The 144,179-nt window shown below is 43.7% G+C and overlaps 1 protein-coding gene across 1 annotated transcript; it reads left to right on the top strand.

Moving 5' to 3' along the window:
• Positions 1-7,712: 7,712 nt before the first annotated feature.
• Positions 7,713-116,799, top strand: KLF12 (KLF transcription factor 12). The gene is made up of 7 exons (XM_063304349.1): positions 7,713-7,908; positions 9,522-9,652; positions 35,553-36,090; positions 54,391-54,529; positions 63,810-63,869; positions 95,790-95,947; positions 115,895-116,799. The coding sequence occupies exons 1-7, from the start codon at positions 7,713-7,715 to the stop codon at positions 116,074-116,076; spliced, it is 1,404 nt and encodes a 467-aa protein (XP_063160419.1). The 3' UTR covers positions 116,077-116,799.
• Positions 116,800-144,179: the final 27,380 nt, after the last annotated feature.

The raw sequence follows: 144,179 nt of genomic DNA on the forward strand, positions 1-144,179 counted from the left end.
AACAGATCAATGTGCAATTCCCAAACTAACGTGGTGATCAGAACGCAAATATTCTTTGGATTATTCACTTTTCCTAATGCTTTGATGTAGCTCTTGGCTCAAATATTGCATACAAAATTAGTAAGTTGAGGAAAGAGAAATGCGAAAATCAGCATATACTAGGAAGTTGTATGTATACACCAGGGAAAGATAAGTAGAAATTGCGTGCATTAGGGAAAATTGTGCAAATAAAATAAAATCTTTTCTTTTTCACATTTTTTAAACTGAGAAAATTGGATAGAAAGGACTTAGAATTTAAAGCATGCAAAACAACTCTGATGTAAGCTGATTCTTCTGCCCTTACAGCAAATTTCAGTAACTGGGGACTCTTCATTGCCTCAGAAAATGGGTAGGGACGTAGGGAGTAGCAGTCCCTACTGTGGAGAGTCCAATGCTGGTGTGGCATGACTGTAGCCACCTGATTCCACTCGATATCCCATGCACCATACATTGAACAAGCTGAGTTTTTCAGAAACTTTTTAAAAATAGCCTCAGTTATAACACACTGGCAGTTCTCTAAATCAGAAGATTGCTGAGACCTACAGTACTTACTACCACCAAGAAAGATGTGTAGCTGGTTTAGCAGTCCAAAGTCATGTGACCTGCCCTGGATGCCTTGAGTGACATGGAACCAGAAGATCCTCTGGAGGAAATGCATCCCTTTGCAGAACAAAGGAGGTTCACCGAGGTGACTCACAGACTGAGAGAAGAAGTCAAAGGAGGAAAATGAAAGCATAAAACTGAAGGAAGAAGCAGGTGGGGAATCTTAAAATGAGGCATAACAAGAACCAAAGATGCTCTTGAATCAAGCGCGACTCCTATAAGCTACAGTTCCTGGTGCTGTTTTCTCCACAGCATACTGAAAGTGATTTGCTGTTGCCTTCTTCCAGGATATTTTGGACATCCCAGTCTAACCATCATCTTGGATTCCCAGGTGGCTGAGTCTACCAATTAACTGTGTGACGTCTGAATCTGTCCTGATTCTGAATCATTTAGTTGAGGTTGATGCACCTCTCTTGAGCATCCCACCCTTCTGCTTCATCAGAAAGTTCTACATTTTGGTATTGTAAGGATGGGAGGAAACTCTGCCTCTTTGTGTATATTCTGTATCCTGACCTTTTATATGGATTAAAGAAGTTAGGTAGATGCCATCACATTGGGTTTGACTTCTGGCGGACAAATATGGACAAATTTGAGAACAAGCACTCACCATTTTGATTTGCCTCCGGTAATAATTCCTTGCTCTCCAAGGCCGTTCCTGTCCCCCCATGGTTCCTGTGTTTCTACTTTATCTGTGTCTTCCCTTCTTCTCAGCCTGGCCAGCCTGGGCATTTCTTCTCATCTGCTTTCGTCAGATGCCCCCCTCCCTCCCCTGTAAAAATAGGTGAGTTTTGTTTGCTGGCTATTTTCCCAAGAGAGCAACTGGTTGTTATTTCATCCAAGGCTGAATGATGGGTTCTTCTCACCATTCATGGTGCTCATGGTCATGCCAACTTCAGTCCACACTTTGTAGGATTCTGTCTTCTTTATCTTCTTTTGGTCTTAATGTTTGGAAAGATTGTGACCATTCTTGTTTGCCTCATCCTGCAGGATGCGTCTGACTCACAAACTTGAATACCTAATCATTTATGTATTAAAAAGTTAAAAACAACAGTAACTTGGTGGAATCTTAGTTCTTACATCTCTTCATTCTGCATATATTCCAATTATTCCTGTCCTTCCGCATTAATGCCCAGCTCTCTTTTGGGGGTTTGCAAAGGGGAACAAAGATCTGATTCCTGCTGGGCTCCATGTGAAGAAACAAGTGGGTTAAACATCGGAAAATTCCTCGCCCCTCACTTGGCCTGTCTGAACCTCGCAGAAAAAAGGCAGCATAATTGAACATTAAATATGCTTAAGGAAGTTCAGGGAAAAACAGTTTCCTCTTGTGTCAAATACATTTGGTTCAGGGCTAGAAGAATCCATCGAAGTTGCACCCAAGCTCCATATCCTTCAAATTAAAAAATTGAAAGCCTCATTTTGTTTCCCTGAAGTGAAAATTAACTTAGATGAGCGGCTAATCTTATTGACTGCATTAAGTTCACTGCCGCTTAGCTGCTCTTTTGAGATTTGCATTGTGGATGAAAGATAAATGTTCCAGCCTCCACAACAGCCATCGTTTATTCCAGTTCAGTGTGAGTAGCATGTACATTGTTTTAATAACACGCTTGCTACAAATAGCAAAGAGATCAGGACAATGCGCAGGTAACGCTGGGAATCCAAGCGTGAGATGTCATAGCAGCCTTGTACAAGAGACCAACATTTTGATTTAATTAATGTATATGAAGCAAGCGAGCTGGAGATCTGTAAAGGAGCGATGGATACTTCTTCAAGATGAGCTTGTCTCCTGGTGACTGTAGACATAACTGTACAATTTTCTTGCCAGCAAAAAGGTGGCCACAGCCCATCCCAGGATGTTTTTTTGACTTTCCAGTCTGGCCTACTCTCTTGGGATTCCTTAGTGGTCTCCCATCCAAGGACTAAGCAGGCTTGACCCTGCTTGGCTTCCAAGCTCAGGCAAAACCCTGCAACTGCTGCCTTCTGCGGCCCCTTCTTCGCATCCCGCAAATTCACTGTTGGAGGGTTCTGCTAATGTGAGAAGTCATGGTGTTTGCAAGCTCAGTTGAGGATCCCCAGGATACTTTGCTGTTGACTACCAGAAACATCTGGATGGCTGTGATTGGAGACAAATGCTGGACTAGCTAAAAGTTGGGTCTGATGCAACAAATGTTCTATGCAATGCAGAACTTAACAGGAGTTTTGGAATCTAGACCTACATTGGCACATGGAACTGCAATGTAGCCACACACAATCTTTGGATTTTGTTCAGATGTGACCTCTCCCTCCCCTCATTTGTTCCCAGAAGTGCTATATGGTTGTGGTCAAAATTGGTACAATCAAAGCATAATGTATGTCGGTGTGAGTACGTACATGAATCCACCATAGTTTTAGGACATATAGCTGAGGAGTGACCTGACTTCTGATTGTGAGGCCAATTCTCCTTCTCTAGTAGAAGAATGGGAACCTTACTTGCATTTATTTAAAGCAAGACATATGTTGGCTGTGAAATAAGTAACTGCATTTATTCAGCCTTTTGAAATGAGGAGCTGAAAAGACAAATGGTGGGAGTCCAAGTTGCAAAATCTTTTCTTAATAGCTGGTGATTTATTGGTCCTGTCACGGAACGGCAGGCACGATGGTGGTTCTTTGCCATCGCATCCAACTTGAAGCTGGATTTATGGGAGTCGGTGCTATATTTGAACTACTCTTTCTGGGAACCAAACATGGCCTGCGACTCTCTGAAGCTGTGTGAGGAGAACGGGGGAAGATTGCTGGAGGATCCAAAGCTTGACAGCCTTCCTTGCGGGCAGGAACATCTCCAGTGAAAGAGCATCGCCAGCCAGAAGGAGCCCAGGAGGAGTGAGGCTGGAGGTTCCCTGTCCTTGTGATCCGTGTCCTCTCCCTGGGCGTCAGGCCAGGCCATCCTTGGTCAGACTGGTCTCCAACAGTGCTGGAAGCAGATTCCCTGAATTTCCCTCCAGCCCAGTCGATGGTCCTGCTGGCTGAATGGTTGGGAATTGCAACGCCAACCCAACTGAGATTTCTGGTCAGTGGCAGAGCAGGCACAAAATACTTATCTCCCCTACGGCGGCAGCATGGAACCAAAATGCTCCCTGCGACCCGGGTTCGATCCCAGCGGAAGCTGGATTCTCTCTCGGGTAGCCGGCTCAGGTTGACTCAGCCTTCCATCCTTCCGAGGTCAGTAAAAGCTGAAAGCCCAAGGAAGAGGTGGCATCTGGCCAGCTGTTCTCAGGGTTTGACTTGAGAGAAGATGATTTTTCCCCCCTTTCCTTCTCCCTTCTCCTCCTTGACATGAATATGAGTAGGGGATGGATCAGCCAATATCATTTCAAGCCCATGAAATCAGTCAAGTCACATGTGTTTGTGAAGAAGCTGTCCTTCGCAGGATGGTGCTGTGTCAGATTATCACACGTTGTAGGCATGGCCAGGTATCCTTGCTAAAATACACTAAGGTTTGCAAACAATTCGTTAGTAACGATTTCAGAAACAGTCTGTCTCTCGCAGAAAATCTTAATGCTCTTGAGGGCATTTTTTGTTTGCATAAATAGCCTGCCAGGTTCCTGTCAAGTACTTTTTAAATCATACCTTCTTAAAAAAATTGAGCCCCCCCCCCATACTGAATAAATATGAATCCAAATGATATTAGGTCCATCCTGTGTATGATGAGAGTTTTTCGCTTGGGCATTCTGTCTAGGATGCTGCTTTTGTATCTGGCCACATCACCCAGTTTCCACTTTTTCATTATTAGTGTTTGGGGTAGGATGGATAATGGCTGCATTTGGATGTCACAATAAACCATGATGCAAACCTTGTGCTTATCCTTCACCCGTCCCTGTCTTAATGCAGCTACAGGAAGAACTGAAACTTTTGTTTCCACTTTTAAAAATTATTATTATTATTAGGTATGAACTTGACGCTGTGCTCATTTTAACTGTACCCCAAAAGGATAATAATGGTTTGTTGAAATAAGCAGCACCGTAGCCAGGGGTGTCTTGGTACGTCATGGCTTCCTGTGGACAAGGAGAGGCCTTAATGGCTGCTGGTTGGATCTTCCAAATAGTGGAAGTGGGATAAATAAACCATGGAAATGTCTCGCATAGCTTTTTTTTTTAGTCCCCTGTGACAAGGAGAACCAGGAAGATTCTGGAGCAGGCCAAGGCAGTGATTAAGTTGTTAGCCTAGGACTGAGAGACCCAGGTTCAGATCCACCCTTCCTCAGCCATGAAACCCACTGGGTGACTGTGGACTGGACTGCCCCCCCCCCCCAGTAGAATCCTCTCCTGGGTTGTTGTTGTGGAATACAACGAAGGAAAATCATCCCCATTTAAGCTGCCTGGAGTTCTTGGAGAAAAGACAAGATATAAATCTAACCGATAATCAGAATCACCGTGGCAGTGATCAGAACCAGCATTTCCTCAGTCCTAGTAAGCCAGAATTCCAAAGAATGTAGCTTGTCATGACAACTAAATGGTTTGAAGTTGACTTGTTTCAAATGTAGGAGAACTGAGATTAACTGCACATTGATGGATTTGAAGCTGTGGTTAATCTAAACCGAAAGACCAATTTTTGAGGTCCTTAAGGAGAAAAGAGAGGGCAAGCAAAACTGTAGAGGGTGGCCTCCTCCCCCAATCATTAGGGCATTTTTCCACGCCAACTGCCCTTTTGTTTCTCTCCCCTCCTAAGATCTTCCGTCTGTGACCCTGAATTGACAGGGAAGCATCTCCCCAAAGCATTCATCCTGCTTTCTTCCCTCCCCTCATCCTGGGTTCTGTTTCCACTCATTTCGTGCTCGCCCCTGCGATGTTTCCAACAGCTTTTCTAGCAAAGGGGAGACTGGACTCATCCCAGACAATGGCTGGTCAACCTGACTCAATAGCAGGGCGGCACAGAGCCACAGCAGGGAGCTGGAGCTGAACCGTTGAAGGACACAGCCCTTGCCTTAACTTTACACAGCAGAATCCTAACGCTTCTGCAACCCAGATTCAAAGGAATTAGATGGAGACTTTTTCCTGTGGATGGTTATGTTGACTTTTCAGAAGTCAGAACCTTCAGAGATCTCTGAAGAGAGAGAGAGCAGCGATGGTGGAATTTATATTGTCTTTTTTTAACATAATTACCAACTTGTTGATTCTGTCATCTAAAATCAATGAACCTCGAATAAGCAAAGGTCTGTCCTGCACAGTCTGCCCACCACCCCCGGGTCATGTTGATTTTGGATGATAGAAAAGCATTCCCGCTGAATTGTAGTGGTGAATGAGGCAGAAGGGCACAATTATAAGATAGATGGGCAGCATTCATAGCGGTTGTATATGATGGCTGGATTTAATTTGAGTTTTTGTCCTGCCTTGAACAGGAAAAGGTTGACTGGCCCTGCAGTAAAGATAAAGTCTTCTTTTGAGTTGAGCTGCGTCCCAGTCGACTTAACGGAAAACACTCGTTGTGTATGAGTTGGGCAGTCGAGAAGTTTAATAAATAAATAAATAAATAAATATCCATGTAGGTTTTTTTTTCTTAAACAGTGGCACAGAAGAGAGTTGCTGTTGTTCTTTCAGGTGCTTCTTGGCTACCCAAGTCTAGTCTACATCCCTGGAATTTCCTAGTGGTCTCCAGTCCAAGGAATAACCAGGTCTGATCCCTCTTAGTTGTTGAGATTAGGCATGTGGGCTACATTGCTGCCCAATCCTCTACCTTGGAACCAGCCTGGGAGACTTTAGGCAGATTTTATTCCCATCCAAACAACTTGCTACCCACAAAGCACATTGCACCAAGTTCCCTATCAGTTGGGATTGGCTGTAGCCCATGGCAAATCTTGGTCATTCATCTCCGGGCGAATTACCTGCTTGTCCCATGACTAAATATATCTAAGTTGTGCTCTAATCTCTTATGGATGCATGTTGCCTCTGCTTCAAATGATGGTGCTGAACATTTGAAAGCAGCAGGATGCTTCAGAAAGTGTATTGGCACAAATGAAATTCCCCTTCTTGACTCATGAAAGCAGCTACCTCTGGAAGGCACACCCGCTGTCTGAAGCCTGCATGTGCCCCCAGAGACGGCATTCCTGGTGGGACCAGCTGCAGATTCAAGTGGCTGAGCAAGCAGGCCCAGGTGGAGACGGCCAAGGACAGCCTTTGAAGCAACTGGGAAATCCTCTCAAAAGACGCAGCTGCTTTATTTTCTGGTGAGAGGTGAACACCCCTGTTGAATTCATTGCACCGTCCCTTCAGTTCCACAAGCAAACAAGATGAGAAACCTTGAGGACGTTTCAGTCCAAATCCAGAGCCTTCCTCCTCGCTGCCTCCTGCTCTTTTGTTCTGGAGGCGAGAGAAAGAGGGAGTCCTCTCCTGGGGAAATCAGCTTTGGGACACTCAAGGAAGGGGGAGGGGCAGGGACAGAATTGACCCAAATAGCAAGAAGGTGTAAGTGTGCTAAATAGTGCGTGACCTGGCGGGGCTCTGCTGATTTGTGGCTCTGGAAATCATCAGAGTCTCTGATTTGCCTGCGTGGCTTCTCCTTCTTTTCAATCACGAGTTCAGCGGAGGGGGGGACGGGGCGGGGGGAGACGGTTAACGTGTATCAGCTGTAAATTGGTTCAAGGCGCTGAAAGGGACATTAGCCTCTAATCAGGTTCCAACAGTTCATTAAGCCTGCCGGTCCGAGGGCCGTCCTTTGTCTGCTCGCAGGCAGGCCCTGCTTGGGCAAGGTCCAGCAGCGTCGCCTCGTCCTTCTTCCCGCCAGGCGAGCAGAGCGTCCGAGGGGCCGGCACAGCGGGAGACCCTCCAGGCGGAGTAGCCCCCCCCCCCCATCCGTCCGTCCGTCCGTCTCTCCCCGCCTGCAACTGCCGAGGGCGCTGAACCCCGGGCAGCCCAGAATGGTCGGCTGCTCGGACTCCCCCAGGCGAGGTCACCGGCCAGGCAGCGTCGCCTCGGGGAGATTTATGGCCCCGTTGGCTGTGACAGCCTCGCGGCAGATCCAGGCTGGGCGTCCCGAGGAAAAGGAGGCGTCGCTCTGCGAAGCCGAGAGAAGGCAAGGCTGGAAGGAGAGCCGTGCTGGCCATGCTTTCTGCCCCACCCGCGGCGAACAGCCAGACCGCTGGGGCTGGGGCTGGCGGCACCCCTGGATGTGAGAGGCGGCCTGGCCGGCCAACACCCTCCGAGAAAGCGCCTGGCATCATTTCCCCCGCCTACTGCTTTGGCGGCTCGGCTGGGCACGCCTGGTTGCTGGAGGGTTGCTGTGGCTCTGAAGGGGAAGGTGGGTTCGGGGGAGAGAGGGAGCCGCCCCGGTTTCCATGACCTCCCTTGTGAGCCTTTCTTGTAAGGCGGTTTCAGCTCCTCCCAAGAAACAGCAGTTTTTTTTTTTAATTCATTGGATTGCACCTTATCCCCGAGACTGTGTGTTATTCCAATTTTTCACTCAAGCAGCCCAAATCCTGCAGCAGGAAAAGCTGAATTTTGCACCCAGGATATATTAGAAGCCGGATTTGCGTAATTTATGCCATGGAGCTCTGTTTTGGAAGCTCTGCCTTCAACCAACTGGAAAATGATTTCTGGGTCTTTTCTGGCTCAGCAAGCAGAGCAGCACATTTGGTGGTCCTATTTTGTTGGCTACACGAGGGCTAGAACCTTTGTTTTTTCTAACACATAAAATTTAAGCCGTAATAAAAATTAAACCCAAATTCTGTGCCTGAAGAGCTTTCTCCGTCCTGTCATTTGCATAGATCTGAATGGCATAATTCTGAAATAATAATGAACACACTTCGGCTCTCAGAAGGCACTAACGTCGACACTCCAGGAACACACTTCAGGTGTCCATCTTGCAGTTCCTCACAATGCAGTGTGAAACAGAGCCCTAATTGTGGTAACTGCTGAACCCACAGCCTGGAGAAGATGGGGAGGAGACCAGGAGCCACTTAAGCTCCTGATGACCAAGGGAAGAGGGCAGAGCCTGACATCCAGTCAGGGTCTGCTCACTGAGGTGCCACTGTTGGTTGTGGCACAGAGATCTCAAATCGCCGTTTTTCAATACGTGTGGCTTTTGTGAAAGAAAGCAGACAAAGACCAGCCCCGAATCTTGACCCTGAAAGAGCCAGGTGACCATGGCGGGAAGTTATGCAAGGTAGAGCCGGTGGCAAAAAATGGCTCCCTACGGCTTCCCTGCCTGTCTGGGTTGCGAAGGGACAGCTGTGCTTGGCTGTGGTTGCCAGGAGCTGTGGTCCCTGGACTTGCAGAGGGGAGGGAGGGCTTCGGGAAAAGGACTCTGAACCTCTTCTTCGGGAGTAGGGCTGGGAATGGGACAAGCGGTCCTGCCAGAGGGAAAATGGGTGCAGAGGGAAAAGGCGTGGTGGTGTGGTGGTGAAGACACCAGGCTAGAAACTGGGAGACTGTGAGTTCTAGTCCTGACTTAGGCACAAAGCCAGCTGAGTGACCTTGGGCCAGTCACACTTTCTTGGCCCTAGGAAGGAGGCAATGGTAAGCCACTTCTGAAAAACCTTGCCAAGAAAACTGCAGGGACTGGTCCAGGAAGTTGCCAGGAGTCAAGACTGACTTGAAGGAACCCCCCCCCCCAAAAAAGGCTGCAGAGCTACTGCCATGTTTACAGAGTCCTGCTGTTTTGTAAGTCAAGGGGCAATACTAACTTTGTTCCTGTTTCCAATAACGGAGAGGGTCAGAAATAAACGGAAGCTATTCTTCAAAACCAGCCACATTCTGAGATCAGTTGGGCCCAGAGCCGGTGGCAAAACGGTGGAAAATGCTTGCCCGGAAGTGCCCGCGGGCAGCCCTGATCCACAGATGAATCGGTCCGCCTTTCCTTTACAAACCAGCCCCAAACTAAAGGGTCTAAGAGCCTTTGATGGGCCCGTTTCCTTTCTCCTAGGCTCAGCGTTGCTTTTCTTGTTCTCTTTAAGGCTATTAACGTGCTGGAAAACAGAATGTTAATGCTTGATGGGATGCCTGCAGTCAGAGTCAAAACGGAGCTGCTGGAATCAGAACAAGGGGTGAGTGCCAGCCTTCTGTCTTTTCCATCCCCCTGCGATATTTCTGTTGGCTCCGTCCCCAGGAAACTTCCTGTGGGCTTCCCCTCCTGGTGTAGATGCTCTTGATACAAACGGTATGACGTTCTCCACCCAGTGTCTGGTCACCCCCAGGGTCATCCGGTACAGTGGATGTCCTCTTGACTTTTACTCTGAAAATTGTCATCGGCAAGCTTCTGGGCAGCAGTGGAGGTTGCCCAGAGAAGCTTTCATGAACTGTTTTGAGAGGAGAGAAGGACTAAGTCCTAGCCACAGTTTCATGAGGAGATGCATTCACTCCAGCAACGACTTCTTAGTTCTTGTTGATGAAGAAAATGAAAGGTGGGGAGAGTTTTTTTTCTCTTTAATAATTACTATAGTACTACTGGTACATGTTTCCTTGCAATGGTGTAAGTGAAGGGACCTAACTGGTTAAAAATTCAGAGGAAGAGGCATTCTTTGAGCAATCTTGGAGCTAGTAGACCCTTCCCAGGAGCTCTAACCTTGTCTGGAGAGATTACGAAGATGAAGTAAGAGCTGAGCCCAACCCTTCAAGGGGGGATGTAACGTATCCAGCAGCCAGAAGCAGAATCCAGATTTCCTGATCCCTTCCTCACCCTGAAAGGGCAGACCCTTCAAAATCTTTGCTGCACTGTTCAGAGATGGCTTCCTGCCTTTCCTTATTGTCTCTCACGGGGAATTCTGAAGCCAGCACCTTGTCCCATCGTCTATTCTGCCTCCCTTATCTGCCATTATTGTTCCCTTATATCAAAGGAAAGTTAACCAGAGTGAATGCAAGACTGCAGGAGGGAACTGGGCTCCTGGAAAGGTGTTTCTGGAGGAGGAGAGCACCAAGTTGTGAGAAGTCTAAAGAACAACAGACCATGAATGAATTGGTCTATGAATGTGGCGAAAGCAAAGATGGTTTGCGAGAATAGAAAGTGATGGAGGGGTGCCGTGAAGGGTGTTGGTGTAAACTAAATTTAGACATGTCTCCTTTCCTTTCCTCTTAACCCTGGCCTTCGTTTCTTTTGGACAATTCTTTTCAGTCCCTTTCTGCAATTTGACTAATATTTCTTGTCCCCAAAGGTAATAACATCTTGGGCATAAATGTGGGTTTTATGTTCATGCTTCCTCTCGTCTATGCTGCATGAAAGGGGGCTTCAGAGACGGAGCCCGCACGCTCCCTGCAACTGGGCCAGTTGTTTTACCAGAGGCTGAGCTGCTCACCCCAGCATTGCCGACTTGGAGTCTGAAGGCATGCCGCCCCCCTGCCCCCCCGCCCAGATCCCCCAAGGCTGCACAGTTGGCTGCAAGAAACGAAGGCAAACCTCAGAACTGCTGGTGGCGAAAAGAAAACTTGGCATGTTTCATACTAAAAACATGCCTTGCATGCCATGTGTACATTTCTACCATTGTGGGATTATCCAGAAGTGACCATGTGCCCCTTCTCTTTTATAAAAGCACACCCACAACCAGTGATAGAGTTGTGGTCTTCTGGCGTTTGGATTTGGCTACAGCAGCTGACTGTGCTGAGCCTCGAGGCATCACATGCCCCCGAAAGCCAGAATAGCTGGATTTGCTTTCCGCTCTGAAGCTCCTGGGGATGATGTGGGGCAAGGCAGCCATGAAATACCTCCGTTCGCCTTTAAGAACCTACTTTTCCTGCACACCTCGTAAAGCTTTCCACAATTCTGCAGCAGCAGCACCCAGAGAAGGGGCACATGGGTGGTTGGGTCTTGTTCCTTTGTGCTCCACAGAAAGCCAGTCAAGGGTAGATGGGAAGATACCTCCTGGGGCAGATAAAAATGCTAAATCATCTTGTTTGTATTGTTCATTTTTATTCTGGGTTCTTTTCGTTAGGCTTTAAGCGCCACTATTTCGCCTTACTTTTCTTTTGAGGTCCGTATATAAACGATGCTTCCCTCCCATTCCTGCTAGGGGAAGGGAAAGACGGATCTCCCTTCTATGCATTATTGACATTTCTTGTTACCAGCTCACATGTGCCATCCTCCAGGCCTCTGCCTTTATTTCATGCTTGGAGCGGGAAGTAAGGAGCTGTTTTTTTTTTTTTTTTTTTGAGGGGGGGCATTACCTTTGGTGCCTTGTTACAGCCATAAATTGTTCTTTGCTCCAAACCTTGGAGCAGAACTGGGACAAGAAATGTGTGGATAAATTGACATTTTGGGTCTGGTTAGCACAAAGCAGCCTCTTGGGTTGGTTCTGAAGTTTTCTCTCAGGCATACGTGAGGCTTCGGGGCCCGTGAAACATCTCACATCGTTAGAGATGGCCTCCCCCTTGTTCCATGTCCCAGGGCTCCTGGGAAGGAGATTGTAAGAGAGCCTGGGCGGGTATCGGTCCAGAGCTGGGCAGCCCTAGCTGACTCTGGCTGATTTCAGCAAAGCTAAGCTGGGTCGGAGCTGTTTCGTACGTGGATGAGGGATTACCAACAAATGCTAGCAGTGTAGATTAGACTAGGAATTTTAAGAAATCCTGGAAATAAAAGGCAGTGGCACACGGTTTCATACTGCAGGCAAGGAGAATCTTCTCTGGTCATCAAGGCTGGAGGTGGCTTGGGAGGGTCTTGGCCTTTAAGCCAACATGCAGGTTGTGCTAGACTTTGCTTCTGGCACGGTTTCTGGCACAGATCTAGAACCCAGCAGAAATGGGCTTTCAGCAGGGCTCAGTCTGGGAATCCCTTGGTCCAGAAGAGAAACCAGGAATTCAGGTGAGAATTCAGTGCCATCTCTAAAGTCTCAACACTTAGAAGTCTCACTGTTAGTTTTTTTTTTTAAGCTTACTGAAAGGTAGCTTGTTTAGCAGATAATATAAATCTGTTGTATCTGTCTGTGACCCGTATGGGCACTAATAAGTAGGGGATGCTCTATATGAAAACTGTTTTCACTGGTGGGTCTGAAATGATTTCTTTGGGCTGTAATTCCACCCCCACTCCCTTCTCCTTCCCCCTCCCTCTCCTCCCTCTTCCTCTTCCTCTTCCTCGTCTGTTCTCTGTCCAAAACTCCAACCATCGGTAAGGTGGTGAAAGACGCTGCTGAAAGTTGAATAACGATTCAGGACAACGAAGTCCAAACACACTTTGCAGAGCTGTATAAATAACCCTCCATCACGATTGACTGATGGGGTGATGATAGCGTTGCTTCCAAGGCAGCTCTCGTGCCTCGATGCTAGGTGTGACTACTTACGATATGAGCCCTTTCAGGCTGAACTGAAAGGTGATACGAACAAAAGTTCCCAGCTGAAGGGCTTCCGCGCGGTCCCGTTAGCTACGGTCCGGAGTGCAGGGCAGTGGTCTGTCGGAACGTGGCGTGCTCCAGGCCACTGTAACGTCTGTGGTCCAGCCACTACCCTGTGGCCCAGAAGAAGGATTTTCCATCTCTGTCTCCGAGGCATTTTACAGTGTCACCTACTGGCTGGAGTTTTTCCTGGGACTGAGGGGGATGTCCAAAGAAAGAGAGCTTGGCTGCTGCCCAGGGGGCTTGATGCAGTAAGTTCGCAGGACACGTTGAACGTAAAGGCGGTTCGTGCTAGTGGTGACGGGGGGTGCAGGTATGCTCCGCAGGCCGCTGGGATCCTGGCGCTTCCCACCTTGAGGCCGTATCAGGGGGAGGATTTCTGGTGAGGCCCAGGAGGTTATCAGTGGCTTTTTGAGGGAGCATTGCCACATTTTTGACGGGGGCAAGATCGGACTGCCGGTGAAGAAACCTAATCTGGGCCTCGAAGTTGAAATCAAAACCAGGCTTGTGGCCAGCATCACATTCAAGGGCAACGGGCATTCTGGACCTATTTATAGCCGGTCTTGGTGACCCTGCTGGAGCATGGCAGGGTGAACACTGTTGCTTCTCTTGGGCCTTTCTGCAACTTCGGATAAAAACAGTGCAGTACTATAAAAGGGAGAAAGATAAAACTAGTCCACCCGTTGATTCGTGTATGTCTCGAAGGACACCAGTTATATGAGGGCAGGGCTGAAACACACAGTGTTTTAACATTATGGCAACTGATCCCCAAAAGCAAAGCAAGGACAGAGCTGATTAGCAGGTGATCGCCAGCGACTTCCAGGTCTGTAGCTTAGACTGAAAAGTCACAAAAACAACTCGGTGTCTCCAATCCAAGTACTCACCATATCCAACCCTGCTTAGGTTTTCAGGACGAACCACAATTGGCCAATTGCTCTTCCTTATAACCATATATGGGAGTTAATCGTATCTCACATGTATGCGATGATGAAAGCAATGCTTGTCCATATAACCAGAATCTCCCAAGCAGCAGTAATAATAGTAATAGTAATAGTAATAAGAAGAAGATTGAGAATAGAAACTAGACCTACTTCTGCTTGCAAGTGATCCTGAGCATAAATAATAAGTTGTTTTTCTCCGTGACCGATTATGTCTCACTGGAACGCTCTGACTGGCCTTTCACACACCTTGCACCAACAACATGCCTTCCAAAACCCACTAGCACAGGATGGAATGAGCCAGCCCTGGCTAATCTCAGAAGCTAATCAAGGTAGGGCCTGGGCAGGACAAGGCTGGGTGACCTCCTGACAAATCCAGGGTTACAGGAGACATGGGACAGGCAGAGGGCAATGGCAGACCACTTCTGTAACATTTGCCAAGTGAACCATATGGATGCTACCACCAGGAGCCAGGTTTGATTTGAGGGGGTCTTTACTTTGATTTGCTGGCAGTCTCTCCAGACCACAATGCTGAGCTCCCTTGGAACAACCACGAAACAAGGACTGATTTAATCCATATGTCATGCTGACCAGAAGACATGGCTAGGAAAAGTAACTGATCTTGGGATTCCAGTTCCAAGGCAGATCAGTATTCCCCTTCTCCGTATTTAATAAACACACACTTCACGTTTCCATTTGTGAATGCCCAGATTGGCTAACAAGTTAGCTCTCAGCCATTCAAGGTAGTCCAGACTAGGAAACCAGTGCCATGTGGGTCAGGACTACTTTCAGTGTAAGGCTATAGGAACAGAACCTTGCAAGTCTGAATGCGCTTCCCCCCTCCCTTCCTTTATCTTCATGTGAACTAAGGAAGGTCTTGTCTGAGATGTTTACCCATGCTAATTTCTGGGTCTGGGCTGAGGCCCCTCTTACCTGGCTTTTGCCCTTCCTCCTATCTTTACCTGGCTTTTGCCCTTCCTCCTATCCTTCAAGGCCATTCCCTCTTCCCTCTACAGTAGCATCGAAGAACAAAGTAGAAATATCTTCAGCTATCTCAGTTGAAATACACTACAAATGCCCAAACAGCAAACACGTTGATCAATCAAATCAGTCAAATCAATTTTTAAAAATGCCAATACAGCCAGATATTTAAGTGGCGGTAAAATATATTTTAAAGAGAATGGTAGACAGGGGATAGAAGTTCATCACATTGGTGCCACGGAAGGGAAGACCATCTCCATTCCAGGTGAATATACCTTGGATGCAGGTGAGACACATGGGAGAAATTTTGCCCCTAATTTTCAAGCTTATGGGTTCAAGCATCTCTGAAGCAGAAGCACAAAAGCATCCATTGAATGCCACGAAGTTCCCATAGACAAGCCAATGTCCCCTGGAGCTGTTGGAAAGGAAGAGAGAGAAGAAGCTGAGAAGGTGGCAAGTGGGACAGGATCAACGGATGAGGAGCAGCTCAGAACCCGTGGGACTCCTGGGCAGTGGGCCCAGTGGTGCGGAAGTCCTTTTGTTATTTCGTATCGGCCAGAGCAGGTAGGCCGAGGACGTTCGGTGAATGTGCGTTTTGCAGAGCTACAAAACATACCTCTTGAGGTGTTTTCTTGCTAGTTTACACTAAGCATACAGAAAACCCGTCAGAGAACTTTGCTCGTCTTCCAAAAACTTACAAGACTGTCTCTGAGATTTCTCACATTTCCCTAGACATACTTGAAACCATTTTTCCCTTCAGCCCACACAATAGTATTTAAATTTGACTTTCTGATTCTTCTATTTCTTTATCATATTTCTGAGCTGTGTGAGCGTTGACCTGCAGTGCTTTTTACCAAAGCTGTTTTGTCTTTCCTCTGAAATTCTTCAGATGTCTCTACTCAGGAGGAAGTCCTGCTCTGTGTTGACCTCATATTCTTGTTTGAGGAAGATTTTGTGATTCTGACTATTTAGTTATTGCAACTAATCTAAAATGGAAGCATTTTTCTAGAAATTAACCGGCTGATTTTAATTTCTAATTCTTAATTTTTATTGCTTTAATATAAAAAAGAAGAGAAGTAAAAGAAGAACACAAATGGAAGAAAGAAACAGGAAAAAAAAAACCCAACAGCAGCAAAACAGCATTACAAATAAAAATCATTCAGCCCAATTTTTAAATGCATCATTAAACCTTGACTGCCAGAATAATATTGATGTATCGTTTCATTGCCTCAGTGGAGATCTGGTTCATATCTGAAAGAGAACCCATATGGATGATAGAAGATGGGAAATCTGGGACTACCTTCCTTTTAAACACTGAAGAATGTTCTTTTGCACTTCCCACAACCTGCATTGTTTAGGTTAAACAATGCATTTCTTACAGTATGCTTGGTCCAATGGAAAACATAGGGTCTCCTTCACAAGAAACCCCCATTCGATTAGGGTAGTTGGGGATATAAATAATTAATAAACACGCTTCCTCTGAAGTAGTTTTAATAGTGGTGGGAGTTTTGGTTTTTATCCCAACTAGACCCTGCTGTGGAAACAGATTAATTGACTGTGGTCTGGTATGCTTATGTTGTGATATCTGGCCTGCAAAAATCTTACCAAGAGCCAAATGGCAGCAGAAAGATTAAGAAAACTCTTAATTCTTTTCCACCATCTTGTGCAAATCCAGATTTTTGCAGCCCAGGTCTGGAAGCCCTACCTTCTATGTGCCTCCTAAATGGCTTTGGGGGATTGGAGAGTCCTCCAGAATAGACTGGAGAGGTAGTAGAAGGCAACAGGCAGGAGGGAAGGGTATGGTGTATAACGCCAGTCATTGTCTTTATTTGCCAGGATGCGTCTTGTCACGCTAAGACGTCTGGGGAGAATTAAAGATGGAAACTGGGTGGGTTGGTGTGTGGAAGGAGTGCCCTGGAAAGGATCCTCGCTAGCTTGTTCTTGGGCAAATAGGTATTGGGGGCCCATTGACCGTGGCAGTCATTCCACAAGAGTGCTTGCAACGTGCTCTCAACATCCCCAGCGTCCCATTTCAGAAGTGACTGGGTGGTGTTGTAAAACAGTTTCCCAAAAGGGCTGTAGAATAATAAAGAAAAGGGACAAAATATGGCTAGAGTTTGCTTTGAATTGGTGTGTTGGAAAAAGGTGGCCCCCTCAATACCTGCTTTTGGAATGCTTTGTGTAGTGAGAATAGCTGCCGAAGAAGGAACAGAGAGGTCAAAACCTGCCTTCTCCTACCAAGCCGTTGAATTGGGAAATGTCTGGCATGGAGGGTAACTCCCACGTTCCAGCAGAGTTAGCAATGAACTTCAGTGGAGTTTCACAGGACTCCAGGTACTTGTGCACTGAGTCGGAAGGCTGCACGAATGAATACCAGTCATGGCCCAGAAAAGGTTTTATGGGTGTGCTTTGCAAATGTTTTATTGAACACAAGAGTTTTCAAGCAAATGAGCACAAGCTTCTTCGTCTTTCCTTTTCTTTTTTCACCTGATAAGTTTATAGATAAAAGGGTTTGGCTGTGATTACAGGTGGAGCTGATTTAAAGGGGTTATCCTGAGGTGCATTTCTACTTTAAATGGCAGTGCTTTTACTGAGGCCCAGTCCTGAAAGATCAACGGGATCAGCAGCCGAAGCCTGAAGTCATTTTGCCAATATAGATGCAACACCCCCCCCCCCCCACACACACACACTTGTAGAGTGCAACTGCTTCCTTTAGGTAAAATTAGATTCCACCAGACCTCAATAAAGACATCATTTTAAGAGATGAAATGTATCTGAGGAAGACTCCACCTTAATGCAAATCACATTACATTTCAATAATGAATACTATTCTCTTACAGATATTGACTTGGTCTTGGTGATGACCTGTTGTTGTTACTATTTATGTTCTCCCCCTGGATAGAAGTACTGAATAACTAACCTCATCTAAATTCAGCAGCTTCATAAGCAGATGTATCTCTTGGAGTGATAAATGAGTTGAGGTCATTTCCGCCAGTTCTTTGGAGGTGAAATATAATTTTTCAGTATTTCCTTTAATTAAGGGGTGCATCACCAACACGATTCCTTGAGTGAAACTGTCAAAACAAATTTTAATTTGCGGTATGCAAAATGCCACATGATGATTCATCATTGTAAGGAAATAAAACGGAATATGAAATGAGCAGGCTAGGAGGAGACTGTCAGTTACTCTTTGGAGAGTCAGCTTTAGCCCTATGGATGGGGTAGGGGGGTTTGCAGCTGGGCCTGTGGCAAGACCCTCATCGCGTGGTTCCCTCGGTTGTGCTGGGAACAGGCAAGAAGTGGACCTTGGCTGTCATCTGGTTGCTGCTGACACAGGTGATTTCTTGTCGTTCAGCAAGTTGCAACATAACTCCAAACTGCGTTGCATGATTTCCTCAAGAGCGATTAAGATAGACTGCGAGTTGTGATCCAGATGTAACTTAACTGAACTAAGAGAAGTGGAGGATAGTCATTTGAAGGGGTAGGGAGACTGGGAACAGCTCTTTGTTTGGATCTCGTAAAGCGTGGACTAGGGAGGGGCCTGTTGCTCTGGCAGAAAAGTGGTTTTCCTAAGCGGGCACTGCTGCAATTGGGACTTCAGGACCAGGCAGTTAGACAAAGAGGTGGTGGGCTGGGGGTAGCCAGCTATCCCATCCCTGCTCTTTTGCCTTCTTTGGACATGCTTTGCGCCATGAAGAGGGTCTGCCGGAGCTCATCATTCTCATCCACATTCGGGTGGTGGAGCTTTAGTTTGCCCATGGCAGCTTTCTGAATCCCCTTTGATTCTGGAGCATGAACCCAGCCCAGCCTTCCATAGGCAAGGAATTTGGGGAGCTGCTCCGGTATGACTGGAATGTGCCATTATTCTAAGAAGACTGCTGCAAATTTGTCAGTAAGGTGCAAACACCCATGTTTTATCATGTACCAGTTTTCTAGAGCTTCCTGTTCCATCTGCCTATGCTTCCATAGAAACCAATTCACTGTGCCCCCATCCCAAAATTGCAGAATTGCAGTCATGGCCATAGGACAAGGGGGACAGGACGGAAGTTGGGTACTCGTTTCTGGCTTTCTGTCTTGCTGGTAAGCTTCTGAGGGTTCTGCTGGAACTTCTAAAACTAAGCTGACCTTTGGCCTGATCCAAAGAGAACTGCTCCCACTTCTTTGCACAATGCACGTTATAATATCAGCTGATTCTCTCCGGAGAGCCTCCTTAAATTTAACTGACCCCTCCCTCCACGGAAAGGAGTGTTAGACACAACACTTCTCCTCTGTCGTGGTATGGACAACCCTCCATTCTGAAAAGAACATTATTTGGAGTTGGGGAAGAGTCTTCTTTTCAAATTAGGGTAGTAGTCTCTGCTTTGGGTGTGTCCTCTGCAGCAGTTTTAATTTCTTGATTTCTATGGAGACTGTCTGAAGGGACGGTGAAGAATCACAAGATCGCCAGCCATCATTTTACCTGGCCTGTTTAAGAGAGTATCTGGAAATGCTGTCTTCAGGCTCTTAATTATTGTCTAAAAATGGGCTTGTTTACGCTTCTCTTCTAGGGTCAGTCTTAAGTTGGTCTACAAAGTGAATGTACAGAGAATTGGGATGTGTAAATGTTTCAAATTCAAGGCTTCTGGTTCAAAACACACTGCTGTTTAGAGTGTAAAATTGACTGTTTTAAGTATTTTGACCTTTAAAGGGTGGGGGGAGTGTTCCACACTGAAAATGTTTCAAGCTCAAAGCTCTTCTAAAATGGTTGAAATGGCTTGTTTGGTGCTTCAATTGGTCTGTTTTTCATTCAAACTGAGATACTTCGAAATCAAATCAAATTCAAGACATTTTATGCATGCCTAAAAGGGAACATAAAAGTAGGTTTCTGTAGCTGAAGCAGAATATAAAGAACCTTGAATGGGGAGATGTAATGTGTGACCTTCAGTGAAACCATAATCTATTCCTTTGAAAATCATGGAAAAACTTGGAGAGGCAAGTGAATGTAATACTCATGTTGACATCTTTTAAACTGCAAAGCACTTTACATGAAAAGATCTCCAAATTAGGGTTGGATTAGGTCACCTGTTTCTGGAACAGTCTATTTCTGAATTGATCGTCCAGACTTCCCTTTTCTGCAATTCTAGCTTTTTAAAGAATGGTGTTCTTTTAATAGTGCAAGTATCAAAGCACTATCATAATAGTGCTTGAAAAAGATCTGAAATATTTCCTCGCCATTTCTGAGTGGCCATGGTGACAGGAATCCAGTTTCTGTTGCCTTCTGAGCAATCTGTCCTTTTTCAGGTGCCTTTGATCCTTGTAAGACACTTAACTGGACTTACTTTGAAATCACATCACTCAGACATTGCACTGAGTTACAAGGGCTACGCAGCTTGGGGATCTGGGTCCTTACCGTGAGTTCCTCCAGCTGTGGAGCTGTTCAGGGCAAGACGTTGCTGAGGGAAGTTACCTGCTGCCCCTGACATTTCTGGATTTTTCTAACCGCTTACCTGCTGGGTTGGCTGCAGTCCCAGAACCCTGGAAAGATGCCTTATCCCTTCCTAGGTCCTCCCCACTTCAACTTTACCTCTCTTTCCCCTTGTCCACCAGCCCAGGTCCCTTCTAGCCTGCCGCCTCTGCCCTTGGCCCAACTTCCCTCTCCTCCCCTTTTTCTCCTGCCATTTTGCTTCCTCTTCAGCCTGCATACACCCACCTCCCTCCCTCCTCTTCTTCAGGGGGACGGAAATGCCCAGAAGTGTGCCCCGTTCCAAGGCAGAAACTTCAGATGTCAAAACAGCCCACCTGAGCATCAGTATAGGCCTTTCAGGGTTGGAATAGCCAGTCCAGGGCCTCCCAACAGCTGCCACGCTGAAGCTGGCAAGGTGACAGGAACAAAGTCTCTCTAATGCACCATCTGTTATGAGCAAGGACAACAGGCAAGGTCGGGGAAGTCCTGGAACTCACCCAACCAAGTAGGGTGAAAGGAAAGTCATTTTCTGCCATGACTGAGAAACTATGCCTTCTGACTTCTTCCCAAGCCCCCAAGCTGCTAGTCATCCCACCCTCTATCGCTGGGAAAGTCTTTTCCTCTCTTCCTTCTCCTTTGGCTCTGCTTCTTCCTGGGCTCCAGCTGCTCCTGCCTGGCTTCTGCCTACCTGCCCTCTGAAGGCCTTTGGACTCCTTTATGTTCCAGCTTTCTTGATTATCTTGAGAGCAATCGTTTTAAAACATACTCTTTTGTTCTCTATCATAATACCTTTCATGTATTCTATACCACCTAGAAAACTCTAGAAATACAACCAATCAATAAAATTAAAAACTTAATTCCTGTACTTTAATGGAAAGCAATTTATTTCAGAGTAGGTAGAGAAGCAGAGTGTTCAGATCAGTGTGGACCTTCCTTTTTATTGATGGAAAAACAAGGGAAGTAATTTGGAAGTATTTACAGTGCATGTAAAGACCTGCATGAAATTGCATTAATTAATTGCCAACCCCCACATTTTCAGTCTGACTCCCAACTACTCCTGGGCATGCCACTGTGTGTTACGGGACACAGAAGGTACCCTCCATGGACTTGTTCTCCTTATATGCTGCAACACTAAACTCTAAGCCCTTATTTGAATTTAGCCTCAGTGCCATACTTTTCTTCAGATACACCTGTCTAGACCATTGATTTAAGTATCTGTATAGTTCTGTTATACAGTACATCTGCTTGTAGATGAAAAAAATTGAATCTAAAATATCAGATTTTAAAAATCCAATGTCCAACCAAATAAAAATGTTGTGTGCACGTCTTGTAGGTGTGTTTTATATAGCCCTTTCAATGTATAGGCACATTTTCAGTTAGAGCTCTGGAAACAGACTCCTTGTCATATAGGAAGGCTGTGTATGGGGGACTCTCAGAAGAATAGGAGATGTGGCACTGCTCACATTTTTCTTTCTAAAGAAAAGTGCATGTGCTAAACTAAAGGGTTTTGCAAATGGGAAGAGGTCCAGATCCTGAGCCCTTTCTGGATGTATTTCTACACTGGCATTTTCTTCTCCACTGTATGTCATTATCAGCTAAGTAAGCATGAACCTGTCCTTGAACCTTATAGGGCTTGGGTTAATGTCCTCATGAGCTTTCAGATCCTCCTAGGACTCATGTGTCACGATAGGACTTCCTTATGGCCCTCATTGCATCTGTTGACCTTTCCATGGAACAGAACCAGGAGAAGAAAAGGGGCTGTTCCTTATGGCTTTTATGGTTAATTGCATGCTGCTTCTGCTAGGCTCTCCTAGGACACTGACAATCCTAGGAGAAAGTGCCAAAGATGTTGTGATCCAGTGGTCAGCCGGAGGCTGGAATCCAAAATTCCCACGGTGTACCCACAGACCTTTTCCACAGTGCTTGCCAGGTTCAACTTCCATATTTTAAGATTCTCCAATTTAGAAAAAGTGAAGTAGAAAGCTAGTGTGTTGCAAATCAACTGACAGCAACAGACATAGTCTTTGTTTCTGAGAATGCTTCTGGCTGGCATGTGCCTTGGAAAATTAAATAATCAGGATTTTGGTTTTTGGACGTATACGTATCTCCCTGTCCAGGAAAAAAGAAAAAGAAAGAAAGAGAAAGACACACAAAACTAGCAGAGAATATTCTGAGGGTCTGGTGTGGAGAAATTCTCTAGCTTGCCTTCAGGTCAATTGATATTTTTTGCTGCAGTTCTTACCGTGGCAGCCATTTTGTGAATATCTTCATGATATGGGCTCAAAATTTCCAATGTGAACATTGCTCTAAAAGATTTGGGTCTTGCACATGTGCTGAGACATTTGTGTGCCAATGAGAATGACATTCTTCACCTCATTCCACCTTGTAGTTGCTCTTGGAGAAGGAAAGGAATTTGTCAACGTTACTCAGGTTTCACAGGCTATAAAAGAATCAGACAAGCTTGTTTTTGGTGGTTGCTGCATCTTCTCTTGAATGGTACCTAGTTCTAAACTTGCACAAGAAAACCATGACACTTTGGTGTGTTCCTTCCCCAAATAATGTCACTGAATGGTCAGTGGTAGATCTTATCTCCAAATATTAGGTTTCTTCCATCCAGTGTCCTCTGAATATCTTGGATTTCAACTCCCAGATATCTCTGCTCTCCAGAAATCCTGGAAGCTGAAGGTTTGAGAGGTTCAGGGCAGCAAGTTGGGTAAAGCAGATATACAGTATTAAACAAAGTGGAGTCTCAGAGCAATTGGATTGTCCTATGGACTGCTGTCATTTGTAATCTGTATGTTCCTTAATTCTGTTTCTTTTGTATACTGAGTTTCTTCCTCATCGCAAGGTGAGAAGGAAAATTGATTTAAATCTTTAATGCCCACCGCCTTTTTGCAGTATTTTATAGCTGAAGTGCTCAGCCTGCTTGCATTGTATTAAATTTGGATTAGGGCTAGAATGAAAGATTGCTCCACTGAGGAGGAAGGAAAGTTACAGTGTACAAGGCCAGGTTAGGAGGAAGCCTTTTTGCTGTGTGGGAAACTAGCAAAGGTACAAATTGGGGGCACCATTTGACCATGGATGTGTGTGGTCTTTCTCTAATTAATGCCAAAATCTTTAGGGGAGTCATGCAGAATAACCTTTCCCTCATTAATTGTCAGAGGAGAAAGGGAGGGGGGAACCATTCTGCTGTTAAGATTTTCCTGAAACAAAGAGGGGCAGAATTATGCCTGCTGTGGGTTGTCTTGGATGCTTTGATTAGCAGCAGAGGCCAATTTTTTCATCAAAGGCCTTGTTAATTGTAAGCCACCCTGAAAGTCTCTTGTCATGAACGTTCTGGAAAACAGTATTATAAGCAAGTGTCGTTTTCATTTAAGGTGATTCTTGGCTGTCATTAGACACCCCTCCCCTTCAGAAAAATCTGAATGTGCACGTAATTTCAAAATAAACTGGAAACACCGTTGCACTCAGTCAGGATAATTAGCCACTGAAATCAAAGAATCCATATTTCTCATTGACTTGTTGGCATCAGCTTTAACATGCTCCAGCATACTTTCTTTTTGCAGGAAGTATGTAGATGTAGCAAGCTGTAGATGCAGGGTCTCTGCAGCAATTTTTCTCTTTAACAGCTGGTGGCTTCTTAAACATCATAAACATAAATGTTCCTCTTTAAATAAGAGATTGGCCTTTGTTGCTTCATTTCTTTGATGATTAAAGAGTCTTTTATTGAAATTGTTCCACAGAAAGGAATACAAAAGGAGGTGTAAAAGTTAATTTGCTCTCTAGGTACTGACCAAGTATCATGTAATGAAGTGTGACCTGTAAGGGACTATAGATATCTGGTCTTCTAATTCAGGGTGACAAATAGCTTGTCACTGTCTGCATTTTTAAAATGGATATTCTTGTAAAACAGCAATTTTTTAAAGTTTTTTTTTTTAGCCATAATTTGATTGTAGCTGTAAACCAATTGCTTTGCTTTGGGTATGAAAACTGAAATAGAAAGACAGGAAGAAAAAGGAGAGATTAGCGGATGAAACCTTCCAGAGACTTCATTGCATGTTATTCTTCCATTCGTGCTAGTCAACCAATGTTGCATTAAACAAAATCTAGAAAACATGTTTTGCATAAAATAACTGATGTGTGACTTGGAAAGCTTAGCATGCTTGCCAAAAAAGAAAGGAGTAAAACTTTAACAGGAAGATGTCCAGACATGCAGAGTCTGGATGGCCAGACTAGACACACACGGACAAGGCAGGAAAGGCCAATTAACAGATCAAGAATCAGATGTGAAAATGCTCACTGTTAGGTAGCAATTTTTACCCCTTTCATTTCACATGGATTCCTTGCAGCAGATGGTCACCCAGTGGTCGTGGCCGATCTCAAAAAACGGTGAGCGGTGTCAGCCCCGGCTTGTGCTTGAATGGGGACTGGTGGGGAATCCCAGGGCTGTAGGCTGAACATCCCCCAGGAGGGCCGTGACAAACCACTTCCAGGGGAACAGAATGGGTATGTCCACACCATCTCCAGAAGCCAAGCTCACCTCAAAGGAGGCTTGGACTTTGTAGGCTGCAGCCAAAGCAGCCAAGGAGCCCATGGCTCCAATGCCTTGCTCTTCTGGAGCCGCGGTGCCAGCGAATGATTCTGGGCAAAGTCAACAGGCATCAGTCTACTGGCACAGACATCCTTCCACAGTCCCTGTTTGCTTATTGACTAACATACTCCAAAATTTAATGCTCTTCCACATTGGAGTGTGCAGCAGCTTCTTTCAAGAGCAAAGCGGGCTCTTTGGATCATCTCAGAAATCTTTCAGGCTTAAGGTCTTCAAGACAACCTGCTCCTTGTTCAAAGCAACAGTTTCACACACAACGTGGAGGATGCTGAGCTCAAAATGGGGTGTTTGGAATTTAAAACATCTGCCACACCCCATATTGTGGGGCAGTAGCAGAGGACATCCTGTGCACTAGCCACAAATTCAGACCCTGTGCCCAGTTTTCTTCTTGTGTGATGGAAGAACTTGAAGCAGAGCACCTCCCAAAGACTACAAGACAGCCCAGAAATGCCTTCCGCTCTTCCATCATTGTATCTTTAGCCAAGGTTGAGGTCATAGAGGCAGATCAGGTAGCAATATATTTACACCACTCATCATTTATTTATTTGTTGAGAAATTTTATATGCCACCCATCCCTTTAACGGCTTTGAGAGGCTTACGAAGAAACAATAAAAACATCCATAAAAACAGCATTAAGAATGTAAGAGATATAAAGCACACACTAAAACAATAATATTAAAAGGCCTGGGTAAATAAATATGTTTTCAAACCTTGTCCGAAATGGGAGGAAGCCTATTCCACAATGAGGGCCCTTCTACAGAAGAAGAAGTGTGTCTTGTCGGTGCTAGATTATTCATGGCAAAACATCCAGAAGGTTTTCTGCTGAAGACCTGGCGATGGGGCATTGTGGGTCGGAAGAGGCAGCACTGCAGGGAATTTGTATAATTAAGTGAGCTCCTTGAATCGAGTCCCCAAGTGGATCTTCATTGGCCGATATCTGCTGCTAATAATGCTTCCAGGAATGGAGATCTCTAGAGCAGGGGTTCTAAAAGCAGGCAGGGCAGATTTAGGATCCATTAGATCAAATCCTGCTCAGAATTGAAGGTTGAAGTTGAAGGAGGCCCATCAACTACTCCAGATGGTAGCAGGCTGAAGAAAGTTCCTTTTCAATACAACAAGCTGGTGGAGTTTTAGACCAAAACAGTCATTTTCCACCTGCGGAGAAAGACCCTGCCCTCCTTTTCAGCCTTGGCCGGTGTGGCAGACAGGACTGGGGCTTGGGGTGGTCAATCCGAGACATCACTTCCCCCACTCCCCAGAATTTAGAACTGCTATTCTACTGTGTGCCGAGAGCAAAGTGTTGTAAGGTTGTTTTCTGATGCAGCTGTTTTATTTTACAGGTAAGAATAAAGATACTGTAGATAGTAATTAAACTAAAAAGATGGGTTGGAAGTTCTTGTGTACAAGTTTATTTTGCAAGAAACATTACTAAGTTTTCATAACCCAAAGAGATACATTAGAAGCATATTAGCTGGGCTGGTAATTCATAAGGCAAGCAGGAAAGCTGCAAAGGTCTTCTTCTTGCTGATGTGTAGATATTGCCTTGCATTCTATATTAGACATCAGGATATCTGAGATTGGTGTTCTGATGGATCAGTTATACAGTGGCGGCCTTTTTAAATTGGCTTTCTTATTGAATCAGTTCCATATCATATATGACAATAATTTGGGGCATTTTTTATAATTATTGAGGTGTCAAAGAAGCTGAATGTTACATTATATTCTGGGAACAGCAAAAACAATCTGTTTTTTTAATCGACGCAATTGTTTTCAAAACCACCAACAGAAGATTCTTTGTTGTGTGGATCTATGAGCCCCAAAATTTTAGGTGATTCATGGTGTATGTTGGTTTAATCTTGCACTCATGGGTAACAGAGTTTGAGGTAAACATTTTTTTAAACACCCAGTTCATACTTTACCCCTTTCTGTGATGTTAACTCTCAAGATTGATGCTCCTGCAGAATGAATTTTAACCTAAAGTAACATGAATGCCATACAAATTAACACTGGGAGATACACGCGAAGTACGCATATGACATAAGTCAATCAAATATATACATGCCATGTATCTCCCAGTGTTAGTCAACAAATAACTGATTTGCGGCTTCTACTTTGCTTCCATTATGATGTCTTGGTAGAAAGCTGTATTCTGTCTCTTGAGATTCCACGTTTTACTTCTGATTAAGCAAAATAATCAAGTGTTTGCAAATATACTACTTTGAAATTATGCTTAAATATCCACAGAAGATTGCACATTTCTTTATACTCTTATATCTTTTCTAAGCATAGAGTGACTGCAGTGCTCATTTTAGAAAGCCAAGGTTGATTTCTGGGTACATCAGTTAAATTTATCCCTTTTACCTCTGAATCTCTGCTTGAGTTTTCTAGGGAATACAGTACATTTGGATGGTCTAATCTTTCCAGCTGCAAGACAAAGCGAATCGCTAAATGTAGCCATCTCTTTTCAAGGAATTTAAATGGTACACCAGAATATTGATTATTTCAGTTAATCTGTGCTGGGTTTCAAAGATTTTTGAGAAAATGGAATACTGGTGTATTTTATATAAGGAAGGCATGAGACCATGCTTTTGAGGGAGGGAGAGAAAAAAAAAACCTTACATTTGATAAATGGAGAAATTGAAAAATAAAAATAGTGCTTGTAATGGAGGTTTATTCTAACTTAAAAACTGGCATGATTGCTTTACAAAGGAATACTGTAACAGCAATGCGGAGGCAATTCCTCATCCCGCAGGACTGTAAATTCTGCTGATAAGCTTCAGTAGGTTTCCAGAGATGACAGCAAAGCAAATGCTGCCCCGGATGCACATCTCTTTTACATACCTAGAGGCAGAAGGGGCTGGAAAGGAAAATGCACCTTGCCAAGACGTTGCCTGGCGCCTTTGTGTCCTGGAGTCAGGAACGGTTCAGAAGCTTCTACCTGAGCTGTGCCAGGACTGGTCTTTCATCGAGGCCAGAGCAAATTGATAACACTTTGCTGGAAAGCCTTCTAGTGCCAACAAGCAAGCTGCATAAAATTATAAATGCTTAGGTTGATCTCTTCTGCGTGGGAGAGAGCGAGAGAGAGTGTTTCCTGGAATATACAACCAACAGCTGTTGTACACCTACTGTTCAGCCCAGAAAATGGAGGCTGGAATCTCCACATGACCCCAGCAACAGACCACTTGTAGCTCCTGACATCTTTGACTGATTTCAGTCTGCACCTACCTCTTCCTTCTCCTCCTCCCTGTTCCATCCATAGTCTTCAGGACTTCTTCTCCAGGGGTTCTTGTACATCAGAGTGAAGGCCCTGGTCATAGTCTTCAGAGATCTCTAACATATGGTCCAGGAGTAGACAAGAAAGAGAACTTTTGCCATCAAGTTTCTCTGCCAGGCTCTGTCACAAGAGGCAAATGTTTGTTAATTTGGGATCCAGATCATATGATTTCTGACTTATGTTGGCTACACCAGCAGTTTGTCTTCCATATTGCTCAAATTGACTTTAAGATAGTTAAGGGCTATAATGTCTGCCTTAATTCTATAATGCCGTAGGTTGGTCTTAGCTAAAGAATTCAAATTCCAGAAAGATATCATTTTTTAAAATTATGTTTTGGTTTTTCAAGCTATTTTCTAATTTTTAGATATAATTTAATGAGTGAGTGACTGTGATGCTTGCTGAAATTTCAGAAGTCAGGATGCGACTGAAATGGAGCTGTTGGGACATTTTTACAGTAGCCTTGCTTTTTAGTGGTTAGCAAAATCAGGATAAATTATGCATGATAAAATCTGCAAATTCACTTAATTTGAATAATTTAAAGAGTATGAGAACTTTAGTTTTCCTTGCCAAAGAATTTGGAGTGCTTAGGGAAAAAAAAGTGTTGTCAAATATATACCTTTCTAAATCTTTAAGTTACTTTACTTAGTTTTGTAAATCTGGTTCAGCCTCATTGAAATTGTGTAAAACACTATAAATAAATAAAAATAACTGTAAAGTATAAATTAACTGCAATCTACCATGTCCATAAACATATTTTTATTTATTTATTTATTTATTTAAAATATTGCACCAACGGGATGCATATGCCTAGACATCTCTCGTGTTTTATGGATTCTGGGTAAGAAATACCTTTTTGCCAGTTTCCCCCACTGTAGATAAACACAGAAAATGCTTTGTGCACTGAAGGAATGTGCAGCAAGACTCATGGAAGTGGTGACTCCTCTGCCAAGGATGTTTGAGGACTGTGAGGTTCTTCCACCACTACCGTCCAGCCTCAGGCAGCAGGCTTGACTCGGTGATCCTCCAATGCCATCTAGATCCCTAAGACCCAGGCCACCTAGGCATCTCACATGCCATTGGGGAGGGATATCAGTAAAGAGACACTGCCCAAGATTAAGTTCAAGATGAACGTTGAACAATCACTTTCTCCAGCAGGGCCTTCCTTCTTACTGTGTATTTTGAGTCTTAGCCTTTTTTCTAATCTTCTTCAGATCACAGTTGTATTCCTGTTGCCTTTTTAATGTCACTTGAGTATGTTTTACTTCTTTTTTGTACTGTTTAATTTACAAAGCCCTGGTCATATTTTCCTTTAACATATTGGAAAGGCTTCCATGGTTGAGTGTGGCAAAAAAGCTCCCAGGGGAATCATGTTTCCAAAAACAAGCCCTTGGATGAAGGCCAGAGATGTGGCTTCTCTGGATGCCAGAAGTGCAGGACCAGGCCAGCCATCCTGCGCATGCACCTGTGGCCTACTGTATATGACATTTACAGAGAAAGGTATGATTTTCTTCACAGCTGAATTCTTTTCGATCACAGAACTGGCTATTGCATCTCAAAATCTGCGTAATGACATTTTTTAAGACTTTTATCTGATTAAGCTGGTGGAGATACAACGTATTGTCCCACAGGGGTCTAACGCAGTAAGTAGACTCCTGACATCACTGCCAGGGTATATGCAGCACAACATTGTCAGAGCTTGTCTGAGTCTGTTCTGATGAGGTGGAAAGAACCCAAGTAAAATTTGAGCATACAGTATCTGTGGAGGCGGTAGAGAGAAACCTTGACCTTGAAGAAAGAAATGCTTATTGGTCCTTGCAAACAACATGCCGAATCAGTAGAACTTTGGTGACCCATTAGCTGTCTTGACGTGTGTAGGATGTCTGCACTGACATTGTTGAAGATGTAAAAGATCAAGCTAAATGCCAGGGGAGCTGTGGCTGAGATACTGCAAGTGTGACTCGGTTTAATGTGAATTGGAAGCAAAATTGGCTTCAATATACAATCAGCAAATGTTCATGGCTGTGAACATTTCTGGAATAAATCATCTCTGGCTTTTGTGGAATGGTTCCTTTTGACTTAGTAGTACCGGTGGTTAGACAATACAGTATGGTTTTTTTCAATCCTAGCAAAACAGTTCTGTATTCATACATATAAAGAGAAAGCAGACCAGTGCTCACAAACATTCTCCTCTGTGAAACACCTCTTCTTTTAAACCTACAGATCCAGAGTTGACAACAACAGGAGATAAATCCATTTTTTTTACATATTAATCATTTTGTTCCCTTTTAACCAGATTCAGTATTTTATGCTACCTGGAATAAACACAGAGTCCATCTGATTAGCGGGGATAATGAGGCTCCCCTACTCCTGATTCCTTGGCACAGAAGACCCAAACGCTTTCGGTGCCAAAGGCTTCTCAGAAAGAATGGATGCATTTGTGCCCAGTTCATTGAAGAACAGAACGATGAGGCTTAAAGCAGTGTATTTGTAACAGGAAAGTACTGCATTTTGTCCAAAGCACGTGGCTTTAATCCTTGGGAGATTCGCAGCCAGCAATAACCAAGGTAATTGGGTTTTGAAGTTCCTGGATGGCCATTCCATAGACCTCCTGCTGTTACGAGGCCTTGGTTTCCATGGGTGGGCATGGCTCTTGGTCTGGCACGGATACACCTCTAGTATGAATGCCCGACTGTACCGCTAAACAAGCCAATCTCAATCTCTCCCTCTCTCTCTTGAGGTCAGCTGGGCAGCCACCAGTGAGAGAACCTCTTATGTAGCAATGTCCTAAATTGTCTGGCATCACCACCGTTGCTATCTTTTTTAAGACCCAGGGATCATCCATCCTCTTGTTTCAGTCTATAATGATCTTTGATAGAGCTGTGCTGATAGAATCTAGAGCCGTGTTTCTCAACCTTGGCCACTTCCAGATCTGTGGACTTCAACTGCCAGGATTCCCCAGCTAGCCTCGGCTGGGGAATTCTGGGATTTGAAGTTCACACATCTGAAAGTGGCCAAGGTTGAGAAACACTGATCTACAGTAGAGAATGTGTCTGGACATATTAGGCATCAGATTTTATATCAGTTGCATGTATCTTTTTATGGTGCTCCTTTTTTTCTTGTTCTACATTGGCCTAGTTTTTGTGTGTCAGGGTTGGGGAGGGCCTCGGCTTCCGACCTTCCCTCCCCACTGATCATGATCACAAGTGTAAGTAATTGAGTTGATGCGCTTTCGTGCTGCAAGAGGCTCCCTTCATATGTTATGGGGTTTAGGTGAATGGAACTCACAGGGATACATGTGTGTGCAAAAGTCCCAGGCTAGGGAAGGTCTGTCACACACTTGGTGTCAATTCCCGTGCTTTGCATGAATGCAGGATGCTCACATTTTGAATTGTGCAGATATGTCATTAACTGGGATGCATATAAACGTTTTGTGGTATTTCAAGAGAATTTTTTCCAGTTGGCTTTCTTCTCTCAGTGTGTTTACCTAAAGAAGTCAAGGTGATGCTGGAGAATGATCTTTGCTTTGCTGTGCAGCATTCCTTTTAGTTTCGCTTTATTTTTCATAGGAAAAGCCACATGAAGCCAGAAACCTGATAGGGACCCACAGAGGTGCCATTCGTGGGACCTCAGGCCTAGAGTAGTGAATGTCTGGTGCAAGAGCGATCAAGTGCCTGCTGACAGTTCCCTGAAAATACCTGGTAGGCCCCCTTATTCCTGGATCACAGCTTGAAGTTAATAATTTCTTTGGCGAGTTTCATCGGGGAACAATTTCTGTTAAGATAAAAGCTAGTGTCTTTCAGTCAGGAGCCCTCTTGAACTTCATCTGAATTTCAAGATGGCTTCCTAGAAGACCTGGTGACAGGACTGTTGTCATGTTGATGTACAAGCTGTTCAGCGGGCCTGGCATTCCCTTCAGAAGATCTATTCCATGTCTTTGGAAAGAGGGACAGCTCACTTGCGGTGGTTTCTCTATTGCAGTGACAAATATATCCCTCTGTGGCTGTCATTCTGTGCTGTGGGAATGAACTGAATTGGTAGTTTCAAAGGTCACGCTTTGAGTGTTTCATCAATATTTGCCCAATCAACAATGTTGTATAGATTATGATTCTAGGTATACCTCAAAATAAGATTTCTGATTCTTGAAAGTCAGAACTGAGTGTAAGAGGACTTTTTACGTAGCAGCTTTGGGATTTCTTTAAGACTTCATTCCATGGGGGCAAAAATTGTTCATTAACTGGCTATAAGCAGATGGTTAATCAATTAAAATTTGTTCAAATGTATCCATCTTTTTATATTACATAAGGAACTCCACCACCTTAAACTGAGTTTACAACATATGTAGATACAACAAAGTTTCAAGAAGGGTTTCAATTTACATATTTTTGCATCTTACCAAAACCTTATGATAATAACATCTTTGGTAAGGCATTGACTGCAGAGTGAGATAAATTTATTATTTAAGTACAAAGAGAAGCCAACTTTTATTTATTAAAGAAAAAATATATCTGGTATAAAAACACACCAGAATAATAGTTTTAATAAATTAACTTACCATTGTCTCTCACCTCTCTAATTTAAAGTTGCCCTTAATGACTTAAATTATCCTGTCAGTTAATCCACTAAAACATGAGTTGATAAAACTACAGACTGAATGGATTAAAACTGCAACTCTCTTTCTTAGAGAATGAAACTGTATTAAAGTATTGTTTTGTATTAACTGGCAGCCACTAAGGGCCTGTTTGCAGAACGGAGCTTCTTGGCGATGGCGCTGACACTGTATAATGTCGAGCTTGCTTGTGACAGAAAAGCATAGCTCCCCGCTGTCCTGCCCACTCCCAGGATCACCTTTCCTGGATGCTTGGGTGATCCCCCTCCTAATCCACTTCTTCAGGCCCTCCTTCTGCGTTCCGTCTTGGCTCCCTGAGCAGCCCACAGAAGGACGAGCCCACGGGGCGGCATTTGGCAGGATAACGCTATGGCGGCCACTCATCACAGTCAAGGTCATTTGCTACAGCAGTTCAGATGGAAATTACCCAGGGACAAATACTGTAACAACAACAATTTTACACAGGCACTAAGAAGCAGCAACAAACCAGTATTCATCATTTTTGTTTTAAATTTGTGCTAATTTAGCAGACAATAGAAGATTAGAGGATATTTGGGTTAGTCCTCTATGGTTGTGTACAGGTAGCATGTGCTGGGGAGGCAAATCCGATTTATAATTAGCTAATAAATCATACAAGTCACATTGAAGTGCTGGCTTTCTTTATTGGATGCCTGATTTAAGACTTAGTTTAGAGACATATGGCTTCTGGGTGCTGGAATAGGAATGTCTGAAAGTCCTAGGAGCTCCTGCTGGGAGCAAGCGCCAACGTTCGGACTGCAGCTGAGGTTTGAGCAGAGGCACCGGGCATATTACTGCAAGGTTTATGTGCCAAATTGTGAGGGATTGGCACGGTGTCCACTAGATGCAGCAGCTTAATTTATGCCATGTAAAAACTTATCTGTAATACGTTTTTCTCATGATGGAGTCTCCCCGAGGAGCTGGGATGCACAAGAGACCCCTGGCAAGTAGAAACGTCTTCTTCCTGGAACATGGCACATCACATCAGTAGGCCCTTAGATAGTGATGTCATCATGCTGAATGCAAGCTGGCTTTTGCAGCCTTTCATCTCTGCTTCCCTTTGAAAGTGATCATATTGTATCTTATTGGGTCATAAAGAGCTTGATTTATTGAAGCCAATTCATGAGACACTAAATCATTTTGGTAAAATAGCCGCATTTCACAGCTTTCGGCTTTATCCCATTAAAATTTCAAGTCTGTAATATGCAATTATGTGTATACTCAAAGTTAAGATATTATTTTCTATGTAGGAAAAAAGGAAGTATAAATTTCTCCCCTTTAATTTGTAATATATTCAGGTTTGACAGTACTAATTTGCACTGCAAAGTAATTTGGGCATCAGAAGCATATGTCAACATGAAAAGTAACTGGAGCTCGGTCTCTGGGGAGCCAGGCTTAAATCTGTCTACTTGCAGATAGAGCTGATGTGCTCATCTTCACTTCTGACCCAATAATGATAATTTATGAAACCTGCGCTTTCTCCTCCTGACAATTTGCTCTACTCAGGAGGGCAGAGGAATGGGTATCATCATCATTTATTTATTTATTTTTCCTCTGGATCTCTTAGGGAAAGGGGAAGTGTCCTGATAAAGTATTTTATTCTCCCGTTTTACATACCTTCCTTGCTTTGCCCTACGGAAATAAGACATAACATAGTTGTAATTTATTTATTGGATTTGGTTTCTGGATGTTCGGTGGGCATCTGGAAAGTTGAGGTTGGATGAAGGTCCTTAGCTCAGCACCAGAATGTGGAATGAGGGGCTGGGGGTCCCCTTGTTTCTGAGCTTTTACAGACTCTGAATTCCAGTCCTCCATTGCTATTCATAAACACACTTTGTCGGCTATTCTGAACCAGGAGGTGTTACAGTGTCTGTGAGTCTTTATATCTGTGCAAATACACACAGCTACTGTACAAAGAGTACAATCCAGAAGCATGGATTTCTTTATCATACTTATCATACGGCACCTTCAGCTTCCTTGCAAAGCTGTGGTCCACCTTTACTGTCTTCCTGTACTTTTTACGGCTGGAGCAGCAACCTTCATTTCATCTCAGGCAATGAAATCTGCTACATTCCTGACATGAAAGATAAAGAGCCTCCCCCCATCTTCTTCTGTCTGTCATTTTGTTGAATTTCTTTTTATGGGTTTGGGTTGTGCAGAGGACAAGACATGACAATTTAAGTGGTTTGTGATTGCAGCCTTAATTGCATTTTTCTCTAATGAAAACCTGGTCCCAAATCTTTCTTTCCAACTTGCAAAGCATTTGCCTTGGGTTGACGCTTACCAGCTGCAATATCCAGTAAGGAGCTGAACTCACACTGAACAGGACAAAGCGGTTCAGCCTCAATATGGTGACCAGATAGGGGTGAAAATAAAACGACTCAAATGTTCCGTGGAGTAGCAGACGTCGTAAGAGGCTTTTGGCGATCTGGATAACAAGGCCTTGGCTGCAAAACTACAGCGCAACAAGAAGGATAGCATGGTTTTAGAAATAGTTCCTGCTCTGTAACAATTGCAAACGAATTGGGACTTCTCTGTACAAAGAAATTTATTGAAAAATAAACTAGTAATGGCTTCAGATTTCTGACTGCTTGTATACTGAGCTTCTGTTGCAGTGGAGAACAAGCAGAGTTGAAAAACAATGGCTCGCATCTTCTGTCCGCAAAAATATGTAAGATGTGGCAAGGTGGCCAAATGTTCTGATATCTCTGGCAGGCTGTTCAGCTGGGATGATCTGATTTCCTTCTTTTTCTCTCCACAGTCTCCCAACGTCCATAATTACCCAGATATGGAAGCTGTGCCCCTCTTGCTGAACACCATGAAGGCAGATCCAGAAGAAGAGGCCTTGTGCACAGATCATTTCCAGACGCAGACTGAGCCAGTGGACTTGTCAATAAACAAGGCCCGATCGTCCCCTCTGGCTGCTTCATCTTCCCCAGTATCCATCACAGCATCAGCACTGTCCCCCTCTTCGACTTCAACGTCCTCTAGTCGGCCAGCTTCATCCCCAACGGTAATAACGTCCGTGGCATCGGCAGCCTCGGCACCATCAGTATTAACTCCAGGCCCGCTTGTGGCATCTGCCTCTGGTGTTGGAGGGCAACAGTTTTTGCACATAATCCACCCGGTGCCACCTTCAAGCCCCATGAACCTACAGACCAACAAAATGAGTCACGTACACCGCATTCCAGTGGTGGTGCAGTCGGTACCGGTGGTCTACACTGCGGTCAGATCACCAGGGAATGTCAACAACACTATAGTAGTACCGCTGCTAGAGGATGGGAGAAGTCATGTCAAAGGTAAGACGGTCTCTTGCAAAGAAGCTCAGCTGAAGAATACTTCCTGAACTAAAGATGAATGTGTATTAACTGCTCTTTGGGCCAGTTATTGGAGAGGACAGATAATGAGCCAGGCAGCTGATATACTAGAGTATTTATACCACAATTTCCAGGTGGAACTTCCTGAATGCAGGCGCTTCCATTGCTGTGAATTCCCTTGGCACCTTAGATAAATTCCTGGGTTGTGGTTTTAGCCTTCCCTACCTCTACAATGAAGCAAGTGGAATTGATTTATCTTACAGGTTTGTGGTAAGAATTGTTATGAGAAAATGTAGGTGCAGTGTTTGAATGCTAAAATCCTGGTCACAACGTAGTCTTTATAGGAAATACATTGTGATTAGCAGTAGTTCCACACTTGTGTGTGTGCTGCCTAAGCTCTCCATTGGGGGAGTGGGGAGGCCAAGCACAAAACGTGTTGGATGCTGGGATGCAAGTACAAAAAGGTGGAGTTTGCATCACAACGTCACCATGCACTTGCTGTGAGATACCTGTGGGCTGTGTCCATTGAGACATTCAAAGCCAAGGGTGAAGATACTGGAGGCTCCCCAGGATTTTGCCCTGGATAAACTATCCATTCTTTGTCTTTAAATCCTTCATTGCTTGTTCGGATGTTAGTCTATCTAATGTAACAAAAGTTCATAACAGTTGCTTGATCATGGTAACTCGCAGGGGAGCATCTGTGGCAGTGGTAAGAGTTGGAACAATGAAATTCCACCTGAAGAATCATAAAGATGACACAGATTGTGGTTAAGTCAGTTCATAGTTTAAGGTTGCAGGAATCATATAGTCAGTTAATCTCAGGTTTGGGGACAGTTTCCACATTTTTCAGTCTTCCTTATAACTTTAAAATGTCCCTGACCATGTTAATGGGGGCAAAACTAGAAATGAAGGTGATTTAGCAACTGCTGCTGAAAAATTAACCAAACTGTGGACCTTGAGCTTAAAGCATCTGGCAAAGTCTCTCTTGATATCCTTGTCAACAAGTGTATTAAATGGACTGGGGATGCATTTGCAACTTGTTGAACAAACATACTTAAAGCATGCCTGTAAATGATTCTGAATGGACCCTCAAATATTCCTCCCTTCCTTTGATGTCATGGGGTTCTGATTTTGATGCAGTATTATTTCATATCTTTAAAAATGATCTGGTAGGTGGAAGGGAAGGGATATACATCACATGTGAAGATGGCAATTTAGGCAGATTGTCTATACATTAAGCAGCAAAAACACAATTCAAAATGACTTCTACAGGTTTGAACATTTGGCCAAATCCAACATGGTGACTATTGTAAGGTCCTGCATTTGGGTAGGAAAATGGGGAGCAGAGTGGGAAGACTTTGCATAAGAGTTCTTGTGAGAAGGACCTCGGGGTCCACGTGGACTTCTGGCTGAACATGAGCAAGCAGAGCCATGCAGCAGCTCAAAACGCCAATGCAGCCTTTGGTTACATTAATAGAAGCGTTCCTTCCAGATCGTGGGAAGTCTTTCATTGCTGTGTTGTGCCCTGCTCTGGTTAAACTGCGGTTGGAATACTGAGTGCTGGACACTGAATTTCAAAGGGACCTGGATGAGCTGGAACAAGCTCAGTGAAGGATTATGGAAACAGACCCATGAATAAGTTGGAACTAGGCACAATTAGTTTGCTGAAGAGAAGTCTTGGGGAAGGAGGTGCAGTATGATAAAAGTCTACAGATATCTAAATGCCACTTTTTGCAAGAGGGGACAAACCTGTTTTCTGTTGAAACTGGAGCAGGACAAGGATCAGTGGGTTGAAATTGAAAGGAAGGAGTTTCCTGATGGTTAGGAGGGCTGTTAAGCAGTGGAACCATCTGCCTAGACCTGTGGAGGATTTCAGAGCAGGGTTGGAAAGCTGCATTCTGGGACTGTTTGAGTGGGTTCTTGAACTGAATGGGGAGGAGTAGAGTTGGAGGCCTGAACTTACAGCCTCTGTCTGCTTTACAAATGCCAGAAAGGACCTACACATGTATGTAGTCCACCAGATGTCCATCAGATGTGGAACTGTTAGAAAAAAATCAGATAGACCCCTTATTGTACATTTCTGATGTTCTGCAAAATGGGGGAACCCTGGGGCAAGACATTTGTAGGCATACAGTTTTTGTTGGTGTGATTCCAGATGTGTCACTCTCAGGCTTTGGATTGGATCCTGCTTCTTCCTTGTGCATAAAGGATATATAAAGATGGGGATACATTTCCATCCATTTCTTTATTTCTCCCCACTGTGTGAGCATCACCCTGGAGCAGAGAATGAAGAAAAGTAAATGATGATGTCATGCTACGTATTTATATAATCCAGCATTCCGGAAAAAGAGGGGAAGCAGATCTACTGTAGATCTGCTCTAAGAGTGTCAGGGGAAAAGCCCAACAACCTTGAAGTGATTTTTCATTTGCCTTCACATTAATTTTCACCGTGATGGCGATTATATACTGCCGCTCTTGCTGCTACTAACAGGCAGTTGTGTATTTCGTGAATCTATTCCTAAATCTTCAGAATTTATTTTCCTTCTCAGCTCCTGGACCTCTTTGTGAAGTGCAGCTATGTAGTGTGCAAAGATGACTTAATTCCCTGGATGTATACTCCTGATGTTATAATGGGGCTGTGGAACATTTGTATCCAGAAGTGCAGGGCACTGTAGCATCCCGTTAGAATTTATCTAAAATTATCTCATGAGCTGAATGGAGACCTGAATCTGGATTTTCCTAGTTCCTCCCAAGTGCAAAAGATTCGATCACCGGCGTGCCTCCTAAAGTCAGTGTTCACGTCTAGAAGAATTTTATTTTCCTTAGGATAAATTTGCATTCTGACGGCTGTCCAGAGATACTCAGTTTATGCTGAGAACTCTGCTAATCTTCTGTCTACTCTTCCCTTGTTTGACACCATGTATGTGCTTTCCACAAGAGAACAGGAAAAGAGCAGAGCAGCCCTGCTCTTTTGATCTGCAACTTATACATCGGGAACTCTTTTGAGGCAGGCCATACTGTTAAGCTAAAGACTTAGTATAATACTGTGAAGGCTTAGGGTGTGGTGGGTGAGTCTTTCGTGCCCATTGGCCCAAATGGCATGATGCCACAGAATGTTTACAAATCTCTCACTTGCGCTGGGATTGCTCACAAAGGCCAGTTCTGAGAGCTGGGAGTGACCTTAGCTGAGAAAATACCTGCACAGCCTTAGAGGCAGAAAAAGTGGCCAGGTTTTCTTCGATACTTTTAGGAAAGTCTTGGCTGAAAATCTGCACGTCGAGACCTTATATTGTGTGCTGCTCAAAGCTGTAATTGCTTTTCTTCCCTCTGGCTTTGCTTTATGTTCTGGGGTGAAGCAGTTATAAATTAGATACTTGATGTGATTTAGGTCTTGATGCTCTCAAGAATTCAGCTTCCTGTAAATAAGTGTGAATTCAGCAGTATCCCACTCAAAATGAAAAGGGCTTCGGATATTTGTGCAGGGAAGAACATCTCCATAGATGTGTGCTTGAATTGTGCGTAGGTTATCCTTTTTCTGTGGGTCTTTATGGCTGATAGGAACACGACATCCACAGAATATGTTTTTGGTGCAGAAGTATTACGAGCACAGCCTGATTGGACAGGAATATTGATGATCTTCAGAACCTCAGAAGGCTAAGGTGGATAGTGACAAAATGTAAGCATGGGGCTAAGCCTGCTTTTCGGAGGCTGCACAGGAGCATATTGTGAAGCTGCGAAGTCCTGTAAAATCTCCATAAAGGCCTGAAAACCGGAGTTCGTGTAATCTTGCTATAAACTGTAATAAAAATTACTCTGTAGACACTGTATTATGGCCATTAAGTTCATGGCCATTGCTGCTGTGTACATAAAGTTTTATGGAATAAATTGAGCGTTTTTTCTTCCCACTCAGAAAGCAAGCTGTTTTTGATTTAAAAGTTGATTGGTGATTGTCAAGCATTTTGCTAAGAGCGCAAACCATTCATCATGACTTTCAGTGGAAAAAGGGTGGGGGGGAACGGCCCTGTGTATTTTCTCCATGTTGAGGCACAGTGAAAAGTTACACACATTTTTTAGACGAAGAGCACACCTTTTTTTAGTTACAAGGGGAAGATTTTGCTTGTGTGTCTTCAAAGCACCTGCTCTGTCATGGGTATATTAGATGGACCTCAGCATAGTATCTACTCTCACTGAGTTTAGTTGGGTTAGTCTCTCTCTACTTGTATATGTTTTAAAGAAATGTTTTTTTTATTACTATGTTCTTAATCTGCCACACTTCACAGGGACTCATGGCAGTATGAGCTACAGAGAACATTAATTTTATCCTTTTTTCTGCATTATCCCTCTGTGCCTAGCAATGAAGCTCTGCCTTCATTTTCTTGAAAAAAATGGGATTAGAGCAAGAAATTTACCACCAAACCCCTGGTAGATATTTGTTCTGTGCTAAAGTAATGGATTTCAACTGCTTAACTTCCAGAAAATTTCCAATCGTGATTTGAATACAAAGGGACCTATGCATTATGGGGAATTTAGACACATAGTTTAGATGCACCAAAGATGTTTATTAAGATGCTGGTTAAATTGGGGGTAGGGGGAGAAGGAGTCCCAGCAACATATAAACTGAAAGTGCGTCCCACAATCTTTCCAGTATTCTTCTTCTGAGTTACAAGTATCTGTAGCTTGGTTAATTTAAGTTCATCTTTTAATTTAGGTGCCCTTCATAAAGTTCTCAAGAACCTCAGGGTGCCAGGACCCTACACCACAGCCTCTTAAAAGACAATGAAGGGAATTCTAGTTCTTAGAATTATTTATTTATTGAGGTTTTTGTAGTTACCTTCTTGGATAAAATATCATCAATGCTTGTGATGAGCTCCTCTCTTTTTCCTTATCTTAGAGGTTCAGCTTTGGCAAAGATTTCCTAGCTTATTAAGAGACCATCTGCTCTGACAGCCAAGTGGGAAAGCTTTGCTGGCCTACAAGAAGATCAGATTTTGCCTAGGTAGGTGGCTAAGCATGGATACCCTTTCCTTGCCAATTTGTGGGCCCAGAGCCTCATCCTAATAAACAGACAGGGGTCCCCAAATTTTTCCTGAATGATAACTGACTGGCATTGAGGAATTCTAGGAATGTTGCCCAGAAAGCGTCACCCTGTCCATGCCTTCTGAATGAACAAAGAGAAAAACCCTGGGAGGCAGATGGTTTCACCAGCATCACAGCCAAAAGGATATCCATCAGCTTGGTCTGGGATCTGAGTGAAAAAGTGCAAAGAGATGCCCAAATTTAAGAATGAAATTGGTTGCTAGTTCAGAAAATGTACCTTTGTGTCCAAGGGGTGGGATCTACCAGTTTAGGGAAAGTAGATATTAAAACACCTGCATCAGCACTCTGATGACGGATAATGTCATTCTTTCCCATCCTTTGGCAATACTTCTGAAATAAAATTTTAAAATCCTTCTTCTTTCAGTTTTCTCTGTTTTGCATCTCTCTCCCTTCCTTCCTTCCTTCCTTCCTTCCTTCCTTCCTTCCTTCCTTCCTTCCTTCCTTCCTTCCTTCCTTCCTTCCTTCCTTCCTTCCTTCCTTCCTTCCTTCCTTCCTTTTTCTCCTTTGGCTTCAGAATACATTTTCATTACATACATGGCATCCCATTCACCTATAGTTTGGGAATTTATTATATAAACACACACACACACACATATAATGTGAATGACTTATGTGGCCACCTATCTTATACATGATAAACCTAGACTGCTCAAAACAACATTGCATAAAACAGTAAATAACATTGTGTATCCCAACCACAGTGCCATAAGATCCCACCGACTCCATATTCGCATTTTCTGGGTTCACTTCCATACTAGCCCAATGCCTGGGTATGAAGAGCCAGGTCTTCACAGCCCTCCAGAAGGCTAATAGGTCCTTCACATCTCAGGGTGGAGGCCCAAGGGTGGGCAGCCATAGAAGAGTTGCATCTCTGAGCTCCCACTAGATGACAACATTTAAGGAAAGGGACCTGGAGCGCATCTACTCTATCTGACCTGGTAGGATAGTCAGATACCCTCAAATAACCTGACCCCCTGCCATTGACAGCAGGGCTTAAAGGTGATAGCCAACATGTTGGAATTGCACCAGAAAAGCAACTGGATAAGATTTGTTTCCATTCTATTTGGTAATGCCAAGGCAGTTTGTGGGAATTAATCATCCCTGATAGCTATTCGCGATGTCCATAATGATGTATTTAGCATTAAGATGCCTTAAGTTCATTATAATTCATCATATCTGATCCAAAGCGATCATGCTAATATTACAATTCAGGGGTCGGGAGTACTTTGCATAGAAATGTAACTCATTTCTAAAGCTTATTCTAGTGGTTTTTACTGAGGGATCAAGTTCTGCCTAAAAACTGACCCACGACAAGGCAGAACTATTTGGAGTGTAGTCCTTCTGGAAGAACTAAGGGAAGAAGTTGTCCTAACAGCCAGGAACCATGCTGAGACGAGGAATAGGTCTCTAGTGTTTATTACTGCTACATAACAGAAAATCCTAACAAACTGAAGAAGCGTGGGAAAAACCCAGACAGATAAACCCCAAAAGTTAAGGCGGGTCTGATCTGTGTCTCTTTGAATGGCTGCTTAATTCCTCAGTGCTACGCATGTGTTTTCCCCCCTGGATAGAGGCCCCCTCCTGCTCGCCATCAGTACTCATGACAGAAGTTCTCCATTAATGGTCCTTAGACTGTTTCCTCAGGTTAACCGGAGACAACAAATTTCTCTGGGTCTGCAGAAGACATTTTTACCACACTTTTGCCACTCATCATTTATACTTTCTTTGTGGCCAGAAGCAATGCGGTTCAGGCACTGTGAGGTGGTATGAAGCTTCTCTCCGAGGGGTCATTCATACTTGCAAGTATTGTTGAATTTCCTAGGGCAGTGGGTTATATTAGTGCAGCGTCACGAGAGGTGGGGTCCTATCACCTTCCCAAGTTGCTTTGGATTCCATAATTACATAAATGGGACCAATGGCATGACCTGGAGCTGTTGCACAAGAATTGGTCAAGCAGCTTCCTTCCACGTCTGGACTCCAGAAGCTCCAAGATGGGTCTTCTGCTTTCAAAAACAGATGAATATACAAATGCTGCTTTCTTTTTAATCTACTGTATGAAGGAAAGTATCACTTAAAAGTTTTTCTCTGTATGAAATTATTCATTCAGAGAATAATTAATTCCTTTCTTTAGATGGGAAACTTAGCCTGAGAATAAAATAGTGAAGTTCTCAGGATCTTCCTAAGAAGTTCAGCCATTTCAGTTAAACTTAAACCCACTTTCTGTGGATGGAGCCCAGCTCACTGTCTCCAAGATACAGTATTATGGATGAGTGCTCACTTTAAAATACCTTGTCGTGTAGTTTTTTGTTCCTGATGCTTAGTTCTTGATTAGTACTCCAATAATGCCATTATTAATTTAGGGAGGGAAAAAAACAGCCCAAGCCCTTTATAGAATTTCTCCTTTCATTATTCTCTCAGTACAAGAAATAGAAGGTCTCCCCTATGTTGTTAATCCTCTTCATGTTGTCTTTAGTGCATTCTTGGATGTCTAAAAAACTTGCAAGCCCATGCGTACAACAGAGTATTAATCAAACAGCCCAAATACAAATCCCCGCTGTTTATCTTAACTTTCAATAATGCCCAGAAGATTGAAGAGCAGTGCATAAAAAGAGAGGGAAACTTTTAATAATACTTTTTTAAAAAAAATCTGAAATTAGTTCCCAAACAGAATACTTGTTCTCTGAAAACAGAGAAAAAATAGTATTTTGTTTCTTACTGTTGAGGCTGACATTTGCCTTTTTATAGCATGAATGCCAAAGCTCAGTGTACAGGAGGGAGTGGGGGTGTTGTGATACTACCAGCTCCCAGAATCCCCACTTAGAATGGCCAGTGGGGGAGAATGCTGGGAATTGTGATACAAGAAATATCTAAACGGTTATGGCTGGCCTAGAACATAAGAAACTTACAATCTGTTTTTAAAAAGTCAGCGGGTAGGAATGCAGCCATCGCATAGCCTTCCGCAGCTTCCCCACCTCCTCAGCTGTAGAAGGAGAACTGAATCCCAAGGGAGGTATGAAACAAGAGAACAGACAGGGTGGGGGACCATGTTGAGTGGACAGGTGGCCTCTGCCTGTTTGGGGAGGGTTTCCAAGCATAGTTCTCTCTCAATAAAGAAGGTCTCGGAATAACCACACAGAGAACAATTGAGGCCAGCATGGCCTTTGGTCTTGGCCCTTAGGACACTCTTAAGCCTGGCTTACTCAGCTAACCCAGTGTCGTTGGCTTGCACAATACCTTGAGCTACAACTTGCCTGCAGCAGCTAGGTTCATACAACGTGCTAGGCTAAAATGCAGGGAGCTAGTTTAGGATTCCACGTGTTCCTGAACCCATCCTCCCTTCAGAGGGGCTTTATGAGTCCTCTCTCCAAATCTTCTCCAACACCCGAGGCTGCATCCCTCAGCACAGTCATCTCAAGACCTTTGGTGGTCTTCACAGAGGAGAAGCATGCCCAAAAGACAAGTTTGTTCAGGTGGCCAGCAAAGCAGCCCTCCGGGGATTTGCACATCCTAGAACCCTGCAACCCTTCCAGCGTTACGCATTTCACACAGATCTGACTTTTCCCATCCAGTCCCTGGCAGCCACAGCCAGCGATGGAGGCCAGGAGCTGCAGCAGAGCCCCACAGCGGGTCAGCAGTCGTTGGTCATGACTGATGTGAGTGGAGATCGGAGACAGCAAAGTTAACGTCAAGGAAGCAGTTCCCAGTCAGGGGTTCGTGTTTCACAACACATTTAATTTGGCCCCAGCAGCTTCTTGATGTTTCTTCGTGTATCTGTATTTGACTTGGAGTTTAGACCGTGCTGATAGGCATAAATATTTCCTGAAAATCTCTGTTTGCATGCCAAGTAGGTGAGCCTTGAATCTGCTGTCCGTTAGGTGAAAACGGATGGGGCAATAACCGTGATTTAGGATAGCTCCTCTTTTGTCTAAGAACATCTCCTCCTGTCATGTCTTAGCTTTAGGCCTCTGACATTTGTATCCTCGTCCTAAATTTTGCAAACATTTGACCATTTCAAGGAAAACCATGGAAAGAACCGTACGATGAAGTGTCACTTCTTGAACCAGGACGAATATGCGTCCTGCTCGCCACGGGCGCAGCGCATGTCGTGGGCTGCCATCCAGAAGTGTGGCGAAATGGGTGCTTACAAGATCAAAGCGCTCTTTTGCCCCACACCCCTCCATCCCAGAAATACAGATATTGTGTGTGTGTGGGGGGGGGGGAATGGCCTCGCCTACTGTAGGGGGACCCTGAGAGTCCCTAAAGAGATGCTGGCAGGCCTCCAGCACAGACTTCTCAAACTGCTCATAAAAGCAGAAGAATGGATACCATTGGAAAAACACCAACCAAGAGTGTGCAGGCAACTCAGAGTGATGGTGCTGGGGCAGGACAGGAATCCAATTATGCACAGCCGGTTCATCATATTCTGCCAGCTGAATTTGCTTATTAGTAGCTTAATTAGAAACTTCAGTGTCATCTCACAAGGTAGGTTATTGATATTTATATCATGTTATAAACATCATGGGCACAATCCATTATGGAGGATTAAAAGTAAATGTTTAAAATGTTCGGGTTTTTTTTTTCTGTTGCGAATGTAGAAAGGTATAAATGGGACTCCGCTAGGGATCTGCATTTTTTAACTTCTTCATAAATATTTTGGGGTTTAGAAGGGAGGGAGTGTGATGCCAAGTCATTTATGGGGGTTAAAACAAAAAGGGGGACAGGAAAGAATTCAGAACAACAAGAATGCAGTGAACGTGCCATTGGCAAGTGGAGTTTAGTGAAAGCAAGCATGAAGTGATGTACGTTGGGGGAAAACAGCTCAGATGGGGTCTGAGCTAATGATGACTGACTTGAAAACCTGTTTACAAGGAAACAGAAGCGATAGAAATGGTGGTGCAGGAGTTGTGTTCTATGTTAGGAAAAACGCCCACGGCTACCCAGAAATCCAAGGAGATGAATTTGGTGGGACTCTGGGAGAATCACGGTTAAGATATAAGGAAGAAGGAATAAAGGCATTATCATTGCTGCAGTCGGCTAGCAACTATCCAGCTAAGGAGATACGGAGGATGCTTTCCAGAGGTGGGAGAAAATCACCCTGGAATACTGGAATTCTTGCTATTAAAACTGAGTGTTTCCTTGGACTTCTGGAAGGCAGATTTTATCGTTGAGCTGAGTAGGACGCCATGTCAGAAGAAATCAAAGAAGAAAAGGAGTCTAGGATGAGTAAAAAAAAAAACACAGTCAAAGGCAACGTGGCCATACATCAAACAGGAGGTGAATTGGAAGTACTAATTTCTCTCATTTTCTCAAAATACAAGGTCACCCAGTACAGATGAACTGTGAGAGATTCCAAGTATAACAAGGGAAGCACTTCTTCACACAATGGAATTGGCAAATGTAGGGTACTGTAATGGCCAGAATTTGGAGAGGTTTAGAAGGCTATCAATGACTTTTCATAGGAGGTCTGCACCCCAGTGGTGGGGATGGATCCCTCAGGGCTGGGAATGGGGGGAAAGAACAATTCCACCTGATCTGGCTTGTGGGTTGCCTGCTGGCACCAGCTTGGCCAATGCAGAACTGCATGTCAGGATAAATCAGAGGCACAGCTATATCATCCTGACCTGATCCTAAAGTAAGAAAAGAAAAACCTATGCATATGAAGTCCATGAGATACTATTTCCTGGTCCCCTCACTTGGTCAAAATATGTCACTTAACACCTCCCTACCTGAGAATCCATTAAAAAAAACTTTACATTAACTTTCACACCTTTAAAATTGTATTAAAAATTCAAGATTCTTCCAGCTACTCACTTTGGCAAAAAGTCAGAAAAAAGGTTAACTTTGTTCAAACATTTCCTTTGATGTCAAGTTTTCATTAATTAATCTCATTACGTATCTGAATTACCTCAAACATAAACATATGACAGTGCGACATCTGTCAAGTGTTTAAATGTGCATTACTACTTATTATATATTGCTGTATCACGTTCCATGCAAATACATCTTGAATAAATAATACATTTTATTTACAATGAAACTAGAAGAAGCTATAATAAAAGTAATACATTAAACAGTATCATTTAAAAATACTGTATTCAGTCAGGGAAACAGACAGGTAGTTGACAAATTTCTGGCATTTGGGAATGCAGGCAGGCTTCAAAAGCCCCTACAGATGTGCACACGCATTCCCTAACTTGCACGTATGAAGGATGTCTTCCGATCATCAGGGTCTGTCCAATACCCTGATCTCAAGCAGTCCAGGGCCTTGTGTCATAACTCAAACCTTGACCTGGCTTGGATGTTGCTTGTTAGCTGGCATGGAGCCATGAACAAAGCTGTTGGGTGTGCTCAACCTCTCGGCCCCTCAAGGCTTACACCTAGCGCTAGCTCCAACTACAAACTAGCTACTGCTGTTAATACAGAAGTAGTTGTTCACTTCTGCTATAAGGTTAAGTATGTCAGTATGAAATCATGCATTGACTGAAATGGTTTTAATACAGGGGTATTTCTAGATCAGACCAGTCCCTACTCCAGGAAATAGAGCCAGACTGCTCACTTGAGGGAATGATATTAAAGGCAAAACTGAAATACTTTGGCCACACAATGAGAAGACAGGACACCCTAGAGAAGATGCTGATGCTAGGGAGAGTGGAGGGCAAAAGGAAGAGGGGCCGACCAAGGGCAAGGTGGATGGATGATATTCTAGAGGTGACGGACTCGTCCCTGGGGGAGCTGGGGGTGTTGACGACCGACAGGAAGTTCAGGCGTGGGCTGGTCCATGAAGTCACGAAGAGTCGGAAGCGACTGAACGAATAAACAAAAATTTCTAGAACCCTGATGCTAGAAAGACTGAAGGCAAAAGGAGAAGGGGACCGCAGAGGATGAGATGGTTAGGTAGCATCACCGATGCAATGAACATGAATCTGAGCAAACTCCGGGAGACAGTGGAGGACAGGAAGGCCTGGTGGGCTATGGTCCATGGGGTCACGAAGGGTTGGACACGACTTAACGACTGAACAACAAATATCTAGGAAGGAATTGTGGAAGCCACTGAATTTCTGCCAAATTTCTAGGAAGGAATTATGGAAGCCACTGAATTTCTGCCTGTACAGTTTTATTATTGTAGAGGAGTATGGAGTTAGCCTTGCAGAGGATATGTGGCAGCTGTTCGGAAACAAGAACTTAGCTCAGAAAAACAGGAAAGGTGAAGAAGAAACAAGATTGATCCACCTTGACTCTATTTAGTATAAAAAGGAAACGCTGCCAGGCTTCCAAGATTCTTGTCTTAAGCCTACATCGATGAAGTCTTTACAGCTTCTGTGGCATGGTGTATAAGAACACCATGATCTGTTTCCTTGCTTTTTAAAAAGTATAAGTGGAAATTAAAACCCGTATTATACTCTCCCTTTAAAGGCAGGGTTGAATGTGTATGTATGTGCAATTACGTACATACTGACGAGCAAATTTAAGTATGCAAATAGCATACGAGAACCAATTTCTTAGCAAACAGTTTCCTGTGTATCGTCTTTCAGAAACCTGATGGAATAGTTGTTCAGACTATAGATTCTCCATGTTACAGTAAGCTGTTGCCAGATGTTTTAATATATGGCTAGAGACACTGATCAGATCTAACTTAGGCGGAGATACTTAGATGTTGGATCTTGCATTTCCACAGTGTGGGGTATACTTTGATTCCTGAGTGGGCAGTTTTTTGTCTCTCAGTGCAGTTCCTCGTTACCTTTTTCTTTCTGGTTGATATCCCTTTTGTGATGTTTGGAAGATGGAAGGAAAATGCAATTAACTAGATTTGAAATATAAATAAATTAAATATTCCCACTGAAGTCAGAGGAACTTTGATATCCTTAACTAGAATTGGCTTCGACTTGTTCCCTTGCAGTCACCGTGAAAACTGACTGGTTCTGATCCAGGTCTCACGACTTGTGGCACGTCTGGCCGGTCTAACAATGGACGCCCATTGACAGCATCAAGCGCAGCCCTCAGATCCGGGGACTCCATAGAAACATTTAAAATCCATTTCTATTCCCACTGGCAGGTAGGGAGAGAGTAGCCTATGCTTAACTTTGGAATTTTCTACTTAAATAATTTTAATATAAGCAAATGCTGCTAATGATTTCCATTCGGACAGTGATTTGGACAATTGCTCAGATTCATAAGTTGTGTTTTTTTTTGCCTGCCAGAAATCCGTTCGCCTGGAATCCAGGGGTCCGAGATCCCCTCCATCAACAGACTTCCTTCCCTATCCACAAGCAATTCATTTTGGTGGGGGCTTTTTGGCAGATAGCTTCCCCTTCTGCTGTGTTCAGAGCTTGTCATGTGCCTTGTCTGAGGAAGTTTTGTAAGGCAGGCCCACAGAAATTGCAGACTTTTCCAGCTGGTGGGATCCCCCTTAGAATCTTAGCTGGAATTGCGATCAAAACCTGCTAGTAACCCAAACTGTGGGATTTTGTTGAAGATCAAGTCATTGTGTTTTGTGTTGGGCACTTTGTTATTTGCATGCTTAGGCTGATCGGTGTGCTTGATTGCTTTCATCCAGGCCTCAGATCTGTGGGTGTGGGTCAGAATGAAAATGATCTACCCTTGTCATGTTAGCAGCCGGAGATTTAACTCAGTCTTCAAAAACGACACCAGAAATTATGCAGCACAACGTAACAGCAGCTTGATTAGCTTTCTCAGTGGCGTGTGTGTGTGTGTTTGGGCATGTAACTATGGTAATTGCTCCAGTAGTGTGTTGGGAGTAGGACCCATTCACCTTTGCTCACCAAAACAACTTTCAAAGAACTTTCTCCTTTGGAAACAGAACCATCTGCGAAGCGCACACCCACCCACACCCTGCTTTTAATTTGAAATAGGAGACTTTGCATATTTTCATGTCATGTGCAGTTTGAGCATGGCCAGGGAGAGAGCAGCTCGGCAGCGCAAAACTTGCCATTTTGTTCTCGGTCCAGCAGGCTGTGCATTGAATAAACCCATCCGCACTGCTCGAAGCCAACAACAAGCAGACGTTATTTTAAAGCATGCTAAAATACCTCTGAGTCTTTTTCCCCCGGAGAGGACATCACCAGTTTCAGAGAGGAAATCAGCTAGATTTATATCATACTTGGATATAGCTGTGAGAGATTCCTATGAATTTATGGTGATATTTATACATGCGCTGTAAAATCAGAGTTGGTCCTGAAGGTAGACGTGATTGCCATGTTTGGAATTTTTAAAAAGAGGATGCTCTGGGGAGAGCATTGTTTACCAATGTGTTGCACATCACATGGTCTGCATTTCTTTTTAAATTTATGCTCCCTCCCCCCCACCCCATGTGTGCTATTTCTTAAGCCCTAAGGGGGAGGCTCCATAGAATAAGACATTAGTAATGGAGGCTACAGCATTTGGCATGAATCCAAAAAATGAGTAAGAGCTGATGCAATTTTTTTTCTTTTTTTTCCTCCCAAGTCCACCCAAACAATCCATCCAGATAACGTGTGCTCAGACCTCTCTAGCTGACCTCTCAAGCCATGACCATTTGGACAGATTTTGGATTTCTGCCTGGACAGACTGTTTAAATTAAAAGAAGAGGGCTTGTTTGTGAATAAGCGGGCATATCATACTCCTGTTAGCAGATCTGAAAGGGGTGAAGGTTCAGGAAACCACAGAAGGAACGTGGCAGGACATAAGCCACAGTTTAATGCAGAAGTACTGAAGAGCAGTTTTGGGCCCAGCAAGCATGAGGCATCTTTCCCAGGCTTTGTGGCAGGGAACAGTGGCCACAAAAGCTGCTTCAGCCAACCTCATAGGATGGGGATATTTGGCCAGATTTTGGATTCCCAACCAGATGGAGCAATCAAGCTTTAAAAAGCTGTGGGGGGAAAACCAGAAATGTGGTCATCTTCTCAGAGTTGTTAGGCAGAATGTGAGGGAACACTAATGACTGTGGAAGACCCATGCAAGTGGCTGACCCAGAGTGCATTTTGATCTACCTGGTCCTTCTCTTGGGCCCAGGCAGAGCTTGGTCTTCTCTGGGGAGGCCGTTCCATTAGAGATGGACTAATTTAATTAGAGATGGACTAAGAGATGGATGGGTGGACTTTAACTACCAGAATTCCCCAGCCAACTATGCTGGATTCTGGGAGCTGAAGTCCACATGTCTTAAAGTTGCTGAGGTTGAGAAACCCTGCATTAGGGGCTCTTACATACAGACCTGACAGAACAGCCAACAGAACAACATTAGAGCAGTGCCAGAATATTCCAACAGATTTATTCTTTATCCCCTTTCCCCTCTGCACAAAAGAATGTTAATATTCAGCATTCATGTCCAAGAAATGATAATCCTGCGGCATTAACAAGCTTACTGCATAATTAGTTGCATAATTCGGAAAGGGCAAGATAATATAGCTGCCATTTTAAAGTCACAGCTAAGTGATGAAGTTGATGGAGTATCGTCTGCAAATAGACTGTAATACTGAAGAATGTTCTTTGCCTTTAATTTGCTAACAGAGTATTGAAAATTGATGCCCCCATCTTTCTATAAATCAAGGGTTTCTAACCACATTCCACAATATAATACAGGGGAAAAACCGACAAATTTAAAAATCCATGGTTTGTTTTGAGGTTAGTTTAGGCAATTGACATTATTGACCAATCCTATAAAAAAACAAGATTGCCTTTAAAATGTATGTTTTAACATTCTGAACTTGGCTTGGCCTGAACATTTTCTCTCTAAGTGAGAGCTGAGTTTTATGGTAGCCAACTGATGTTCTCAAATTACAGAAACCCACAGATGAAGCTTTGGGGAGAGAAGCAAACATCAAGGTTCAACAACACCAAGGGAATTTTAGTTGCAGTTGAGTCTTCTTTGTAATGTTTGTGTCACAATCTAGCCTAATGTTTGTGTGACTTGGACTTTTTGCACCGTAGTGCAACTATTATTGCGGAACTGCACATTTTTATGGATTGCAGGTACAGCCTTCTCACCAAATCTTTGCCACTCATTTGACATCTTTTAGAAACTGCGATGTGCATTTTTCTCCTGTTTCCAGGTACACCAGTGGCATTTTTCTACTTCATACAGATGAGCTTCCCTGGCAGGACACCACTTCCGTCTTAGACGTTACTCTCTATTTCAGTTAACGGACGTGAAGACAGGGACCCTGCAATGTCATCTTTGCAAGGCAGCAGTTCCTTCTGAATGCGTCACACGTAGGAGCTCAGATGCACGATGTCCTCACATGTGCTTGTGAGCAGGGCTGATCCTGCCATGGTACAGGGGAAGCGGTTGTGCTTTCAGATAGCCGGTTTGCGCTCCAGCGAAAAGGCAGCAATTGTTTGTTTGTTTGTTTGTTTGCTGCTGTGTTTTCATTCCAGGGCAGAAGTGACGTGCCACAGGAATGATGCACAAGCTTCCTTGCTTAGAGTCTCGTTCCGTGCCATTTAGATATTTACTAAAAATGGGAGAAAAGTGCTCGGGACTGGCCGTTTGGTGATGCTAATGGAGAAGCACGTTGTAGCCAGGGTTTACAGAGCAAAGAGAAATGGGAATCCTTGGTCAAGGTCTGTGGTTTGGCTTCTAGAAGAACTTTTTACCCTTTGCATGGTTACTGATTCCTTAGGTCAACTAGCCTAACGTTTGTGGGACCTGAATATTTGCACTGCACAACGATCATTTTGGAACGGCACATTTTTGCCGGATTGCAGGTTTGTTAAAACCTCAGTCACAGGAGTGAAGTCTGTGCACTCTCCTCTGAGGCACAGTAGAAGGTGTCACCCCACGGTGGGTGGCTGTGTGCAGCCATCCTGGGGGGCCGCTTCCTGGTCCTAGTTGGGACCCCCTCCTGTGCTATGGAGCTTCTGGGGAGGGGTTCCCCTTCTCCACCTTCACGCCATCTGACACCGTCACAGTTCCACACTAACGGCCAGTCTGTTGTTCAAGTAATCCCTGTCAAGAGCGATTTCTGGTCTTTGTTGTTCTTGAATGTCTCGGTGTATTTGTTCCTTATAAAGATCAGCCTCTCGTTTTTTACCTATAAGCAGAGTTTACTGGATTGATTCAACTTGGTGTTTATGTCAGCTTCCTTGGAAATTTGTTCCGCCCTGCTGGATTATGGATTCGCTGTTTTTTAAAACCTGCACAAAGTTCTTTAGGATAACGGGTACAAAAACATGAAGAGGATCTGTATGTATGCAATGCATTTTTACACCAGTCCATATACAAAAGCATCCCAAAGCAGTGTACAAACTACCGTAGTAAAAAATGGAAAACAATTTAAAAGACATGCAGTAAAAAGGAGAAGGGAAAGGAGAAGGGACAGCAGAACAAAACTAATTCATCCGTTTTGATACGGAGAAGACCTAGATGAAATGTGAGTTCTTCTACAAGTCCCTAAAGCAGGCATATTTTGAACTGAAAACTGCAATGCATTTGATTATTGAACGTGCTTGTTGAGTGGTGCTGCCGGACTGCTCCTCAGCCGCCACGTACGTTGAAAAGAGTGTTGCTCCTGGCACATTTTTGTCTGGGTACGGATGCTGCTATGATGAGTAGCTGCTCCATTTGGCTATAGCTGATGGGTCAGGAGGAGGAAAATGTGGTCTTGAATGATCTTGTAGAATTTAGGAGGAGGCATATTCCAGAGCAGGTCACGTTCCATGCTGCACATCAATCCAGCAGCTGTGGACTGGTAAGTCACCTTGCAATAGGGAACCACTCTCAGCTTGTTTCTGTAGGACAGAGACAAATCCAATTATTCCTTGCAGTTCTGAGGTGCCAGTTGGCCTTCTGTGGGCCACTTGGCTCTCAGTCCACCAAATTTTCTTCCATTAATGTCTGACCATGAATTCCCATGGTGTCATTTCTTTGCTCCCCAAACGGCAGCCAATGAAACATTTGAAATGTGATGGCTGGGGAATTCTGGGAGTTGAGGTCCACACTCTTAAAGTTGCTGAGTTTGAGAAATCCTGGACTGGAATATAACTTCTGGCTGTGGACGCACACACATTTCATTGTTTAAATTGTATGTTCTTTTAATTGACGCTTGTGGGCTGTTGCTGAGACCTAAACAAGAATAAGAAATACATCGATGGCATGTACAGGATAGAGGGCTGTGTCCATCTTAATGTTGTTACAAGGCAATATTAATGTCACTGTGCTGTGGTTAATCAATTGTGTCTCCTTATTCCCAGCACAAATGGACCCACGTGGCCTGTCTCCCAGACAAATCAAGAGCGACAGTGATGATGATGATGACCTGCCCAATGTGACTTTGGACAGTGTGAATGAAACTGGATCCACTGCCCTCTCGATAGCCAGAGCTGTTCAAGAGTAAGTATTGAGTTTTCAGGCTGATGCCAAGGTGGCCAGCCGGCTGGCGCCTCATGGGAATACCTGGTCATGTGCCATTCATGAGGTAGCCAACATCTGATCTGTCTGGCTCTGTTCGGGGTAGGGCTGAAGAGTCTTGCTGAAGTTACTGTATTTTAAACAAGTCTCTGTTGTCTGGGCCAATTTAAAGGTGTCTTCTGGTAGATATCTTTTATTCTGCTTTGCAGAAAACATGCTGCATTTACTTCTTTCGTTGTTGTTGTTATTATTATTATTATTATTATTAGTTTTGAGTTGTTTATAGGAAATGAAATGCAACTCTTCCAGAATGCAGAGGCTTTTTAAAAAGTGCACTTGTATGTTGGGGAGAGGCCTTTTCTGTGTATCTCTATGAAGAATTGATTGGGACAGCAAAGGAAGTCCATTCTTGCTCGAAGCAATATCCATAGCTATACATACTCGGGTGAGGCTTCACACTAATTTACTAACAGACCACTTCCTTGCCAGAAGTTAGCTGGGAAAGGGGAAAATGGTGATCATGTGACCACAGAACGCTGCGACAGTCATAAATGCGATCATGTGACTATGGGGATGCTGCAACAGTCTTAAGTGTGAGGACCAATCGTAAGTTTTTCCGGCACCATCGTAAGTCCGAACCTCCACTAAACAAATGGTTGTTAAGTGAGGATTACCTGTAGTAATTCCTTAAACACAGCCAATTTTCTTTCCCTAGAGCTTTGCCTCTTGAGGGGTTCTGGGACTTTATTTTTTAATAAAGGTGTTGATCAGGGGTCCTACAGCTTGAAAGAAGTCTGAAAACCCCTGTCGTAGACCGTGTTCTGTGATGGAGAGGATCCAAGTCAGCTAAGCTTAGGGCTTGGAGAAGCTCAGGAAAAGCACAGAAAAATGGTGAAAGCTGAAATATTGTATTTTGTAACTGCGGCGAGCTGCCAAGAGTCGTGGCATGTGGTCGTGTGTCAACAACAATAAATAACTAAATAGGACTAAGTTGCTCAAGGTGCCATTTGTGCTTTTTTGACTCTCCCATCCATGGAATCATCTTTTCATGTTTGCTTCCTAGTTTAAAAATAACTATTTTTATGCATCAGCACATGATGTTGCTGAGCTACGACTGACCCACTCTTGCCTCTGCATGTGTGTTTAATTCAGGGCATGATCAGAGGCATTAAAATGCTGATGCCAGCAAATATTCATCAGCGGACCAAGGGAGGAACGTGTCCCCTGAAAAGCAGTCATAATCTAGAGCGGGACAGAGGATCAGGCAGAGTAGGCCCAAAAGGCCAGAGCCGGTTCTCCACAAGAGAGGCCAGAGGAGGGCTGTGTGCCCACCGGTCAGCAGCATTTTTCTGCTGCCTTCTGTGGGTTCTGGGGGTGAGGCGGAGGCAAGCTGAGCCCCATGGCTTCTAGGGAGCTATCATGTGAAGCCAAGCAGGATGGGAGAGGGGGCTGTCAAGCCCTATCTATGTCTGGGGGGAGGGGGGCTGTTTTGTTTTTGCAGGACCACCCCAGCAAGAGAGCCTGCCGCACTTTGCGCTCCCAAGGACCGCGAGCTGACCGCCCTGGGTCCTGCCACTGGTTTGCCATTATTAGGAACTCCACTTCTGTCATTCTGCCCCAGAGTCTCAAACCACTGTGCTTTTTTGCCTTCTACCCCCTCTTGACAACACAGTTAAATGTATACTGAATTGCCCTGAATCTTCGTTTGCGTATATCCCTTAAGTAAGGGTATTAGGTAAAGGTAAAGGTTTCCCTTGACGTAAAGTCCAGTCGTGTCCAACTCTAGGGGGCAGTGCTCATCTCCGTTTCTAAGCCTTAGAGCCGGCGTTGTCCGTAGGACACTTTCCGGGTCATGTGGCCAGCATGACGACTCGGAACGCCGTTACCTTCCCGCCGAAGCGGTACCAATTAATCTACTCACATTTGCATGTTTTCGAACTGCTTGGTGTGCAGGAGCTGGGACTAGCAACAGGAGCTCACCCCGCCGCGCGGTTTCGAACCGCCGACCTTCCGATCAGCAGCTCAGCGGTTTAACCCGCAGCGCCACCGCGTCCCCAAGGGTATTAGTTGCACTATAAAATATCATTGTACTATATGGTAGTGCCCCCCTCAGGTTTCTGCCATTGTGCTGTCCAGTCATTTTTCCCAGACCCCCCCAGGTGTAGCCAGTCTTAGAATTACAAGCCGAAGATCTAAAGACCAGGGCAGTTTACTGTAGGAGATTCGCTCACTCAATTAAAAGTGGAGGGGGCTGCCTTCAAGTCTCTCTTGACTCCTGGTGGTCACATGGACAAGCCCCTGCAGTTTTCTTGGCAATGTTTTTGGAAGTGGTTCGCTCTTGTCTCCTCTTCCTAGGGTTGAGAGAGAGGGACTGGCCCAAGGTCTCTCTCGGCTTCCATGCCAAAGGCAGGAATGGAAGTCGTGTTTCCCTGATCCTAGTGCAGCACCTTAACCACTAGACCAAGCTGGCTCTAATATGGTAAAGATTGTGTATTAATCTGATGAATATTAATTTTGCTGTTCTGTGGCTTATTTTGTGCAGTTTTTGTGGCCATACATGTAGCAAATTTAGTTGAACCTTTCTAGAAAATACTTTTAAGCATAGTTGCTTTACTGTGGAGCAAATACAATGAAGGGGAACTAAATGTAATGGCTGCGAAGCTGGTTACAAGCCAGGATGCTGTTTAATTGCTTTAATTAGTTGCTTTACTCTGAACTGTCCTGCTTTGTCATCCTTGAGGTCACTGCATATTCAACTTCATCATCCCAGTGACAAGCCAAAGCATCGATGTAACATGAAGGTGGGCGCCTTGGGTGGCCACAACTGTTTTGATGGCCCTGTGAGACCCCCGACTGTGTGTGTTGAAAACCAATGACAGTGTTGCCCATTCTGAGGTGGAAGGCAGAGGAGAGCTGTAGCATCTGCCTCTGGTTAGGCTTGTCAGAGTGAAACATTTAAGAAACCCCACAAAAGCATAGATCTGCTCCCAGCTTTGATGTAGCCCTGACCACAAGGCAGTCCTTAGTCACTCCAAAGGGTTGTAAATTCCTGACTCTGATCAGTTGCTCACATGCTGTCAGCCCCACTAGGTCAACCAGGTCAGAAAATCAAGTCCCCAGGGAGAATAGAACTCTGCTTGATTGAGATAGACTACGATAACATTAATCCTGCAAGTCAGGTTGTGCTTCGCCTCCCCTTCTTCTTATACCCCGGTGGATCAGGGGGACCCTGATTCTAACTCTGCCTTGCTTCCCTGGTCTTAAAGAGGGCTTCACCCCCTTTGCTTACGTAACCGTTCTTGCATATTTCTGTCAAGGTCGTCTTCCTTACTGCCTACGCCCACCCTATACACATGCTTAATTCCACTTTTAGGAGTTAAAATGCAAGGGGCTACTCTGAACATTTGCTTGAGCACATGCAGTGGAAGATGCTGTATCTTAAAGTCCTCTATAAATAAATGTAAATGAAGAGCGAAATGTGTGGTATGGCAAAGGTGAAGTGCACTTTCTCCTAATTATTATGCCAGGAGTGGCCTTTCTCTGCATTAGAGGTCTCTCTTACTTCCTTAGTGCAGACACTGCAGAAAATGCTTCCATGTTGTTCGTTTGTACATTTTTTCCTCTTTCTTGCCAGTGGAGACATTGGTCCAATTGAAATAAGTGAGAAAAACAAGATACTTTTCTGCATTCTCATTGCTGGTATTTGCCTCAGTAGCATTCATGGAAGCTGGCTGGGAAGACCTGCTGGGCACTTGGAGGTTAGCAGAGAAGGGACGGTCCCAGCTGCGGCCCAGATGAGCCCCAAGGCAGAACAGTTCTGGTGCCTCTCTGTTGGTCGTTCACTTGACCAGAGAAATGCTGTTTCTCCTGCTGGAGAAAGAGTGAAAGACATCCAGACAAGTCTCTGGAACTCCCCTGTTGCCTTTCCTCTCCCCAGATGTCCCCAGTTCAGAGAGGCAGAAAGGGACGGAGGAAGAGCCTCCCCAATACACAGGATCTGGTGTCCCACTTTGCAATAGAAGTAGCCCAGATCAAGTTCGGCTGTGTTTTTAGATGATCCAAAAAGATTGGGAGATGGAACAGCTGATTGTCTGAAAATGCTCCTCTTGCTGTGTCCTGCTTGAGACCCAGTTGAGAGTGACTGGAATTCAGCTGCTCTGAATACTTAGCCTGCTGCATATGAACACCCAGCCCCTTGCCTTGAGGTTGAATTCAGGAAGGCGACTCACTGGATGCAGGGGTGGCAGGTGGGGAGCGCAGCACAGCAGTAGCCTAGTGTTGTGTCCAACCCATCGGAGAGAATCCCTCCCAGTGCTCCAAAGCCAGCTTGATCCCGTGAAGCCACGGGGATTTCAGTCTTGCAAAGTAATTGGTGAATCTCCCCTCCCTTCCAGGTTGCAATCAGAGGTGAACAGCTCAAGCAGGAGGTGGGGTGTTGCCCTCCTGGGAAGTGGACTGGACGAGCTCAGATTTGCTGGACCAACCTCCCCAAAGTCTTCTGTGTTTCTGGCTTGTCTCCTTTCAGTAGACTGTTTGGATGTCACACATCCCAGTATTCAAATTTCAAAGATGAACAACCCAACAATATCACAAGTTTTCTTCCTTTGCTCTCTCTCTCATTCTAAATAGCTTAATAAATCTGATCTATTAAGTAGATGAAAGGCTACATCCATGTGTATTAAACATCCTTTTTCTCTTTGGTAAATCTTTAACAAAAATCTTACTTTAGAAGTGGATTAATACTACATTATTCTCGGTATGGTGCCGACATTAATTTTAATATCATTGGGTTTTTTTTTAATTTAGATTTTCGTGTTAACATTTCTTATTTGTCTGCTGAAACCTTCTCAAGTTGGTCAAAGACCACAATAAAGATGTGAAATGTGATAGGGAGTCTGAGGGTCCTTCTTCTGGATGTGCTACAGAAGCTGCCCAGAACACATTTAGGGAACTTCAGCAGTAGCCTAAATTTTATTTAAGACTAGTATCATCCTCTCCAAACTCTCCAGTAAAGGTCATCATAGCTTTACCAGCCCAAAAAGCACCCTGCTGCTTTCTGAAACGGTAGCTCCAAGAACAACCCTGCGTTAAGAAGGTAAATCAACTCTTGCCAACATGTTTTGAATCGCCCTTTTCTAATTGGGTTTTCTACTGCTCAGGAAGAGCTCTAATTTGTCTGGGAGAAGTTTTGCTTTGTCCACCCACTTCCAGTCAATTATCAACCTCCGCAACAGAGGTGGAATTCTGGAATTTGCCACTTCCTTGGATTCACGCATGGGTGGTCTGGAATCTTTCAGCTCTAGGCAGCTTCTCCTGGCACCTTCACCTGGTTGTTAAATCTCATGGGAAGTGAGGGACACCTTAGGGGAATGCCACATTGTGGAACAGGAATTCCTCAGAAGCACCTTCTGAAGCCTCCCTTCCAAGAAGCCACCAGAAGTAATTGGGGCCACTGTTCACACAAGTCATTTAACAGACCAGTTAAAGACCTATGGAGAAAGGGCTAGCCTTGGCTGCTTTACCTCTTTTTTAGCCCATTCATAGTTAGGTAAACTTCACCCATTTTGTTAATTTATCATTCAATATGTTGTAGAAAGCAAGGAAATAAATTAATTCATAATCAGATTGAGTGCTTTATGTGAAAGCTGCTACTGCACAGGAGTGCTGTGAGTGGAAACAACGGATACAAGGTCCCAGCTATGTTTTCTGGCTGGAAGCTACGGCGTCTGAGGCTTATGGAGCTCCCTGCCTCTTGGTTAGGTCTCACAGTTGTGGGATGCTGACACCAGAATTCATTTTCTGCCCCTCATGAAAACTTGGATCACTTTCTTGATCCTTTGTGTGGGGTTAGTAGTGTGTTTGAGTCAAGTTTACAAGTTGTTTAAATAAAGGAAGTTATTTGTTAATGAAGCATTATTTTCCTAAGTGTGGATCTTCAACAGGCGCCATGGCTTAAATTTACAAGCCTTGGATTCCTGATAGTTTTCACTACATAAGAGATTTTTACCAGCTCCACAAGTGCTTGGTAGGTTGTGCTTCAGGCAGATCTGCTTGATCTGTTCCCCAGCCAGTCGTGGCTTTGGCCTTCAGTTTCTGGCTCTTCTGGAGATATTTCAAGGATTTGGGGCTGAAGTTCCACCTGGCTGAAGCTTCGGTTGTCCAGCGTTTGAGGAAGCCTCTAGGTGCTGGCCACTGCTGACAGTTTGAAGCCTTACTAAAACCTGGTTCACACATCATGATAAACCATAGTTGACATAACCAAGGTTTCCTTAACCATAGATTACTGACTGAACCACATTCAGTGGATTCACATTATATGCTAAGCCAAAACATGGGTCAGAAATCACAGAGAGTGCATTCATGCACAGTTTCAAGCCAAACCACATAATGCTTTGGTGTGATGATCTAATGGTATGTGGGAATGACCTTGGGAGACGGCAAAGAAGCCAAGGGAACAGTCAGATGAAAGGCAACTTAACCTGCAGCAGGAATGTGGGCAGGGCAAGGGGCTCAGAAGGGACCCTCAGAAGAGTAGACTTAGCTCATCTGGACATGTTTCCTGTCTGGTCTACCTCACAAGGCTGACAGATGTCTGGGTCCATGCTGCAGCTTCCTGTTGCCCTCAGCCTTCAGATTGGTCTTCTTCCAACAGAGTTTGACAAGGGGAAGTATATACTTTCCTCAGTAATTGTAAAAGAGGCTAAGTAAATGATTGCTTCCATATTGTTAATACATTTTAGGTTTGATAATAAGTCAGTTTAAGTTTGGCCAGAGAGGAAATACTGCATATATTTCACATTATTTATGGTTTCTCTTTTACGGAACCCACCCTCCACCCCCAACTACCAGAAACTAATTTCTCTCTTGGCCAAAAGCTGCTCATTTTCTAGGGATTCCCCAATAATATGCAGACGCTTTTAGCAGCCACAGTGATTTGAGATGATAAACAGCTTTATACGGGGTTTTGCTATGGGGAAAGTAGCTACACCTGAATGAACCATCTTCTAGATTGCTATCTTCCCAAATAATCTCTGGTAGCTTGGGCATTTCGTATTTTATATTTTAAGTTGCTTAAGTGTACCCCTCCAAACAGCAATTGTCCAGACGATTGCAAGCGTTATGGTGGTATGTGGGGCTGGGCCTCCCCTCGCGGTATAATGTGTAAAATAACCTTGAAGCAACCTGAAAATCAACACTGGTATTTTGTACAAAACAAATTACTGCATCAGTAACTGCTTATTTTTAGTGGAACTGATTTTAGCCTCAAAATCAAAGTGTGATTCATTTTTCATATAAGAATTCAAGGTAATAATGGAGAAAGGTTTTGCTTCATTACAAGTTTATAAAAGGCATTGCATGCTTGTTTGCTAGGAAAGGGAGCCTAGGAATTGAAAATTTTCTGGCTATCATGCATGCAGAGATGTCTGCCAGCATCCCCTCTTCCCTCCTGGGGTGAGTGTTCATTTGGCTGATGAAATGGGATGGCCCATGAACCTGGAGCAGGTTGGGAACACCTTCAAGTGTTTGGGTGCTCCATGATACATAGTTTAAGAAACATTGAGTTGCAACAATTCCCCACCTTAAGAATGCTGGTATTAGCTTCCAACAACTATTTTATAAATGACCACTATCAATAATCGTGGTTAGTCACTGCATTTCCATACCTAGTTCTGTGAGACTTGTTCCCAAGTAAGTTTGCTTATGAATGTGTAGTTCTTTTTTTTTTTTTTTCAAATATATTAGAACTCATGTGGCAGGAAAGATGCTTATGTTATCCTAATTTTAATGTATAGTAGGAGTTCCCTGTGTACTAAAATAATTTTTTCGTGGTTCCATGGAGGGTTCTGTTGACTAATCAGAAGACAGGATTTTGTTCTGTAGATGTGTGCAAAGTACTTCTTTAACCTGGGTTTTCTCAGTCTTTTGGAGGGCCAGGTGAACCCTGTTTGAGAGTATACTATGGGCACTCTGACAAAATGGTGCTGCAGTGGGGTTGGGCAATCGCCAAAAATCCATATCCTGGAAGGCAGACCATAGTACTGCTTTCTTTTTCTAAGAATGCTGCTAGGTCTCTTTGGGACTGAGAAATGCTGCTGACATGCAGGTCGTTCTTGAGACAGATGTTCTGCTGTGCAAGAAGACAGATAAATGAAAGAACATTAAGGAAAAACTGGTAGGGAATCCAGCATGAGGGAATTGTGAGAATGGGTGTCCTGTGCCAATTGGGCTCTGCCCAGAGGTTTGGGATGCCCTTCTGGAATGAATTGGGCAAATCTTCTATTCCAGCTGCAGTTATTCTCATAATTCCTGCAGGGACACTTCACTCACTGCAGATGCAGTGGGAAGAACACAATATTGTTAATGTAGTAACACAGGGATAAAATACAAGTGGTTGAAATTAGTGCAACTTTTTCTTCAAAACTTCAGGGTGTTTAAATTCTGAAATAAAATATCAGAGTTTTAATATGTTGATTACTGCACCCAACAGGTTATGGCCCAGAGATGCCACTTAAATGTTAATTTCATGTTCTTATTGTTTATAAAATGTCATCTCACTGTGTGTTGTTATTTCTCTGTTATCCCCAGAACTGCCAAAACTGTGAATTTGTGAATTGCTGCATAAATTTCCCAATTCTTTAAAAATAGTTCACGCTCCTTCCCAGAACAGCCTCTCCGCTGATGCACAGACCCAGGGAAGTCGAGGCGCTTCCATTTTGGGGCCTCAACCCTTTTGTGCTCCAAGCCAAGTCCAGATGTGTAGCAGGCATGGAGCTTTGAACCAAAGTAATTATTTCATGATGCTTTCTATTGGAGAGGGAAGGTGAAACGGATGAAACTGGAAAGACATCAAGTGGCTTTTATTTGGTTTGTTGATTGGGATGTCGCAGTATGGCAGGTGTCTTTGGTTGGGCCTCCTCACAATCCCTCTGTGGGATGCAAAGCTCACAAACTTGTGGTCTTTGAGTTTAGAGCTGCTGCTCCTGCTGTCAGAAATGTCATTGACAGGGAAATATCAGGAGTTGCTCTTTAGTCACTAAAATGCTTTAAATTTGCCAGGATGGACTTCACTCGTGAAAGAATTACCAGATCAAAGTGATCTGTTCCAATGATTGCACAGGAGAATTTCCTGTGTAGGGAAGTAAAATCCTCCATGTAGGTTGTGAGTTTACTGTTGTTGTATATTTCCCTCCCTTTTGTCTTCGCTCCTCTGCAATTTTGGGGGGTGTCTTAAAATTCCTAATTGTCTGTGTTCAATTTCCAGAGAGAGCATGTGGGGCTGTGCCAGGTCAGCAGTTAACCCTTTTCGTTTTTTCAACTCCAGGTATGAAGTATTTTATTGTGCATTATAATACTGTTGCTGTTGTGTGTTTGCAATTTCTGAGAAGCCATTTGTTTGAGCTTTATTTCCCACTTTCATGGCTGAGTTTTGAAAAAGGGAGCGAAGGACTCCTTGCAAAATCAGCATGTGCACAAATTGCTTCTTGGTTTTCTTCCTCGGTGCCCCAAAAGGTTTAGGCAGGGGGTCCCAGTGCTTTCGGGCCAGAGGGCATATCTGGACCTCTGAGGGTGTGTCACGGATTCTCTCACAGAATGACTGCCGTGATGGGCAGAGATGACCAAAGAGATCTTACCCTTGCAAGGAAAACTGATGAGATTAAGGAAGTAACTATTCCAACATCCTAAAAGCAAGGCCACAGGGGGACTGGATGATACTGAAGACTGGGCCCTTGTAGGCCAGGTGGCCAGGCTCCCGGATAGCTGTTTCTGTAAAGAATTGAGCAAATTAGGAAGTCTGGTGACTGCACTGGGTGCTTCCATCTGAGTTTGGGGGTGGACCATAGGTAGCATAGGTCATGATTCAGCTCTTCTTTTTTAAAAATCTCCCTGGGACTTAAAACAGGCAGTCTGTCAAGCTCCTGGCTGAATCATAGAGGTACTGGTTCTGCGGTCCTTATGCTGCAGAATCCCACTGAACTGTAAAAGGCACATTGATAGCCCTTTCCGGGGTCTGCGAATGGTGAAGGTGTGCAGATCAGACAGTGCAAGGCCTGCATTTTGTCTTCACTGATGCTGTGCACACCTGAATGGCACTTAAGAAATCACCTTCAAACCTGGCCCCTGTAGAGATGACTCTGTGGGGTCTAAGCTGCCCCGGTTCTGGTCCACAAGATGAGGTAGTCTGGACTCAGCTGTGGTCCATCGTGAATATGCTTTCTTTAATTTTAATGCTGGACTAAGTTGTTGTATTCACTGAAACTCGTGCCATTCTGCCTGCTTATTTTGCAAGGAGTTTGTAAGAAAAGGTCTAAAGATAACGCAGTTGAAGCTGGTCCTGAACCCACCTGGACTGATTGCAAGTGATGGGGGGAGGCAGCATCAGTCCCTGGAGGGGTTTCCTTAAGGCGGTTCTTATGCTAATGTCGCATTCAGCTGGATGGCTGTATTTTTCCTGACTTAAAGATAAGGAGGTCATCACCTCACCCCATCATGTATTTAACTTCGTTGTATGCTGGTTTTATGTACGCGTGTGTGTGTTTATACAGTAGTTATTTCTCATCCACCCAATAACTGAAGTTACCAAGTACAAGTAGAAAATTACTAAAGCATTTAAAGGTTCTAAAAATAATGTTAAAAAAGGAAAGAAACAGAAAACCAATAAAATACTGAAAATAACAAAAAGCAATTAACAAACAAATAGCTCAGGAAAAATAAAATCCATTATCTCATTATAGAGCAGCAGAAGTGCCCGGGCAGACAGGACCGTCTTTGCAGCCGCTGAAAACACCATAATGATGTCATTGAAGGATAGCAGAGGAAGGGGCCAAGGAGCCCAAAAGTGGGACGTGCAAGGATGAGACATTTCTTGAGATCCTTTGGCCCTACGCCATTCACAGTTTCAGGTTTTGTCATTTACAGGTAGTCCTCACTTAATGACCACAACTGGGACCAGAATTTTGGTTGCTAAGCAAAGCAGTCATTAAGTGAATCTGACCTATTTTATGACCTTTTTTGTGTCAGTTGTTAAGCAAATCGCCGCATGACTTAAGCAAACCACATGGTCATTAAGCAAATCACGCAGTTCCCTGCTGATTTTGCTTGCCGGAAGCCAGCTGGGAAGATCGAAAATGGTGATCATGTGGCTACTGCGATGGTCATAAATGTGAACCGGTTGCCAAGTGCCCAAATTGTGATTACATGACTGCAGGGATGCTGCGACAGTCATAAGTGTGAGGACTGGGTCACAAGTCAGTTTTTTCAGCACCATCATAACTCTGAACCATCACTAAACAAATGGTTGTTAAGCGAGAACTACCTGTATTAAAATGTTTTGGCTTTGAGCCAAGGAGAGCTAGTTAAGTCTGCAGTCAGACCAGGTCCAAAAGGGGATGGACTTTGCCCTAAAATTCTCAAATCTCATAAGCCAGAGAAATGGATTGTTCTAGAATGAAAGCAACAGAGCAGGGCAGCTGCAGGAGGACGGACTGCTGTAGCTGATCTGGTCAGCAAGAGTCAAGCTCAGCTGGAGATAGGCTTTCCTTCTTATTGTTCTTATTCAGAGGTTGAGATGGGAGAGAAGGTCATATTTTAAATCCATTTCCATCTGAAAAGCTTCCTTTCTGTCATAATTTTGCAAGTTTTTAAAAAAAGGGCTTGCTGTGATATTCTGATTGTCCACATTCGGTCTTTTATTTTAAATATGGAGATGGCATTCAGGCACTCTCTCCTCTGTCTTCGCTCTGAAGGAGGACCAACTCCGTCCATTATATCATTCTGTAGAGATGGACAGTGCAGACATGACTTTTGGGTAGCCTGAAAAGGCTCCACAAACTTGGTAGGCTTCCTGTTTACATCACAACTGTGGCTGTTACACACCCAGGTTGCGGAGATCTGAGGGGGGAAAACGTGCCTGCATGGAATGACCGAGGGCTTAATTTTTATTACTCTTTTTGGCCGTTCCTCCAAGAAATGGAGAAATGGAGTATGTGGTAAGTGGTATTGTGGGCCACTTTCAGAAGGCTTTATATTTAAACCTGTTTAGTCCCCTGGAAGCCCCTGAAACATCTTTTACAAGTTCAGCCCTGCACGTTCATCAGAGATGATGCTTGCACTTGGTATGGTGTGCTGACAATGTAGAGAAAAAGCCAGGAGACCGGGACAGGGGATGATCCGTCAAGCCCTCTTAGGGCCTTTATGCTTGGGGGGAACGATTAGAGCCACGAAAAGGGTGACAGTACCTTCAGACAGCTGCAGATGCCTGGCTGGCACATTGCCTAAAAGTCTTTTAACACTTTAACGACAGCGGGCTGTTAGGACAAGTTGGCATGTACAGTCATTAAATCCATGCTGCCCTGTATCTGTTGACCATGCTGCTACCTGTTCCAGGGTCTAGATTAACACCAAGTCTCAGGTCCATTTTGTCCTTTCCAGGGGAGGGTCAGTCTGAGAAAATCAGAGTCACAGGGCCCTTTTTCAAAGCAGGAAGTGCAGGGAAGTATTTGCAGAAGAGAAACAGCCTGGGTGTGGGGAATGCAATTGCTGCCCACACAGGTACTGTGGTGTCTCATCAGGTTTAATGCTGGTGGATGATCTCACATGCGTCAGTTGCTGTGCAAGAGGTTTCCTTCCATCCTGATGGACACGGTTATGAATACAGGTCTTCTTGAGCGAGGAAGTGGGGATCGTCCATAAAACAGTAGCGTGCAGGTTTGTTTTCTGTAAAATGTTGACCTGGTGTCTTCTTTCTTTGTGGCCTCTGGAGTGAGCTGCTGGGATGGCCCAAATGTACTGAAATGAGAACGTCTGTAGGCTCCATTCAAAAGTATGGCTCTAAAGGGCAGTAATCACCTTTAATGAGGAAAGAAGAGTGGGGCGATTCGTCCCAAAATATATACCTAAACAGCATTCATCAGATGACGGGTTTCAGTGGGGATAGACTGTGAAGAATGGCCTCTGGGCCATTTGGAAGATGGTCTTGCTGGGTATCAAGTGTCCTTCCAAAGCATGTGAGGTGATGTTGCGTGAAGACGTTAGGAAATAAGTGAGGGCTGAAAACAATTTGCTAACCGTGGCAGTAGAACCAATGATTTACAGCTTTGTGTTGATTCATTTTGCCTTCTAGCATTATATGGACTTCTGATTAAGCCTGGACAAGTCTCTCCTGGCCTTCCCTAACGCTTGCTTCTTTTCCAGCCTGTTTCTGCAGCAGTTTGCAGATTTTTTTTAACTGTGCTCAGACTGTATCCCCATTTTTGTGTGGGTGTGAATTCATGCACACAGTTCTCTTGCTGACTCAGTGCTCCATTCTATGCGTGTGGGTAGAGTTTGCCTCCGGCAGGGACCCGGGGAGCACAGTGGGCGTTGCGCCTGGCCCTCTACCTGGCTGGGAAGGCTGAACCAGCCGGGGAGGGTTTCCGCTGGCCTTTGTACAGCTCTGTGCATGACCACAACGCGCCCCTCTGTTTCTGTCAGGTAAAGGAATTGCCCCCTTTCTTGGGCTTTGAGAATTAGGGGTGAATGTGCCCCTTATCTCCATCTGCTCAGCTTATTCCAGCCAGCAGCACTGAGTTGCTCCCGCTGTAGGTGTCGCCTGGGGTGCGTAGCTGTCTCCCGACTCAGTGTCCTTTTGTCTCTTATTCCCCCCACCCAGCAATCACTCCTCCATTCTGCTTTGCCTTTTGCTTCCTTTCCTGGTCCTCCTCTGGCCACGCAGCGCGCTTCCTGTCGCCAGATGGGCTGCGTTGGGCAGCTGCAGAATCCAGGTGCCAGCCCGAGCATATTGCTTTCTCCGCTGGCACCGGGGCCTCTTGTTCCCGCCTTGGCTCCTTCCCTGACCGGCAGCTGTGGAGCTGCTTCGGGCTTTCCTCCGGGGGAGGCGGCTGCGGGCGAGAGCGCGCTCGGCTTCAAAGGTCCCATTGAAGGCTCGGTGGCGGGCTCTTTGCCGCAGAGTCAAGATTACTTATTTGTTTGTGTGTTCATTGCTTAGATAAAGAGAAATTGTTTCTGCTTTCCCTCAAGCGAACTGCTTATCCTTTCTCTACTTTGTTTTCATTCACCTTTTAATTGCGCAAACCTTTAGTTGCGACCTGATTGTACCCACTGACATTTGGCAGTGACCGCCCAACCCAGTGACCCGCGGGAATTGTGAGACCCTCCTTGTAAAGAATAGCCCCTTCTGGCGTGAGAGAGAGGAGGAGAAGCCAGGCTGAGCCCAGAGATTGCACTTCCGGAGCTAGGGCGGGTCCTGGTGGGACCTTGTCCGAGCAGGACTCATCGAATGGGAGCCAATGGAAGGAGGAGTATAAGAACAAGAATTTTTGCTGGGGTTATTAAAACTAAACTGATGTATGTTTTCTCTCCACGCCTGTCATATTGATATTGGGCTCGGAAATTCCTGTCTGGAGTCACGACCGCTGTGCGCTGATGCCAGTTAGTCAGTTGGCCTTTAATATCCATACTTTTCCAATTTGTTGATAAATCTTAGGCATTTGTATCATTTTTCCCATCCTGGATTTAATATCACAAATGATTTCTCATGGGCTGTAACTGCCTGGTTACAGAAGCAACAAAGAATCTACTGGCATCTTAAAAATTAAGAAACCTGTTAGGACATCAGCTGCCATGGCCTTGAGTCCGTTCCTTCTGATAGGTCAGCCGCGTCTGCTGATGGACTCAGCCCAGAAAGTGCCAGGAAATTTGGGGGGCGGGGGTGAGGTTTGAAGGGTGGGAGAGACGGAGTCCGGAGGAGCAGACTGGGGGGACAGCTCAGAGCAAAGGGAAGGGGTTGGAGGGAGTTTAGGGAGAGTGATGGGATGGGAAAGGAAGGGGGTAAACTGGAGGGGAGCACAGCATGGCATGAAGGGACTTGAGGACTGGGTGGGCAACGAAGCAAGGCAGTGAGAAAAGGGAAAGCGTTGGGGCCGGCAAGAGAAGGAATGCTGTGTGGAGTTACAGGGAGCAGCTGGGGCCGGGCAGGTTGAGGCGAGACAAAAGGCCATTGTAGGCAAGATGGCAGTGGCCACAGAACGTTTCAGGAAGGTCATAACAGACTGAGATCTGGGCTAGGCGTGGAGTCTATCTTGTGTGGTGGTCTTTGGAGATACCAGTCACGCGTGGTATGATTTAGATTGCAAAACAAAGGGGCTTTGGACTGATTATGGAAGCTATGATCAATTGCATGTGTATATTTTAACTGATTGATTGGTTTTGTAGTTAATCCTCATCTGTAAGTTGTTCATCTTGTTCCCGTCTTGGCTCCTTCCCTGACCGGCAGCTGTGGAGCTGCTTCGGGCTTTCCTCTGGGGGAGGCGCAGGAAGGAGAAGAAAAGCATCCTTCTTAGGCAACGCAAGTATTCTCCTTTGAGAAGGGGAGCAGTGTCTTTCCTAAGACGGCCCTTATAAAGGACAGTTTCTCTCAGGTTATTAAAATAATGTGAATAGATAATAGATCGAAAGGCTTTCTCTTGTTAATCTAATGTGGCCTTTCTTGAACCAGTACCCTCCAGAGGTTCTGGGATTACAGCTATCAGAATTCCTACAGACAAGTCTGTTTGGAGAAGCTCATCAAGCCAATCTGTGCAGCCTTATGCCTACTTAGCTGGGGAGTAAATCTTATTGCATAGAGTCATCCTTACTTCTGAGTAAATCTGCATGAAAACCACTGTTTTTCAGGGCTACAAATTGCATTTTGCTTCTCAGCCCCTCAGAACGTTGGCCTTTTCCCTTAAAAGCACATGGGCCTCCAAGAACATCGACATTGGCCAGGCCTGGATTTGGTCTTCTTTGAGCATCCAAGTCTGTCCTCTCCTTGTCCTCACCCCAAAGGTGATCCTTGTGGAGCTGAGACTAGCTTGAGGCTTTGGAGGGAGGGAGGGAAAGACAGCCCATGTATTATCTTCTGGTCGAATGTATGTATTTTTCCCCCTTTCGATCAATGCTGTTTATCTCCATGCCTAGTATTTAAAAAGTCATCTGTGTGCATCTGTACATTGCCTTTTGATGTGATTAATGTTTAAAGCCTACTGATTTCATGCTGGGGAGTAATGATGCTACATGAACAAGTATCAAGGAATAAAACATATTTACATGCTTGATTTGAAACATTTTCTTCCCCAAAGATTTGAAAGAACCTGTTGCTAGACAGGGAAGAGAGATGGCAATGAAATAAGCGCAGTTCTTGTAATTGTGTGCTGAAAGAGAGCTGAATCGACTCATTTTCAGCATTAAAAAATGATCCGGATTAATCATACCGTCTCAGACACTTACCACTGGTGTTTGACTTATTCTGCTGGAATAAGGGATTAAAAGGATTTCATTATCAATAACTGTGTATCAGATTTCATTATCAGGGGCTGTGTATCGCTCCTCCCGAACTAATCAGAGAAGGACCTTTATCTGCCTCTGCTTAATGAGTGGGTCTGCGTAATGGAAAGGTGTGCTAGTTTTAGCAAGTTAAAGGAATTATCTACAGATGTGTCCAGATCTCTGTAGGGGAGGTGGCATTTATGACAGGGGACTGTATTCACTGTTCACTGAGACCTGGCCCTGCAGCCTGGGCATCACTCAGGACGCAGCAGCACGTTCAACGTGTCTCACAAAATCCCGGTAACCATTTTTGAAGGGAAAATTGCTTTGGGAGGCAGAGATTTGGAGTGAAGAAATGGTGGGGGCAGTTAACCCTTCCTTTGCTTAACATAGCTCTGCTCCAAATGGCTATTTTTCCCTGCCCCACTGGCTCCATGGCCAGGTTTGCAAGGGCTGTTCTCAGCAGGTAGCTGTGCCTGGGCTGGCCTTGGCTAATCTCTGGCACTAAGCAGGGTCAGCACTTTGCTTGAACCCTGGACTGTTGGCTAGACTGGGAAGTCAAGACGAAATCCCGAGACAGTGGTGAGCCCCTTTTATAGCGTGCCAGGAAAATGCCATGGATGCAGTCGCCAGCAGTTGAACATGATTCTAGGGCAGTGTTTCTCAACCTTGGCAACTTTAAGATTTGTGGACTTCAACTCCCAGAATTCCCCAGTCAGCCATGGGAGTTGAAGTCCACATATCTTAAAGTTGCCAAGGTTGAGAAACACTGCCCTAGGCTGTCTTTATGTTGGGGAGAAGAATTTTTTTTTAAAAATCGCCTTTCCTTCTTCTCCTTCTATATGCTCTTGGCCCACTCCAGTGCTTCTTAAGCAAAAGTAAAACCATGAGGTCTGGTTAATCTGTTTGCATGTAATCGGTATTCTGCACCTCATTATACATTTCTCCCAAACCAACACAGTGGATCTGGTCACATTAGTTTCAAGTGCGTTGCCAGCCGGTTGGCCATTATAAAAGACAGGAATGAAATCACAATGGTCAAAGTGACCAAACATTTTCAAAACAATTGGTATCTCCAGATATAATTAAAATGAAATTAAAAGTTTTCTGACAAACGCTCATTTATCATAACCATCCAGAAATGTAAATCTGCACTGAACCAAGGTCATGCAAAAATCCGTCCCTTTTTAAATGTAAAACATTGTTCTGTGTTGTTCATGCACCCCTTTCTCCAAAATCCTTGTGATGTTTTTCCAGCGATGAGGAAAGAAATAGGGGTTGAGGTTTCCCAAACACATTTCGTTTGTCATGCTAGACAACACATCTTCGTAACTCCTGAAGGCTGCATCTGATTGTATGGAAGCAAGAATGCCTTCTTCCTTTGCTGACTAAAATCAGATTGCAAATTGTTCCCTCCCCTCCCCCTGCCCACTGAATTTCCCTGGGTAGTTAGGTAGGAAATGGGTATCTTGTGAAGTTTAGCAGGTAAATTCCTTGTGGAGGTTAAAATAAAGGAGAGGAATCACTGTGGGTATGTTACCCAAGACTCTTCACGACCTAGAACTAGCCCTGTGTCCTGCAGGGCTGAACATAAGAGAGCACCTTCCTTTGGGTGATGTGCAGTACATCCACAAGACTTTGCAAGTCCCAGGTGTTAGGCATAGCTATAGATTTAAATTACACATTTAGAATCTCTGTTCTGTTGTGACATACAGTTTTGCATTTCCTGCATGCAGATAATCCCCAAGGGTATGATCTGCAGAATAAATGGGTAACTGACTCTTTCTATCTTGCATCTGATTCCCATTGATGGATGTTGGGATTCTAGAACAAGACAGCATTGATTCTGCAAGCTTGAAGTTTGCTCTCTCCTGCTCTTTTTCATACAACATTATAGGTTGATTGAGCAGAGAACATGGGGACACTGGAGTTCCCTCTCTCCCTCTCTCTCTCTCCCTCTCTCTCTGCAGAATTCCAGAGCTTTGCATAATTCATGGAGGGCAGATGAATCTCCCACCTCCACTGCTTCTGGGTACCTGCCTGGCTGCTGGAAACAGCCATTCAGATGCAGTGTAGGGTGAGGCGAGGTGCTGGTGGCTCTGAGAAGGCAGTTCCACAGTATCCTGCTAGAAATCCAAAGGTTTAAAGAAGTGACATTTAACTGCTGGGGTCTGGGAATGAATATGCCATGAATATTCATGAAGTGCATTTGCTGAAGGAAACCAGCTTGAAAACATTTCATTGCTGCTGGAAAAGAAAACCTAGTTTGAAGAGTACTTTCAGCATTTAGTTATTATTTTAGTAGGCACTGAATTTTGGCATTGTCCTATGGCTAGCTGGAGAACCAGTTGTTACTCTTTCCAGCCAGCTGGTAAAACTCCATTGCAAATTCTGATGCGGGCAGCTTCGCACCTTTGGCTAATGAGCAAATCCTAGGGAAGCAGTGGAGGTGGGAGAGTCACCCTCCTCCGTGGATTATGCAAAGCTCTGGGATGCTGCAGGAAGCTCAACTGTCCTTTTTGGGGTTTATGCAGAGAGCAGGGTGGGGAGAGACTTTGAATCCAAGTAGAGTAGAGAGAGTGGAGTAGAGCGGAGTAGATAATTACCAGTTGGTCATCATAGGTTGCCTTCTGTGCCCGTTGGGTGACCAGGATGCAGAGAAAGGAAGGTGAGCAGGTCTCCCTTTCTTGATCAGCCGTCTATGATGTAACCATGCTTTCTGCATAACTCCCAAAGGCTTGCATCTGTTGTGTGAACATAGTTTACCCTCAGGATGAGAACTAGCTTAAACGACACCACCACACACCCTTAATCTGTTCGGGTCAAGGCTGCATGTTAAATAATCCGTGGGCTGCATGGATTTCCTATGACTACCCTTCTGAATCTTTAAGCGCTCCCCAGGATTGTTAAAGGAGGTACAAGATGGCAACCTCACATGAGACTGAATATGCTTTCTGGCCCACAGGCAAGTTCCTAGACATCTGATCCATAACAAAGGATCTTCCCAAGATTCTGGGTGTGTGTGAATGTTGAATTTATGTGGGAGAGAATAACACAAGTGTTCGTGATACGAGGGAGGACCAGTCCCAATAAACAAATTGCATGTGTTCCCATAATAGGCCTGAATATGTCAGATGCAAAGCCTCCACCATCTTGGCCACTGTTGGCCGACAGTAACTTCAGTGAACACACACCATTTTTGGTGCTGATGATACCGTAACCCATAAAAGAGGCCATCTGGGTTTGTTCGCTGCGCCCTCTGGCTGGCAGGCAGAGCCACTGAAGAAGCACTCATAAGTGCCCTGCTTGCTCCCTGCAAAGCCAGAAGAATTCGGCCTCTTTTACTTTGGTATTTTGGCCAAAGTTTCAAAGGAAAGGAGAAACTGCAGATGATGCTCTAAGATCCAGATGGCTGCACCACCTTGGAACCGTCTCCCCAGACCTTGTGCACCGAGGCTCAGCTGAGTCAACCGTTCCTGAGTTAGGATGAGGTGCAAAAACGGCACCTGCTGAATTTCTCGATGAAGGGCACAAACCTCAGTTTGAGTCCTTCCAGAAATGCTGTTGAAAGATCTCTAGGAGCAGCAGCCCACGTGCATCTGGTCCAGGCCAAAGGAGGAGGGAGAGACTGGGTGGAAAGACGAGTCTGTTGGCAGGAGCAGAAAAAGTCCCTTGCAATTCCACCTTGTACACAGCTAATAAAGATGCGACTCTCACAGTCCGAGGTGCCGTACCCGGGGGTGGGGCGCAAACTAGGCAGCTTGCCAGGATGTTTCAGTCTGCTCAGGGGAGGTTTCCTAAATCCTTAATGGGCAGCAGCATCCTTAGCACATCGTCTTCCCAGTAAAAATTTACTCCTGCACTGGGAGGAAGGGAAGGGTGCTAAGCAGATGTGTCACTGGCAGGGTGACTAGCGGGATTTGCATGAGGAGGGGGCTAATGAGGGTTGGGGATGAGTCTCTGCTCTCTCCCTCAGTCCCCCCGCCCCAATTACCCAAGTGGAAAAACTGGACAGCCGTCGGTGGTGCTTGGTCAGTTGGCAGAATTCCTTCTGCTGCTCGGCAGAGAGCTCGTTCCTCCCCAGCCGTTTGTTCCTCTCTGCCGCGGCTCCCTGCCTCTTGGCCGCCGCCCGCAGGGGCTCGTCTGGTTTGGCACTCCCCCTCCACCCACCCCCGGGTTGGCTGGAGCCCGAGCCGCTCTTTCGAGCAGATTCTGCCGTTTCCAGGAGGGGCCTCTCTGAGCGGGTGCCAAAGCCAACAGGTGATCGTTCACCCAGCAGGATCGCCGGAAGTGGGCTAGGCGTGCGTGACCCAGTTCAGCAGAGGGGCGAGCTGGCATCATGGGCACGGCTCTCCCTCCCTCCCTCCCACCACCACCACCACCACCACCACCACCACCACCGACAGGGAAGGAAATCCGCACGGAGCAGCTCAGCTCAGCTCAGCTCAGCTGCAGCCCACCTCCGGCAGCCCTGGAAGGAGGGCGGCGGTAGATGGGGTCCCTTGGAGGACGGAGCTGTTCAAGGACAGAATTTTAAGGAGGTGGAACCAAAAGCGCGTTAGTTACCGCAGAGGAGCATCTCCCCCATTAACCATTTTGGGTAGAAAAGGGTTTCGGAGAGGACTTGCGATCGAATCGCGCTCTGACAATTAGTTCTGCGCTAGAAGACAATTCACTTCAGCCCCGTTTGTCTGCCTTGTGGCTGGTCCTGGTTTGGAGGTGTATGCCATGTCCAAGCTCCCATCTATGGTCATTTCCAGTTGTGGTGAAACAGCTGACTCCGTGCTGAACCTACCCGCGACCCATTTGGCTGCATATGTATGCAGTAACCTTGTCGTCGTTAAGATCTCGGTTACACTAAAGTGTTTCTGAGTTTAAACTGTCTGGCAAAGCCGGCGAGAGTTTTAAAAGTTTCTTATTGTATCCCCCGTTCTGCGCTACTCGCGTTGGTGAGTATTGCAGTGTTTTGCCGTTTGTACGCAGGCCTGAACAAGGGAAGGAGGTAAAAATGGGGAGAGTAAAAAAGAGAGCTGGGAGCAAATTGGTTGCAAGTCTGTATGTGGAAAGGGAAACGACAAGCCAAGAGCAATAGCCTCTGTTTTCATCTATCATAACAGTATCCATTTTTCCAACATTTATGTATGTACATGCATAGAATAAAAGGTGCAAGAGACAATAGGCAGCATTATTAATTAGGCAATTAACAGGGCCTGGCAGTCATCCACAGATACTAAAACAGAGCAAAATAATTTACACAGACAACACTAGAGAATATTAAATCATTACTCAGGAAAATCCTTGTGAGTTAGAGATGTGGTTGGTTTTCAACCATGATTCCTCCTGCCGAAGTACTGTGTAAATAAGGTGCATTTTTACTCCAAAGTGGAGGTGAAGATGATTGCTTCAGAAAGCTGCTGGAAACTTGGTTTCCAGTTCCTAAGTCACAATTTCTAGGCCTAAGCAGGACAACCTCCACTTGAATATTGTATAAGAAAGAAATAACCTAAACCTTTGGCCACTAGGCAGCCTTAGCGATCCAACCAAGCAACCAATCAATCAATAATAAATAAATAAATAAATAAATAAATAAATAAATAAAATTCTTTTTTTATCAAATACTCCCTGACAAAATAGTAGGAAGTAAGATATAAATGGCATTGTAAAACAGAGAAGGAAATACTGTAGGACTGCTAGATATTTTTTATAGACTTTAGTCAATAACTTTTCATGATAGGAATCCAGAACTGAATTACTTTGTTAAGAATTTGCTGTTTCTGTATTTGCTGTAACTTCTATCCTGGGCTTGCACAGGGAATTGTATTCACATTTCAGAGAGTACTGTTGAAATCCCACAATTAGAAGCACCATTTGGAGTTTTGTTTTGTTTTTGTTTTTTTAAAAAATAGTGTTAGAGAAGAAGCAGTTGGAGGTAGATCTGTTGGTACTATCACAAGGAAATTCAAAGAGTAACAACTCAAGAAATAATTGGGAACAGATGTTGAATGTATCTGCCTCTGACCAGACTTGGCAATTAGTATGAAGAAATGTTCCTGCACGTTCACCAGACATGACTAAAAACCTATCATTAAATATTGTATCAAAGCCTAGTACCAAATAGGTTGATATATAACAACAACAGTTGGTGAGTGTTTTGTGGAATGTCCCATGTTTCAAGCATATGACAAAGGCAAACAGGAAAAGCAAGGAATTGTTCAATGCTTGGAACTAGTTTTTAAAGGAGTGCAAAACTCTGTTTCTAAGCTAAAGAGTGAATTAGGGATATGTGACGTTATCTGAAAATGTCAGTGTGTGTGAGGGTAAACAACAGATAGTAACTTGTAAAGAACATCTGCAACGATAAGGAAATGATAGCTAGTAGAAATATGTATTATTTTGCTAGATGGATAAACATTTTAATTAGAAAGTTTTTATTTGTCTTTCTGAAACCTAGAAAGGAATCAGCAAGTACATTACTATAAGTAAGAAATGCCAGAAATGAAGGTCCTTCACTAAATCTTAATGTCAGCCTGTTGAACAATCATTAGTAGATTTATCAGTAGCTTCATTAATAGATTCTAGATTCTGAGATCAAATGAGAATATAGAAAAAGAAATTTCTTGACCTTGGAGAGCCTCAAAACATGCTTCTTCTGGAGTCCTAATTGTGTTTATTAGGTATTGTGGAGAGGAAGGGCATATCAAGAGTTGAATTTCCATTCCAACTTTGGTTCTTGTTTTGGATTAGAAGTTAGAGGTTTCACCACAATTCAGTAATCTATAAAACCCTTGAACTTCCAAATATTTGGAAGGTGTATTTCTGAAAATACCTATTATTTGGTATGCATATGAAATAGAGGATCACTTGGAATGTCAAATAAGTTGTTCATGACTAGCCTGGGAAGAGCACAATAATGTAATGCAAGAGTGTGCAACTCATTTGTTGGCAATTTAATAGTGTAACCAATCATGAGACTGTAATGCAGCCATAACTACTGTGTCTGATTCAAATAATGTAGGATGGCTATATGATGTTTATAGTGACCCTATAGAATTTAACCATATAAACATGAATACATGCCTATTCTTAGCATATGGGAATAAAAGATTTTGTGACAGTCATGAACCTCTGTGATGGATTAAATGAGCTGATCTGCATTTCTGGATATTCATACGTTCACTACCCCATCAAGAGGCCAGTGTTTGACGTTTAAGCAGTAATGGCAAGGATTGAGTAAATAGCTGATTGGCCTTATCTTTCCAAAGTTTTATCACACTGTTTTTCAACAATTGAAATTCATTCCATCAGCTCCAATCAGACTGAGATGTAGATATGTCCACAGAATCTGCTTCAACTGCAGTAAGTTGAATAGGCTTATATGGAGCAGATAGGAAAGATTTATTCTCTGAATATCTAATATATAAAACCTCATATACTGATGAGGCTTTCAGTTAGAACATAACCGAAGGAATGGCTTACTTGAGTTCCGGAAGAGTTTGCGAGACAAGTCTCAAAGATGCAAATGGTGGGAGAATATTATTTTTCACTATTATACATTAGGCTTAATATTGAACTGTTCCTGAAGTCCAAGCTATTCAATATAAGCCTTTTGCTGTTTGCATTCCAACTCTTCTGCAGCTTCCTTGCTCATTAATAAACCAGAGGAACAGAGAGAAGGATGCTTTGAAGTGATCCTTCCTGTTGTATTCCTTTCGCTATTCTGTAGCAAGATGAGGACTGTGGTCAATGTCCTACTTCCACAACCTTGCAACAGAGGACTAAGCTAGATGGGCTGCCAGCCCTCCAGAGCATTGTTTGTCAACCTTGGTAACTTTAAGTTGTATGGACTTCAACTCCCAGAATTCCCCAGCCAGCATGCTGGAGTTGAGGTCCATACAGTTTAAAGTTGCCAAGGTTGACAAACAATGCTCCAGAGGAAAGAACCACTGGCTCTCTAGAGCAGGAATTGGCAACACATCCTCACAGTGAGGACCTCACCCCACCTTGAAAAGTCATCTCCAAACTCCAAAAGGGTATTTCAAAAAGTGAGGTTTCGGGATATTTCTACAATCTTGCAAAAGTTCTTGGCAATCCTGCTTGGAGGTTCAGTGATTCTGAGGGGAATGCCCAGTGCCTGCCAAGGGTACCAGCCTCTGACCTGTCCAGGAACGGAATTGACCATGACAACTAGAGGTGTGAAGCTGCCTTCCCCTCCTGAAGAGATGGCCAGCCAACACCAGCTGCAGACCTTCAGAATCCGATGTGGCTTCCCTGCAACCTTTTCATAAACTGCTACTCTTTTAATTTGAAAAGGCATTTAAAGGTAGTTGCTGCAAAGTATTAATCCCAGCAGGTTAATCAGTATCAAATAGCTTGTGTTGTGAAGACAACAGCAATATATAATTAGGTACAATTTTGAATGGAAATATTAAAGCAGTTATTAAAAGCAGTGAAGTGCAACTGATGGGGATATAAAGAATGGTTATGGGATGAGTAAGGACAGTGGGATTGGGGAGGGCCGTTGGGCAATGCAAATCTTTTCAGAAAGAAGGGGACTGCCAGAAATTATTCTAAGCTGGGGCAGGCAATGGTCATGGAGTTCCCCATCTTTTCCTTGGGATGAACAGAAGTCATCTGTGAGGTGGGCTGAAACAGAGATTCCCTGACATCCCTATTTGGCCCAAAGAAATTATCTCCAAATTCCTCACCGAGGTGATTATTCGCTCTCCCTTTTATTACTCAAGAGGTCTTCTTCTCTGGGCATCTTTTTCCTTCCTCCTCCCCCTCTTCCTCCTGAGGAGCCAATCAATGTTGTTTTGTTTGTGAACCTCTGTAAAATCATTGTGGGAGTCCACTACAGCCAGAAATGAAAACTAGGCCACAAAGAATGTCATCAGAACGACCTGAATATATTTGCGGTTCCCAAGAAAAGAAGTAAAAATAAGCCAGCACAGACTTTGTTGCTCACAGATTCATCGCTTGTGGTAAAAGACGGAGCGGCCAAATCACCACTTTGTTTTGGTGTTTATTATAGAAGGGACTCATGGATAAGTCACCCCCTCTTGCTTCAGTTCCCATGAAATCCATACCTGCGAAGACAAGCCTGCAACTCCTTTCGTAATGAAGGTCGCTGTGGATGAGTGACTAAGAAGGTCTGGACTCAAATTCACCCCCACAAGAAACCCACTAGGCGATTTTTGGCTCATGGGAAAAAGCTTTTTGCTGATGACAAAGAGCAATCTGGTAGTTAAAGGAGCTGGAAAGATGGCAACGTTTAGATTTTTGCATCTTATAAAAAGTTATACAAAGCAAATCGAGGGGGATATGGAATCAATAGGAACAAAGAAAGGGATAGAATAATCTATCAAGTGTGATTTTACCCACTTTCTTGTTTTTATAACCCTAAGTTCATTCTAACTCATTTCTGCTATATAAGCAATTTTTAAAAATCATTGAAATGTTTCAGTGCATTTTCATGTTCATTTATACTAATGCATCTTTGTGCAGTTTTTCCCATATATACATTTTTCCCAAAGTGGTATTTCATCCTGTAATGCATTTTTGCATCATTATATAATGCATTTATGGATACAAATACATATTTGAGTTAAGACTATACTGCAAAACAATTTTTAAAAGACTTTTCCATTTTAAATCTTATTTTTGCAACCAAATCATCTTTTGGTCTCCTCACAAATGTCAATAATTCAGCATCCATTGCCTGTTTTCTGATAGGTTGGTACTCACTGGATGAAGACATCAGCTGATGGGATGCGAGAAGATAGCCTTTGTCCACTGTGTTTCTCAAATTTGCTATGACCAATCGAGAGACAGTTTGGTGTCATGGTTAAGGCACCAGGATAGAAACCAGGAGGCTGTGAGTTCTAATCCAGCCTTAGACATGAAGCCAGCAGGGTGACCTTGGGCCAGTCACTTTCTCTAAGCCCCAGGAAGGAGGCAACAGCAAACCACCTCTGAAAAACCTTGCCAAGAAAACTACAGGGATGTGTCCAGGCAGCCTCTGAGGATCAGTCACAATGGAACAGATTAAAAAAAACAACACTGATTACGTCTTCCTGGTGTTGTTACTCTGGAGGAAATATAACCACTTGCATTCAGTGTCTCTTTTTCTCCCTCATCTGTGGTCTCTGAGACAGAATATTAAGGGCCGTAATAGTGTTCTGGTTTCTCTTTAACGCCAGAGTTTTGTGCCTGACCTCCAACAGAAGAAATCCAACAGCTGGCCTTCTGGCCTTCCTCCTTGTCCTTCTCTACCTCCAGCACCTGCTCCGGTTGGGAAATGCCAGCCATGGAAAGCCCCCAGTGAGGATGTCTCAGGTCCTTGGTGGAATTTCCACTGCAAAGCTTTGAGAGATGTGACCTGTAATTGCCTCAGTGTAAGTGCAGGGTTAGGAAATGCAAAGTAGGTATGTTTGCCTTAACATGCAAACCAAATGAATTTCTCATGCACCTGTCAACATAAACAGGAGGGTGATGATGCATTTTTCTCCTCTTGTAGATTTTCTGTAGGCTTCTGACAGGATGCCCTGGAAATAAAATGGTGGCACCAGATATATTTTGTCTGATTCAGTGACACTGAAATTTTCCTGGGTCCTCATCTGAAATATAGAAGGAAAACCATGATGTGCTTTAGGAACAACTCCTAACTACAGCACCTTGCTACAGTTCCTCTCCCATTGGATGCATATCAGTCTGGACTTTTCAGCATTGGTCAGTGTGAACATGGGAATAGTGAAAGTCCAAAGGGGTGATTTGGGTTCCATTTCTTCATCCTCGTGTGTTGCCTTAGACTGTCCAGTGGAATACTCTAGTTGTGACAATTGATCAGAAATACCCAAGGCTCTTTTAGAGAATACTGGCCTCATGTGTGCTGTAAAATATCCATGATAATATTTACCTGTTGTCCAGTGGAATACTCTAGTTGTGACGATTGATCAGAGATGCTTAGCTAGACTGAATTAGCTCAAAGCTACTTAACTGATCTTTGTATTTGGGGTGGAGATCCTTTTGAAACCATGAGCAACTTTGATTCTCAGAAAAATTCCCCAGGTCACATGCCACAGTCAACCCAACCCAATCCAACCTGCATGGCTGATTTTTAAGCTCTCGGTGGAAGGGCAGGGATAGGGAGCCAGAAAGAAACTCTTATCTCTAGTCAGTTACTGATTGGGGACTGGGAGGGGGATCCCTTCTCAAGCGTGAAAAGGACTTTTCTGAGCAGAGAAATTGGAAAAAAAAGATTTCCAGTTAGTTGTTAGAAGATTGCCAACTATGGATCCTAAAAAGGGGAAGAGGATGGTCATCCAGATGTATCCAGTTGCACAACTGGACAGAGCTTAGCCTACTTGATTTACAACCCTGTCATGTAGGATAATATTATTATCCCAAGTTGCTGTTTGAGCACTGAGGCCAAGATAAATGTAGCTTTTGGGCATGGTATCTTGCAAGTGCATGATGGCAACTGGGGAACTCTAGGCTCTCAGTCATTGGTCCATTATCCTATATTGGTGGATTAAAGAGTAGTAGGTCAAAACACGTTAATGACTTTGCATTCATCTCTGACCAGATTCCTTCCCTGTGAACAAAGGCCATTTATAGCACCTCAAAATAGCAGGGTGTCCCAATATCCTCAAGATTATGGCCCATAGTAGAGCTTGGCATTGTCCCATTCCCATAAGCTCGTCACCCCTGGCAGTATTTAGGAAGTGTGGAAAGCACTTAACAGAGATGCAGAATCAGGTTGAAATGGCAGTTGCATAATTGATTGCTGTAGCTGGTTATGAGAATTGAGTATCGTTCTGAAAAGTCAGTAGCTTCTCCCCCACTTCTCCAGCTTTGTCAGACTGAGAGCTTGCACCGGGTGTGTGTAGGTATCATGGTTTTTACTGATGGCACATTAACAGGATGGCCTCCATAGAAAGGCTCGTGTCCTGCCTCTACCACATTTTTTACGGGCACCAGAAGAAAATGTTTATGTATTTCTGGACCTGCTTGGAACTATTTTAGTGTTTGTAGATCTTAGTCTTTGCTATCAGGGTTGGTTTTATTTTCAAATGCATTGTTTTATTGTTTGCGGTTGGGTTTTCATTTGGTTTTATTGTGTGTTGCTTTATGGCACGGTCTTATTGCCATCTTGCATTTTATTCTTCTTTTAAACTGATCTGCACACTCCCAAACAAAATGTGGATATTAGGTGGTTTAGGACATAAGAAATAAATAAAATACCAATAGGTCACCCTCAAGGATGGGAGGGGTGCAGACATGACCAATCAACCTTAACTAGATCCAGCTATGCAGAGAAGGCAGCCACAAAGTGGGAGCACAGAAGGAAATATTCCCCGATGCTAGCATGCTTTTTAGGATTGCACATGCCTCAAATCACCAAAGGTCAGGGACAGTAAAGACTAAATTGCTTAAATACAGAGATAATAGAATTGTCTCATTACAGTGATTACCCATTTTCATTACTAATCCAATGTGGTTTAACTTCACCCTCACTTGCGTTTTTTCTCCCTTTCTCCCCTCTCCCCTAGTAGCTGCGTAGCTACGAGGCCCGCATGGGGAGCCATCTGGCTCTTGTGCTTCCAAGGTGCGGGAGGCAATGCAAGGGAAATTGACTGGTTGCCACGCCATGCCCACATGAGGAAGACCCTGCCTTGAACAGATGTAACCGGAGAGAGGTGAAAACTGGCCTTAATTCTCTTTTGGGCCACAAGAATTGAAGTTAGAGAATTGAGGTTAGACGGCATGTTTTTGTCTTGTTCGCACCATGCCATCTCTAACTAAGCATTTTGGCCCCAGGACATCCTTGTGTTTTGTGAAGAAACAACCAACACTGCAGAGATGTGCAGTATCCAGGAACTGCTCCGTAATTACACTGTGGTGTGGCATCGTTCTTCTGCGTTCTCTTACAGTTTGGTTGCCTGAGGTTGGTGCACATTTTTGGAAATCCTGCTGGTAGAATAATCCCATCCGTGCAGCCAAGTGGAAGTCATAATTGATGCCTTGCATAAATAGAGGTGAAGCCACCCTGTCCTCCGGGAGGATGGAAGTATTGATTCGGAACAAACCCATCCCTCACCTGCACTCTTACGGTGGAATGAAAATGGCCTTGTGAAATTCCCCACCCAGCTTCCAGGCAGCAAAGCTGGGGCTAATGTCTGGCCAAAGGACAAAGAGAACCTCCCTGCCATTTTTTCTCTGTTTTTAGAGCTGGGGGTTGCCCATGAACTATGAGATGGGGACTGTGTGTTTGCTGGTTGCTGCTTTTGGCAGACGCTTTTGGATTGTCCATACGGTCCAAGATTAGCATTGTTGTATGTGGCCTGGCAAGGGTTGAATGAGAGCCAACACAAAGGAGCGGGGGGGGGGGGGAGGGGGAGGAACTTTTCCTACTTTAGGGAGGGGGAAAATGTTCAGCCACCCTCTCTGAAAAATCTGTTCTGAGACATGTTAGCTCAGCTTTAATCACTAACCTTTTATTCGTACTCAGCAATTTTGCATGGGTTCCCCACCCACTTTTGCTTCAAAATCCTAACAGGCATCCAGGAAAACATATGGAGAAATCATCCCACGGCTGAAATATTTGCATTTGGCTGGTTCTTTTTGCAAGGAAGGGTTACTTTCCTCTGATTCGTGGTTTTCTTCACCCTGTTGTTCCGACTTCTTTTTCTTGTAAACATTGTACAAGATTGCATCTCCTTTTTTCAAATCCTGCTTCCTGTATGGAGTGGGTCAAGAAAGTCTTATTCCTCTGAGCCTTGTCTTGGAATGCATCAGAAATGTGGTAGAAAACATTTGAGTTAGTAAGTATGACAAACGCACAGTAATCCATCTGTCAAGGTGTTTCTGAGCGTGGAGCTCAGTCTGGGTGGGAAGAGGGTCTGTTGACAAGAAACCGTGTTTCCTGTGCTGTTCTTCCCTTGGTCAGAAAAGAAAGCCATCTGACTTGGGTACTAAGGGGCCATTACTAAGCCCCTGACCTCGAGTAATCATGGCAGCTTTTTCATTGTCCATGCTTGTCTACATTTGTGGCACTTTACAACAGAACCCTAAATCTGACCCTCCATCTGTGGAGACGTAGAAAACCTGATTTTCGTTCAGTAATGACCACACTTGCACTTCGTTAGGCCTCTATTCAAGTTACAAAGGTTAATTTAAATTCTGGACCTCTTGGATTTTCTGTCATACAAACTGCAGTGAGATTATGATGTGCACAAAGATGGAAACATACTGAAATTCCCACATTGGAGGAATGGACTTTGTCAAACTCATACAGGTATGGAAACAGCTTGGGCTTTTCTGAACAGTAATTAAATTTACCAACCAAGGTTTGTTTACTTGCAGTTTTGGGGTGCTTTATACATGGCTGTACTCACAATTTCTCATATAATGGTTACTCATAACTGAGTCACATCAATAGCCAGGTCCAGCCCTGCTCAGCTTTTCAGCCAGGGTTAGCTTGGCCCTGCCTCCTAGCTGGGGAGATTAAGCAGTACTCCCTCTGAAACCCCTGGAAGGCCATGTGGCAGCAGTGGCTATAAATACATGGCCACCATAATTCTCACCCACACATTGCAGGCAGATCACTTTGGAAAAGTATTTAGATGCTACAGCTAACAATGAGCTGCATCAGCTCAGCCTTTGTCAGAGCTGCTATTTGTAGACCAAATTACACTGGTCTCATAACCATCTCTCTGGCTTCCAGGCATTTTGAGGCATAACTCAAGTTGTTGGCCTTGATCAGTGTTTCTCAAACTTGGCAACTTTCAAATATGTGGACTTCAACTCCCAGCATGCTGGCTGGGGAATTCTGGGAGCTGAAGTCCACACATCTTAAAGTTGCCAAGGTTGAGGAACCCTGGCCTTCATCAATGAAGTTCTAAAGGTTAGGAGGCCATCTGTCTGCAGGAATGACTTGGGAGGCATCTCATCAGTTGGATGGGACAGCTTGGCTGAATTGACCCCCCTTCTCCGTAGCAGCACCTTCGTTCTGGGACGTCTCCTTGAGGAAGACGTTCTTGGTTCCTTCCTTCCTAAGCAAAGCCTGTTCCGCATCATTGGGCTGCACATCTGTATGGTCTTTTTTTAATTATTAATTGATGATATCATCATATAACTTGTATTGGAAAAAGTGATTTGCACATGTAATCAACAAATACTAATATTAATGTATCTTTGTCTATGAGACCAAAAATGACCACGAATGAGCGGCAGAGATACAGAAACCTGTAATCTGCCGCCACCCTGTTTGCAGTCCAGATTTGAAAGCCCAGTTAATACAAATTATCTTTAGATTGCCATCTCTCTTAAAACCTTACATTGGCTCAGTAGTTAAATATGGCAGGAAATCATTCCTTTTTCCAGTTAATGTTTAGTTATGGCTCCGAATAATAGCTAATATGTGAATAATATTATTATAGAGTATGTAATATGTAACGTATTGGACTGCAGGCGGGCCTTCCTTCCTTCCTTCCTTCCTTCCTTCCTTCCTTCCTTCCTTCCTTCCTTCCTTCCTTCCTTCCTTCCTTCCTTCCTTCCTTCCTTCCAATTTACTATCATTACAAGAGGGATAAACTGTGTTTACCTGTCATTTTTAAAAATATTTCATATACATCCTATTGAGACATGCTGAAACACAAAATAGCTATCTTGTTAGAATTTCTGTTAATTGCCCTTTTTTTTACTCCCTGCCAAGTTCAGATTTGCATCCCTCTCTGTGCCCTGAGCTTGCTTTACACTTTATTTGGAGCCTCCAGCCCACACCTGTTCCGATTCGTGGCATGGCTGCAACGCCACTCCAGGTCTCCTTCATCTGTATTCATGCTCCTTCCTTGCTTGCTGAGAAGTAGAGCCAGAATATGGCAGCGCTTGGCCATCTAGGAAGGCAGATCCTTTCAGACCGGAGCACAATCCTCTTCCCATTTTGTCTCCTGCACATCTGCTCAGGGTGTGGTCTACTTTTAGTTAAGCTCAGCCTCCTAAAATCTCATCTTTGCTGATTCTTGTTTAGGACTGAGATTTCTGTGACTTCCCTCTGTGAACTGACACAAAGCTTTATGGTGCAGAATTTTCCCAAAGAACACTAGGCAAGTTGAAAGCTTAAATAATAATAATAATAATGGGGGGGGGGAGAAATGCCTCCCTTTTCCTCCCCTTATTCTTCATTGATTTCATAGTCATTGAAAAACCTTGTCACTTCAGTGCCTTGATAACTAGATTTCTATTAGCCCCAAACCATATCTGCGGTAATTTATTTCTCCCACACCTGTCCTTGCATGTGTTCCACCTCTTGAGAGGACCAAAGGAAATGTGGGTGAATTGCCTTCAGAAGAAAGAACAAAGGGCCAAAATGCAAAGACGGGGTTGTCTCTAGACAAATCCAAGACTGGGGTGCCACCTAGAGTCAAGAACGAAGCAGATGGCCCAACAGGAATCCTCTAATAGCACTGATTAGCCTCATTTTCCTGCCTTTCTGCTTCACGGTCATCATCTCACATTGAAAATGCAAGAGTTCATAAGTGCTACCTTGTAGCCAGGAAATTACAGATACGCTGGTTGGTAAGGACAGGGAAGAAGATTTAACGGGTTTTATTACCCAAGCACAGTCTTTTTGGATTTTGAATTAGTAAATGTGGAATTGTTAAGCTTCTTGTTAGTGGTCCTCAAAGCTTTTTCTCCTGTTGGATAGTTTCCGGAGCATTAAATGAAATAACACCTCCCATGCAGATGACTTGGCTTCATAGAGTTGAGGACTCAAGAAAGCTTACTTTATTTTTATTTAAGCTTGTCTTTGAGTTGGGCAATGTAGAAATATTCTACATGAATGAATAGGGAGTACCACATACAATGCAGGAAATGCCCAGGAATCCATTTCAGATCAGCTGGACTTCAGGGAACCTGGAGAGACACCAAATTAAATCTTGTGGACGGGGGACAAATGTCACCCATCCTGCTCTTCAATCTCTTCCTGGTCTCTTATTTTTCCCTTTTCATTACAGCAGCTCAGGAAAACTGCTGGTGTCCCTTTAGGACAGCTGGCCTGCCTCTGTCTGCCTCTCTTTCACTGGGATCCAGCCTGCTTCTTAGATCAAATTAAAGGCAAAACCACACGCAGGACATGGAGCCATAGAGTTTTGTGCAAAATTATTTGGCCCCCTTTTGCCTTTTCTGATATTTTTCAAATTTTTATCATTGAATGTTAAAGTTTCACAATGGCGCCTACTGATTTATAAAGAAGGCTGAATAAGCAAACCCTCTGGTCGAGTCTGGTTCTTGCGCCATCTTCATAAACAAAGTCATCCAACGTACAGTGTGCCAGTGTGGCAGAAATAATGCCACTCCCCTTAAATTCAGTAATTGGCTTCATCACCTTTTGTTGTAATAAGGGCAACCAGACACTCTCATAACTGCGGAGAGCATTTCTTTCAATGTGGGCCAGCTGTCCAGGTCCTGGATCCTAGCACCAACCATGCTTGATTGTTGGAATGAGATTCAGTACTCATGATTTAATGCTTATTTTAAGTATTATTACTATTTAAAATGTATATCTAGAAAATTAAGGATAGAGAAAAAAAATCTCTCTGGCTTTCGATGCCTCTCCAAGTGAGACTGTGCGACACTTTCCCAAGGGGACCAGGATGAGGGGAATCAAGCTATTAAGCTCCTTTAAAGATGGCTTAACATTAAATCAAGATAGTTCATTGTTCTTGAAAGAAGCCAAGTCAATAATAGGTTTCTCTTCCTTGTGTACATTTTTCTGGTCAAGAAATAAAAAGGGTGAATTAATTTATGTCAAGTTGAAGTGCAAGCTAGTGAATTCAAAATCCTGTTGTTGTTTAGTAAAGTAAGTTACCACCACAAATTAAGCACAATTAACTGCTGTTGGGAGATGAGCAAATGTCTGTCAGCCCTTCAGTGTAAGAAGCTGCTACTTAACCTTTGGAAAAGACTTTTACTTCAAAATTGTGTGGATGCTCCCGCAAGCTCCTGAGCACCTCCAGGCCTGTGAACCTGAATCAGAGCCCCAGTATATAGACTTTGGGACACATTCCCAAGACCCATGTGCGTGAATGTATGAAAGGGGACCTGGCTTGGGACATCTCCCTATTAAACCCTTCCACTGCAGCTCCCAGCTGGTCTTCCATTACATTTTATTCCATTCTCAGATCTTGTTGTGACTTGGCTGAGCTGGAATGTTGAAAAACTTTGGTGGAATTAGTAAGATGGAAGGGGTATTTGCAGCTTCTCTACTTTCTTTCTATCTTTCCAACCATCCTCAGTTTTCCAGTCAACTTTTATTCCAGCCCCTCAGTTCTTGTCCTAAAATGCTTCCATTTTATTTCTTTATTTGTTAGATTTATATCCTGCCTTTCCTTTAGAAGCTTAAGGGGGCATGCCTAGGACTCCCTCCTCCATTTTCCCCCAAACAGCAACATGTGAGGTAGGTAAGGAGGAGAGAGGGACTGGCCCTAAGTCACCCAGGGAGCTTCTGGGCTGAGGTTCCTTCACACCCTGCTTCTTCACTGATGCTGTTCTCGTCCTTAGCCGAGTTTGTCTGGGGCCTTGATGAACCTTCCTGAGCATAGATCATCCTCACCCATTAAGTTTGCCTCTAGTTAGTAGATGATACTTAATTTAAATCAGGTCCTGTCCTCATTTTTCACTTCTTTTACCCATGTGTGCACGTGTAGCTGAGACACTAGAAGCCCAAGAAAGAAGGAAAGCAAAAGGCAACAGTGATAGGGGGAGATATGCCCAATTAAGTGCAAAATTCCAGAGGTTAGCCAGAACAGATAAGGAATTATTTTTAAACAAGCAATGCACGGAAGTGGAAGAAGACAATAGAATAGGAAGGACAAGAGACCTCTTCCAGAAAATTAGAAACATTGGAGGTAAATTCCAGGCAAAAATGAGTATGATCAAAAACAAAGATGGCAAGGACCTAAGAGAAGAAGAAGAGATCAAGAAAAGGTGGCAAGAATATACGGAAGATCTGTATAGGAAGGATAACAATATCGGGGATAGCTTTGACGGTGTGGTCAGTGAGCTAGAGCCAGACATCCTGAAGAGTGAGGTTGAATGGGCCTTAAGAAGCATTGCTAATAACAAGGCAGCAGGAGACGACGGCATCCCAGCTGAACTGTCCAAAATCTTGCGAGATGATGCTGTCAAGGTAATGCATGCTATATGCCAGCAAATTTGGAAAACACAAGAATGGCCATCAGATTGGAAAAAATCAACTTACATCCCCATACCAAAAAAGGGAAACACTAAAGAATGTTCAAACTATTGAACAGTGGCACTCATTTCACATGCCAGTAAGGTAATGCTCAAGGTCCTGCAAGGTAGACTTCAGCAATTCATGGAGCGAGAATTGCCAGATGTACAAGCTGAGTTTAGAAAAGGCAGAGGAACTAGGGACCAAATTGCCAATATCCGCTGGATAATGGAAAAAGCCAGGGAGTTTCAGAAAAACATCTATTTCTGTTTTATTGACTATTCTAAAGCCTTTGACTGTGTGGACCATAACAAATTGTGGCAAGTTCTTAGCGGTATGGGGATACCAAGTCATCTTGTCTGCCTCCTGAAGAACCTGTATAACGACCAAGTAGCAACAGTAAGAACAGACCACGGAACAACGGACTGGTTTAAGATTGGGAAAGGAGTACGGCAGGGCTGTATACTCTCACCCTACCTATTCAACTTGTACGCAGAACACATCATGTGACAAGCTGGCCTTGAGGAATCCAAGGCTGGAGTTAAAATCGCTGGAAGAAACATTAACAATCTCAGATATGCAGATGATACCACTTTGATGGCTGAAAGCGAAGAGGAACTGAGGAGCCTTATGATGAAGGTGAAAGAAGAAAGTGCAAAAGCTGCCTTGCAGCTAAACCTCAAAAAAACCAAGATTATGGCAACCAGCTTGATTGATAACTGGCAAATAGTGGGAGAAAATGTAGAAGCAGTGAAAGACTTTGTATTTCTAGGTGCGAAGATTACTGCAGATGCTGACTGCAGTCAGGAAATCAGAAGACGCTTAATCCTTGGGAGAGGAGCAATGACAAATCTCGATAAAATAGTTAAGAGCAGAGACATCACACTGACAACAAAGGTCCACATAGTTAAAGCAATGGTGTTCCCCGTAGTAACATATGGCTGTGAGAGCTGGACCATAAGGAAGGCTGAGAGAAGGAAGATCGATGCTTTTGAACTGTGGTGTTGGAGGAAAATTCTGAGAGTGCCTTGGACTGCCAGAAGATCAAACCAGTCCATCCTCCAGGAAATAAAGCCAGACTGCTCACTTGAGGGAATGATATTCAAGGCAAAACTGAAATACTTTGGCCACACAATGAGAAGACAGGACACCCTGGAGAAGATGCTGATGCTAGGAAGAGTGGAGGGCAAAAGGAAGAGGGGCCGACCAAGGGCAAGGTGGATGGATGATATTCTAGAGGTGACGGACTCGTCCCTGGGGGAGCTGGGGGTGTTGACGACCAACAGGAAGCTCTGGCGTGGGCTGGTCCATGAAGTCACGAAGAGTCGGAAGCGACTGAATGAATAAACAACAAAGCACGTGTAACTATTTTATTTATACGCTTTCTGATCTGTTTCCTCTTTGGAATGATATAGGTCTTGGTTATTTTTATTTTGTTTAAAATATGGACATAATTTTCATAATGAAGTTTTCCCGGGGCTTTTGCAACAGTCTGCAACTGCTTGCTTTGTATGTTGTTCACTGTGGGTTTTATTTTAGATCCAGAGACAGACTGCTGACGGTGATCCAGGGTGTGCAAATATTCCTGTTGCTAATCAAGCAAACATCTAATACAGAATTGAAAAACTTGCATCCCTCTTGATGTTACTGAGTCCAACTGCCCGGGCTGCCTCTGATGGCAGGAATCGTTCCGTCCCTGGATCCCCGTCCAGCTGGAACGGAAGAGGCGTAGAGCCCCATCCTTCTGAGTGTCACAAGTCAACCCATCTTTTCTTGGGATGGAATGTGGGAGAAGGGGGTGGTATCAAAATATACTTTTAATTTTCAAAGAAAGCACAACCCACAGGATACTCATTGACATACCTCAGAGAGTACCCTGATCTGAAAAGCCATGTGAGACCAATTCTCCTTTGCACCATCAACCTCAGTCAACAGGTGACTGGCTATTTTAAGTCTGTTCTTTCAAGGTTCTGTCTCTCCTCCCCTTCTGCTTTGTTTCTTGGTCCTTTCTGGGTGAGAGAAGGGATTTATTCATTTATCTGTCATATTTATATGGCCACCCATCTCACGAAATGTGACTCTGGGTGGTGTACAATCAAACCATAAAAACAATTTAAAAAAAACCAGTTACCACCTGGATGATGGTACATCCTGCTTATTATGAATGGTGAATCATGGGATGGGGGGATTCTGGAATTGCCTTCCCGTGACGTTGGAGCAAGAGCAAGACTGATCTTCTCCACGGAAGCGTCTTGGATGGAGGAAGACCCTGATTTTGTCAGGGTTGGCTGTGAAGCCTCTGATTTGTCTTCCTGTCCTTGCTGCACTGCAGGAGAGGAGATTACTCAACCACGCGGTCTTCCATTCCTGCTTCACTGCAGGAAACCAGGCGAAAAGATGAATGATGCGCTTTGAGCTTTGGAGTTTCATGATTCCGTGATCTTGGAGGCAAACCAGAAATCGTAATAAATTGCCTTGACTTCGTTTGGGGAATTTATAACACTCAATATGTTATGGGGCTGTGCCCAAAGAGTTGGCTTTTCTTTCGATCCTATGCAATTTTGATCCATATATCACTGTAAATTTGTACCAGATGTGGAGATGACTTCATAGGTCAAAGTCAGGGAACATCAACGCTAAGTGAATATAGTGCCCAAGTCCTTCATGTAGTGATAAATTTTCTTTTAACAATTTTTTTCCTCTAGTACCACAAGTAATATATGTAAGCACATTTGATTCCTCTGTGGAATCATAGATTGCTGAATAATGAGATGTCAACACAGCCAGCTATATTGGTGCAGGATGTCAAAGTGCTTCCCCATTCCTATTTGGCTGTCTATATTGTTGCATCCAGGTTCACTCACTGTTCCAGCTTATCAGAAATGTGTAAAGCCAGGCACCAAAGCAAACTCTGGACTAATATGCAGTCATCTGTGGGCTTAGAATTCAAGACTGCTTTCCTTGGGCTACCAGGCCTAAGCTGGAAAGAACCAACAAGACAACAAGAGATACAGGAAATCCTATCTTTTTCTTGCCATCTCATGCTCATGTGGATTTTTGTAGCACAAAAATCTGTTTTTTTCCCTCGCACACATATTAGCAAATACTCATTTTAGAGTCTGCTTAATTTTATTATTAGCGAAGATGGTGGCCAGATGGTCTTTGTGCCTTGTACTCTGCATTTCTGTTCTTAAAATTCTCTGTCTTCATATCAGACTTGGATTTGACAACAGACTCTCAGACAGAAGAGTCTTCTTTGACACTCGTTCAAATTAAAGGATGTGGCCCACCAAAGCACTTTTGGACCATGAAATATGGAATTTCTGCACTGAAGATTCAGTTTTGGCTAAAGCTTTATGTGTTACTAAGTGGAAGCAAAGATAAATTGCTTTGTGATGAAACAAAAGCCATGGAGGAAACAGGTCATATTTGTCTACCCCTCCAAAAGCTAATTATTTTATTATATTTTATTTATCATCAACCTTGACAAAACAATTTGAAATAATGCAATACATACGATTTGTTTTCCCCTTCAGGCACACGGCTAATTTTAAAGCAGAAAGGACCATTGTTTGTGTCAACTCCATGGGCCAAACCTTGCAAAATCCAGGTAGTTTCACTGGCCAAACAAAGGAAGCAGTGCAAGAAACGTTTGGGAGGAAAAGGAATGCTGTGGATTGAAAGGGAGAGATCAGGTTGCTCCGCGGCTTGTTTGAATCCTCCCTCTGTTCTGAAGAGGTTTTCCTCCATCTAGTGGAAGGATGGAGATCTCCAGCTTTTAGTGATCGGGTGTAATCACTGCAGCTGATTGAAATGGCCACGGAACACGCCCTCCGTCTTTAATTTGGTGCCCAAAATTCTGGGACTGCAGTCCAAATCCAAGCACAGGGCACAAGTTGGGGACGGCTAGAACAAAATTATATTTTTTTTGCAGAGGAGAACAGAAGTGTGGAGACAAAGGTCTGCAGCTCTTCCAAGGGCTTCAGAGCAGTAGACAAGTGTATTGTCATCACTGGGCTGAGTAAAATTATGGTGGCAGAAACCGGTGAAAAAATCGCTGAGCCAGCACAGGATTTTGGAAGTGTTAGTGTCACACAGCCATATTTTTCAGGAATCTGCGTCATTCAGAATGGTGACCGTGCTCATGAGTGACTGTAGGATTGCACCGTAAAACACTTAACTTTGGCTGGGTCACGTCTCCCTTCAGAAACATTATGGGAACAGCATTGACTGTCTGTAAGACCCAAGTCTCTGTGGGAGGAGAAGAAGGAGATGTGTCAGATAGATCCATGAAAGGCAAAACTCTAAAGGAAGACCAAGGTTCAGCTTCCGCGTACTGTATGCCATTAGGCTAGGCTACCTAAAGTAGAATTTGAAAGCCAAGGGCATAGCAGTTACCTTGTCCGGTAGCTTTTGCCAAGATATAAATCGCCTCTCATGAGTGGCCCAAAGTCAGAAAATGACTAAGTCATGCAGGGAACAAATGCATTTATCCAAGCAACGAATCTGCTTGTCTGCCTGCTTGTTTACAGGACTTATATGGCCGCCTCTCTCATGTAGTGACTCCAGGCGGCTGTTAAGAGTAAGGTAAAGCTGTTACTAGATGCTGAGCTCCCCACTTCTTTCCTCCTTCATTCTTAGCCTATGAAAGCGTGCCATCTGGCTGCATTTGCAATTTCTACATCTCCAAAAGTAGCTGCCACGGAAGTGGCAGGGTCACTGGGCAGCGCTGATTGCGGTGCCATCACATATTACCGTTGGCTGAGAGGAAGAGGAGTGGAAGGGCATCTCCCTTCTGGAAAAGTCCCTGTTTATGCCCTCTGCCCTCTTGCACACACCTCTCTGGGCACAGCAGCTCCCTTGCCTCCCACATGTTGAGTAGGACGTGGGCAAAGCAGGGCCGTTTCAGGTACGGGAGCACGGATCCATCGGTGTCCCCCCAGAGACATGCTGCCCGAGGGGTGGATCTTTGGGGGATGTGGGGAGCAGCGTTATGGCCAAGGAGATCAGTTCGTTGCCCTGGCATGGGTGAAGTGCTTTTCTCTAAGCACATTTGCCAGTTGGGTAAATGCATTTGATAGGGGTGGGTACCTCAGTGATGATTTGCTGAAGTAGATGTGGGAGCAGGGAGAAGAGAATAAAATCTCTGTCTTGAATGAACAGGGGTATGAGCTGGCATAGAATCAAATGTTACGTCTTTTCCTGTTTTCTGAAGTTTCTAAAATATTATATCTCAATCAACAGGAAGCTCAGGCTAAAAGGTCAGCCTCTCCAGGAGGCCTGCAAAGCCCTCCACCTCCGGAGAAGGTCCCCTCCGGTCCACTTGGCATCGTGGGCTCCTGCTGTGAGAACCTCCCCATCCCCTTTTTTACATTCCCAGGCCGGCATCAGGAATAGAAGTTTCTCCCCCCCATCCCGAGAGGCCACCAGCGAGGACTGCTGGGCTACCTTTGCTTGTGTAAACGAACAAGCAAGCCCGCTCTAGAAGCAGAAGGTTCTCTGCGGGGAAACAAGGCTCCCTTGGCTGTCTGAAGAGGCAGACAAGGGGTGTGCTGAGGAAGAGCGTGACAGCATTAGGAAGTGTGCAGCGACTGCGTTTCTTCTTTTGACTATAGCCTTTCCCTCTTTTGCCCTCAACCTCACTTTTTTCTCAAGGCAAACGGGGTAACCCTTCTAACTCCCTAATTCCCTTCTATTCCACAGTTCAATTTCTCCGTTTAGTATCGAAAGCACGAGACGCCAGAGAAGGTCTGAGTCGCCTGACTCCCGGAAGCGCCGCATCCACAGGTGCGATTTTGAAGGGTGCAATAAGGTTTACACGAAGAGCTCCCACCTGAAGGCTCACCGGAGGACGCACACAGGTGAGCAGCCCCAGGAAAGCTGGTGTGAAGCATCTGGAGAAGCAGGCAGGGCCCCTGTCTGGCCCCGTCTCTTGGCACATGTAGCACCAGCGGGCCCATCCAGGTCTGAACTCAGTGGAGGGTGCAGCCACCGAGGTCGAGTTCATGCAGGGCGGTTACATGGGTAGTTCCCACCAGCCAGGTGATCCTAGAAGCCGAGGCTTTCACTCAACCAAGAACACTTCCTCGGTTCCGGTCCTTTTCTGTGAAGGTGGGGGTGGGGAGCGACTTGCCAAGCCAAGAGGCAGGGCCGTGACTCAAGAACCAGGCGACGTTCCTGCAATTTCCTTGCCTCAGAGGGTTCCACACGGGTGTCTCTGGTGACATTCCAGCTGGATGTCCTTCCAGCTCATCCCTCAGGAGAAGCTATGAGGGCTGACCATTCTGTACCCGCTCTGCCAGGCAAGGGTCCCCAGGGATAAAATCCCTGGCTATTTAGACAGATTCTTATTCCATCCAGAAAGGAAGGGCAAAGCCTCAGGGCTCTGACTGATTAAAACCATTGTCAGAACAGAAGCCGACTTCCCGCATGAAGTCAAGGGAGGGTGATTCCACTCACACCCTTGTCGGCTCTCTTAGGTACCCGCGTAGAGTAGCCACCAGAAGGGGCCCGTTTCCCTTTCAGCACATCTGCTTCCTTAGCATCACGGCTATATGAAGGGAACCAGGATGCACAAACCAAATTGTCCTCCTTCAGAAGGGCACCTGACATTGTCCCTTGTCTCCGTCACCAGCAGGGCACCTCCCTTTGCCCAAGGCTCCGAGTCTCCCCTTTCCTTTCAGCTGGTGTGCACTGGGCATTCTAGTGGGCTGCCGAAGAGGAGTCAGTCCATCTGTTGCACTGGAAGGGGTTCTGGCAGCTTTCTGGGTGATCTCTTCACTCACACGGGCTCTGTCTACCCTGGGGCCCGTGTTGAAGATGGCTGCCAGAAAACGCCAGCAACAGAGGTCAGCCAGTCTTGCTGATCTTCTCTTTACTGGTGCCCTGGATACGGTCCCAGGAACCCCAAGGTGACCTGGCACAGAGACTGAACGTCACATTCCCATGTCTCTCTCAGACAAGATCTGAGCTGGAGACATTGTGCTGGGAACAAATGGCAAGCCCCCGAGCCCTCAGTGTGTGAGAAAGCTGTTTGCCTCTCTCCTTGTGGTTTACCCCATTCCCTCTTACAAAACCAGAAAAGTTAATGAGCTTCCCATGGCTGTGTGACGGAGAAGGAGTCGACATGAAGCAACTCGTCCTTGAGCCCCTGGGTTCCAACAGCTTTAGATTACACTGCAGGAACAAAAACCTTCCCTAACTTTCACTGGCCCTTGGGATGCATTGCTCCCCCTTGGAGGCTGGCTCCTGAGTGGTCCTATCCATTGCAATGCCTCCTATGCTCAGAAGAACTTAATTCAATGTGCGGGTGTTGGAGCTGGACTCTCAACTGCCAATCTTCCAGCACCATTTTACCACAAGGCCCTCGTGAAAAAATCATGGGATGCTTAAGATTTTTTTAAGTTTTATTGTAAGCCGCCCAGAGTCCCCCCATAGGGGAGAGATGGGTGGTGAATAAATTTATAAAATAATAATAATAATAATTTTAATCACCTGCATTCGAAAGTTTGATTCACAGTCTGCAGTCTTCTATACCCAATTAAGTAAAATATCAGCAGTTCTGTGCTTGAGGGTCAGGGTGCTCATAGTTAGAAGACTTCAGAGAGCTGCCTCTTATTTGGGGCTTGTAAACCAAAAAATGTTGGCAGGCAGAAACTTGTTAAGGTAGGGAGTGGGGCAAAACAATAACAAGACCTAAATAAGGATCCCATGTTACATCTAGTGCATGTAGTCAAAACTGATAATAATCTGGTAGAAGAGCCAGTGAGCAGACGTGTTCCTACCACAGTGTGTTGTTAAGCTCCTGACAACTCCATTTTTGCAGGCCAGAATGTTTAATGAGGTCCCAATGAGCGTAAGACAGCTGAGCTGAAAGGTCACATACGTACAAACACTCCGTAGGTTAAATGGTTAAAAAGAAATGTATTCACATACAGTAGGCCTTTTGGGAAAGCAAAAGGAAGAGGGGCCGACCAAGGGCAAGATGGATGGATGACATTCTAGAGGTGACGGATTCGACCTTGGGGGAGCTGGGGGTGGCGAAGACTGACAGGAAGCTCTGGCAGGGGCTGGTCCATGAAGTCACAAAGAGTCGGAAGCTACTGAACAAATAAACAACAAAGGCCTTTTGGGATGTTCAAAATATTTCTCATATATATGGTGTGGATTCAGGTTTAATGGGTACTACTTTTGTCTTTATTTTGCTTGCCAGAGTGGAGTAGAGTGAGTCAATTATTTTTCTACGGCCCACAGTAATTGGGGTATGATATGGGCCAGGGATAAATGAATTAGGACAGCTCTGCATAGGAGGATGAACAGGAGGAAACCGATCACAGAAACTTGGGTTGCATAATTGTACCCTTCTATATGGTCTGTGACTGTGCATTAGCCATTGCTGCAAGATACATAACAAAGGAGTGTCTGCATGTTTTGTGTATTTTGAATCAATAATGCTCCTGAACATATTCATTGTATCAGAGGACCTCCCCTGAAGTGGTCCCAGGGGAGCACCAGTTGCTTCTCCCTGGAACGACACAGCAGTGATTTCTAAGGGCTGCATTGCGTGATGGATGAGGAACTTGATGTGCCACCAGCCATCTCTAACCCTCAGACCTCTGAAAAACTGGAGGGATCCATGTTAGTTAGAAAGTTGTCTTCTTTTGCATGCAGAAAATTGTAAATTCATTTCCTCATCTCCAGCTAGAGGGTTTAGAGAGAACATGGTATGAGTGACATACTTAATCAAGGGGAAGATTCCTTCAAGTTGACTTGTGCTGGTATGTGGAAATGTCCATATCGTTTCCTTTCCAAGAGGCTACTGGGCCAGCTCCCGTCCAAGTGGTAACCAGTCAGGACTGTCCTGACCTTCTTTAAGATCAGTCAAGTTTGACGAAGGTTGCCACCTGCTATGAAAAGACTTACTGACGTGAATGCTGTGATATTGCTATACCAGAAAAGGGTTAGGGTTAGGGTTAACAGAGACAGTTAAGATGTAGTGATCTGCTTCCCCTGAGTTAATACAACTTCACAAAACGTGTAGTGATGCCGCTGTTCGAATGTATTTGTCAAAGACCAGCATCGTCTACCTCCATTCAGAAGGTTTTGGGGCTGTCATGCCCACTTTTGTTATTTTCATCTGATCCACTAGGGGGTGCACGCTAATAATAAACAGCTCCTGGAAGCCAGTGTGACCCCACCAGAAGTGAGGAATTGTGAGTCACCAATATCCTGCCTTCTGCTTTCTCATTTGCACCCTCCCATCACGTGTAATGCCTTTATGGAGGAGATGTGAATAAAAATGTGTGATCTTGTTTCGAAAGGAGAAACTATTACAAATAGTGCTACTTACGTTTTGTCAATGTAGTTTTGGTTTCTACTAATTACTAAAAGTGACTACCCTAATTGTAATTTGGGAAAATTAGGCAAAAGTGTAACCAAAGAGTCATGCATAAAGTATGACTCCATTGATCCTTCCTGCCTCTTCATTTATATCGGGGAGAGCTCCTTTTCGTACACTGCGGTTTCTTGAAGTAGTGGACGGGTCCAGGGCAAAAGCTAATTTTCATTTACATTTAATTAACTATTAAGAATATAGCTAATAGGGTCATTTTCTACTCTTTCACATTAAAAAGTGCAATTTGTTGTCAAATTTTGGAGGTTCCCGGAAGCTGTCTTCAAACTTCTGTGGGATGAACGCAGCTTGGTATTTGGAGTGGTGCACCCACAATGCCCAGGAAGAAGTCTTGGGTACAAGAAGCTGCCAGAAGTCTCCATGCTGATTCCTGGCTGTTCTGTGAGATTTCAGTGCATGCCAACTTTCTCATGCTGGAGCATTTCTCTGTAAAGGGGTGGGAATTGCAATGGGATGAAGACTGCAAGAAACGTAACTGATCCTTGCCAACATGGAGAGCCTAGAATCCTTTTCCCTATCTTGCCAGTCTGTGGGGATTATTGTGTGGTGAGGAACAGATCTCACGTACCAACCCCACACAGCTGGTAGGAGAGGAGTGCGTCCTGTCCGCCTTCAGAGGTGAGGGCTATTTAGAAAGCAGAGAGTCAGTGACTGAGGAAACTTAAAAATTGTTGTGCTGTGGAATGCAGATACTGGGCTGGCTTGCCTAAGTTAAATAATGTTTTCTTCAGTACTGTACACTTAAATGAGAAACGAAAAGGGAAAGTGTGAGTAGAACAGTGGCGTTCACAAGTCAAGATGGCAGATTCAGCAGAGCCGTAGAGGCCCTCCAGCTTTGTACGGGTGTGCAATATTGACCCACAGACAAAAGAGGTGGCTTCATACACACTGACAACTGCCATTTTGACTTCGACACAAACCCCTCCCACAGTGCCACTAAAGTAGAAATATCATCACCTTTCAAGTATTATAGCTTAGGGTCAATTAACATGCAAAAAACTAATGTATAAATAAAAAGGGACAGGAAAGAAAGGAAGAGTGGAGAAAAAGGCTAAACAGCTGAAAGAAACTTACCAAATTCTTGAAAATCTTCTCCCTTGAAAAAGAATCAGTTCAAACCTTGATCAATAATAGACATTAATAACCCACAGCTGCAAATGAGAAGGAAATTGGTCACTCCAATAATGCATATGGGCCTTTTTGCTACACGTCGTGGTCAAAGAGTTCATTGCTCTTAGTCTGTAGATACTTTTCACTTGCTAGTAGTGGAGCCTAGGAGAAGCGACGCATCCTTACCAGAAGCTATAATAGTGAAAATGTATTAAGACAGATTCTTATTTCAGTCCTGAATTTAAAAGGACAATTAGGGTTAACTTTGCAGTTCCATTGCAGTATTCTTCATGAGGAGAATTTTATTTATGTAGCATCTCCAGTGTTCCTAGCCTGTAACAGAGAAGGTTCACCAATGAGAGGTCCATTTTTCAAAAGTGAAGATCTCAGTGGAGTTCAGAACAAAGGATTTGACAAACCACATTATGGCCTGTGAACCAACAGTCTGAGTCTTGGTTCTTCCCACGTGAAAGAGAGGAACACCTTCCATAATCTGGCTGAGGTAGAGCCCAAACCAGAGAGTTGCTCCTCTTGGAGAAAGAGACCCAAACTTGAAGGCTTTCTTCCCAGGTCCTGCTCCTGGGAAGTAGCATCAGCAACTTCACATGGCTTATTACAGCCCTGTGACTTGGCTCAAGAGCTTTGCATAAAACAGAACCAGGCCACCTCACCCTGAACTATACAAACCTATGGAAATAATATTGATATCATTTCCATAATGTTCTAGTCTGGAGCTGCTGAATGTGGCTTCTGTTGAAGGAAACAAGAAAAGAGCCTCTGTAGTGGGTCAATTTACATTTGAACCCAGTCCCTCTCTTTTCAGGCATGATAGCAGACACAGCAGGCCCTTCAGAGAACGTGCATAGAATTCAGGCAAATTCAGTCAAGGGCATACTTTTAAGTTTTGGATGTTGCAGGATCAGCATTGTTGTATTCTTTTGGTACTCAGTTCTTTTCAGAACAGCTAAAGAATATGAGTCTCAGCATGTACAAGCTAAAGGAAGCTGCAGCCACTTCATTATTGCAAAATTGGGTCATAAATTGACTCTTGAGCGGAATGGTCGTCCCTGCGTTGTGGCCCACGCTTTGCATTATCCTTGTCGCATCAGCCTTTCCCATCGTCCTTATGACAGTCCTGGACTGTTGTTATTCCCACATTGCAGGTGGGCAACGGAGGAAAGTCACCGGAACAAAGTCTTCCAAACAAGTCTCTGCTCTGACAGCAATGGCCCTGCCATTCCCTTCTCATTTTTCATACATTTGAGGTGCTGTTTGAAAGGAGAATGTTGGCATTTTGTTTAGTCTGAGCCTGTTCAAACTCTGCATTCCTGAGACTCCACAGTTACTCCACATATTATTTGAATAAGAAATGGCACCTGTCATTAGTCTTTGTTCAGGCCCTTTTTTGTTGAAAAGATGGAAGTCCAGGTAAAACCCATGACCAGAGACAGGAGAAGTAAGTTCTACTTGTTCTGTGACCTTTAAGTGCCATTCAGGGCCTTTTGTTTTCTTAATACGCTTTGTCTACTCTGGCTTTTAGAAATTGTCTTGCCTGGTAATCCCTTGATTTGACAGAATGGAGACACATCATTCTCTCTTGCTAATCCTTTAGGGCTGGTCTTGTTCTGGAGTTTCTCTGCCTTTCTTTAGAGCCAGTTCCACAAATTCATGTGGGCCATTGCAACCCCGCTTGGTCCCACAGCAACCTTTCAACCAGGTTGGAAGGTGACATCATCAGGCCCAGCCAAACCATTGCAAAAAAAGCGTGTGCCTAGAAGCAGGTGGGGTGTGGGGTGGGGTGTTGTGTTGTGTTCTGTTGTGGGGGAACTGAGAGCCTTGCAGCTTGGGGGCAATCAGTGTCATTTTTGTCATTTAGTCCAAATCCCAAGTAAAGCCCAGTTTGGATTTTCTTCTGCAAGAGGCAAAAAGTCGCTACGTAAGAAAATTATTTTCCATGAATTAGCCAGATCGATGGCTGACATCACGGGATAAAAGTTGGAATTCCAAAAAATAAGAATCCATAATAAAGAAGTGTTTCCACAGCAGCATTTGCCCACAGTTTGGGAAATGAGAAATTGGTGATCAGGAATTGAATGCTTGTTTATTTGTCTCTTTAGCCAACACAGTTGGCTTAAGGCTGTAGCATTCTGAAAGGACATATTCCTGGTTGATTTCTAGAAATGGAAGAAAGTGAATGTCAGCCCATACTGCAGTTGAGACATATATTGACAGTGTCACAAATCCTTTGCTATACAGTTCATACAAGATTTGAAACACGTCTGCCAAAATCTATGCAGGTGGCCAAGCGATGGTCACTCTACTGGTGTTTTCACTGGGGAGACACAGTGACAATATTGAGGAAATAAGCTTTGTCAAACAGGCTCCATTTCTTTCACTAAGGTGGCTTCAGATTAATGTGTGGATATAAAAATGGGGTCATGAAGTTTGCAGGAATTCACAAGAGGCCAGTTGTGAAGAATTATTGCTCTGTAGCTACGATGTGGTGCCCAGTGAGACAGATTCCTATATTGTTCTTGCGAGAGCCTGGGATGATTCCATTGGGCTGTTAGGGAAAGATTTGCAACAGTGATCGTTGGCTTTCCAAATAGTTGTGTGTGTGTGTTTATGTCTGCGTGTGTGGCACACAGAAACACTGATGATTTCAGGATGTTCAAAAAGTAAGATTTCTCCAAAATATTGCATAACATCTTGACTTCTAGAACTGCAGCCCACAAGCATTCCTAGAACAAGATTAAAAACTGGGTTCCACAGCTGTGTGGGAGCCGTGCCTAATGTATATTTCAGCTCACTTTGTACCTCACAAAAATAGGCACATTTAAGCTATTTCTTCTCTTCTTACGGAGCTGATTGTGGACTGATATACAGCAGTTTCTCCTTAATTAAGGTATAAAGCACATTTAATCAGTAAATATGTCACAAATTCAACTATTTAGTTATTATACAAATTACTATATACATGCAGCTGTTCAAGCCAGAATGTCAAAATCCAGCAGCAATTTCATTCAACAAATATGTCTCAAATTTGGGCAAGTGAGTCACCAAATAACTCCTAATATGAGACAGTAAGCTTGTGTACAAGGCTGTGTTAAGTTATTGTTCTTTGTACAGTAACTTACACCAAACTCTGATAACACAAAGCAGGAGAAACATGCCAGAATGTGGGTCCTGTGCCATAGTTTGGTGATCAGTCGTCTGTCTGTAGACAGGAGTGTTGGGAAGTAGCATTGGAGCATCGGTGGAAAAGTTGCATTTTCACTTAGGTCCAACAGCATGACTACAAGTGCCTTTTGCATCTAGTGAACCTTCTCGGCAGGGTTGGCTTCAAAGTAGACATGGATGGCAGGAGTGGGGAACCTACTCAGCAGACGTTGGACTAAAATTCCCCGCATCCCCAGACAGGCTAGGCCGTGGTAAAACAGGAGAGTTGCAGTTGAGCCAATCGGGGAAGGTGCAAGTCTGTAGAACTGGGTGCACAATTGAACTGGAGGTCTGCTCCTCTCAGTTTGAGAGCTCCAGAAGCTGAGTGGTGCCACTTTCCATGTTTATTGTTGTTACAGTTTTAGGTTGCTTAGTCTTCACAAAATTACCAAAATAATATGAAACTGTTATATCACAGAAACCCCACCGTCCACCCACATAAAGATGCCCTGTTGTCTATTTCTGTTCCAGAGGGTTACGTGGACACAGCCATGCAAGATTTCATGGCTGCCCTGTGAAGCTGGGTCACTCTTGCTGGGGTGAGGTGTCTCATCCAAGCGGTCACCAGGCCCAGCCTGGCTCCATCTCCAAGCTCCAGCCAGGTAGCCCCAGGGCCTGCCTGCTCCTGAAGCAGAATAGAGGGAAAAGGGCTGCAGGGTATTCGAATGTCACTAGGTGGCATTCCTCAGTTTTGCAGGGGGAGGGAATATTTTTTTATTTTTAATTTCTATCCTGCCTTTATTATTTTTATAAATAACTCAAGGTAGTGAACATCCCTAATACTCCTTCCTCCTCCTGTTTTCCCCACAACAACAGCCCTGTGAGGTGTGTTGGGCTGAGAGGGAGGGACTGGCCCAAGGTCACCCAGCCGGCTTTCACGCCTAAGGCGGGACTAGAACTCTCCTACCACGCCTGATTGGCTCTTGGGCTGAGAGAGAGGGACTGGCCCAAGGTCACCCAGCTGGTTTTCAGGCCTGGCGGGACTAGAACTCTCCTACTGCGCCTGATTGGCTCTTGGGCTGAGAAAGAGTGACTGGTCCAAGATCACCCAGCCGGCTTTCACGCCTAAGGCGGGACTAGAACTCTCATGCCACGCCTGATTGGCTCTTGGGCTGAGAAAGAGTGACTGGTCCAAGATCACCCAGCCGGCTTTCATGCCTAAGGCAGGACTAGAACACTCCTACCATGCCTGATTGGCTCTTGGGCTGAGAGAGAGGGACTGGCCCAAGGTCACCCAGCCAGCTTCCGTGCCTAAGGCGGGACTAGAACTCTCAGTCTCCTGGTTTCTAGCCTGGTGCCTTAACCACTGGACCAAACTAGTGGAGAGCACGCTTTTTGCACTCCAGCTTCAGTGTGTAAGAAGTGTCCTCCTCCTGAGCAAAGTGACCCAGAGGCCTGGGGCACCCAGGAACAAACAGCTCTTGGGAAGCTCCTGGCAGGGACATCAATACTGTGTCCTCCTTGGAGGATGGGCTGCTTCAAGAAATGGAGCTTCCGTTGAGCTGTTATGGCGGAGAGCAATTGTCCTTTCTTTATGCTTGCAATCACTTGCAGTCTTGCTCATCCCTTAAATGTTCCTAGGAAAAAGATATCGAGTGTCTTTTCTAAAAAAGGTGCTACTCGTCCCAGAGAAGTCAGTTGCTTCTGCACCTGCCACAAAGTAAGGACCAATCCTTTTATTAGTATCTACCAAAACTATTGGCATAGTAATATTCAAATGGTAGAACCTGACTTCCTTTCAGAAAAGAAGTTTCAGTATTTTCTTAGAGAAGTTGGGTGTTTTTTTTTCTCCAGTCATTTTTGAAAACTACAAGTCTGGGGGATCTGAGACTGAAGTAGCCTCCAAGAATTATGTCTCCTTCATCTTTTGCCACTTGGACTTTTTTATTTTTTATTCTTATTTATATTATTTATTGTTGTAATTTTATGTTGTGGATTTTATTATTGTTGTTTTAATTGATTACTGTAAACCGACGGGAGGAGATGGGCAGGGACAAATTAGATAGACAAATAAATAAATAAATAAAGACCATCAGCTCTTCACAAAAGACAAACACCCCTCCGTCTGAATGGCTCCCTCAGCAGAGCAGTGGGGACAGCCCCCCTTTTTTCATAGCTCCCTTGAAAATCTGCCCTGGAGGGTTGGGACTCTGTAGGAGAGATTTAAGATGAAAAGGAGGTGTCTGCCCACTTTTGACTTGACTTTGGCCATTGTCTTTTTCAAGCCATCATTGTGACTCAATCATTTTTCATGTGTCTGGGGAGTGGAACAGATATTTGTGTTTGCTTGTTCCCTGGGTGACTTGCACGTAAAAATTAATTTTCCATCAAGGCGTTCTAACTCATAACCGCCCTGGAAAGGAAGTGATTCCAACTGGCTAAACCTCAGTGCGTCATTGTCTTGAGAGAAGTTAGATCAACAGAAGCAGCTTTCCAGGTAATCTTCTTTAAAATCCAAACATCCAGACTTTCTCAACAGGAGACTCTCTGTAGAGGGTGCCTTTGTGCAATCTGGAATGAGAGAGATTCAGCCCCAGAAACAAGGCTGCCTCTGAACACCTGAACGAGTAACCCGCTTGGCAACTCGGTATTTAGAATTGACTGTGGAGTGCATATGATTGAGTAAGCACTGCAGAATAATCTAAGGAATTTGCATCAACTTGTTTTCTCTGTGCAAACAGAGGAGAAAGTTGGTTCTGGGTATTTTGTTTTCTGGGCATGTTTTCTTTTATGCTTCTCAAGCAAGACAAGCCTTGTGAATTGTTGCTGGTTTCGTGGCTGAACTACCTTGATAGAAACTCACAAATGCAAAAATAGGAATACTAAATAGGAGGACTGGAGGAGCCAAGAAAAGAGTAAGAGCATAGCAATGCCACAGTATCTGTACCGGCTCTGGCTGTTTTTATTTTTCTGTCAGCGTTAGCTGATTTAATAGCTACTCCTTCTGTCCACGGGACTCTGAGGAACATAATTTCTCACCCACTTCACCAAACTGCCATTCCCAGAATAAAGGGAACCAACGGCTACAAAATGCTGTATGTGTGCAGTTTAGAGGTTTTTTTGAGAGGCCTCTGGGCTACATTTACCTTACAAAGTATGTTCCAATTCATGAAACACAGCACAGCGTTAAAATGTGCTAGCATCAAAACACTGCAGAACAGCCAGAGTTTGAAAAGGATGAATTACCAGTAACAACCCAGTCCCATAACCTTAAAAATGGTTAACTGATTTCCAGCCAAGTTAAAACAAGGGTGGCCAATACCTGCCAAAGGGAAGGCAGTTGGGCACATCTGGGACTTTAAAGCCTACTTGTGGATTCACTTGAGTTAGAATTGCACAGATTTGAGACAAAAGTCCCAGGGGTAAGTGCGTTCTTCTTGCTCAGTGGACAGCGTCTCCTCCCAGGTTTCTACGGCAATTTTGGTGGATCCGTGCCTCATCTTCTGTAGCGTTGGCCAACTTCAGTGGATGGATGAGGAAATGGAGGAGGGGAGGGAACCGAAGGAAAGGTGTGCTGGGTGGAGAACCGTCCCTGAAGTGAATCCCTTCCCACCAGGAGTATAGCAGAGCATTCTTCCTTTTTCGTTTCTGATTCTTATGTATCATTTCATAACTTTCTCAGGGTTCTTGTGAGTCAGCAACAGAACAAGGAAAAGAAGTAATTGTTGCAACTTCTGGGTCTTTTCCCCAAGTTCAGCAATGCTGGATGATGAAGGCACCATCCTGTTCTTAGAACAGAGTTCCCAGGGCTTGCTTAACATATACTTATGTACTAAAGAGAATGTGTTTGTATGTTTTGTTGTTTCTGTAGTACTAAGTGGCCCCAAATCAATACTTTCTGCAAATAGATGGGATGACTCAGCCCATTCATCTCCCATATTTGCATATCCCAAGTCTGCTGAAACAAAGGCTCTCAAGAAGTGAAGTGATTCATGAGGAAGCTGATGTAATTTAAGATGTATTTGGTGCAATTCACATGCTCAGAGTTGTGATTTATTAAGCCATTGTTTTATACCTGGAAGCAGTACACTTGTAAACCCAAAGTTTCTTCCCATCCTAAGTTGTGGTAGCTTCATTAAAATAGTGTGAACCCTTGTCATTTAACAGAATGGAAAACCTGGGGTTCCTGGGGTTATATGTGACCCATAATCCCCATTTTTGTCAGCTCCAGGATTTCTGTTGAATATAATTGCTGAACACTCATAGCCATTTTGAAATAGGAAACACAAAAGGACTGTACAGTAAGCCCTAAAATTAGCATGAAATCATTGGGACCTAGTTGACTGTGGCTGATCTCAGAAGCTAAGCAGGGTACTACCTGGTTAATACCTGGATGGGGAACCACCTGCAAATTCCAGGCTTATTGGCTAGACTGGTTAAAAAACTATATCCTGGAAGAAAGCTGCATCACACTTTTGTGTAATTATGAGCTTGACCTGAAGACTTTTCTTCTAGCTGAAAAGAGTCTTAAAAGAGAATGCCTAATATTCAGCTCCCCCACATGTGATCCAGTCTTGCCACTTGCAGCTGCCTGGCAACCCCCCCTCCCCCATGTTAAATGTGGCTTTTTGCCGACAGAAATGTGCCCATCATTTTGCTGTCTGGAATTTTTTCTTTTTTATTGGAAGTTTTAACAGCAATAATAAGAACAGAGAAAAGGAAAGAGAGAAATAAAAGAAAAAAGCTAAAAGTGCAGTAAGAAAAAAAGTAGAAGTAGGAAAAAAGAGAAAGATATAAAGAAGTAGTTTCTGATATTTGTCACAGCAAATAGTAAAATTATATTTTAACCTCTCTCTCTAAAGTTACATCATGACTCTCTTCTTTCCGTAACCTATCCCGTCTAATCATCAAAACCATAAATCACAAGTTCATTTTTTTCATTTTTATGCAAAAAGTCCATAAGGGGTTTCCAGTCACCAATAAATGTAGATATTGTCTTTCTCTAATCAAAGAAGTCAGTTTGTCCCTCTCAGCAAGTTCTGTCAATTTCACCAACTGTTCTTCCATGGTGGATAATACCAAATCTTTCCATCTTTGTGCATATAATAATCTCGCTGCAATAATCATATACTGAAATAATTTTCCATGACGCTTTTCTAACTGTGTATCCATCACTCTTAGGAAAAGTTCTGGCTTCAATTGAATATTAATCTTTAAATTTCTCTTCATCAACATCTGTATTTGAATCCATTTTTTTTTAGCTTTTTTACAAGTCAACCAAGCATGATAAAATGTCCCTTCATGTTGTTCACATTTCCAACATACATTTGAAATGGCTTTATACAATCTAGATAATTTCTCTGGCGTCATGTACCAACAATAAATCATTTTATAAAAATTCTCTTTAAGATCATAACATAATGTAAATTTCAACCCTTTTAGTCTCATATTTTCCCATTGATCCATCTGTATGTAATTACCAAAATTCTTAGCCCACTTTATCATGCATTTTTAATCTGTTCTTCGTTTGTTTCAAATTTCAAGAAAAGTTTATAAGTTTTAGCAATTACGCGTTCCTCATCAGTACACAATTGTACTTCAAATTCTGTACTACTTTGCTCCATACCATAATCTTTTTCTCCATTTTGAATCTTTCTGATAACTGTAGATGGGAAAACCATTGACAACTATATCCTTCTGCCGCTAGTTGTTTTCTTGATTTTATTTTATATTTCCCTTAGTAAAATTCTAGGGGACGCGGTGGCGCTGCGGGTTAAACCGCTGAGCTGTTGATCGGAAGGTCGGCGGTTCGAAACCGCGCGGCGGGGTGAGCTCCCGTTGTTAATCCCAGCTCCTGCACACCAAGCAGTTCGAAAACATGCAAATGTGAGTAGATTAACTGGTACCGCTTCGGCGGGAAGGTAACGGCGTTCCGTGAGTCATGCCGGCCACATGACCTGGAAGTGTCCTATGGACAACGCCGGCTCCAAGGCTTTGAAACGGAGATGAGCACCGCCCCCTAGAGTCGGACACGACTGGACTTTACGTCAAGGAAAACCTTTACCTTTACCTAGTAAAATTCTAGTATCTCACAATATGTTAACCATTCATCTTTGCCTATTATTTCTCATCTATAAAATGCTTCTTGTGCTGAGATCCACAGATATGTTTTTGGGCACAGCCTGGGTGTATATCTATTCCATATTCTCAATATGGCACATCTAATAAAATGATTTATAAAATCCACATTAATTTTAACTTTATCGTACCATAAGTATCCATGGCATCCAAACCTCAGGTTGTGGCCTTCTAACTCTAAAACTCTCTTGTGTCTCAGCAACACCCATTCTTTCATCCAGACCAAACAACAAGCTGCAAAATACAATTTCAAATCTGGTAAACCCAATCATCCTCTCTCCTTTGTGTCTTGTAACACAGCTTGTTTTTCATTGTGTTGCTCCAAATACTCCAGAATATCCAAAACATTTCTAATATTACCTTGTATTTGTTGCTGTATGGAATTTTTTCAAGGTACAAATTTCCGATGTACAGATGTTTTTTGCATCTGTAAAGTGAGCCCCTTTGTAAGACCTAGTTACTCGCCATCTTTGTTTTTAACTGCGTGGAATGCATAGATCATGTGAACATATGAACTCCCATCCCAACACTGATCTGGAGCTTGTGTGTCTTTGGATGCCAAGAAGGGATGAGTGGCAGGTGATGGCCAGCACTGGCATGCATGCAAGTAAATTTCTTCGGTCACACCAGCAGACTCCTGCCCCAGTATCCTGGATGATATCTTTTGTAAGGCGCTCAGTCATTCTTTGGAAACCTGCTGAAGCTCAAATAATCACTCTGCACCCAGTCAGTGCAGCTTCTATATTGACCAGTCTGACATCAGGTCTATCAGAATGGGGAAAGAACAGTTCTCCAGGACTGGAAAACCCATTTCAGCCGTTCATGTTTGTTATTCATGCTTAGAGGCAAATCCTTAGAGGGAATCTTTTGATATGATTACAAGATGGATTGCAATTTTTTAAATAAAAGGGAAATCATTTGGCTTCCCACCCAAATTAATCTGAGAACGCTGTCCACATTATTGGACAGTAATCCAGAGGTTCCTTTTCATTCATTTTTTAATTCCTCTGGCCGAAAGCCTGCCAGAGTTGCTTAGATAGATCAGTGGCACAGGAGGAAGGAGGAAAGAAGCCAACTCGGGCATCCTGCTGAACTTTTTTCAGCTTTTTTGAAGCTGATCTCTTAGTAAAGCCAGTAGATAGGACCTTCTCTTGAACCAGGCAGAATGGACAATGCAGCCTAGAAATCTACATTAGGACAATATCAGCTACAGCTTGGGAAGGCTGGCAAAAAGCTGTATCCTTCCACTTACTTGAGACCCTTTGAACAATATTGGTGCGTTTGTGCCTGCTCACAGGCCCACTCTCCTTAAAGGGTTTCTAGCAGTGCTGATCATAATACTTCTTTAGAAGACCCTTGTGCTGTGGAAACTGTGGAAGGCAGCTCCTTGTCCAACATGAGAAGGTCTGTAGTATGCTGTATTAATCTTTAAAATGGTCTTTAGCTTCTCTGAAGGTTGAGAAGCAACCTTCTCTGAAGGTTGTGTTAAGCAAAGCAAACAACATCATCCCATCTCCTCACTACTAGCCATGTGCAAAGGCCCATGTCCTGCCAAGGGAAGAAGAGTGTCCTCTTGAAACACCGAGGAGAGGGCTTCATCCTTACACCAGATCACCTCCATGTCACCAAAGGCTTCATCCAGCCCAAGGTGATACTGGTTTCCCAGTATCCCAAGGTCCTCTACATTATTATACTGTAATAGGCAGGAAAGAGCTTAGTTGCATTAGCTGTTGATCACCAGCATAACCTGGGTGTTGTGGGTCTGATCCCTTCTTCTTAGCAGCTGCTCCACTTCTTAGCCCCTTCCAGATATCCCAGTCCTGTGTATACATGCCCGAATTGTGGATCAATTTTATTTTTAAAACATCTTTATGGTCCAAATGGAGTGAATTTGGGACATGACCCAGAATGCAGTCAGTCACCTGCATAGCTATAAGCGTTTTAAGAGCGCCCACTCGCTGAGTGGAGGGAAGAGCAGCGCTTGAAAGATTGGCCTTTTGGATTTTGTTCGGTGGTTGAGCTGGCTGCACATGTTAATTAAATTTCGTTAAGTCCCAAGGTCATGCTCCAGTCTAATCCTGCTATCTTGGGCTCTGGGAAGAAGATGGGTGTGGTGAAAATCATTTAACAACAGTAATTAATGGGAGTTCAGTATGTGGGCATGTTTAGAGGTTGTTTGGGGAAAATGTTAAATATTTATATTAAAAATAGCTGCTGAAATGACTAAGATCTTCAATGAGTTAGGATCAAACCTGCAAATTATGGCTTATTATAGCTTACACTCTGCCTGCTGAGCTCTGACTTTACTGCACCTTTATCAGCTGAAAGTGCCTGAACAGCATAGTGTAGGCGGTGCAGCCGATATTAAAGGGCAGGCGTTGGGTGGTCTTAAGCTCTGGGCAGCCAACCCAGTGAGTCCCAGTTACTTTTGTGTTAATGCTGGTTTCCCAAACTGGTTTGGCACACCAGAGGATCTGAGTGAAGATACGCCCCCTCCAGTATGGAAGAGATTCTGACCTGGGTTTAGATCGGTGAGCGTTCATGACCGTCATCCAGTGGGCAGGGACCCAGGATAAAACCGTCATCCAGTGGGCAGGGACTCGGTATATTATGACAAATGCCTTCCTTTGAAGCAGCTCATGTGACAGGACTGTCATCAGCAGACTTCTTGGGAAGCTGTGGATTTAATAAATGACTAGACGTAGATCCCTCCCTACGTTGCTGTACTCTGACCAGTTAACAGAATTAAAACAGTGCAAAATAAGTACAAAAGTATTACAACCAACAACAACAAAAATCACAGTTAATCCATTAAAAAAACGGACAATTTTGGAGTGGTGTGGGGGGTCCTACTACTGCTAGTGGAAAGACTTTTAAATTGTTTCATTACCCATTTTTTATCCCTCCTTTCTGCCCAGGGGGCACTTAATCCAGTAGTAGCAAACAAAGACATGGGAAATGGATCGTTCTGGCAGGGAAGGCCAAGAGTTTTGCTAGGGAAAACTCCTGATTCTGGAACATACAAACATATGAGTCACAATCCAGCACAGATTTAAGCACTCGAGATCCCATGTGATGAAAATATAAAGCATATTTTGGATTGTGGCCATGATAACAGGGAAAAAAACAGAAGGTAGGGCACCTATCCTGGCCTTAAAGGTATTATTATTATTATCATCATCATCATCATCATCATCATCTTCATCATCATCATCCAGTGTAAATTCTTTCCTGGGGCAAAAGGTTATCCTGTGTCCTCCAGCTGCTGAAACGGCACTCTCAAGACTTCCTATTGGATTGTGTTGGGCAACATGTTTGTAATCATAAACTGCGTCTATTTCTTCTCACTGTTTGTTCCCCACCCCATCCCTTTCTGGTTTCTGATGCCTTCCCTTTCTTGGTCCTAAAGAACGTAGACTTGCTAGACAAGGATGGGGAGGAATTTGTTGAGGCCTAGAAGTTCCATACCCCTCCCTTGGACGTTAAACTAAATTGTTACACAAGGTCTAAACATCTGCTTCGTAAGCCAAAGCCAGTTAGCATGAGGACTATTTTTCTTAGCATTGAATCGAATGAATTGTCAAGATTTCTGTCCACGTAATGAAGAGGAGACCACATGTACTGAAAGAAATTCAGGTGTGGCAAATGTGGCTCGAGGTCCTTCCAATGTCAGAGACAAGGTTCCCTATCCATTTATCGCAATTCTGAATCTCTCATCAACTCCAGCCTGTACAACCTCTGAATTTCCACTTGGGTTCAGGTGATTCTCCAGCCTGAGGTTAACTCTGATTGTTACAATAACCTTACAAGTTGTCACATGTCTTGTGCATGGATTCCTTGGGTAGATCTGATAGGTAGGGAGTTGAGGACAGGTACGAAGAAATATTTCTTCATATAATTCAGGATTTGCATTTGGAATCACTTTCAAACAATGCTTTAACAAACTCATGGATAGGTGTGTCAACAGGTAGTAACTGTAGTAATAAAAGAGCTGAGAACTAAATGCACAGAGGCAGAATCCATATGGATACAACTTCCTGGAAAACAACCACTAGTTGGGGCTGTCCTTCTTATCCTGGTCAGTGGGCTTTTTCGCTGACCGCTACTGGAAAAAGGAAACTGGAGCAGAATTGCCATCATCTGATCAAGCCAGGCTTTCAAGCAGTGCCAGTATAAATATATACTGTATATGGTATAGGGAGAAATGGATAGGCAGAGACTTAGTAAAAAGTTGGTCTTTACTGCTTCTTAGTACGTGTTCTTTCCCAATAAACATGTGAATGACAAGATGGATTTTGGTGAACAGGTAGCACCATCTGGCTAACCTTGTGGGGTTCACCAGCTAAGCAGAGACAAGCCTGGTTAGATATGGTTGGGAGTCCTCCAGAAAAGTCAGAAGTCATCCCAGAAGGCATCAGTAGCAAGCCACCACAATATTATCGACAAGAAAACTGTATGGATGTGGCGAAGGAGTCACTAGGAGTCCAGTTAAATGGAGGGAAATTTTATCTGCCTCTTAATTTCACTCCCTGAAGTTGACCAAGCTTTGGTCTTTAGTCTGTAGAGAAAGGAGAAGAGGCAGGCTGGGGCCTTTGTTTCTTATATGCTGTTATCTTAGCTTAAGTGTGTTGTCTATTTAGTTTTCTGACTTGAGAACAAATGGAGGAGCATCAGATTAAATAATATGTGCTGAAAATATTTAATAATTTTAGTCTAAACACATGGGCTACTGGCATTTCAGTGTTACATTTCCCTCTTGATTTGCACTGCTCCTTCCTTAGGTTGCCTCTAAAGATTCCACAGGGACCTTCTGCCAAGTCATATGAAATCCTGATTCATTTGTGTGGCATAGCTGGCCAGCTGTTTGTGGTGAGGGTAGGTCATAGTACATGTCAAAAAGAGCCCGCCATCTGTCATGTAGTTTAGGCCTGTTCTTCTTCCAGCTGCCAAATTCCTGGACCCAGTGCAGTGGACATCCAGATACAAATTAAAATCTTCCAATCATCTGTCCATATTTGGCTATTGGAGAGGGGAAGAACTCCACAGTGGGGCCACAGCCCACACTGTTGCTACTATTAATGTATTGTGGTCATTTCCATCCAGGATCTCACCACTAAAACTGGTGTTCTCAGAAGCAACTGTTTTTATTTCCCTGTTGGACAGTTGTGCAATGCTAATGATAGAAATCTCAGCCTGTCCCTTGCTTATTATTCTCTTGCAGTTTTGAGGAAATCTGGGCTGTCAACTTACTGTCCTTTGTTGGCTTTAAAGCAGGGGTGGCAAGGAAGGGGAAGAGAGAGGATTCTAGAAATAGGAGCAAAGGCCAGCTCCATGAATAATTCAAAATAGGAGCTTTTCTGAGGATATGGGAGTGCTGCCCTCCCTGCCAATGCTGAGAAGTCTTACCCAACCCAGAATCCCAAGATGCTATTGGCTGGCAAGTCTCAATCTCCCAGTCAGCACCTTAGTGGTCAGGATTGATGGGATCAGCCGATTAACAGTTGAGTTTCCATTGTGATGGATCTCTTGCAGTTCTTCAGCGCTGGACAGTGGCACATAGGTGGAATCTGTGCCAGATCTCCCTTAGAGCCAGTCCATGGTCACTGCTGGCTTCGGCCTTGACAGCAGAGACATAGCAACATACATCCACATTTGAAAGGTCATTGAACTGTATCCCCTGGGCGTTGGGATGGGGCGAGGCCAGAGCTCACTGATCATGGTTTTTAGGTATTGGAGAGTGTAGCTTTAAGGTGCTGGGATGGGGGGGATGTTGCTTCTGTTGCTTTTATCTCCTTATCAGTGCTGCCGTGAGCCATCCAGAGTTAAGGCTCATAAGATGGCTGGCTGTATAAGTCTCTTAAACAAATAAATAAACACTATACACACTTGCCTTTCTCTGATAGCCCTGGATTTTCTGGACAACCTACCAACCTCTTCGAGTCCAATGCAATAGTTAATCCCTCTTTCTCTCTTTTGCTCCCTCCCCTAGGAGAGAAACCATACAAATGTACCTGGGAAGGGTGCACGTGGAAATTTGCTCGCTCAGACGAACTGACGAGGCACTACCGCAAACACACGGGAGTGAAGCCGTTCAAGTGCGCAGACTGTGACCGAAGCTTTTCCCGTTCAGATCACTTGGCATTGCACCGCCGAAGGCACATGTTGGTCTGAAAAATGCTACCTTGTCTGTCTGTCCATATATATATATATATATATATATATATATATATATATATATATATATATATAATGATATTTCAAGAGCTGGGTCTCTTTTAAGTACAGTGCATTCAGCAGGACTGAATCCTGTTTTGATGGTGTTAGCACAAAAGGGGCGTTCTGCGTTGTCCCCATATACACAAAGAAGCAGGAACGAGAATGCTACAATCTTCCCTCCCAGCTCAAGCAGGCTGTCCAGCACAGGCCCAAGGCATCACCTTTGGCTGGGGATAAACACCTAACTGCAGCAAGATTGGGCATTATTTTCTAACCCACGTCCTTTTAAAAGTATTTATGGCTTGTATTTTTTTTTCTCAACTATCAACACTTTTTTCTCCTGAAGAATTTCTGCTATTACGAAGACTGGATGTCATAAACTGTAGAAAAGGACACGTCCTCAAGAGCTTTCTCTTCATTTGCTGCTGCTGCTGCTGCTTCTTATTTTTATTTTTATTTTATTTTATTATTATTATTAATATTAATATTATTATTAATTTTTTCCCTGTTAAAACACTGCAGAATATCACCCTGCCTGATTGTTGGAAAAAATCAACAATTTCCTAAGCCAGCTGAGCAGACTGGAAAGAGGAGGGATAAATAAAAAAATGAAGCTCCTTGAAGTGAAAAAGATTTCTCAGCACACTTATGCAATAAAGATGGTGGTATTTGTACATATTTACCTCTTTCTTGTTATGCTGGACTTTAGAGGCCACTGATTTTTTTTAAAAAAATGTCCTAAATCATTTTCTTTTCTGTTTTTGCTAGAATCTATAAAACAGGCATCCATAATATTTCAGTATGAAATTACCCATTCTATATCATTTGCTTAATCTATAATAGGAAAAGTTCATTAAAAGGTCCTGGGCATATAGTAGAACCAAGATTGGTCCCGCCCTTTCTAAACCAGCGTATCAGTCCTCAGCATCTTTCCCTGAAAGTAACAGATGTTCAAACAACCATCTCGTATCCTTGGATTGCTCAGCAGTTGATTCACAACTGCACATGCAAAGTAACACTGTTGATTAGCCCTGTCCGAGAGATGGTGGTATATAAACCTTCTGCTCTATGGGAGTTGATCTGTGATGGCTCAGTCCATTAGTTGATGCTATAATTTGCATGTGCTCTGTGTGCGTGAATTCTCCCACTGGGTTGACTCCTGGGTATAACGATGCTTAGGATTGTAGCCTCTAAGTTTTGAAGTGAACAGCCTCTGTGATCAAAAGGGAACTTAACGCATCAGAATAAAGAAGAGCAAGAAAGAATTTCAAGAGATCTGAAAGTACTTCCTGCTCCTGAAATGAAGAGCTTCAGTCTGGCAAAAGTAATTTTAAACTAACTCTGTGGAGTTATGATACGGGGCCAGTGAGACTTAGTCATCGCTAAGTTGGGTTGGGCTGGGTAGAGGCCAACGTGGTTAGACAAATGACCACTGTCAGGCATTCCAGAAATACGTAGGGAGCGATGGAGCCAAACAGCATCTCCATGCATGTCAGGGAACCTTTTTTAGAGATGGTATGAACTGATTCCAGAGGATTGTAGAAGGAAGTGAAACAGTGGGCGTACTTCTTCTGAAACCTTCCTAAGAAATGCCAACCTTTGCACCTGTTTCGGTGATCAAAGCCAGAAGCGGCTGCTGCTTTGCTCTGTGTACAACAGATGAGGCAGACTGCAGTAAGTGAGTAAGCATTTTGTGGGCCACTGTGTCTAAATAACCAATGTGAAGTGATGGTTCTGGCTTCTAAGTGTTACTTAAGATGGTTGTGGATCTACTGGGAACCATCTGTTCATACAACTGGGCATTTGGAAATAGCGTAGGAGGAAAGGGTAGCCAACTCATATGCATACCACCACAGCTCAGATACGTGCATAGTCCTTTCACCGAAGCTGCACCCATAGCCAGGTAGGTAAAATGTGTGCAAATACCATCAGAGTTATGGCAGGCAGCTTATGGTCTCTGTTCCCACATAGCTGGTTCTAACACCCCTTTGGCACTAGGCCTAATCATCTTGGGCCGGAGAGAGCATGATGAGGTCAGAACAAATGAATAATCCATTATAAAAAGAGCTACGTATTTGACAGCTTGAACCTAGATGTCTGAAACAAAAGGAAATGTTAAGTAAATAGTGCACCCTGCTATGACAGTATATTTATGGATTTATTTGGAATCATTCATGCTAGTGCTCTTGAACACCTAAGATATTTAAGATGCTCAGCCAGCCAGGGATTTGTCATATGACATAACGTGGGAGCAGAATTAAAGGGTCCTGAGCCAGCAGCATTGGCCTCTAGACCCCGTTGCACATTTCTGAGATATCTGTGTGCTGCCAGCAGTAGCCATTCAGACTGCAGATAATGCCTTGGGGCATTATCTATCAACACAAAGGGCAGGTTCCAGCAGAACTCAGGAATTTTCAAGTTCTGTTCGTTCTGTTGCTTAACTTCCTCTTAAATTCAAGAGCTCTTCTGGCTGCTTGTTCCCAACCCTTCTAGTCAGCTCTTATGGCTTAGTAGGTTGACCAACCCTTCATTATAGCTGTAGCAAGACCAAATCAAGTTAGGAGTGATTGCAGGGAATTCCTAGATGAGTATTTTTCTATTTCCCCAAAATCAGTGTTGACTTGCCTGGCGACCTTTTTACAGCCGAGGTCTTTTGAGCTAATATCTAAGGAAGAGAGGCATGATCCTGGTGGCTGTTCCTGTGGGAGATTCGCTCACTAGGAACATAGACTTCCATGCTCTTTTATGAGAAGGAAAGCGATGGTGTGGGCCATAAAACATTCCTCTACATTTCCTTTTTCTTTTCAGAGAAGGAAAATGGGAAGGGAATTCAATCGCATTGCCTTTATTTAGCGATATTTCCTGAGCACTTAATCAGGAAGGATTGTTTTCAGATCTGCATAGGTTAATCTCATCGGGTCACATCTTGACCTAATCGATTTAACTCATAATTAATAGGAAGTGATCTTTCGAGTTTTATTGGTCCTTGAAAAGCAACAGTCGGATGACCAGTTTAGAAAAAAATATGCATATCAAACAATAAATTAATTTAATTGTGACTCTACAATTCAATAGAATAATTAGCAGTTTTCCCATTCTCCCTGCTGTGCAGTTGACAATTGCTGATTTCTAAAGAAATTAGATGGGAAGGATGTCTTTTCCCCACAGTTCTCTGCTTCTTTCTTCCTCAAGAATGAGTCAGAGACAAAGGATGCAAAGACTGATCTGTGGAGGGTAAATCTGCCCGTGGTTCCTGCTCATGCTGGTGCCATAGCTCTTCCAAACTCAGGCATAGTATAGCTTTGGGGACCTGAAGCAGGGGCATCCTCTTCGTGTCCTACCTGGGCACAGGGAACCTTAGGAAACAGGGTGCTAGAATGGTTGGTTCTGGGACTGACCAGGAGGTGGACCTTTGTAGAGCTGTTCAGTGCTTCTTATTCAGCCTCCAAGAGGAGCTTCAGAGCACACAGACGTTGCCCTGTCTGCACACCTGGAAACACCCAGATCCAGCTGACTCAAGGTGTTGCAGGCAGGAGTAACATTCACAATCCCCCCCACTTTTTGGAGATTGGATTCAAAGCATTGAACAGCTCTGATAGAACTCTTAGATGTTGGCATAGTGTGTTTTTTTGGAAATTTACATGACTGATTCCGAGGGCGGATTGTTGTGTGGGAACTATTTTGACGAACCATCCATTTGTTGCATTCAGTATTGTAAGGATCCTTTCAGATGCCTGTTTCTCTTGTTTAGTTGCTGTTGGTCCAATGTTCATGGATTTTCTTTCACCGTGGCTGCAGCGTAGAAAGATTTTCTTCATGTAAACCTTATTAGTGCCAGCCTTATCTCTTATATACTATTTTATTAACTGATGCATTCTTCTGGTTCAATAAATTTCAGTATTGGAAGTTTTCCACGAATAAAGACAGTGTTATTCTGGAAGAACCATCCCTTTTAGCAGGCAAGTGAGTTGCCTTCACAAAGGGAAGTGTGGAGGTGTTGAGTTTCTTTTTTAGCACTACTGTTAAAAGTAGCTCACCATCAGGATAAAATTCCATTGGGAATGAAGGAATGATGCAAAGGCATCTCTTCTCCATTATCTGTTTGTTAAAACAGAAAGGAGGACTCTTTTTTCTGTTACTCTGCAGTTGGTTACATTGCTTAAAAGGGAATTAAAAACAATGTGCAAAACCTCACCTAAGACTTTACAGGTAAAAATGGGATTATAGAGGTTCAGAGGTCAACTTTCAGAATTTCCAGGAATGTTCCTGTAGACAAATACAGTACATTCTCCTGTTTAGAAATTACAGCATTTAAATCCCACTGTTGTTTTTTTTAATGGGCAAATTAAAAGAATTATGATGGGATACTAGCACATTCAACCCCACAAACCAAAGTGGACTCCCCAGATTGTTCAAGGCAGATGGAATGATCGGTCAGGGTCTGCCCTCCTTCATCCATGTGAGCCACAGAAAATTCACCGTGCCTGTCAGTTGGTTCTGGGGAAAACAGCTACATCGCAGGGCATCATGACACATGGTCAATATCTCTGGTGCCAGGGAGGTTAAGGATTCAGACTGTATGTCCTGCTTGCTGCTGGGCATACTGGAAACTCAACCCTGTGGTCTGTGAATGTACCCTGTGACACCCTATCATTGCAGGTAGTCCTCACTTAACAACCACAGTTGGGACCATAATTTTGGTTGCTCAGCGAAGTAGTCATTAAGCAAATCCAACCTGATTTTATGACCTTTTTTGCAACAGTCATTAAGTGAATCACCATGGCGTTAAGCAAATCACATGGTTCCCCATTGATTTTGCTTCCCAGAAGCCAAACGGGAAGGTCGAAAATGGCGATCACGTGACCATGTGATGCTGTGATGGTCATAAATATGAACCGGTCATCAAGCACCCAAATCGTGATCACGTGACTTCTGGAAACGCTGCAATGCTCGTAAGTGTGAGGACTGGTCATAAGTCGGTTTTTCAACACCATTGTAAGTCTGAACCATCACTAAACGAATGGTTGTTAAGCAAGGACTACCTGTATTGGACAAATGTTCACCATAGATATACAACTTCCTGAGCAAACAGAAAGCATCTTATCAAATTAGCTTCCGGGGGGGCAGGCAAGGGAGGTCAGACTGATGGAAGCAGTTTTACCGTGTCATTATGCAAACCCGCCTCTTTCTCGCATCATCAGTTGCCCGTCCACAAGGGGAGGAACACGTGCTACTGATGCTGATGAAAGGCGTGAGATCCTGCAGGTGCCCCTGTGGCGTTACAGCGTAGGTTGGTCCCGATACAATGCAGTCTTGGGCTCCTGAGCTTCTTGCCTCTTTTGACTCATTTACTGTATTTAAGAAGTATCAAGCACTTTGAAAGCAGCCCATTGTGATTTCAGAATTAAGATGCAGTATTCTTTATCCTCCACTTCATGCGTTATGTTTACTTGAAGGAAATAATCGAATTACTCTGATATGAAGTGACTGGCGATATATTGATATGGCAGTGGGGGGGCATTCCTTGCATAAATTGGCCAGTGGTACAATGATATTTATGTCAATTAATTCCCAGAATCAGACTGAAGCAATATTTTGTGCAAATCTATGTTTGTATAGGGGTGTCTTTGATAACAGCTAAATTCTTCGAGGAATGAATATTTTCTGCTTTTGTTGGAAATAGGTACATCAGTTGATACCTTTGGCCCTTTCATGTTTTCTGGAAGAATGATCAAATGCTCTGATTTCTAAGCATAATCAGGAATGGGTGCCCTCATGAAAATGTCCAGGGTCCCTCACATGTGCACATAGCTAATTATCTGCATGTGTGTGATCTGAATTAAGATTCAATGCAGCTTTCAGGAATTTTTTAAAAAGTTGGAAATAGCTATTCTTTAGGCATAATTTTCTCATATTTGGAAACCAGCTTGTATTACTGTATTTGCCTGTGTTTTATAGATGAAGATGTATACATTTAAGACTGCTATATTTTCACAATTTCATTAAAATATCTGTAACTGTGCATAGTTTACTCAATAGGTCACACCCGTTGGGACTTTTCAATACGTTGATATCAAACTCACTGCAGTACCTGCTCATTTTTTTTAGTATGAACTTCAAATATATGGATACTGCATCTTTAAAAAAAGAAAAATTCCAGAAAATTGAATTGGAAGTATTTGACCATACTTGTAAAAGTTACAATATTCTGTAATATATATGTGATAGTGAAGAAGTATTTTCAAGCTCGCAGTTTACAGGATGTAAATAATTGAGATGAAAAGTGTTTTGAAACAATGGTTGTCATCACCAAGAATATGCCCAGAAAATGCAGTGTAAAACCTTCATGACACAGTTAACGTTGTTGTTTTTTTTTAATGGGAAAGATTGTTCCAGTTTGTCAAAAACCACTCCCCTTGTATCAGGTGCCCTTGCGACTTGGTTCCATGTTATCTAAGATAGAGTCAGTCAATGGTAGAGTCAGTTTTCATTTCTGCAAGCTGACCAAAAGAGAAAACAAAAACAAACCTGTAAAGCCAAATTCAAAGAAACATGGCTTCCCTGAACTCAAAGTTATTCCAAACATAGTGAATGCTTTGAAACTAGGACATATTTAGATTGGAAATAGGACAGAACAGTGGTAGTAGTGGTGATCCCATGTTCAAACAAATCACTGATACACTGTGCAAGTTGTTAAGTGTAATGTACTGCAGGAGTGCATTTCTGCCCAAGGTTGACTTTTCTTAAAAAAATCTAAGGTTAACCTTTCAGCTTGACCATCAAAAGATCTCATAGTGAGCAAATGGATTACCAGCTTTGAAAATGTAATGTCCTCTTGTCAGCTGTGTGTGATGTACTTACCTCCTCAGGAAGTACTTGGACACATAAATGTCCATGCTTGATTCAAGGGGGCAGAGCTGTAGGTAGGCAGGTGAGAGGGGGCATAGGCCATGTGGTATCCATCTGAAGAAGTGAATCCAAGTCCATCAAAAGTAGTAGTCTGAAAAACTCTTGAAAAACAAAACTCTTCAGGTTTGGCTGAAGTGTTGGCCTTCTGGAAGTGTTCAGCTCCCATAAACTCAGCTGATAATCAAGGAAAATAAATGGAAAGATATGATGATAGAGGAATATAAGTCATTTCCCATCTAACTGCTTCCAATTATTAGCAGTAAATAGCAGTATTGTGCATTTCCTTACCCTTAAAAACAGGTTTTCCATAAAGTATGAATTGATGATGATAGGCCCATACTCCAGTTAAGTCCGTTGGAGGCTGGCCAGTCCGTGCAGTAGATACGTCATCTTGCCCAAAACTAAGATCCCATTCTTCAAATGCCACTGGTTCTTCTCCAGTGCAGTAATTAGAAACAGGGCTGTGTGAATGGACCTCAGAGACCAGGTACAATCCAATCTGTTGCACATACTGATTTGAAGACTCACAGGTTTTGATCAGTTAATTGGGAAGAGGGCTGAACTGAGGCTGTACAATTTTTATTGTAGAATATGGTAGACTTTTTAATAATTGTTATTCTTCTGGGTTTTCTTCTGTAAACCAATCAGCAGACTGCATCTGCAAAATTGACAAGGTCAGAAGAAACTCTTAGAGAGATTTGAAGACCAAAAGGATTCTGAGCTAGTTTGCATCCTTATGAGGGATCTTTTTCTGTGACGCAGACAAATACCTCCCAAGTTCATGTAAATAAAGATGAAACGTAGTAGCTTCATTTGTAGGCTCAGATCTTGTACTCTTCTTCCTCAGAAAGGGGAAGGTAGTATCCTTTGAAATTATGCACAGCTTGCATACAATCCTGTAGATAAGGATCCCACCGAAAGAGCCACTTTTTCAATTTGCAGAGAAGTTCCTCAGCAGCTAAATGCATGGATTCCATGCATCAATAATAATAATAATAATAATAATAATAATAATAATAATAATATGATTATCAGCTAAATTTTTTCTTCGGGAACACTTACAATCTACATAGGTGAAGTCATGTGAAAAGTGCCTGTCTATGAACAATAGAGCAGAGGGGATGACCCCTAATCTTTTTACAAAGCAATAAAATGCAGCTGAATTGTCATACGATTGTTTTCAAGGGGAGGGGAGGGGGGGAGATTACACTGGGGTTCCTGTAAATGCAACACAGCAAGTCACCAAGTGCCATTTCTCTGCTTTCTTCTGTGTGTCAGTTTTATCCCACGTAGATGGATGGGGTTTCCATACAGTTAGAAGACAAAAACGGATAGAGAAAAGGTTTCTCATAAGCATCAGGTCATGCTACATGGTTGGTGTGTATCATTTCTAATGCTTTCTCTTCTAGCTCTACTTAGCAAGTCTTTTCTAATGTTGTCAACTCAGCCAGTCATGAAGACTAACTTAGCCGTTGTAGACAACCCTTAAAATTCACCCCAACAAAAATAATGGCCTACACATAGCTCATGTAAAGTGGCCATTTTACATGTCCAACAAGCTAGTAATTGACGTGCAGTCAGATTGTCCTGCATTCAGATGACCAACCTATTTTGGGCTGAGCACTCAATATATTGTGGGAGAGTGATCCCTGAGTCTGTCCATCCTTTGAGAGAGGAGTTTTCCAGCTTCACTGAGACATCTTGACCCCAAAGTCTTCTGCAAAGAAAGCTGTGACCCTCCAAATCTTACCAAACATTGTCCTGCTTCTGGAGTATTACTCAGATGAGACAATGAAAGGAATCTATGTGCACATTTGGAGCCCAATTCCACAGGACGTTCTCTGGCACCATTCTTGATTAGACAAAACACAACCCAGCAGATGTTTCAGCAAATCGAATTCTGTAAAGTGAAAGTGATGCCCTTCTCCACTTGGTTCTTGTGAGAGAGTCCACTTACAGACTTTTCTAAATTCAGCTCATGATGTCTTAGGGTGCCATAGAATGTCTGCTTTCTGCCAGCATTCGATTCCAAAAACAGGCATGAGGATGTTGAGTGTAGCTTTCATGGCAGAGTCAGTAAGATACAATCAGCTTGCCTGGAGAGGTCCCCCATTCTAAAGGACTCCCCAAGTCCATACTGCCCATAGGTTTCTTTTGCCATGTCTGTATTTGGGAAAAAGGAGAACTTTATCCCTTTAGAGTGGGCAACCTGAGGTACTGCAGATGCCACTGAACTTCAGCTGCCCTTCTCCATCACCACCAGCATGCTGGCAAAGGCAGCTGGGAGCAGAATCTAGAGAGGCATCTTTACTTTAAGGAGAGCCATTGTCTTTTCTCACACCAGCAAAGGCAACAAGAATGTAAAGTGATTTGAAAGTGAGGAAGTCAAGATGGAGAGATCATGAAGGCAGATACTTGTGACTCAGGGTAGAAGCGGCATTGCAAACTGTGGATCTTTATCCAGACATATGATTGATCAGACATTGGCTATTAACCTGAGAGTCCATCCATCCATCCATCCCAAAATAGTCATCAAATTATTACCTATGCCAGCACTAGCAACAAAACTGTAGCTCCTTCCTTTTCCTTGGTTATTTTTCAAACTGTTTTAAGAGGAGGCATCTTTCTTTTCCCAAAAAAAGGCATTTGATTTCCCAGTACTTTTCTTCCTGTGCGTTATATGCTACGTAGCAGCTAAACAGCGCCTATGTTATAAGTTTATCAATGATTATGTATGTGTCGTTCTTGTATTTATGTATAGTGTATGTATTGTAAATATACTCAGAGCTTTTTCTCTTCTTTACTGTAAAACGGTGAATTTTATTTTTTGTTGGTTTGTTGGTTTGTTTGCCCGATGACCATCGTAACGGGGGTTCCCTCTAAAGAAAAGACCCATCAGCAGACAATTAACTTCATGAACAAGTATTAACGTTTTTAATGGTGTCTCAGACATAATTCTGTTGGTGCATTGCTCTTATGTATTCCACTTCCTTATGACTTGAGCTGTGAATTGAAATAGAATTTAAACTTTTAAATGTATGCATTGGTATAAATATCTGAATGGAGGCATGAAGGATAAATAAAGCATTTTGTATGGAACGTTTCCCTCTTGACCCACCAATTATTCCGGTGGATGGTTGCAATTTTCTAAACGGGCTTTATTTACAGAGGATAATTCAAAAATCATTTTACAAATAGTCTTTAAAAAGTCTCCTCCTCCTCCTCCCCCTCCCCCTCCCCCTCCCGAATGGAATTACAAAGTAGAGCTTCACACCCATTTTCATTGTTGTTAAGCTCATAAAATTAGATGTAAATGGTCAGAAGTTTTGATTAGACCCAACTGAACAACTTGGCCAATCCCCATGTCAAGGCCTGGAAGGCTGGCAGACTCCGAAAACAAGAAGCACTTGGATTTCTGGAGAGACCTTTATTGCTAGTAGGGCAATATAACAGAATCTTGAAAGCCCACCAAAGTAACCCTCCTCAACAACTTCTACTGAATGTAACTAAGATGGAGGTAGTCTGAGTTTCCATCTCATGGTTCCCCCCCACCCCAGTCTCCAGAATCTCTTCTGTAATTCTCCTCTCTTTACTGTCTTGTTGCCTCCTCTCTGTGCACATGTTCTGGCAGGCATGCCATCATAGCTTAGGGCCTCAGTCTTCTAGACCTCCATCTATCGGCCCCAAGACCTTCTCCTCAGGTTCCGGTGCTAAGAGGAAGTGCCCACTTATAATTCCCCATAATATTTCTGATGTGTTGTTTTCCAAGGTAGTGTAGGTAGGTAGGGTAGGAAACTACCCTACCCATTTCCTCTGGGAAGTGTTTTGATTGCCCGTACTAACCCACCAAGAAATTAAACTGGTCCTTTGTGGCCATCTTGCTTTGCCACCATAAAGTAAGTGTCTCCAGCTGGGCCTCAGCAAGATCATAGAGGGCCTCTCAAAGGGTATGTAGCTCAAAACATGGGACTAATTTTGTGTTCCTGTAAAAGTAACCCCTGTGACTATGATGAAGAAATTACAAACGTAATGCTCTATGGCTACTCCTCTGCAGTTGGTCTAAAAAGTTGTCCTTTTCATTCGGTATCTGCATTTTTTTAATCCAAATATAAAGATAAATGTTTAAAACCATTAATGTTAAATGGTCCTTTTCCTGAAGAAAATCATTGCTGAGAACCAGAATAATACCTAAAATCCCAGTGTTGAAAGATTGTCATGACACCATGTATTCAATGACAGCTGGCAAAGTTGGGTTTCCTGACAAAGAAGCTGGTAACATGAAATTATTCCTATTTGTTTCCTTAACAACTTTTTTCCATTTAGACACCATTGAAACACTCAATTGTCATTTTGTTGAGGCATACGTATCAGCACTTTAACAATACTATTGGGACAACACTTGTCTTCACACTGTTGTGGTCCCCAGGATCTTGATCAGAGCTCTGCATTTTCAAGACAAACCAGTTCTCTGTTTAATGGGATACAAGGTCTGAAGCTCAAGGTCTCCTACCTAGCTCTTGCAGACCGTTTTTTATTTATTGTCTACAGGAATGGAAGCATTGCTTAGTTCATGTGGAGAGAAGAACAGCAGGCATTTTCTGACATAGCTATTTCCCATATTTATTTGGGGAGACTCAAGATTGTTCCCTTAAGTAAAGACAGTTTTCAAAGTAGCATCAAACTTGCAAATTATTCCTTCTCCCCAGTAGAAAGATTTATGAGTTGGTCAAGTATATAATGTCCACAAATATGAGTTGGCAGTACCTTGATTGTCCACAAAAAATAACTGTGATACCACTTTATTTGTTTGTTTGTTTGTTTATATTTCAAATTTCTGTCACCGCCCATCTCCCCCCAATGCAACAGCAACAGCAAAAAAGGACAAGGCCATGTGCCCTTTGCAAGAAGGCAGTAATAACTAGAGAGGCAAAAAGTGGATGAAGATGTGAAATGGAGAAGCAGAAGGTCTAAACCTCCCAAGGCTTGAGTGCCAAGTCTTAAGCTTGCCATGCTTTAGGGAAGGGGGAGAAGTGCTAACTTCAATCTTTTGCAGAATCAAATTATGTTGAGTTTCCCCTCTTCATTTTAGTTTAGTGTTAAAACCGATTTTCTCTAGGAGTGCATGAAAAGTGCATCTTTGTGGGCCTTCCTTCTGATTTGGAAAAAGATCCTTCAGAAGATTGATCACCCTAATCCGATTTGATGTTTCCCAGCTGTCACCTGGCAGCCAAACCTGGCACCTCTCTCCTTCCCCACCCCCACGGGATCCCCTCCCTTTCTAGGGCTCCAGGCAACTGGTGCCTCTTTCGGAAAGCAGGTTGCAGCACAGAGCTCCCTTCCGCAGACTTCATTCCCCTTCCTTCCCGCTCATTCAGCCTGCCTCCTGTCCTGCAGGCGAAATCCACCATTCAGAAACAATGATTTAACAACCAACAACTAGACAACAGAAGATGCTTCTCCTGAAAGGGAAAATGTTGGTCACTTGTGGAGAGCGAAACGTATCTTTAAAGGGTTATTAATAGAGAAAAGGGTGCTTTTTCTCTAGTCCCACCCTTTATGAGACTAATCCACACTAGCACTGTCTACCTGTAATTAGAGTTTGCTGTTTTGGGATTATGCATTCAGAGCTTTAGTTTGTCTCAGACTATAAACAAAAGACAGGCCGTGCCCCCACTTTTGCAAAAGGGGAACATCAAAGGGAAGAAGCAATATCCACATGAGGAATACCCGCACTCCTTTTCTTTATCTTCTCGAAGTCCTTGGACAACTTTTGGGCAGAACTTATCCATCCTTAAGCTCCATCTGTCTCCAGGACATTGGAATTTCCCCAAGGTCTTCCAGGAGGTGTCAAAGTAAGATATGTGCTCTGTTGTTCCCCAAAACTCCATCTGCCTGGTCAAAAGAGAATTTGCCCTCAAAAAATGGGCTGCATTTAGTGAAAGGATAGAAGGAGATCTTAATGTCAGCCAGTTTGTGCTTGTAACTGCCTCAACATGTAAGTTGATCTATACACTTAATCCTGTTTAAATCACCTTGTGGTAGTCAAAATCAGGGTTTTAATGTATATATATAGAACTCTGTGATCTATTACGGATGACCCGAGTCAAGGTAAACCACGTTAAACATTATTGCCTAATTATATGAGTATTCTCTCTTGAGTTTTTACCTACAATGGCTGCTTCTCTCAGGTAAGACATCACTACTCACAGAATTAATTAAATTAGAGAATTTTTTTCTCCTGCCCCTCTTTCTTCTAAAGATCACACAACTAGCTGACATGTGGCTGCTCGTGTTTCTCCACGCAGTGCCTTGCAGGACTAGCTAAAGCTGCTTAATGCCAACAATAGCCCTGTTACTGTGGACCTTCAACCCATTTGGGACCATTCAGTGAAAACTGACAACAGCTTTTAAAACACAGGATGGGATTAAAAACCCAAGAGGAAAGCAATCTTTCCCAACCTAGGTAACTTCCAGATGTGAGGACTTCAACTCTCAGAATTTCCCAGCCCACGTGGCCTTTGCTGAGAATTCTGGAAGTTCTGGAAGTTGTCCAGGTTGGGAAAGATCAACGTGCAGTGACTTCAGATTAGTTGGGAATAAAAGGGTTTGGTAGTACAGTCAGGAACCCAGTCAGAAGAGGACGAGAGCTCGTTCAAGGAGTTCTAGAAAAGCAGGTGTTTTCAACACTTTCCAGCAGTTTCCTACATTCAAGAATGGCAACATCAAGTGACAACTGACACGTAGGATCTTGATAGTATCGCCTTTCATCCTTGGTATCACTGTTAATCCTTCATTTTCAAAAGAGGAGGCTCAGACAGTCAGCTGCTAGTCACAAAGTACTGAATAATTAGGATGCTGAGAAACGTACAGGAGGGGTGTGTGTGTGTGTGTGTATGAACTAACCCTGACCATCACTGATGACTCTTCTGCAAGGGGAATAACGGTAGATCTGTATGAAACCTCATGACAATTTGTTTTTAAAAGTTCAGCTTCACTGTGGATTTAATGGTTTTACAGAGGACCTTTTTTGGTGCTTTACTTGGGAATCATCTCCATTTCCTTGCAGAAGCGAGCCATATATACTAAACTAAAACCTAAACTAAACTAAACTAAACTAAACTAAACTAAACTAAACTAAACTAAACTTGGAAAGGAAAGGAAAGGAAAGGAAAGGAAAGGAAGTGATGAAATAGCTATAGTTATGTTCAGGACCAGTGAGCTCCCCGCTGCTTATGGCCTAGCCCTGCCTATAAAATGTAGTGATTGTTTTTCAGCAAAAAAGAAATACGATCGTATTCTTTCCTTTTCTGGGTGGTTACTAGGGGAACTCTAGGCCAAGCTCTATCCATTGCTTTACCACGGATTGGCCTTTGGGATTCAACTGAAGGAAAAGCCACCCACATAGTCTGGGGGAGACGGGGGTGGAGGGATGGTGATAGCCCTACTTTGACTTTGACGCAGGGCCCAAAGTACTGAGCACACAATAGGCAACCTCCAGTTGCCAATGTGAGCTTCTCCATCTGTTTATTTGCATTTCGGATCATGATTTCTCTAATCAAGACCAGAACAATAACATTAAAGAACCCACAGGCTTCTGAGGGAGAAAGCTTTTGGCTTTTATCAAAATCGTCCTTAAAACAAAGCCATATGTAGAGTGTAAGGACATCCTCCCTGACTGGGCTACGACTTGGTGGGAAAGTAACGTAGTCCTTGGGCCCCCTTGCGCAGCAGACATCTCACTGCCTTGCTGACCATACCTTAATTGTTCCCACTGAGGCTCTTGTGTGGCATTGATATCTCTCTTTTCCAACAGGACTGAATGTCCAAACTGCATCTCTTCCCATTCAGTCTGAACTGTCCAGTGAACACCGCCTCAGGCGCCTTCCTGGCAAGGTTGTCTCTCTCTGCAACGTTACAGCTGCCATTAAACAGTAATTAATTTTTGTCCTCTGGTTTCATATGCAATCTGAATAGTCCAGAGCAGTTAGCATGTGAGAGGCATCTCTGTTGTTGTTGTTGTTGTTGTTGTTGTTGTTGCTGCTGTATGAAACAAAGCTGGAGCTGAACTTCACCACCTCCCTGGAGTAGCCGTTGGCAACCGAATCCAGTCTCCAAAATGTTGGCCCATTAAGTTTGGAAAATGTTGCCTTTCGCCTACCCCAGTCCTCCACTGCATAACAATCTGTGGACTTCAGCCTAAAATTCCATCTTCCGCTTGGCGCTGCCTCGCCTCAAGCGTCCAGGCCCTTGCACAGAAGCAGCCTCTTCCTTAGTGCAGTGACCCTCTCTTCCACTGATGATCTTCTGCTGCTGCTGGCTTTCTGGTGGCTTTTGCCATGCACTTGCCCTTTAGTGCCTCAGCTGAGGCAGCTTCATTCATGGTTCAAATGTTTTGAACAAACATGGCATAGAAATGTGAAGCTGGCCTTGAGTTACCTGGAAAGGCAAAAGTTCACACAACCCATCCCTTCTCTTATGTCTTAATGGAGTGCCGGCATGCTTTCTTATCATGAAATCAAACTTTTCCCCTTCCTTCCTTCCTTCCTTCCTTCCTTCCTTCCTTCCTTCCTTCCTTCCTTCCTTCCTTCCTTCCTTCCTTCCTTCCTTCCTTCCTTCCTTCCTTCCTTCCTTCTGTCCTCCCTCCCTCCCTCCCTCCCTCCCCATTTGTCTTTCTTTTTCTTTTGAACAAGTGCTGAGCACAGCCCACCGGCCCCTGATTACCACCTGCCGGGTGTTTGATAACATCCCTTTGCTTCCAGGCAGCCACCAAGACCAAGTTTATCGAACTCTAATGGGTTGGACCTTGACTTAGTCAGTCATGAGCAGACAACGTGTGTGTGTGTGCATGTATTAGGCATGTGTGCAAGTGTTGAGGGAGAGATACAGGCCTAATTGTCCCGAAGGCTGTATTTTAAGCCCTTCTTGTTTATCTTCTGAGGTCCTGTAGTATTTCATTAAATATCTTTTGTAAAACCTCCTAGATAAACTTTTCTTTCCTGAAGTGGTTCCCCTGCCCCCACACACAAAAGTTGGTTTCTGCACGGTACAGAATATTAACAAAGAGAAACCCATAATGAAGCTGAGTTTTGCAAATGTAAATAGTAAGACCTGGCATTCGATAAGCCCTGTAAATCACCCCATGCAGGTTGTTGTTTAATCTTTATGTACAGGTGCGTCTCAAGGTTATCTCCCTTGAGGGGCTTTTGTGACCTGTTATCCGCTCTGCATTTTATCAGCGAAAGCATTTCCCCTTGTAACTTTTATGGCTCTCTTTTCCATGGTCCTTGTGAAAGTTCAGTTACCGCAGGAGTCTGTCATAAGCCGTTGTGTCTCCCTGTGGCTTTTAACAGGACAGAACCAGTGCCAGTCCTGGCTTAGGACCAGCCTTGCTGACGGCTGTGGAGCCTTACTATCCATAGCATAGTAAGGCCCCACATCCTCCTGTATACCTGCTGCCCAGGATACTTCCCACACTGAAGAGAAACCAATTCCTCTTCTCCAGTCAGCTGCCCGTCTTCTTCCACGGAAGGTCTCAGCCTGCACTTTATGTATATCGGCAGGTTACATTACTGTAATAGGAACACCTGACCAGGCAAATCAGAATACATGAAGAATGGGTGGGTGTTTCCTCCCCTGCAGACTAGAAGTGGGAAACCAGGGACGGAGTTCATGGATGTTCAAGGCAGCCGAAACTCCTTGGAAGAGCTGCACCTTATGAGACATCACACCAAGATGGGAGAGGAATGTCCATAAAACCACCAGGTCCAAATCTGAATGGATGGCACAACTCATTTTACCTTATCCCCTGTTGAAATGAAGGGGCTTGGGCAAGAGTTGAAGGCTGTTTTGCCCTGTTTTCATTCTTTTCAAGGGTTAATTTATAGAAAGATCTCCTAGTCAGTCATATAACACCACTTCTTTTGACATTTATTCCTGATAATGTGATTTGTCATAGGACTGTTCCTACCCGTGTCCTTGAGCCCATGTTTTTATAGGTCCAATCCCATCCTGTATGATATGTTCTCTTTGAATATGAGTAAATGGAGCGTTCCTTGATTACACAGAAGGAGTATTGTGAAAGCAAACATAATAAAAGGGAGAGTTGCCTGATTTTATGCAACCAGTCTCCCAACTTTATTGCACCACCTGGCAGCACAGAAATGGGCCAGGATGCCTCCTCCAAGACAACAGCCTTCCAACTATTGAAAACCAGAAATTTCCGGGGAAGAAATGGAGACCTGAGGAGCAGAGCCAATGACCACAGTGGAATGAAGAGCCAGTGAGTAGACCAGCTCTTCATGATTCCACTCTGGACAAGGAGAGGACTTGAGATTGCCCACAAGGGCTCCAGACAGCTGCTCCTTGTGAGGAGACTGCAAGACAGCTGTCTCCAGTGTGTTTAGAGCTCTGGGAGATGAGGGAAAGTCATCTTCACTCATACCATGGTTGGCACCTTCAAAAGAACACTGGGTTCGCATACTTCCTTTTCTAATCTCTTTCAGAAATTGCTTCTTAATGGCTTTTTAGCTATTAGGAGCCTTTGGATCGACAAGTTTTACAGCACTGAATGAGTTTCCTTCAATCCTTAGCAAAAGAAGTTTTAAATACAAGTTTAAGGACTTAATTTTTTTTTTCCTTTTTGAATAAACAGCAAAAGGGTGATTAGAATGTTGATTTTGGAAAGTTACAAATGGACTAAGGGTCCAGATGGATTTGAAATAAGATTTTGGAATTAATTATAAAAATCCTTCCCATGGGAAAATGCTTTTGTTTTTAATTCTTTTAAAAAGAAACATGTTAGGATGGGACTTTGAAGGTTGGACACTAGAGGGAAATAGAAGGAACTAAAGATTACAGTTAAAGGAGAAGAACACCAAAATTCGACATACTATCACAGAATGGAACAAAATATTTTAACATTGGACATACTGAAGGATATTTTTGGAACAATGGGCCCAGAAGTTAATTCTAAGAGTGCCTGCCTCTATAGACAGACTGTGTTTAGAAGATGTTATGGAAGAGGACAAGGCTGAGACTGATCTGAAAGTGGATTTAAAAATGACAGGCTACAAGAATGATATGGAAAAAGATGCTACACTGGACATACAAATGAAACTGGCTGATGTCTTAATAATTAAAAGGGACATACAAATAGCCAACCAAAAGAGTGACCTGGATATCTTTCCCATATTAGATTTACAGAAGAGATTTGCTAAAGCTTTGAAGAATTTTGGGAGAAGGGACAAAGAAAAAGTGAAAATAAATCAAGTTCTAGGACATTATTTGAATGGACTAAAGATCGAGATTGTTAGAAGTAAAAGGAAGGAATATAAAGTTGGTTTATTTGATCAAGGTTAAAATAATTATGCTGTTAACTCTGGTAACCCTTAATGGACTTTTGCTGACATCAGGACTGAAACGATGAGGCTTTATGGATTTGTTTATAGATATAAGATGGGATATGGGAAGAAGAGATCATTTGCTGTATTTTAAGAGAAGGTGATAAGTTTCTGAAATTGTTTATACTTGTGATGAAAGGGGAAGTCAATTGTTTATATATTTCTTTTCTTTTCTTTTTCTTTTTCTTTACTATATTCTTACTTCTTTTCTATTTTTTTCTATTTTTTTGTATTGTTTCTTTTTATTCCTTTATTTACTTTGTATTAGTTTTTATCTTTTTAATTGTAATTTATAATAAAATTACTATAAAAGAAAAAAGAAAACCAGAAACTGCCTCTAGAAACATGGGATACTGGAATCTGCAGTATTCCAAACCCAGTTACTTTCAAAATGAAAATGGCTAGGAAATGCCCACTGATGGTATTATGCATGTAAATCCATAAATAACTGAAATACTTAAGACAAAGACTGCAGGAAAGGTCCACTAGGATCAGTATAATAGATGGGGCAACTGTTCCCCCGCACAATGGATGTCTGAATTCTGAATCAGCTCTTCTGATTCCGAATAAATTGCCCCACAGGCATAATAACCTGAAATTCTGTTGTCCAACCTTATTGGCTAAAGATCTGAAAATCATCCAAACCCTGCTTTCAGCAATTCCCATCTGCCACTGCATCTATCTTTCACCCCAGTATCCAATTTAACCTGTGGTTTGATCTCCAAATGAAAGTGTTTCTCTTTGGTGCATGTGAAACAGACATTTAGTGCTTAGGAGACTGTCAAGAGCCTTCAGGACAATGGAACAGCCAGTGCCAGGCGTGCTCTAGATTGTCCTATTGCTACCCTGGCATTATCAGTCTTCCAGAGCCTTTAAGTGCCTTTCCGATGTTGAGGAAACAGCATTTGAAAAAGCTCAGCACTGGCTTTAAAATTCATCGAAAAGCCTTCTGAACAACTAAGGATGTGGTCAGTATGACTTGGTTCATAAGTCACTTCAAGGCTGGCAACAAAACCTTCCTCAAAAGAACTGGCACATTTTGGCCTATTCAGAATTAGCGTCAGCAGTTTCTGAACTAGAAATGAAACTTTTTTAAAGTAGGGAAAAATGTGGGAAGAGGATAGTTTTAAAACACTCGTTCCTTGGGGATCAGTTAATTGTGCTGGTGAATAAATTGATTTGCCATTTCTCCACCTGCACTGTGAATTTCTTCTTGTAGGAGAGATTTACATTTCACTCCACTGACAGACCTCCCGAGTAGCAATGTAAAGTCTAATTTTGAACTTGGGAGGCTTAGTAACTCAACTAGTTGGAAAATACTTAGAAAAATCTTCAGGGGACTCTGGAATAGTTTGTTTATCCTGATTTTTGATGGCTGCATCCAAGAAAACATACTTAATTCAATGACTCCTCAGTTCATTTTCTCTTGTCTGAATGCAAGTTATTTTGACCTCTACTTGTGAAGTCTTCTTTTGTTGTCTACGACTCCACACACATTTTTTCCACTTGAACCAACTGTGCTAACAAACACAGTCAGAGAGCTGGAACTTCATAATTAAGTGCCAGATCTGGGGGATGTGCAGAAGCCCCATTCCTCAAAGCAAGGGAGCTGACAGAAGCAATTTTACCCACCTTGATGCTTCAGAAATGCAGGACCTCTCATTGAGGGGAAACATCTCCCAAGGTGGAACAGCACCTCGTAGCTGATCTTGAAAAGCTACTCTGGGTCTGCCCTGGAGAGTCCTTGGAGGGGAGAACAGCAGGACATCACAAAGCTGCAGGATAAACTGAGAGGTTGGAAAAACATCTCAGAAGAAAGCCACTTCCATCCTGTTGTCAAGAGAGCCTCACAAACTTGTCCATAATCACCAGGAATTTGCCACAAAGAAGACAGACTTTTTCGAAACAGCAGCTAAGCCTGCAAATCCCAAACAGAGATACCCTCAGTCACTCCCAAAGAAGATGCTCTGCTTGGCACAGGGCCCCACAGTGAGGGCCCCTCACCTTACCTATCAGTGGAGGGGGGCATGTGCATTTAGATATCAAGAACAAAATTCTCTGCTCCTGGTTTTCTAGTTCGGTGAGTGAAGTGTCTGACAAACTGTTTGAAATGTAACAGAAAGGTGAATGTTAGTAAAAAGGACCTCCGGGACCAAATGATTGGAGGACACAGGCAAACAGGTTCTCACTTAATCCAAGAATCCGCCAAGCTGTCTGGAAAGGTTGGGACCATTAGCTAAGCTTACAGAGACCCCTCCCCAGCCAAGCCAAGAAGGGAAGACTCTATTCACAGTCCAGTAGGAAATGGACTCTCCCAGTGAACTGTCAGAGATCTCCTAATTGCCTTTCAGAGAAGACTTCACAGTCTTCAGTTCAGCCTGGAGCAATTACATAGAGTCAGTACATACTTTAAGGATGCTGTTCTTGGGCTGATGAATATACTTAATAACATGACAATGTTAAAGTGATCATTGCTCTAAATGGGTAGCCTAGGGAGAAGAAATATCTGCACTCAAGAGGCAAACTGGTATGTAAATCCTGCATTGCCCACATAGTCATCTGAAGCACTGCTGTGACCTAATTGTCCAAAAAACATTTTGCTGTTACTTGGGAATGTCTGTTTTCACTCCACTGTCCTCATATGTTCATAGGCTACAGAAGAGATGATTCCAGGTCCATGGCCAACCCCACCCCGTCAGTGCCTCTCCACCCTCAAAAACTGCTTAGTTTGGCTCAAAGACGCAAGTAGGCCTAGGCCAGCTGCCCCAAGGGGTTATATCCCCATCATCCCTGGTGTCCTGACTGCCAGTTGGACTTCTGTGGGGATTGGCTGGCCTAAGGCAGGAGGTCATTGTGCTGGTGGATTAGGCCAACGTCATCTGTGCTTACATGACAATGTGCTAAAAAGCCATCTTCTCAAGTGCATCTCTTTCCCTTCTAAGAAGAAAATGGGAAAACACTCGGACTAATGATTCTGGTATAGAACCATCACCTTCAACATCTACTGTGATGAGATCAGATATTAAATTAGCCAAAGGACCAAGAATAGCTTGCTAAACAGTGTTGTTGAGTCACTCAGAGTAATCATAATACACCATTTACAAAGGCTCACCATAGCTAGAATTATTTTGGGTGGAGTGTTTACTTTGCTGATTACAAATTGCACCACAGGACTGATAATTAATCTTTTAACTTTTTTTATTGCTATTGCTGGAGCCTTAAATAAATACAAATGTCATAGTTTAATCCAAATCCTCTCTTGTGACTTAAGATACTGTACCAGCGCAAGCAAAATAAAAGGGAAGTAATGGTCTTTGATTCATTCTGACAAGCAAAATCTGACACGCCCAAAATAAAATAACTTGAATCATTTCAAGAACAGAACAACAAAGCATAATCAGCCCATCTGCCATCTCACTGAAGTTCTAAACAAAACCACTGTTAATAAGAAGAATGTAATAAATTACAAATAACGTTGGAAAGAATAATTAACAATAATTCAAGCAAACCACTCTGGAGGAATGTTGTGCATAAGCTAATATGCACTGAAGATTGTCATAGCAAAAAAAGGTAAAGGTGATACCAGAATAGCAATATAACAAGTACCATGAATTGAGGAGCCATCTGGATGATGGCATTTTTACCTATTTTTGTGCTGTTCAGTTATATCGTTCCGCATTTTCTGCACAGATGAGATTTTTCTCTTAAAGCCTTCTGTTGCTTGACATGGGTTCATCTGCGGTGGAACCTCAATTGCAAGAATCTTTACTCAGTTCTGGTCCTCCTGACTGGCTCGGATACAGGCTATTTTCAGAAGACCTCAAGTCCTGGTACGTGAGCATTGGGCTCCCACATGTAATTGTTTCTAAGCAGTAAAGATACTGAACGATCCAATGTGCTCCCTGTTTTCTCACCTCATTCAGTATTAATGCCACAGAGGGAAGTTTGTACCTCCAAGCTCACTTGTTAAACAAAGAACTCTATTCAATATTTTCCACCTTAGGAGGCTGCCAGCTTTAATATTTCTGTTTTATTGCTCTACCGTTTATAATTATTTTTGTTTTAATGCCTGGAGTCCTTTGGCAGGAAAAAAAAAACCCTTTTGAAAACATTTTTTCTTAATTATTATTATAATTGCAGATTTAATCACACCAGCACTCCGAACTGCTTTGTACAAAGCAGTGGGTGTGCGTTTGTTTTAATCAAGCATCCCTTTCATGCAATGACTCAATTTTCCACTGGGTTTGCTTATCAAATGGGGAGGGGCGTATGGGAAGTCCCGCCCTCTATCTGCATATTATTCAAATACAGGCCCATTATAAGCTGCCCTTTGAAACTTTTGAGGCGTTCCAGTCCTGAGGCCAAGCTGGCTTTAAGCTGAAAGTCCAAAAATCTGTACCTTCCTTTGTTGTTGTCATCCCCATTTTTCTCAAAAGAGCCCCCACAGAAAGAGCAATGAATCATAGTATAGGGTAGGGGGAAGAAAAAGTCAGAGAGGCTAGGAATTTCTGCTTTTAAAAAAATGAATTCAATTCAACCAGAATTTTTTAAAGCAGGAATTTTCTCCTATGCAACTGAAAACAAGTCAAAAAGCTCCACTGTGGCCACACCCCAAAACAGGCAGTGGCATTTTAGGCCTGCTGTGATGTCACAGAGGATACTTGGTCTTGGAGGCTCCATCGGTGAGCTCAGAAAGAGAATTGGCAGAAACAACTCTGTATTTGCAAAAATCCCTGGGCAAAATATTTCTGCCTGCTGAAAAGGGGGAGGGACAGGGGATGGGGGAGAAAAGAAGAGGAGGAGGAGGAGGAGGAGGAGGAGGAGGAGGAGGAAGAGGAGAAGTGGAGGAGGAGGAAGAGGAGGAGGAGGAAATATGATAATGATAGAAGAAAGATGGACAGCTGAAAAAGTTGTTTCACTCTGAAATCCACAGTCTGAACTCAGAAATAAGCTAAACAATATCCACATTCAGTGACAACAAAAACTGAATTCTCAAAGTAAGTTCAATCTTGGTGAAGGACAAAGGTGACCTATTAAAAGATGGTCCTTGTTCTCCTGGGGATCAAGGGTGCATTGGATCCATGAGGGAGGGCCCAATGGAGGTGTAGTCAAAGCCACCATGTTCCCAGAGTACAAGCACATGTGTCTTCAACTCCCTTCACTTTCTCTCACAATTCTTTCCCCCTTCCCCTTTAGCCCATTCACATCTTTCTTGCTTTATTTACAGTAGGAGCACCACCACATTTAATCTTGACTTAGCTCAATAGAGGCCTGGAAGCTACCCAGGAAAGCAGGCTGGAAACTCCTGCAGGTTGTGGATCATGGGTTCAGAGGGCAGGTTGGGCCAAAATGAATGGTCACCTTAGAAGCTAACCCTGCAGTTGTATCCCCACCTCCTGAAAATAAGCCCCATTCATTTACTCCTGAATAAACATGCACTGGGTTCTGCTGTAATTCCAACAGGTTTGCAGTGCAGGATGTGAGCTTTTTGAAAGAGGAACCCTGTAGAGATGCGTGAGAAAACTATGGCCGTGTAAGTCAAGAATGAGACGCAAGAGTCCTTGTTCATGGCCCTTTAGCTGAAGAAGTCTACCTTCCAGCCAGGCCAAGGGCAATTTAGCAGAGAAGATGTCCCTGTCCTCCTCCTCCTCGCTGCAAAAAAGCTGCCATCCTTGAGACTTGTGCTCTTAGGTCCCTGTGAAAACATTAGCAAACGCTTTGTGTGAATGAGTTGAAGCTGAAGGCGCTTGCAGAACATTTTAATACATTTAGTCTCTTAGCCTGCAGCCACTTTCTTGAAGGTAACTTCCCCCTTTTCTGGAGGCTGCTTTGAAGTTCTTCAGATGAAAGGCTCCTGTGAAGCACGATTGTGTTCATTTTTGTTGCTGGGTTAAAAGAGAAACAGAGTTCAGAATGTTTGTTTGCTTTCTTCAGTTTTGCGTTATATTTATACCCAAAGAACTTTGTAGCTTTTAAAAGAAATACATTTAATAGTTTGGGTTTGGGTTGGGTTTTCTCTTGCTCAACTGGAAACCAGGATTTGGTAGAATCAATGGTTTGCCAGTAGGACCAGCTTGCACTATTTGCTTGGGCAACAGGCCCTAAAAACGTTGATGTATTTTGATGTTCCACCCTGTCCCAAGGTCTTATGTACGGTCAGGGGCAAATGAAGGCTTTTGCACGTGTCTTCGGGAAGGATGTCAAGTATAGGCTGATGCATTTCCATGCATGTAATTTTTCCAAAGCTTTGGGGAAGGGGGAGGGGGAGGGCTGAGATCAGTTGCATGGGGGAGAGCTACCCTGTGGAATCCCCTTTGCTTGGGAAGGAACATGTCCCTGTACTTCTGAGGCACAAGTCTTCCAAATGCACAGGAGGGAAGTCAAGACACCACGGGAGGTGTGCCATGACATCCTTGCACAAAGAATACTAATTATGCAAAGTGGGTCTGATGCATAACCCGTATCCTTTATGAAAGGATGTTGGGATGCAAGTGACATCACTAGTCCATGCCCCCCGTGGGTGCCCACCCATATAGCCAAAACATTGGTGCAAACTCAGCATCCTTCCTTCCTTCCCTCCCATCCCCAACGATCAAACCTCCTTTCTGATGGTAAAACCTATAGTAGCCTAGACTACATGCTAGTGTAGAGATAAAATAGATGTTATCCAAATCAAGAGTAGAAATGAGGGCGCGAGTGTCTGGGACACAAAACATTTCCTTTTCCACCCAAAATGCCTCATGTCTCTGTGATCTGCCTATTTTGGCCATTGGGGAAGCATTTAAGGATGAGAAGCAAGAGATTAGGTAAAAAATTTGTGCCACTTCTGCATATTGGAAAAAATGCATTCAAAGCCTGTTAGGGAAAATGCAGGCTATACACAACAATATCATCTTTTTTTTTTTTAATGGCAAAATTGAAAAGAATCCGCAAAGTAGATTTGAGAGCAGGCTCTGTCTCTCCCCCACGGATATTCAGCACCTTATAGGAATTTCTCTGTGGCCAAATTGGGTTGGTGGGCCATACTTTCCCCCACTCTGCAACTAAACACATTTAACACCTTTCTTCCTCTTCAGTTCCACACATGATTTCATTTCCCCCCAACCTCACTGTCAGTTTCTGAAGTCTGAGATCCCAGCAGGGGCAAAGTGAGAAGCATATCCACTTCTCAGTTGAAAATCAGGCTGCCCCCTTCCTCACGCTCTGCTTTTCAAAGAAAACATGTGGCTAAACTGGTTTGAAGGTATGCACAGGTTTTGCTTCTAGAATGATAATCCTCAAAAATGTGAGGTCCGCTCCAGACAATTTGAGAATATGCTCAAATGTAATTAGAGAAGAACCATTTTTTCCTGAAGGTTCAAGATAATGGAGATGTGTCTGCAGCCAGGAGAAGAGGGGTACCCCATAGTAGAGGACATATCTGACATTATGAAGCGCCCACATCTTGGGTAGGGCTGGGAAAGAGCCCCATTGGAAGAGCCAGCAGGCAAAAGCCAAGGTAGCAAAGATTCTGAGTGATGTGGGCCAATAATCTGGTTTCCTTTAACCGTCCTAAAATGAAATTAATAGAAAGCTCTGCCAGGGACCGTCTTCTACTTTAGGAGAGACCACAAAATATAATGGTTTCTTTGATTCAAGCTTTACTCAACTTGACTTCATGGGCGCAACCAGGTTGCCTTCTCAGCAAGAAGTGGTTTTCCTTGCATTCTTACAGATTTGTGTTTTGTTTTTTTGTTTTTCAACTTCCCAGGTAGCCCTGATCATTCCTGGTTGTTATCCCTACACATACTTAGTAAGCAGGCTGAACTGCTTGGCTTTCCAAGATCAGCCAAGTTGGGCTAAGGCACTGCAAAGAAGAAGCACCCATGTTCAAACAGTGGTTAGAATCAGGGGAAAAATGGTCTACAGGTAACCCTCCATTGCTGTGTCATCTCAGCAACTTGTTGCTTGAAGCGTCCTAAAAGCAAACTAAGAGAACCTTCGGGAAATAATTGATCGTCTTGCAGAAGAGTGGTGGAGAAGCAAGATGTTCATCAAATATGTCTGGACATCGTCATTCTCTCCCTACTGAGGTTTGTGACAGGAACCTCTTCTCTGTCTTTCCTTCTGATACTTGCACGTGATAACCAAGGGGACTGGACCTCTGTCTGGGTGAAAGTCCCACTGCACATAAGGAAGGTTTCCTGGAGCTACAGCTGTACTTCCAGGAAAGAACTGGCCATCTGAAACAAGTTTTAATGAAGGAGAACCTCCAGGAGGAAGACAAGCTCGCTGACGTCCCTTCTGTGCTTCTGTTCTTCCCTTGCTCACTTGCTGGGTGCTGGAAAAGCCTCAAGGCTTGTGAGTTTTCAGGATTAATTATACATCTCTGCAAATGTGCTTTCTGAGGTTTTCCAATACCCCACCCCACTTGACCTCTGCCCTTTTGCATATCTTGAGCTGAAGCTGCAGTTTTACCATTTAAGTGGTTTTTGGATTTTTCTCGGCACTTTTCCCTGAATGTGATAGGTTTTGTGATCTTTTTCTGTTACATGGGCTGCGTGTTAGTTTCCTCCCACATTCACATCCCCACAATAGCCTAAAGGTTAATGGGTTCCTCCTCGTATCTGTGCAGTCTTGGGGGTTTAGTCCAACCCTTCTAGAAGTATAATTGGACTTACCAGAAATGGGATTTTTGTAATGTATCCCCTGCAGAACCATTTAATCATAACTTTTCCATCTTGTAGCTGCACGTTCAAAGCAGGACATCGTTTAATTTGTTTATAGGCAAGCTTTTATGTTTTGTATCACAACAGTACATGCAGTGATTTTCCAGGAGTATACAAACAGCTCTCAGGGCAAAAGGCACCAATAGGAAACACATGGAAAAGCCAGCAGCCCACTGAAAAAGTGTCTCCTGTCCTAGGGCTAAGTCAGTGGCTAATGAAGATGGTCCATTTCCATCAGAAGAATGCATGGACTGGAGGCAAGATCCAGCCCAAATTAAGCACTTTAGAGCAGATATGCCTTTTAAAAGCTTTGAGTTGACTGAGTTGGCAATATAATGGGTGAAGCTGGTGTAAGACATTTCGCTCCCTGAAATAGAGGAATAAATTGCATCTCCCACCCCACCTCCCACCCCAAGTCAACATCCATTCCACTTGAGGCCTGTCCGGACAAAAAAAAGGAAGGCATATGGACTGCTCTCCCTGCTGGCCAGTAAACATCCCATCACGATCAGTCGATCATCTTTCATCCCCTGCTCTTTCTTGGCATTTGCCTTGTTCTGTCTTTTCAGCTGGGACAACCTGAAAAAGCAATGCAGGTATGGTGTTTGGAATTTCCTTGGATTACGTGGAAATGGTGGGCAGCCTTTCTGCAGCTCAGAGCCCCTTTTCCCCCAGCCTCCTAGGACTGAGGGAGCATGGTGGAGTCTCAGAAGATCTGAAATTCCTGATGGGGAGGGACATTTGTCTTCCACCCCAATGTAGTCATGGCAATGGGGTGTTTTGCTACTGAAAGTGGGCAGGAGACTCTTGAGGGTTTGAGGGCTGTCACCCAGATGCTGTCCTAGAAGCTAAAGGCAACAATGATCATGATCTCTGCTTCCAGTGGGTCTGTGTGTAAGTCTACTTCATCCCCTTTTGACACTAAATTGAGGCTGAAAACAAAAAAGATCCTCATGACTGTTGTATGTATATACATATTTTGAACACATTTTTCCCCATGTGCCTGCTTCTTCCCCCCCCCCCCTCTAAAATGCAGGTTTAA

Source organism: Candoia aspera, chromosome 5, assembly GCF_035149785.1.
Source record: "Candoia aspera isolate rCanAsp1 chromosome 5, rCanAsp1.hap2, whole genome shotgun sequence".
NCBI lineage: Eukaryota > Metazoa > Chordata > Lepidosauria > Squamata > Boidae > Candoia > Candoia aspera.

Coding starts and splice junctions, on each gene's coding strand:
- KLF12 (XM_063304349.1), top strand. CDS start 7,713: ATGCTTTCTGCCCCACCCGCGGCGAACAGCCAGACCGCTGGGGCTGGG. Junction 36,091..54,390: donor TGGGAGAAGTCATGTCAAAG/GTAAGACGGTCT, acceptor CCTTATTCCCAG/CACAAATGGACCCACGTGGC. Junction 63,870..95,789: donor TTTCGTTTTTTCAACTCCAG/GTATGAAGTATT, acceptor TCTATTCCACAG/TTCAATTTCTCCGTTTAGTA.